Source organism: Anopheles coustani, chromosome 2 (assembly GCF_943734705.1).
Source record: "Anopheles coustani chromosome 2, idAnoCousDA_361_x.2, whole genome shotgun sequence".
NCBI lineage: Eukaryota > Metazoa > Arthropoda > Insecta > Diptera > Culicidae > Anopheles > Anopheles coustani.
Window position 1 is genome coordinate 90,247,994 of NC_071289.1, and position 144,179 is coordinate 90,392,172.

The 144,179-nt window shown below is 45.0% G+C and overlaps 1 protein-coding gene and 1 long non-coding RNA gene across 2 annotated transcripts; both read left to right on the forward strand.

Moving 5' to 3' along the window:
• Nucleotides 1-1,709: 1,709 nt before the first annotated feature.
• LOC131266201 (uncharacterized) lies at nucleotides 1,710-63,656 on the forward strand. The gene is made up of 3 exons (XR_009178364.1): nucleotides 1,710-1,955; nucleotides 43,190-43,217; nucleotides 63,560-63,656. It is a non-coding gene; the product is annotated as an uncharacterized LOC131266201 (long non-coding RNA).
• Nucleotides 63,657-83,457: 19,801 nt separating this feature from the next.
• Nucleotides 83,458-103,871, forward strand: LOC131263779 (uncharacterized). Its single transcript, XM_058266033.1, has 6 exons — nucleotides 83,458-83,568; nucleotides 91,323-93,495; nucleotides 99,164-102,186; nucleotides 102,256-102,651; nucleotides 103,412-103,639; nucleotides 103,740-103,871. The coding sequence occupies exons 1-6, from the start codon at nucleotides 83,458-83,460 to the stop codon at nucleotides 103,869-103,871; spliced, it is 6,063 nt and encodes a 2,020-aa protein (XP_058122016.1).
• Nucleotides 103,872-144,179: the final 40,308 nt, after the last annotated feature.

Genomic DNA, 144,179 nt, shown 5'->3' on the forward strand with positions numbered 1-144,179 from the left:
TCGTTCGCTGCTTCGGACCGTAGCATTGCTAATAATTGGTTCGCTCTCGTGGAACATCTCATTGCGCCGGCTAACGGATTTTTTCTCCCGGGGACGTGAAAAACGTGAACCAACCAACGTCGATGGGGTGTGGATGGTAGCAGGGGCACGAGACCGGTCGGATGCCTCACAATCCCGAGGGGCGCCCTATTTAACGATGGTTAGCGCGAGGTCGGTGAAAATGTTGACGTCGTTCGGTCCCGAGCCGTCGATGACGATTGTGGTTTTGAGAAAAGTGGCCCCCTTTTTTGTTATTAATGCTCGCTTTGGGGTTGCAAGGGCAACCGGAACCTTACCTCAGGTCGGTGAACGTGGGGTGGGTTTCCCCTTTTGATACTCCTGGATTATGCGGTGGTTGGGAAAATCGTGCTAGTGGTTGGATTACAGTTTGATTTTGTCAGAACGAAGGTGTGATGGAGCCGCCATTGAACTGCGTTGACTGAAAAAAAGCAGATTTGATGGAAATGGCAAACAAGCAGATTGAATACCTGAAGGATTACTCCCCACTGTGTACACATTTCAGCATATAAGCTCATTCGGATGAACTCCCGTATCGAATCAGGGAATGGGTAGAAACCGACCGTTGCAGCAAAGTGCAATTCGAGATAAACACCGAAAAAGAGCAAACGAAAAAAGAAAACAACATTCGCAAGTGCGTAAAGCTCTGTGTGGATGGATGGAAAATTACTACTTTACACCCTGAGGTGAAAAAAAGTGCACGAGTAGGATTTGGTGAACGTGAAGTGAAAGCGTTTTTGTGCCACACCGTCCACCCCGATGGCGGCCCGTTGTAAGCACGAGCGAGTGAAAAAGCATGGCGAAGAAAGAGAGCTCCGGCAGCTAGAGAACAACCCACGGCCAAGCCAAGTCCGTGCCGATTTGGAACCGCATCTCCGGCGGTGTACGCAAAAGGCGAAAGTTGCGTAAAATTGTTGCCTTTCTCCCAAAAGCAGCACCACCCCTAGCACCGGTTTCGGTTCTTGCCGTTTTGCGTTTTACCGTTCGCTTGTTTTCTTTTTTTTCGGGTTAGTTTGCTTTTCAAACGGGATTCGTTCGCTACGCTAGAACCGGACTTGTGTAACTGAAAGTAAGTGAATGAACGTGATTGTGATTCAATTTCTTTTGCAGGGGAGGGAGAAAAAATTGGCAGAATTTTCCATCACAAATGGATGAAACAAGTGAAGGATAGCATAAACCCGATGTCCCGTTAGTGCTCTGTTGTTGCGCATACTTGCGATTGAAAGATGAAATAAAAGTGCAAAGCAAAGTGTTTAACGCAGGATAAGAAAACAAGTTCAAGCCAACGGGTTTTGGTGTAACCGAGTGAGTTTGGTTGCGTGTGTGTGTGTGTGTTTCATGCAATTTACAACGGTGTCTGGTGGTATGTGAGAAAGTTGAAAATTAAAGTTGTTATAAAAATCATATGAATTTCTCACAACTGGTTAAGAGAGTGAAGGAAAGTGAAGTTGTTTTTCTCAGTGTTAAAAACATAAAACTTTACCCAACATTTCCCTGTCAGGGTGAGCGAGTAAAGTTTGGTTTTTTAATTCAGCAAAGGTGAAAAATACTGTCAGTAAGTGAAGAAGCATCTGCCATCAACGTATGCTTCAAATCGTCTCAAAACGTCGTTGGATTGTGACGTAGCAGAAGTAAAAAAGTGTATAAACCAAACAACCGTAAAGAACATCGAGTGTGTTTGTGTGTGTGCGTGTGTCTCGATTAAGGTGCCCTCGGAAGGTGTCGTCCAAGCAAAAGAAACCGGTCCGTTGCAGCCGGAAACTGCCTGGAAATAATAAAAAGTAAACGAAAAGAAACATCAAGAATTACTACTTGGAGCGTTTAGAAGAGAAAGGGAAAAGGGGAGTCCAAAGCGGAACGCAGTAAGTCACCGGAGGCACATCGGAGTAGCATTAAAGGTGAGTGCAGTGGCATGGGACGGTATTTCATTATGCTAACCGCGAGCTGTCGCGGAGAAATTAAGAAGAGTACGTGCTGGAGACGTTAACGGCGGCGACCGGAACGTACAGGTGGAACGGGTTTTGGGTATTCTTTTTTTTTTCTACAACCCCATTTTCACACATATTACAACCTGCGGGAAAGTGTTTGTCATGTCTCCATCGTCTTCTCTTCATTCCGATAGCATTTGTTGTATTTAACTCTTGAAGTGACAATTTCGTTGATTAAACTCCGGTTGAACATTCGTAATGTTACGAACATTTTCTGTTTGAATGTTGTTTCAATGTTTACCAACCACTGTTTAACAACCAATTATAAAGTTCTGTATAAATGTTCTGTAGATACGTAAAACTTAAATGTGTTAGCAATAATTTCACTTGTTTTTATATATTTGAATTGCTTACATTATAAAAGTATTCTGATTTTCATAAACACGTGGTGGAAAAGTTGAAAATTCAATTAAATCCACGTCTCAGCTAAACGGTAGAACTAAGTAAGAGAAAAAATGTTCGAAACAAATGAGCGAAAGATTTAATAACATCATAGCATTATATAGCGTGTTCTTGTAAGTTGATCAGAGGCATCCATTATTCCAAGGAAGGCCTTGTAACAACTAGAACTCTTGCGGGAACTCCACCTCTCGGTTCTTATCACCTTAATGAGCCGTGCTTTTCTTTTGGATGTGTATTCGCCATTCAGTGGCCGCTGGTCAGCGGCGTTGTTGGGCGGCCACGGGAATTGTCGGACCCTAGACACAACCCGGGGTTCATTCAACCGCGAGCTCGCGGCCAAAGCCAATGCCTCCAGCAAGGGACACCCCCCTTCCCGGATTGTTCACCATCGCATAAGCCCGCACCCGAGCTTTCGGAGGCCGTGATTGAGGTTTTGGCCACCGTAAAGTCCATCGTTAGGTGCTCAACGAGTGGTTGAAGAGAAGCGAAACAATTTCTGCAGAAGGGAAGAAAAACCCTCCACCAGCGCAGTGAAGTGTAAGAGATGCTTTCCATCTATAATTTTCCACTTCGGCGAAGCGCAGCTCACCCTCAGAGGGTTCCACCTTACCCACTGGAGCATTTCCAGTGGAACGGAGAAAGAAAACGCCGGCAAGAGAAGCTAATCGAAACACAGGCGTGCCAACCTTCATCACCGACGTAGAACGGCCCCCGATCCGAACCGGCCTGGGTGTCCGATTTAATGGCAATTATTCTTTTGCACCTGAAAAGGTTCACGCACTTCACGGCAAATAAAGTGGGCGGCCATTAAGCGTCGCGTTTGGGGCGGTGCAGCTTGGACCGGGGCGCAAGCTACGTGTTTGCGTTTAGTTTGTTATATTCCCGCTTCAAATTAGCCAAAAATTGGCTACCGCACGGGGGGAAATGCGCCGTCCCGATAGTACGTGACCTGCACAATTTGGCGCTTCGTTAGAACATTATTTCCCCGGTTTACCGTTCGCTCGTGCGTAGTTACTTTACTTCCATTCGCAGACTTTTGTTTTTCTTTCGACATTTCGCATAAATTTGTCGCCATTTTTCGTGAGTCGAGCGTGTTCTTCTCGTCCAGTTCGGTCGACTTGTTAATGGTTTAGTTGAACGGTGCTCTATGGTCGCTTGTTTTGTTTAGCCATTTTCATGGCGACTTTGGATTGTTTATCCTCTTGTCTCTATATTTTTCTACAAGAAAGACATGTTTCATGTGTTCAAAATAAATCGGTTATCGTGCTTGAACTATCTATAAACAAAAGGTTCTGATCGTTAATGATTTACTTTTCCAATTACATTGAACAAGAAATCACCTATGATAGGATGTGTTATTATTTTCCTAACAATGCATTTTCTATTGTTCGTTTACAATGTGATCACCTGAGATTGGAAAAATATTTCCCTGAAACGAGACGATTCTTTGTTTGTACAAGAAAACGTTTCCATGCTTTCATGCGACTCCGTATAGCATGTTGCAGCAATCTATCTAGTGGAAAACCCCCAGGATTTCCCGTGCGCCTCAGTTGTGCCGGGAGAATAACGAGACAATCAACAGTGGTGCTGACCTTATCGATTCGAATATCGTTTGGAGAGTTAGAACATAGTAAAGTAACAAACAACCATTGGATACTTCTGAACGATTTGGGAAATTGGGAAATGCTTAGCTGATTGTTGGAATAAGATACTATAGAAAGCGAATTCTCACAAACATTTTCCCGTTTTGTGACGTTTTCTTCTTGTACTACAATGCTTTTTTTTGTGTGTTTTATTTAAGGACGTAGTTAATATTTTAAGTTTGTAAAAAAATAATAAAAACAATTAGTTTTAAATTGCAAAACGGCATGTCGAATTTGTCGACGACGAAGAAATGAAATTAATGTAATTGATTGTAATATGTATTTTCTGTAGCGTCCACTACCAATTACGCCATGGTCCTATCGTGCAAGTTGTTTTTATGTTAAGCCATTCGTTAGTTGATTCCATCTCAGCCTTCATTTTACAACCCGTTTAAAAATGTGGAACCCATGAGTCTCATTCCACGGTAGCAACTAAAGCACTCTTTGGCTAGAAAGTGTGGCGAAACGTCAGAGCAAGAAGCTGCTTCGCGGGCAAAACACCTAGAAAAGGCGAGCAAAGGGTTGGCAAGAAAGTAGCCGATAAGCTGGCCCCAGCCTTGCTTGCCAACCTCGACGAATTGGTGCTGGCCCACTCCACGAAAAGTAGGGGAAGTATGTGTGCCAAGTTCTACGTGGACGATTCGTCTCGTTAGTTGGCTCAAGTTGATTTCACAAGCTTCAGATAACATACGTTCGATTAAAGTTTAGGAATAGTATTCGACGATGAACTTGCGAAAGAGTCAATATTTCACGAGTTTGCGCTAGTGTTGATTGGATTTTTCTTTTCTCTTTGGCTGATACAACATATTCCTTAAATATGTCGAAGAAGGGTTTATATGAATTTTCTCTTTCTGAAATGAAATTCTCTTTCTTTAACATATTTAAGAAAGTTTCTGCTGTAATCTTTTAACATCAAGTGCATTTCACAGTGTTTGGAAAAATTGTTCTTACTCTGGAAAAAAATGTCCAGATCTGGAACCAACGTTTGGTTCACCAGAGAACGTACCAAATCATAGGTTCAAAAGTGAACGATTTCAAGAAATTTTTTATCAAACTTCCTTCGTGCGAAGGTCGTTGCCGTATGTTAAAAAATAATGCCAATAAATAATAGAAAAAATGTAACAAGTAGCTTTTGCCCGGGGCACCGAAAAAGTTTTTCAATTTCACCCAATACCGAATTGCTTATAGAAGTCATCCTTCAAATTGCGTCCAAGTTGGGTTGTGGATTGGATTATGGTTTTTGTTTTTCACCAGAATGGAAAGAAAGACCCACCGTGGGCCCATTCGGAGTGGAAATCGCCCCTGGGAAATCGATTTCGATGCTGGCTGTGTTGGCTGTTGGGACGCAAGTTCTACCGTTCCCTGCCCACCAATCGGATGTCGTGTGTGAGTGTTCGAATCAGGTGACCGTGTGGAGGTGGATAAATTTTCTTCGCAAGCAAAGCAAGTAAAAAGGCCCACAGAGCAACCGTTTCTTACGAGTTTCCTCGCACGCGATCTATGTCCCGGAAGTTCGAGATCAGCGAGTTTCAGCCTCTGTTAGCGGATGCTGATTTTATGAAGGTGCCCATGAGCGTGCTGCATGCTGGCATGCCGTTGGCAGGAAGTACGGTTAGTGGCAGGTGTAAAATACGCCAACATCCAGAGAGCGCCAAATAGTACAATGAACAACATAAAAAAGGAGAAAGAAAACAAATGCAATTAGAAAGTGAATTTAACTAAATGGTGCATAGGGGTAGGGTAGGGCTATAGAAAAAGCTTGGGGCCGCAGGAGACGCGAGAGGGACACTGGCGGCGGAATTGAAACTGTTACCTATTACTACGCGGAACAACCGATTTTGATCTTATTTTTCGGAGCGGAGGAAGTAGGCGATGAAAGTAAAAACAAAGTCCCGACGTGGGTTCACCCCCACGAAGGGTTGCGGGAAAAATACGAAAGGGCATTCCGGTGCCAAGTAAAACGCGCGGGAGAACGTGAGAATCGTGATCGAAGCGAAACGGTTGGCAGCTTAATAAATGAGGTTTGCATTAACCGAGGGTGGGTTGAGGGACTGTTGATGATGAAGAAGAAACGAACAAGAAGAAAAACGCATCATAAAGGTAAGAGAAAATCAGATTACTGCATCACGTCTTTTAATTTAGTTTTTTTCTTTTCTTGTTAGGCCACAATCGGCAATCTCCTTCGTCGGCCATTATTCCTCGATGGCCGATGCAAAGGAAATAGATCCAGCGGGCCGGAGCCTCCAGCTTCCACGTGCCACGGTTGTTTCAATGGAGCATAAAAGTATAAATAAAAATGCTCCCGAGCCGTAATGCTGTTTGTCGTTGTTCGACTGCAACAATGGGGGGTTGGCGGCCGGAACGTGGCTGATGCGTCGGGAATCGCTTGTAGCATCCGTTCGGGGTTGTGTTTTCTGTTTGCGTTGTTTCTCGTTTTTTTTACCCACTCTTCGCTCGCTAATGAACCATTGAAAGTAAACAAACGCCTCCGTGGTCTCCGTACATAAACCTTGGCTGGTTGGCAAAAGGTCGTACACTGGAAGTGTCATTCAGGTGCAGTTTAAATATAGTTTTTTCGTCCCGCAGAAATGAGCTGTACGTGCATCTTTCCGGTCAAAGCAGATGCCGGAACAATCTAAAAACCGCACGTGCTAGGGATCCATTGCCGAAGCATAAACATAAAAATGTGTTTTCATAAGAAGCAAAACATCTAAACCTGGTTCGCTCCAGCTTTTTATTTGTTATGACGCACAGTGTTTCTAACTTTCTACCTTCTGCATATTTTGTGAGTGCATTGTTACAATTTCCCAATACCGAGACTCTATTTGTGGATGTATCATTTTCACCATATTTTCAAGCAGCGATCCACTCCAGCTTCAGGAAAAACCACACCAGCTTCAGTCTCTCACGTTTGAACGGGTTTTTTTTCCGGTTCGCTGCTGAATTGCATTAATTTCCACGGAAGCACCATTGAATGTTGTCGCGTGTAGGCGATCATGATTGTCTCGCCCGCATATTTGGAATAATTGATAATGGGAGCTGCACAGGGCAGGGGTTGGTGGTTATGGCAATGGGCATGGGAACGAAAGACGCCGGTTACAAAATGGAACGCCCATTATGCAATGGGAGAATGAAATCATCAACGATTGGGGGAAATTTATTGATGAGCGTTTATAAAAACTTTTAAACTGCATACAAAGGTTCGTCGATAATGAGGAGTTTTTCGTTTGAAATTTATTTAATAGATTTTTAATTCAAGAAATATGTATGCTTTTTGGATGAATTTTCAAATGGTTTGTTGAATCACAGATTGTCGAAATACTCAAACAATTGTCTGTGATTTTTCGCGTCCTCGTTCGGGGAGTCAAACAAAACTGTTCCAAGAGTGGAACCTTCTCCGTAGCCGAAAGCCTTCGGTCCTAATCGACATATTGGTGTTGCGAGCAACACACAGACGATAGCAAGGCCATGGAACATCCATCGCTTCGGGTCGAACGCGTCGCCCCGTTCACTTCCCGTTATTGTGGCGGATGCTCACGGTCACGGAACGTCGTTTTCGTGCTGCTTGCGATGGTTATGCTCACGGTGATCGGAAAGATAATTTATTTGAGGTCGGTTTGGTGCTTGTTTAGTGTTTGTTTTTAAGTAAGTTGAACAAACTTCAAGCAATCGAAATAGAAAAGGTGCAAACGTTCCCGACTGGGGAAAACTTGACGCGACTCTCTCTCCCGCATTGGAGATGCAACACCTCCGAGCCGATTCATCTCTTAAAGAAGTCACTGGCTGGTAAAGGAAAGAAAAGGGAAGATGGAAACCGTGAAGGGAAAAACAACACGCATCGCAACCAGTTTTTCAAGTCTCACGCCAAGAGATGGATTGGATCCGGATGGCCGGATGCAACCGGCCGCCACTGGCCTCGTTGGCCTGTCGTGCTGTAGCCACTCATGTGACCATCGTCTTGAGCGTTTTCGTTACGTGGCCATCGGGTGCGTGTTCACACTTCCACTCACACACACATATCGATGGTGCGCATGATGTCCGGCAACATGCAGCATCGCAGAGAAGGAGGTTTCTTTTCTCTCCGTGCGTGCGCCGGGTTCCGTTCGATCTGGGGCCGGTTTTGGTGCTGCTCTCCTTTCACCGAGCGAGGCCCAAAACCGATCGGCCATTCATCTTGAGGCGCGCCATCCCATGCGCGAGGCATGATTTGTGTGTTTTCGCCTCAGCCCCTACAAATCGCTCGCAATCATCTTTTCCGATCGGACTTTTCCACCCGATCGGCCCCATCCGGCCCGCCGGTTGGTTGCCTTCACCCTCCCGACATATTCAGGTCAAATAATTCTGGTGAAAAGCGTCGCGTCGCATTTTTCGCGTCCGATAGCGTCCGTCGATCTCTATTCAGCTCAGTTCCGCATGGTGCGAAAAAACCGAGCCTCTTGTCTTGGGAAGCGAAAGAAAACTTTTTCGACTCCACGGTTTCTTTCGCCAAACGCTCAGGAATTCTACTCAAAACTCACCGCCTCAACGGGTGGTTGAGAGCACATCGGGGGGTGTGTGTGTGGAACGCATGTGCACGGCCGCATTTAAATCATGCCCACGTTTGAAGCAGCGCACCGACCGACATCACCTCGTCCATCATCGCCTTCACCGGACCTGCTCTGGTGGAAAGCTCCCATTTTTTTCTCGATAGTTTAGCATGTACGCAAAGCGACTCGCACCACTGACGAATACTTTCTTTGGGGTCCGTATCGTTTTTCGTCTGCGTTTTGGGGCATTCCACCCTTTTGCGCGCTCCCGAAGGGCTTTGGCTTTTGCGACCGATCACGTTCGCACCGGCGCGATCGAAAAACATTAAACATTCCCCGATCGTTGTAGTGCTCCGCTCGCTTCTTCGGCGGGGTTGAAGTGTTTGCTTTGGTTCGGTACACTGTTTGACGGCGTTTGCCCTCAATCTGTCTGGCCATGGTTTCGAGTTTGAGTGCTAATTTTTGTTCGGAAACTTCCTCCGTCGCTTCGGAAGGCGAGCTCATCGGTTTGGCGTTCGGTTTGGCTTTTCACCGCGCACGTGAGCTTCCGTGTGCGTCGTTATGCTTTTCAATCATTTATCGTTGCTTTAGTTTTGCTGTTAATTAAATTTATTTATGTCGGCGCTGGACATCCGGTTTCGGGACGAGACCGGGCGAACCCATCTCACGTGCGTTTCTTTTTCGAAAATCAAGCGTAGAAATTAGTGCAATGGAAATGAGTTAGTTGAGTCCATTTAGAGTTGTTTGTTTTTGTTTGGTAGCTGACGTATGCATTTGAGAAAAAGGTCAATAGAAAACCGTGAAGTCGTTAGTGGACTGTTTAGGTACTTTTGGATTGGATCAAATTCGTAAAATATTTGCAATGAACATTACTTACTCATTTACTTTACTAAATTGTATGATTTCTAAGCAATGAATGTTTCTTATATTCAATTCTTTTATATGATCATCTTTTATACCGATTCAGCCAACGGGAACCGTTCAAGGACAGAAACTTTAGCTTGACATAGTCAAACAATGTCTCTTTGTGTGTCAACATCTGAAGATTTTAAGATTACCATACAATGTCTGTCAAATTACCCAACGTGGACCTTTTGACTCATCATGTTTGGAAAGCCACCAGCTACAGCTACAGGGCCGGAGGTTGGCATTTGTATGCTCACTACTTGTTCGTATACGAAATTCTTCTTTTTCTCCTACGGTGGCGATGCGGTCCGCTGCATTCGATTGGATGAGTTAATTATTCTCTCCATATAATGCAAACGGTAGGCTTTGTTCTGATGGCCTAGATGGCCTAGAATGGCGTCGATTTGACCATATACCGGGCGGTGACTTTACTACTTTCGGTAAGCGACGAACCCCCCCCCTTTTATCACCGTATTCCATCGTGGTGTTGAACGTGAAGTAGCAGATGATTGACACAGTAAAAAAACCAATAAATTAAGCCGTTTACTTATGACCTATGAAGCTAATACATTTCTTACATCTTCTTCTTTTCGCGAGCCCCATTTAAAACTAACTCTTGAGCCAGCTAAAACTCGTTGAAGCTTGAGCAAAATGGTGAACGAAATTCCTCGCAATAATCATCGCAAACTGCATTCTGCAGAACAAGTTGCCTGGCGAAGGAACAAGTTTGTTTATCCATTGTGTAGAACAATAAACTGCCGTTGAAAGCAAATGTCGTTGAAAGCCAAGCCTGGACAAAGTTTGCAGCTAATTGCCGATCAGGTGTGAAGGTAATTATGTTTCGGAATATGCTGACTACGGGGTATTGCAGCTGCATTTTATTGCTGAAATAAACGCGGTAGAGCCAGTTGTTAAGTTTTATGTTGTAAAGTTGTGCTCGTGATTAATTGTTGTTGTTAAAACTGGATTTTCTTATATTGTTTCAGTTGTCTTGTAACTTGAAGAATGAAATTTTCTTCAACGTTTAAATACTACTTGCTCTACTTAACGCATGCTCTTTATCATTAACCAACTAAGTAAAGGGTACCTCGTTGGTTACCACCTCCGTTGCCTACACTGACACCTTACGGTTACATTTCATTAAGTACGCTGAATAAAATTTGGGCCACGCATGGCTTGCTAATTACAATCACATTTGGTTTCATTTGCCGCCGCCCCGATCGCGATCGTTCCGCCCGGTCGGAGATCGTACGCAGTCGCTTCCCCACCTTGCGTGTGCTCGATGTACCGCACAAAAATTTGGCGCATGATTGACTGCATAATCTCCCGCTGCCTCGGCCCCAGTGGTCTCGTGGAGATCAATCGCCAGCCGGGGTCGGCGTAATGCGAGCCATCTTCACATCGAATGCGCCAACGAATCGACTCCCAATTCCCAAAACAAACCGGAACATCATCGTCGGCATACCCGCACCGATGGCGGTTTCCCATAATTGAATTAGATAATGTTTTTGTTTTGTGTTAATGATGCTACAGCTCTTTCGCAACCCGCCGCGATCGCCGATGGTAAACCGGCTCCGGGTAGGTCGGTCGGTTTTTGGCCGCGGATCGCGGATCAGATTTACGCAACACCGCGTTCTGATTACTATGCAGGCGCCGAGAGCTGCTTCCGAAATTGGCGAAGCTGCAGAAGAGATGTTCGAAAACGCGGGGCTGACTATAATGTCACACGATTCACGAGAAAGTGTGTGGCGCCTTTGTGTTCCACTGAAATGCGCTCAACAAAGAAAAGCTTTGTTTCGCTCTGAACTAAAAAAGGCAAGCCTAATTTTATTTTGCCCAAATTTTGGAGAAAACAACAACAACATCAGTAAGAAATCATCGGAAAATATTGATTGCGTAACAGATGGTTAGCAGAAGAGGAACCTCCCCTCAATGGTATTGACAAAATTGAGACAAGGAAAAATAAAACAACAGAATCGCAAAGAAAATCAACTCTTTAGCTTAATATCTTAATGTTTTAATGTGCTTATTTTATTCCTGCTGCAGCAACAGTCCACACCATGAATATTGGAGGTCGTTTCGGTTTATAAAATAGTTACACTACCTTTTTTTTTTCTTCCGTGGCATGGTGTGAGAAACATTATTTTCAACACCTAGTGATTCCCAAACGAGGGAAAAGAGGTAACGCAATCGACCAGCTCGGTGCAATTGATCAGCTAGGCGCCCCGTTTGCTGATTTCGTTTCGCTGTCGTGTTGGTGCAAGACAAAACAAGAGAGGCATGAAAATAGAGAAGAAAAAAAACGTAGAGTTTCATCGAAGTGGTTCGAATTGCAAAAATATGCTAATCGTCGTTTTCATCAACCTCCACCTACAAAGCGTCCAAGGCAATGCAGCATGGGGGCCAACATAGCGTGACGTCGCCACCACACGGGGTTTCTGTTTTGTTTTCTTGCACACCCTCTGTTCTCTTGGCGCTTGGGTCCGGCAAGGAATCAGCTCTTCCTGCTGCCACTGGCGGGCCACCCTACCGGGAGATAAATCGCGTTCTTCACCGGGGGCAAACAATCGCGGATTGCTGGAAATTGTTACGTTATCGATGTTTGAGGACCACAACCGATTTCCATCGACTGAGAGGATGCTGTTGTTTCCACACTTCCATGCCGCAAAAGAGGTGTGGTACTCCGGCACAAGTATCCTCCCGTGAGCTTGTTTTCCCATTGTTGTGGCGGCGTTCGACGTTGCCAATGGGATGGAACGTTGCATAAAACAACGATCCGATTTCAAAGCGATGCTGCACGCGCCGCTCTCTGCCAGATGCTGGCGTTGTTGGTCTTTTGTAATGAAATTAATACGATTGCAATCGAGTGCCCGGGCAGCATAGAAGTAATGATATGCTGCCGGCTTACGGGCGTGCGTGCGTGCTTGCATGCTTGCTTGCCAGGGTGTTTGCTGCACGTACAGAAATCAACATCTTGTGGGTATGTGCTGGGCGTTCCATTGTTTCTTAGTCTTTTGGTTTGTGCGGGGAGAAGGAAAAGGGGAGATTGGGGAGAGGAGGTTCACCTGAGAAGGAAACCATTATGTTTGTAGTTGATCTTGATATTTGAACATGTTTCATCTCGTAGAAATGCACACCCTTTTAGCAACTTCTTGAGGGAAGATGTTTTGCAATTTGGTTTTGTCTTTCATCGATTTTAATTAATCAAGCAAGCTCTTTAACTTGTTTCGAAGGTACTTTACACCAAAATGTAACCTACACAAAATGTTTTAAATCACGTTTAAACTTTGCTTCATTATGGATCTCCAAAATCATGTGGGTTATGTTTATTGAAGCTACGCCTTAGCACCGTGTACAACCTTCCTTTTTAATGCTTCCCGAGAGTGCCTTCTAGTGTTAATAAAATGTTTGCCTTCCGGTTTGTGCGAAAAGCAAAGTCGCCGCTTTTACCAGGATCCTTCACCATCAGTGTCATGTTTCATTTCGTGGGCGTTATTAGTTGGTTTACGAGTTTGCGAGCCACGACGGTGAATTAAGTTGTTACACTTTTTTTGTTTTTTGTTAATCTTTCTCGCTCCCTTTCTCTCTCTCCTGGTGCTACACACTTATTAGCGGGCGAACTTTCTCCCGCAAGAACGTGAGCGCCGCGCTGACAACGGTTGACGTCTCTCGTCCCGACGGCTTTCCTCTTGGCTAATGATGTGACGGGTTTTGGGCCAAAGAAGCTAAGGACGTTGCCGGTCGGGGAAAAAAAAGGTCGGAAGACTTTCCACCGAGCGGAGGTGTGAGTGATTGCTTCAGATTCACTTTTTTTTTTGGCCTGTGTGTACGTTTCTTCGTTTGGATCCTTTTTTTCTTTCTAGGGCCTAGCTGCCGTTTGTAAGGCTTAAGGTAATATCTTTCGCGGTCCTCCCCTTTCCATGCCCGCAAACAGTTGGCGTGCGTCAATGGGACGGGATAATTGCAAATTATCATTACGATTATTAGCGCGAAAAAGCTTTTCGGCCTATTTATGCAGTCCATTTGCCAAATCTGCCTTTTGTCGTGGCGCAGCAGGAAGAATGTGCCTGTCGTAACGTCTTACTTTATTCAGCGGGAATTACAATGTGGGTGACGTAAAACATTCAGGGAAAGCTTTATTCTTTTCCTTTTTAAAATTATAAAAATTGCATTGAAGGAAATCGTTCTTTTGTATCGTACAAATATTGCCTTGACACAAAGTTATTTTCATCGAGCATTGCTTAGTTCTGAAACACATCTAGATCCTGTTTTCACACGATTGATCGTGAACCACTCTACTTCTACACTCTACGAAATTCAATTTCTAATTCGCCACTTAACACCTCGTGACAGTTTGATTTTGCAATTCTTCAGTGCGAGGCCAATGATTCAAATCTTATACCCTACGGTGTTATCGATCGACGCGTGTGGTAGAGCATTTTCCCGTGTTCGAGAGGTGTTAATGAAAGGTTCCTCCTACTTCCTGGTCTCTTCGGCTCGTGCGGGATTTGTAGGAAAAAATTCGAATGCCTGCACGCGGAAACCGCTTGGCCGATTGAAGGTTTCGATTTTATTTCGTTTCTTTGAACCCCCGCCAGGTGAATGTGCCCGTTTGCTCATCAAATTTACTTCAATTGGCACCTTCACTTGGGTTTTTTTTTCTTCTATCATTTATTTGGGAAGTTCCAAACATGGGTCCAACGGCTTCCACTTGAACGGGACAAAATTGGCGAAAGATCTGTGCACTGCAGAAATATCCGATCGGTGGACAGCAACATTTTCGATAGTCTGCCGGGGTGCTCCGGGTCCGGGTCTGCCGTTCTCTCGAGCCACCTTCGCCACTTCGCCCTCGACGCGCGTGTCCGTCTGCACGCGTCCCTTCACTTTTATCCATCCCAGGCGGGGTTGAACCGTTTTCGAAAGCTAAATCGTGACTCACATATCGCGCTGAATCGGGGCTGGTTTTGATCATGGAGTAAGGTATGTTTTATTATTTTTCGTTTTGCTGCTCTTCACATCTTTTCCGTGCGCCAGACTGTGTGTGTTAAAATGTCCTCCCGTCCCCGCATCCAGTCGGATCTCGCAGTCGCGGTGATCTTTCCCTCGCTCCGGAACCCCTCGGAACCCGCGCACGATCTGGTTCTATATGGCGCGCCGGATCTCCTTGACCTCGTTGAACGTTTCGATCGGTAAGTGGTTTTTCGTACCGTACGAATCCTCACCGAGGGCCAACCGTTCGAATGTGTCCAACCACCCCCACGATCGGCGTCAAAACTGGTTCCGCAACTGGCGACGGTAGTGTACAATCGAAAAAAAGCCTGCGAGCATCGGGAAAGTGAAGCGTTTCGTACGGCTTTTGGTGGGTTTTATTGTGTGTCGTTGGATTGAAGCCAATCGCATTATAAAAGCACATCTTTAGGGAACAATATGAAATAAAGGGAAGATTTTTCCAATTCGATGTTTTATGTTATATTCCATTGATCATGCGAACATAAACACTTTCTTTAAAATGTACGACAAGGGAGATGAGGCGGAAAAGAATAACAAAACGAGAACTGTTGAGGATTTGAGAGAAGAACATAACGGTACGAGACATGCACGCATCATGAATCGAAACTGAAATCGACAGAACCGATTCGGTATTGTTAGGCGGAGTTGCTAATTTATGCATTGCTTCACATTTTCCTAAATTAACATTCGGTAGGTTTTTCTTCGGATAAAAAACAAAAATTTCTTCGAATCATCCGAGTGCCTAATTTTGCTACACTTAACCACCAGTTTGATTCAGAGCCAAAGGAGAACGAAAGCTGAACAAACGCATCATCATCATTTCAGGTAAAATGCGCTTTTGTGGCAAGCGTGTTCGTGTTAAAATGAATTTGCACGCAGCAAAAAGTATTCTTGGTTTTTTTTAAAGAAAGAATTTCTCACTGCATTCTCGTCGGTTTGCGAAAAGGTTTGAGAACGAGTGGTTGGATGGTATAATTTGCGTGCAAACCGTGTTTCCCTAACCGCTTCCGTTTGATTGATTTTAATCGAAAGTTTTCATCAATTTGCATAACAATCATTGCGAATTGCCGAGGCAGAATGTTTTCCTGTAATCGGTTTAGCGTCGTGTTTTGTGTTTCGTTTTTTCGTTCACTTCCTGGAGTTCATTAATTTTATCTTTCCGATACACAGATGTTCACAGAAGGGAAATATTTTCGAAACGGTAAATAAATACTATTTTAGCATTTAAAGGTAGGCAAATTTAAAGGAAATGAACCTATAACGTTCAATAATTCGAAGCAGAAGTGTGAACTAAAAACCTTCTTTTGCTTTTGTTTGAAATCAATGAGCATATTCATCACAAGTGAACGATTTTAATGTTTTCGTGGTTTTTTAATTCAATGTTGTCGTACGCCTTTAGTGTAGCAGCATAAAAGAGCATAATTATCGTAAACTTGTTCCGTTTCATCGTGCCGGTATGAAGTTATGCTTGTGTTGTTTTATTTCTGTGCAATACAAAATGGTGTCCATGACTAAAAAGAGAAAGATGACGACGATGACTTCGATAAAGACGCGATGCTTACAGTATGCTTACAGAAACGTGCATCCTAAATCGGTGCATTTCTGAAAGAGCTCGTTTCACTTATTCATTAGTACAAGTTCTCTCTTGGCCAACTGCTCGCGGTTTCTACATTTCGTCGACAATTTTCACCTTCCCATCTCCTCGAACGAAACCCTTCCGTGGTGGTTTTATTCTTTTGACGCACCACAACATCGGATAGGACGATTTTGTTGCCTGACTTTGGCTCCGCATCGCATCCCGAGCCGGACGAGTGCTCTTTTCCTCTCTCCATCTCTATTATCTCTATTATGCTTGTTCTCTTTTCCTTCATTTTTTTTTTAAACTGTAAGCTACTAGTCTCGACGGTATGTTTTGCATGTTTGCGAGCCATTATGAAAGGTCGGTAGAATTATGCAAAACTGCGCTCCATGGTGGGCCCATCCGGAGTGGAGTCAACGGTGGGCAGACGATAGGGTGGCAAAACAAAAAAAAAAAACCATGGTCGGGATGGTAATGGCGCACACATACACCCTCGTTTTAGTGTGCAGAATGAATAGCTTACCCACACTGGCGCGAGAAACTGACGCCAACTTTGAGCACACTTCAACCGGTCGCTGTTGAAATAGTCCTTTTTGCGGAGTCGGCGGATGGTGAGGTTGCCGATGTCGATGGCGATGATGATGCGCTGATGTTTTTGCATCGAGTGAGCGATAGTTGCAGCTGCTCCTCTTCTTGACATTTACACACTCACACACATACAGACCGAAGACTCCTGTCAGGCTTATTATTCTCGACTTCGAGGAAGCTGGCAGTTATGTGCGGGGCCGCGGGGGAATTACTTTCCGTTCTTGGCACTTGAACGTCGCGCCCCGATCTCCACCGGGAGCACCATCTTCGACATCATAATTCCTTCCCATCGCGCAAGGGGTTCCGCCATTGGCGATGTGACTCGCGAAAGGGCAAACAAATGTTGACTCTTGGGAAAGACGGGCCCCAGCGTCTGGCAATAATGTGGTGCAACGAGGAAAACGTTCAGCCGGAAAGCCGGAGCCAAATCGGCCCTCGTGCTACCCTCGACAGCCACGTTCGTGGTCTAATGGGATAATAAACTTGTTGAGGCAACGCTCGTGCAACCATTTATATGCACTTACACACTGCGGAAAATGGTGTTGAATGGTTCTTCTGAGTATGTTTTGTTAAAGTTCTGTTTTGCTCGTAAATGCATGTGCTGCATTCATTAGACGAAGAAGATGCAGGTCATTTTAGATTATCTGTTTTCAATTTTCAATTCGCTTTGATTAATTGAATTTAGGTGGAATATTTATTACAAATTTAAACATGTTTCATTTATTGTTTCCCAGTTTGTTGAATTCGGAGATTTGATAAACAACTTTTTAATAAATTTGAGAGTTTTAATTAATATTTAGATTAGGTATCCGTGTCTCAAAACATGATTTATTTTAAAAAGTTAGGGTTAAACGCTTTAAAACAAATTTGACTAAAAACCCACCGCTTCTGTTTTTATCGTTCAACGGAATCAAGAAAAGTCCAAAAGAAAGTATAATTACAGAAAAGATAACTCACAATGGAACAAAATCAATCACCAATGAGCTCCCGGATAGCATTAAACACTCGCCTGCCACAAACAAGCGGACCCAAATTGCCATGTTTCAATTTCGTTGCCAGCATCGCAATCGCTTAAAGAGATTGTTTCAAAACTACTGCAGTAAGTAAGTAAGAATTGGAGAAAAAATAGAAACTCGCCTCTCGCGGTGGTTTCACTCGCGGATGAAGAAACAAAACGTGCCGAGGAAACACTGCAAGCAACAATCCTCTCCGTTCGGCAATTGGCTGCAAGAAAATACTTATTATCAGTGTTGCGGTGTTGCGGGTGTATGTTGCTGTCAGCGACGCCGAAGTTGGTGAACGAAAATTGATTATTTCCAGCATCCACCCGGCATCGTCCGGTCTTGGGCAATCGAACCGGGGAGAAACAAAACTAGCTATCAGCGAACCGAAATGATATTGAAAAGAAAAATCGTTCACCCAACGCTGCGTCGAGGGAGAGAGAAAAGAAGAGAGCAACAGAACAGAGGTGGTATGGTGGCGTTTTTCCTTTTTCGCCGAATGGAAGGAAAGCAAAAACATCGATAAGTAATAGGAAAAGTCGTTTTCCACAACGAAGGCAAAACAAATAATGATCCTGTCGGCGGACTCGGTGGAGATGGGATTGGTAGCGTGAGCGGGAAGGGAAATTCAAGCACCACTCCGAGCGATCGAACGGTAATCTGTGCTACATTGGTTGAATTAAAACAAACATTTGCTTCCCCAACCCCCGTCCTCCAGCTCGACGTTTGCCGTCCCTTCCGATTCGACCCGTAGCAGCGATGCATTAACTGCAACCCGGGCGATGCAACGGCATACAGCGAACGCAAGAAGAAGAGTTCGTCTTTCCACGAACCCTTCGCTACGCGGAGTCTGTGCTCGATCCGTTTCGCGAAGCGTGGAGAAAATTTGCTTCCAAGAAATCCAAGGAGGCAAAAACGCAACACCGCTCGCCCATTTCGTGCAGATGCAGAAAACAAGGCGCGAGAGTTGCCTGTGGGCCCGGTGTCGATAGAAAGGTACGGTTCCGGCCGGGCCAGGGAACGACTTTCTTTTCATTTATTTATGGCCAACATTGGCCCGTTAATCTGGGCACGGTCATGCCGTCGTCAGGACAGAACGGTCCGGGAGAGAAATGGCACTATCGAGCCCCGAACGGAAGCCAGGTTGAAACGAGATCTGGGGATGGACAATATTTGCAGTTGCAGTGGGAAGCGATTAATTTAGGTTCGCTGTTGCAGCCTGTGTGTGTGTGCGCGCTGGGGGAGCATTGGACTTTTTCCGTTGGCAAGACACAAGAGGTCGGTGTAAAGGTGCTGACGATCCATGTAACCAAAGTGCAGACTACACAGTTCCAGTAGCAGACTGCACAGTTGACACTAAACGAACAAGAGAAGTTGAATGTGTCCTCTTAACAATTTTTATTTAACAACTTCTCAGTTTTCATGTAATAACATATCAAAAAGAGTGTGTACGATTTATTTTTAAATTGAAAAATATTCTTTGAATTATGTTTGGGGGACAACAAAACCCTACCAGTGCGTTTAGTGTAAACTAGTGTTGTGCTTAATGGATCTTTTGGCGAGATTCATTCATATGAATCTTTCACCTAAGATTCATTCCGATGGATTCATGAATCTTTGCGGATTCGAAAATCTTGAAAGCTTAATGAATCTTTCGAAACATTAATGAATCTTCATGAATCTTTCATGGATCTGTAATGAATCTCCCCGATTCTTTTATAGACGTGGACAATGCGACCAAAAAAAAAAAGAAGGGGGCCCTCAACCCATTTTTGGCTGGTGACTTTTCATCTGTTGGTGTGTCTTGTCTCGACGAAAGATTCGTGAATCTCTTATAAGGCTGAGATTAATTCAGACTCATGAATCTGAATCTGATTTACACAACTCTAGTGTAAACCTTTCTATCGATCTCAGCGATACAGAGCTTGTTCCCTGTTTTGATCGTTTTTTTCGCAAACGCACCTTCGAATGTAGGCGGATGGGGTGCGCTGGCCATCGGTTTCTCCGGGAAAATGGGACTCGATTCAAGCGCACTTCACTCGAGGGACGGGTTCAAACCAGTGGAAGAAAAAAAAGCAGTTGAGAGAAAACTCGACACGGCCAAAGGATACCGCGGGCGCATTCGGTTGTAAAAGTTGCACCAGAATCCGGTTTTTCTCGACTCGACTGGAAAACGAGTTCCTAGTAGAGCGGCTATCACCGAGCCCCTTGTGGCCCCATGGACTGTGATTTTCCATCGAGTGTGTCGGTGTAGGCGGGGGCGAAGGGAAAGAGCAAGAGGGAAAAAACATTGGCCGGGTTTTGTATCGTAGGCCGCTTGTTGTGGCGTTGCATAGGGGACGGATTCTACCGTGAGGTCCCTTCGTCCGTCTGCCTAGTTCGCTTTCGCTCGTGATGGGAAATTAAGGACCCCGGATCGATATGAAGCTAATGATTATTTCATGAGCCCAAGATTTCTGCTGCTAACCAGCTCACGGCCAAAAGGGCCATTGTGGGGTCTTCCACAGGGTTGATTTGGGGTGAGGGAGCCTGTTGTTGGGAGACTCCAATCCTCGAGATGATCGTTCTCAGCACTTGGGTAACGATTTATTAATGGGCGCCCGGACATGCGGCTGGTGCTTGGTGTATGGTTGGAGAACGGCGTGGGTTGATATTTAGCAGCGAGGCGCACAAGCAAAAAAGAGAGTAAATAAATAAATGCAATCTCCTTCGTTGCCAGTGTTTCCGACGGTGCTCGGTGTTGGCAGGGGCTGCTCTCGTGGAAAGCAGCATTTTCTATCGCACTTCCTGTGATCCTTCTCTCCGTGTCCGTATTCCTTAGTTGCACTTTAATCTTCTAATCTAATTGGAAACGTTGCTCACGTCAAGTCCATTCATTTTGTGAAAGTGAACACGAACAACTGCAGCACAGCGAGCCTTTCCTGGTTGAATGCAATGTCCCAAAAGCGTTATGCCAACACCCGAATCAACATCTCGGCATGCTGTGAGATTGGTGGAGGCAACGGAATGTAGGAAAACAAATAAAACCCAAGGTGAAATGTTTGTTTTATGGTCTCCGACAAGTCGAATAATGCAGCGATTGCAATCGCACTGATTGGCAGTGTGATTTCAGTCCTTAAAACATAAAGGTGAAAAAGCACCATAAATCATTTAATTGAAACACTTTTGAGGTGATTGAGTAAGGCAAAAATATTATCTTTCTTTGGTTTTTCGATTTTGTTCGAATATAAAATTGATTTTTATAGCTTAATATTAATTCTTTAGTGGCGTTGTGTCGAACCCTTCAACGCAAATCATTTTGAAAATACTAATTTTTACTTTTGCTTTCTTTATTTCCCAGGTAGGACAACATGTAGAAACACGCTTTGGGGCACATTTTCTTGAATCCTGGTTTTGTTGAGTAAGTACACCTTCTTCTGGAATCGACAACCGGGTAATTCGTTTTTCTCTGCATCACTGAACAGTTTTTGGAGTGCTTCAGGTTACTATCGACTAGTGTATCTCCCCACAGTTTCCCTTATTTGCCCCGCGTTTCCCAGTACTATGCCAAACAAACCTTCGAATTTTCGCTTCAATCTTGCAAGAGTCCTTGAGAACCCGTAAACTCCGTAATCGTGAGCTACATCCGAGGTGCATTACAGCACATTCGTACCCTCCGAAGGCCGCTCGTCTGCTTTGAGGTGCATTATTAATTAGCATGCACGGAACTCTGCTATGATATCCTTGGTAAATGCTTCCACTTCACATAAGTTTGGGGGAAAACACTCACCATTGTTCGGGTGAGCGTATGCGTGTGTTTGTACGTGCCATTGTGCGCAAGAACAATGCGATTCCACCAGGGAAGATGTGGGCATACGAGGCGTGCATGCAGGATGTAGTAAATAAACGAAAAGCTAAGAGAATAATCCTTCAATTATCCGATGAACGGGGGCAGGATATGAGCTGCTGGCGTATGTTTGTGTGCAAGGGAAGTTGGTGTGCTAATCGTCGTCGGCTGGTGGCAGGTTATGTCGTCGTGGTGGAACCGTGGAGCACTCGTTGGATGTACGAAGCGTTTGTGCGAGCGCGCTTCATCCTCGCAGCAAATGACTTCCTCTGTGGAGACATAACACTACAACAATTAGCACTGTGCCGGCTGGGAAACAAATAGGAAGCATTTCTCCCCTCGCACGCTTCCATATCCGCCCCATCCGCTTCGATGCACCACGATCCAGTGACGTTCGAAGACAATCGTTCGGCTTCGCGTTTGCTTTTCGCTTGTGGCAACACAAGAACGGGGACGATGGAGCTTCTCGGACGATGGAGCGGTTGATGGGGCGAGGAACTTGACGATACACACAGAGACAGACTTACACATCTTGTTGTTCTGTGGCATGTTTCTTGAATGTCAGTTGACAAATGACAATTTCAAAATGAAGCCACCAGGCGGGTGGGAGGAGGATGGGTAGAGTTTATCCTCGTGTTGTACATGGTGTACTCCGAAAGGATATGACAACGATGAGGTTGCCATTTACTCCACTCCACTCCACTACCCGCGCCAGTCCCAACGCTCCACCAGGTTTTACCACCCCAAAAGTAAGTGAAGCCTTTCGAGGCAAAGTGATTAATTGGTCTTACGTTGGAAAATGTTTGCACATTGCGGGGGTGTGAAACGGGTAGGAAAAACGCCCGAGAACGCTTCATCCAGACGGGATGTCTATTGTGTTACAATGTGGTGTGAGTAAACAAACGGGCGCGGTTTCCATCCATTTCTTTCACGTTCCATTGCACTTCGGTGCCCGATTTTTCTATTTGCGTGCGGGAAGCAAGCGCGTCGTTGTTGTTGTTGATTTTTCTAATGCTCGCTTTTCTTTCGCTGTTGGGTGAGAAAGGGCGTGAAAGATGCTCGATGGCGGCGGTTCAAACGCCTCAGCATCTGATCATGGCCGATCGACCACAGGGCACTCTTCGTTACTGAGGCGGAAGTTGTTGCTCCCTCGCCGGTTGATGCGTGCTGGTGCAAGAAAGGGTGCGGAAAATTGTCTTCGGGTCGTTGACTTTGCGGCACTGGCGCGACAATTGCCGGACGCCGATTCTAACGGTCTCAGAATGTGTAGTGTTAGATGCATCAGCTGCATTCCTGCTGCACGCGATGCTGTCGACGATGACGAACGAGCTGGAATGACGTCGCGCATGAGGGGGGCAAATGTTTACACTGGGAATTATGATTTTCCCTCTGTTTGTGGCGCGCACACAAAGGTGGAATAATTTAACAGCATCGCGGCGCGGTAATTGGTTTTCCACCCGGCCGGGAGAGTCCGGGTCGCAGAGTGAAGAAATTCCTACAGGAAAGCCCCGTTTAAGTAGGAGAGGCGGGCTGGGTGACAATGGGGGGAAATTCGGTGCGTAATGCATCACCTGTGTAATGTTGGAGCTTGTACATCTCCTGTGACAGAATTCATTAGTGTTCTGTTAATTAATAACGTTTTGAAAATAATTAAAACTGTTTGCATTTTTAACACACTGGAAAACAATTCAACCGCTATATGACAAAATGTCATCAGCACACACTTAGATACATAACATAACATGTTAAACACCGTTGGATAGTTTAGTTTTAAAACGGAATCAATAAGAACAATCATCGTTAGTTTTAACGATAGTATTGACCCAAATAGTAGATACAAATTTTCCATCAAAGTCAAACTGAAAACATAAACAAATATGTAAACAAGCGTACAAATGACTTTTAGAAACGCTTCGATTTTCAATTCAAGGGTACCTTATAGCTTTTGGAATATCAGCAATGGAGCCCAAACACCCCTGTACTAGCACCGATCTCGACATCGACTCACCAGGACCACCAACTACATCCGGATCTTTGCGATCTAGAACCGGTTCGAGAGAGGTTTCGCCTTCTTCTTTAGGTTCTTCCACAGAGAGAGAGAGAGGGTTTCTGTGAGGCGAAACGAAGTGATCGTAGGAACTGCATTGACCCTGCGAGTGCGAAAATCAATTTGAGGTTGTCGTCAACCTCGGCTGTCGTCGGCCCTGACTTGCCTGGGGGGAGTTGGATTGTACGCCTTTTTCTTTTAGAACAACCCAGACGGCAGAATTTATTCATGATCAGTCAAGGTTCTTACGTTCACCCGCGATCGTTCTGAAATCACTCCAGCACGCCAAGACCGAAAGCAGGGAGTTTGTTGTTGTGCAGTAAGGACACGGTGTGCGTTTGTTTTTTTCACTTGCATCGCTCCTAGAGCGTCGTAAAATTAAGGTGGAATGGAGCTGCATATGCCATTTAAAGTTTCGTTTTTGTTTCAAGTATTCGTGCGATGGAGGGAGAAAGAAGGTGTTTTAAACAGGTCTGCGAAACAATCTCTCGGGGGCGCAAAGTGAAGATTGTATCTTGGCATTTGATTTCGTGGCATTTTTTGAGACGTTGCGATCTCGACGACGGATCGATGGTGCATCCGTGACGGTGTGTGCGTTGGGTGTTCTCGATTTGCATACAGCGTGCCGCTTGGTGTTGGGCTGATTTATAAGGAGTTGGCGATCGGGTACGGGTGGTTTCGTTTTCCGTAGTTGTTTTTATCGCGGCACTTAGCGTGCGGTGTGTCTTGATCTGGCTCCAATCTTGAACCCGCACCGCCGCGCGTCCCGGTTCTCCTTCCTTGCGTCCCATCTGGCTGAAGGCGGCGTGGAAGATAATATATGTAACACGTTCACTTTTCCTTTCGCCGAGAAGTCGCACATCGTTTCGCTTCGTGGGCGCTTCGAAGGCCCTCCACGGATCGCGTTTTGCATACAATTGGCGTGCGCCGACGAATGACGGAGCCAGGCCTCATCGGGATCCCGCACCTGCCTTCCTGCCAAGTTGTTGCGTTTTAAAAGCACCTGGCACCCGAATGGATCGGTTGGATACCATAAGGGTATCCGGACGATGCTTCCTGACGGGAGGGTTCGAAAGGGGGAATTGAATAAAATAATTATGCTCACCTTGCTTTTCGTCCCGCTTTATGCTCCAGTAACGTACGCCTTGGACGACTTCCTTCATTCAAAAGGCCTCCGCTTGGAGGAGGCTGCGCGTTATTTTTTGCGCGGCTGAATGTGAAAAACCTCCCCCTCTTCATCCCTATTTTCGAAGTGATCGTGACGTTGATGATGGGGGTTGATGCGGGTGAGATAGTTTTGAATCGTTAGTATAAGAGTTACTTATTGCGTGACAGCAAGTTAAAGGAAACTGAGCTCTATTGAGAGTTATGTGAATTTTGTTTTGGGTTTAACTTATTTGGTCTATGCTTGTTCCGCCTTTCGCTAGTTAGAGGATGGGTTTCCAATCTTTACTGGACAGCCTGTTGAAGATCTTCAAATGCTGGTCGAACAGTTTATTGTTTTCTTTTCCTCATTTATTTAAGGCACGTGACGTGAAAGACGAGTCACGATTGCATAAGCTACTTGCTGATCATATTTTGGTAAATTCATATTTAAAAAGGAATAATTTAATTGGTACAGCTAGTTCCAAATAGTCGGTGTTGGAATGTGTTTTTAAATGAAAACAATTATAGCAAAAGATTTGTGAATCTGATGATTTAAACAATCTCTGGGAACTCCTCCGTAGGAATTCCAATCAGGAGGTTCCCCTTGGACATAAAACGTCTTCAGTTCACGATACCTCGTTACAGAGGTTATCGCGCCATCGTGGATGAAATGTTTTGCGAAATGTTTGGATGTACTTCTAAACAAAAGCTCTCCATAATAAAAATGTACCGTTGATTGGACGCCCCACAACGGAATGGGGAAAATGAGCGGCCATCGTACACATCCACCGTTGCGCTGAGGGTTCTTGAGTTATTTTCGGTTCCTTCGGTCTTTCAGGCTCTTGCGTCTTCCGGCCGTACGCCGCGGGCTACAAAATCATACAGTTTTAATCGGGCTAGAGTGTGGTTGGGTTGGAAAAGTTCTACCGGAATCGCTCGATCGCAGCATGGCGCGAACCGCAAACAAACAGCCCGAGCCTAACGGGTCTGCCACCGCTGGGAGCTGATACAAAAGAATACAAAACAGGTGTCTTCCCCGATGGGGATGGAGCCGCTTCTTTGTTGTTACTAGTTTTTTTTGTGTGTTTTCCATCGCGCTGTTCTCAAACTCGGCTCGGGCGGGAGGAGATAAGGGAGCTAGAGCAAGGAAAAAAACGCACACAAACACACTCCATTCACTAGAAGAGGGCAACTGCGGTGCTAAAGCATACTTAATCACCGAGTCGCACAGCCGTTGGGCTATTTTCTTGCAACCGCGCGACTTATCCGGAAAGCCATCATCCCTTCCCGAGGGTGATCTCTCGGCCCTGGTCGCAGAACACCGGTAGCGTCATTACGAATCGCAAGCAGACGCGAGCAGACGGGCGTGGACCGGCGAGCACAGGGAGTGATCAACGCGATGCTTCACCAGGTCCAACACCCGACCGACTCGCAAGACCCGACTTCAGCAGGCGAACGATTGGCGACGGGAAGTGTACCGATGATTAACATAACTGTTTTACACCACAGCAGATTATGGTAATCATTAGAACTAGTTTTTCTTTTTACGATCGTGTGCGCACACACAACCTAATGCGGTACCATAATTCTCTCCGGCGAGATCGAGAAGGGAGTATCGGCTCGGTGAAGGGACCGGGATTGGGTCACAAAAACCCTTCGAAAAAAAAGGGGGCCACACAATTTAAATTACAAAAGAGAAATTGAGCCGTTAAAGAATCCATTTTGCCCCATCTCGGGTGAGCTCAAATGGAGCGGTTTTTGGTCGTCGGTGCAGAGGGCTCTGTCTTGAATCGAAAGGTTTGTCGAAGACAAACCGATGGTCAGGTAGCAGGTCTCGGTGGGCCTTTCTTTCCCCTAACGGTGATTGGGTGGCCCGTGACGACGACAGCAACAAAGAAAACCTCCGGGACGTCGGTGCCAGAGTTCAATTATTTCCATCTTTACCGTTTCACCCCGAACCAAGGGCTAACGATGGCAATAGAAAGCGCCCGTTTGGGTGGCGTTTAAGGGCTCCCGGGCGTTAATGCCTCCCTCCTCCCGGTGAGATGACTTTTAATTGTCATCAGCGCAAGCGGGCGCACTTAGCACCTGGAATTTTATTTTAGTGCAGCTTTTCGTCATGAAAAAGTGGCCGTAAGAAAAAGAGAAACGATAGGAAAAATAATAGCCCAAGCCCCCAGGGGTGGTGGGTGGGAGGGGGTGGTGGAGTATGTAGGCCACCGAGTGAATGGTACGTTTTAATTCGCTGTATAATCGAAACGAAATTACACCTCCCGAAAATCGTATTGAAATTTCGTACGTACATCGCGGGCAACAATTAGGACCCAACCGGGTGCTTTTGCGACAGTGGAAATGGGTTTTCTTCGCAAGGAAACCTCCCCTCGAATGGCGAATCTCCGGCCATTGTTAATTAAACGATTTTTTAGTGCCATTTTGTGAGGAGAAAATAGCGAGACACAGTAAGATTTATGCATCGTTAGTCAACGGAGCCGTGCAGGTGTGTTTTTGTGCACAATTGGGAGGTGATTTTCTTAAAGCGATCGTACGAAAATGGTAACGATGTACAAATGTAGTATACCTAAGGTATAAGGATTATTCAAAAACATCTTTCCGTAAGAGACGCTCTTTTGGGATCCATGTAACACATTCTAAACGTTCGAGTCAAATTTATTAAATCTAATTTATAAAATCTCAGCTTGAACTAGCATTTCCTTGAACTAACTTATTAGATTGACTTCTATTTTCAGTGAAAAATTAGTTACTTTACTTTTAAGAATCGTTAATAATACACCACTTTTTCGTTTTAAAATTCACTCAAAATCTTTTATAAAAAATGGTGGTCAGTTGTCACCTACTTTGAAGCGACGATGGCCTACATTAATTAAACTACATAACCCGGTGGGCAAAACAAAAACATGCCACCGCTGGAAACGTGTCCGTTTACGTTGAAGTATGCCAGCTCATCCGTGGCGCATTTTTCGATCGCTATCTTTCCCATTGACTTCAGCTGCCTCAGGTGTGACAAAAGTAGAGCCCGGAGAAAAGTGGCAAGAAAAGAGCCTCAGAGACGCCCAAGACGCCATCCATTTCTCCCCACGAACCGGGGAGGTATGTTTCTGGCCCTCATTACACAGGTTATTATGCGGTCTCGGCACAGTATGCTGAATCTTCTCCCGCCCCGTGGTCACGGGGGTCTCTCTCCGTTGGCTGGTTATGAAATATGCTAATTATGATCGAGATATCGCACAAAACTGAAGCTGGCGAAGACGACACTACGGGGAGACCGGACTTTCGCAGCGTGTAAGTATTCGGTTTCATCAACGGCCATCTCCAAGCAAGTTTTGGAGCGCTGTTGACTGGCTTCTTGGAGCGGGTGCTTGCGGAGCCCAATTGTTTTGCCATTTCCATAGTATGAAATTGCCGCGCTGGGTGCACTATGGCGGTTGGGCGGTTTTGTGGGCGATTCGTCTCGATTGTTTCGCCACGATAACTCTCCGCCATCCGGGCGGAGAAGCGTTGACCAACGAGTGCCTTGCGTCGAACAATTGGAGCACGCCTTCAGGGTCTTCTGCATAGGGTTTCTCTCCATTCCGTCGGGGGTTTTTTTTTTTCATTGCAAACAATGGAAAGTGCACCGGAAGTTGCGTCAAACAATGGCCCTTCGGGAACGCGTTGTAACAGGGATAGTGGCAAGGAGAAATTCGGTTATGATTATTTGCGCCACACGAAAAAATGTACGGGTGAAAGTGAATCTCTCCGAGGGCCAGTGTGGGAGGTGTTAAGGGTGGCTTTGGGAAAATGGTAATTTTTAAAAGAAAATAATATTGTTGGCAAATAATAAACGAATGTACTACAAGTAGCAAAATCCCCTTCACAGTAGAGTGTCAAATGGGCAACTCAAAAAATAAAACGAAAGTTTTAAAAAGATAGCAAGACACATTATCTTCTGCTTACGGGTGTAAAATTATTTATTTGTACCTTCGAGCAGTAAATTCTCCACCAAGATCCAAACCTCGTTTGGTTCACTCTTGACAGGCTGACAAATGACTAGGCACAGAACCTCCGAAGGTTCTTTAATCGTTAAGCAAACGAACGAAAAAAAAAAATGTTATCATTGAGCTTTTCGTTTGTTTTGCGAATGTTTCACTCCGGGTTTCGTTTGCGTGGGAAAGAACCATTGGGGAAGGTTGGAAGAAATCCAACCGAAACGATTTATTGTAGTCAACATAAGGAATAGCTCAGATTAATTGATTATCTTATGTAAATACTGCTCCCCTCAGTTCTCTTTTGGGAGCGTTATGTAACGGGATTGTTGAGAGGAAAGAACTGTTATCGGATACTACGAATGAAGAATATGTTCCGATCATTTCTTAGCGTGTCATTTTTCTTTTGCTGGGGGCTGTTTTTTATTCTATCCTTATAAAAAAAAACCATATATGCTAATGTAAAGGTATTGGTTACTCTAGACTCACGAAAGAATTATTTACATCAAGGTAATTTCGATGCTTCTATGAGATGAAATTACTGGTGAATGTTTTTGCTCTCCAGAAAAGATTGACGCATACACTTCGCTTGAAAAATTAATGACCATAGACGGTAAGCTGAACAAGGCAAAAAAAAAAGAAACAACAACAACCTTCATTGTGTACATCCTCCCCAGGTCATCAAACCGACCGTGACTCCCCTGCAGAAGACAAACCTTGGCGAATTAAAATTCTCATCCCGGATCACTAATCCGGAAATTCGATCATCGAGTATGCAAATGTAAAGCTCCTCGGAGAATGGAAATACTACGCCACCGTCTCACCCCTCCATGACGAGCAGGCCGAGGCTTAAGCGACTTATCTAAGCGTGAGTTTTGTAAGAATTACAGAGGCGGAACAAGGGTGGATAACGCCACATGTTGCCACACATATGACCGGTTAGTTTTCGTTTGTTTTACCAACCTACCCATCAAAGCAATCCGTGTGACATCGATAAAATGGCTTCCTTCCGTTCGGAAAGGTTTCATTTGTTTCGTCAGGCAGTTCGTTTGTTTAGTGGCGATTCGAAAATCACCACCATAACCGCCTCGGTGGAGGAATCAAATCAAATAAACTAAGGAAAGACCGAGCACACGCAAGGCACGTCCCTTCCCATCTGCTGGTCAGTTGAAATCACGGAATGATCGTGAAGCCGCTTCCACCGGGGGTTGGGAAAGTGATCCCTTATGAAAGAGACGAAGAAAAAAATACAGGAGTGAGAGTTCAACGAAAAAGTGTCAAAAAAAAGATGAGACAAAAAAGATACGCCTATCGTTCCCTGCATCTTCCCGAATCGTTGTTTACGGCAGCCAAAGCAAACCGAAGATAAAACACCGATAGCAAAAACAACCCCCCCCGAAACAAAACACACAGCTCCCCAGCCGAGGGGTTGGACACGGGAGAAAGGAAAAAGACAATTAACTATCCGTTTCAATCGTTCCGCCGGAGGAGTTGCGGCCAACCGGGGGTGATGTGTAAGGGTTGATCGAGTGCTTTCCGGAGGTCACCTGGAACAGTTGACAGAACGAATGGTGGGGGTAGTAATTTAGCTTTTCCTATATCGCCACCCAGTTTTTCTGCCTAATTTCATCCCATTTTCACGACCCGTTGGCCGAAGCGAAACCATCCATTCCGGGCGGCCGTTTTTCACCGCCACAATGCCAACCACATGCCCAGTTTGTTCGGAAAAGGTGGATAAAAGATCGAGAAAAAGCCGTAGCCATTGAAAAAGGGCTACGACGTCAATCGCACGTCCAAGAAGTGGAGGTCTATCACTGTCAACCCGAGGCCCGGCCGTCTTTTGCATTTTGAGGCATTATTTTTGAGCGCCACAACCGACCCCTGGGCTCGGTCAACCATTTTGCAGCCGTTCGATGGCGGTAATTTCCGGTTGAGAAAAAAAAGAAACAGAAGAAAAAGCCACCACGGTGGCGTTGTGCTTTGAGGATTGCGTTACTTCTTTCGTTCGTTTCCTTGCCTCTCCAGCGTTCGAATGTTTGCCATTCACGATGGTTACTCCACGAAGACTTAAGCTTCGACTTAACCTCAACGCAGACACCCGGTGTCTACCTCTAACCTCACTTTTCAGAGAGCCTCCACGGGTCGTGTTTTATGGCCATACCCGACCGGTGGCTTCAGTCGCCGCCGCGGCTTTACCCAATCTCAACGGAACTGTACCATTCGGGGAGCGCATTTTCGCGCGTTTGATTGATTTGTGGAGCCATTCGGTGCCACCCTGGGGCGACATTGTGCGGTACGATCAGCGAGCAGTCAGCACTCGGTGCGCTCTTTGACGACCGACGATGGATGATGCGTCTGTGTGCAGCGGTGACGATAAAAATAAAACCGAATTGGCTTTACTTAATCCAGCTTTCGATTTCTTTCCACCCCTTCCGTTGACTTTTACCGACGGGCTCTCGTAGGCATATAAAAGAGGAAAATGGTTTACTTTATCCATTCCGGAGATAGATGGGGTTAGTTCGTTAGGTTAGGTTTATTTACGTGCGTCAATAGAGTGGAACCACCAATGGTCAGGATAAAAGTTTGGAATTTCTTTAAATGAACTGTGATTCCGGACTGTTAGAAGTAGTGATGGGTAAATTCGACAAAAAACTGGAACCGATTCCGAATGACTCCACCGATATCGGAAGTGGCTACCTTACGGAGCCACTTCGACTCGAGGTGAAATACTTCGAGCTCAGAACCGTCCGGAGCAGCTAGTCGGCAGCCGGAACTGTCGGAGCCGTCCGAAACTGTCCGGAACCGCCCGGAACCGACCGGAGCAGGAGCCGTCCGGTGCCGACTCCGGCTGCCTACTAGCGGTTCCGGACGGCTCCGGATGGCTTCGGATGATTCTGGATGACTCCGGATGACTGAACGGCCCCGACGGCTACGGCTGACGACTAGCGGCTCTGGACGTTTCCGGACGGCTCCGGGCGGAATCGTGGGTTTTACTAAGCCGGAACCGGAGCCAGTTTAAAGATGCTCGGAAGCGGTTCCGAGCGGTTGGTGCGGTTCCGAAAACCCATCACTAGTTAGAAGTCCTCTGGGATGTGATTAAGATCGGGGAAAGGCAGGTTGTTCAGCAATTTTCATTTCTTGATTCGATTGATTGGATACACGGGATAAAGTGTAGATCTTCGAAGGTTCGTGTTTGATAAATGAGTAACAGATTGCTTGCAATATTTAAAATATGATTAGAATGTGGCAATCAAATATCATTGTGGGTTGAATAGTACCAACCAAATGAGAGTTTTCTTATCCTTTGAAAGTTCAATATGGAATCGTTTGGGTGAAACATGTAAAAGTGCATTAGGAAAAAAATAACTTGGTATGAGAAAGCTGGCCGGCGCATAAAAGCCGTTAAACGCCATGAAATCAATGAGCCAGAGACATGGGAGAAAAAGTAAAACGCCAATTAACATCTACGGTTAAACTACCGACCCGGTGCGGTATTTTAAGTCGATTTCCATTTCCTTCTCCATAAATTAAGCAATGAAACGTAGAATGCATGTATGGAGAAAATGCGAGCGCATGAAGGCATTGAGCGGGAAAAACAAAAACAGCCCCGATTGCCCCAACCTTCAGATCCCGTTGGATGTGAGTCGGTACTCGAAAAAGGGAAATCAGCTTCAGCCCGAGCGACTGTGGCTGGCGCGCGAGTCAATTACTACATCGGACCGGACCGGGGGTCTACTTTTGATCGGTGTGCCCTCCGACTTCCTGCAGCTGACCCATTTTATTCGGCCACGTTTGCAGCGGTGGGGGGAGAAGAACGCTCGTTGGGGATGAGCAAAAAAAGAAAAACGACACCTAGAAGACGACGTTGGAAGAAGCAGCGAAAAAACTGGCTCCAGACAGCGAAGCGGCTTCACCGTGCGCTGAACGTTCCATTCCGTCAAAAGTGGCACAATCAAGAGGCGAAGGGGAATGTTTCGTTCGGCCAAGATTGTGTCGAAGCGAGTCGAAATAGGAGAGTTTTACGATTACAGATGCTTATCCCCGATACAGCGGCGTGTGGAGCGTTCCGAGGAACCACTTTTTTTATGATGCATCACCGGATGGGGACGTCCGTGTGACCTCTCCGTTCGCTCGGGGGACAAGAATATTATTTTATGACCGTGTTCATATATCTGTGTGTGTGTATTTTTTTGTGTCGATCTCGATGCATGACGACACCCGATCTCTGCAAGGCTTGCTGCCGGTGATGCGCACAAAAGTGTCGTATGACTTCATTCGTCGGTTCCGGTCGATACAGTTTGCTTATTGCTTTGCTCCGTGGCGTACGAAAGACGAAAGCAAACCGGTTCCGGCGGCAAGATATCGCGTGAGTCACCGCAATTTGTGCACCCGAAACCAATACCCGGTCCGGTGCGCCCCGCCTCTGGCTTCCTGCGTCGATAAAGCCGGTGTTATTACTGTATTTCTCTGGGGTCTCGGCGGCGCCCCCTTTGAGACATGCCAAAGACTGTCAGCAGGGTATTTACATTGGATTGTTTATTTACTCTGCACTCGATTGGTTGTTCTTTCTCCCGGAGGAAACTCCCGTCCAAAGGGGCAAGCTTTCGAACGTTGTTCAACGGATAGCACCCATCGATGATTATTCACTAAGATGAATCCAATCCTACTAGAGAGAAAAAAACCATCGGAGGCGATCTTTCTCCGCCGGCAAAAGTCCGGTAAAATATGCTTGGCCTTTTTCATTAAAGTCCAGCGTATTTGCATTTGCTTACGTTTGCACACGGAAGGAATGCAGAGTGGCCAGTGTTGGGTGCAAGGAATTTCGCCAACCCGTTCGTTTTGCCCGGAACATGTTGAACCTAGTTCGCTTGGTGAACCTCGGAGGGTGAGGACTCACCGGGCGGCACGGAGAACCGTGGATCGGATTTTTGATTAACGAGCCCATAGCTTGCCCGGGCCTAACGGGGCTTTCCGGAGAGCTTTCGAGTAGTTTTCTAGCAGCTCTGCAGCCTTCGGGTTTCGGTTCTAACCGGCTCCGGTGGGTTACGCGATGGATCTATCAAAAACCACACTCTCGAATTCGCCGTCTCGTCGCTTCCACGGTTTGTGTGCAATGGGCCGTTCGTTTGAACTTTTCATGCATGCACATACCGGTTCTGCTCGGGTTGCAGCATCTCGGGGGTTGTTTTGCGAAACGGAATTAGCAGAGTCGAAATGTCGGTTGAGGAAAAATGAGGCGAAGGCGAAAGTAGGCCGAGTGCGGCATAGGAGAATAGGAGAAACACTAATTCCAGGACAACTGTGCGCATCGTTGCGACATCATTCCGATCCTGATGGTGAGTGCGATGAATATTTATGTTTTTGTGCATTTAAGACCCAAAATTTGCTCCCTGCGGCACATGCAAAACCGAAATGTATTTGGGGAATGAGGTCTGATGTATTATTTAATGGTGTTAAGCCAAAGATGTGGTAAGAAAACGACAATCTACGTGAAGGAAACAGATAAACAATTCATTGGAGACTCTTTGGGTGCTGAAGGAAAGTTCATAAACTATTCAAGATTTAAAAATTTAGAGCACATGAAAGGAACTCCCGGTAGATCTAGGAATGAAAATGATTTGTAGCAAAATTGTATGCTGATTGACCTGAATTGCATCTATGGAAATAAATAAATAAGTCCTATCGACATACTTGAGCTAAATATTTTATGAACAACTCACAATTACAGTTGTGTAAATCTGATTCAGATTCATGAATCTGAATGAATCTCTGCCTTATAAGGGATTCATGAATCTTTCGTTGAGAGATTCATGAATCCTGAAGACACACCAACAGATGAAAAGTAACCACCATAGAATGAGTTGAGGGATCTCCTTTTTTTTTTGGTCGCGCCTATGAAAGAATCGGGGAGATTCGTGACAGATCTATGAAAGATTCATGAAGATTCATTAAGGTTTCGAAAGATTCATTAAGCTTTGAAGATACGAATCCGCAAAGATTCATGAATCCATCGGAATGAATCTTAGGTAAAAGATTCATAGTAGTGATGAGAATAACAACTCTTTTTAGAGATTTGAATCAGAGTGAATAATCATAACGATGATTCGAATCTTTAAGTCACTCTTTTGTGATTTAAAACGTGTAAAATGATTTAGTAACCTTCGAGGTGATTTGAAACCTTAACTGGGATTCGAATCCCAAAAGAATGAACGAGTCGGTAAAAGAGCCACTAGTCGCCATAGAGATTCGAATCCCAAGTTGTGATTCGAATCCCAGTCTGGGAATCACTATATGGGATTCGAAACCCAAAAGAATGAACGAGTTGGTAAAAGAGTCGCTAGTCGCCCATGTAGTGATCCCAAACTGGGATTCGAATCACAACTTGGGATTCGAATCACAACTTGGGATTCGAATCTCTATGGCGACTAGCGACTCTTTTACCAACTCGTTCATTCTTTTGGGATTCGAATCCCAGTTAAGGATTCAAATCAAAGGGAGTCACAAAAACTATGTGTTAGGATTTAAATCGTTCATTCAATATTATGATTCGAATCACTCACTCATTCTCACTCAGAGCGCACATCACTAATTCATAGGAATGAATCTCGCCAAAAGATTCATTAAGCACAACACTACTCACAATAGTTCGAACAGTTCGAATCTAAAATGTGAAAAGTACGTTAAAACACAATGTTAGACCATGTGTTTTCCGAACTTCTGTGTGTATTTGAGCTGTGAGTACTGAGGCCTTGTTTTATTTCGAAACATTTCGTACCCATGCTTTACGCAACACAACAACAGATAAAAAGGCATGTGCCTTTGATACAGGTTCTTAGGTTCCATTACGCGACGGTGGCTCCAACAGCTTGTTGTTTGTAACCGGGTCTCCCCCACATTGCGCCCCGCAATGGTCCATTAGTCACAAGCACACGAGCCTCGCACGAACTGCAGCGTCATATTTGTGGCACGTTTGCCAATTTGCTTCATAACTTTGCAGCGCCCACTGTCCGTGCCAACGATCGTAAACAATCCTTACCGGGGCTTGGGCAAGCTACAACCTATTCGGGTTCGGCCATTCCTGTTCTACCACCCCGGTGGTAGCTTCGTCGGGGATCATGAAAAGGTGTGATGTACGCGCCATCGCCCGTCGTTGTGAAGCTCTTTTTGTACGCTACTGGTACACCATAACCATCAATCGCTCGCCCCGCTGATGTCATTCGCGGAAATGCATTTTTCAGAGAACAAACAGAGGAGGAGATGCTCGCCGGTGGACCGAGGTGCAGCTTGGCAAGTGACTGCAGTTTATGTTCTTTGCTTTCGGAGGTGATTTTAGAGTATCACCATCCTTTCGGTGTCTTCCCAACCCGCTCCAAGGCATCCAAGGTAAAGTTCGTTCGTTTACAGCGATCGTTTTCTCACCATCAATCAAACTTTTAACTTCACTCAGTGGGAAACATCTGTAGACGCATCCCATTTCGGTTGCTGTATCATTCCGCGAGTCGAATTTTAGTCACGCCGGCTTCCTGGTACTTCACGGTATGCTTTCGAAAAGCTGGATCCCTCACCTGCATACTGATTGTGCAGTGGAAATCTTGCACTCTGTTTGCGGCCCATTTGGAAAGACAAAAAGGATAGCACGCGCTGGCCCTGCAAACAGGAAGTTATCGCACCAACGGCGCGCGCAATCCGATGCGTCCGTCGAAAAGGTAACTAAATTGGATGTTTGCTGAACATTGATTTACGCGCTTCCACTTCTAGTCCAGCGTTCCCGATCAGATTCCACCTTCAGGAGCAGCCCAGGTTTTCACAGTCTGGCACTTGTTATGTGCCGTATCGGTGGCTGAAAGCTGCAGAGTGCAAACGAAATGGGATTCAGAACCACGGTTAGATAAGCGTTCCAGTTGTATGGGCGGTACTATGGTTCTCGGGCGGTTGATAAACACGACTTGTTGGATTTTGTTCGGCCACGTGAGTGGTGCCCTTTAGCGTTCGCTTCCGTGCGCCAAGTGAATCTCCCTTTTTTTGTGGGGCGTCTTTCGAGAAAATACCGCCGTTCCAAAGTTTGCGAACAAAATGTGGCCAACTTTACGTTGTCGCTCGTTAACGAAGCGTTCTGCTGCGAAACCGGTCAGAATGGCAACGTGGGCGTCTGGTGGACATTTCTTAAAGTTTAGCTCAAGTTGTAAAGTGGGAGAAGAAGTAAAAAATGTTACTTTCCCAATCAGGGAGTTTTTTTTTTTAATTGTGCTTGTAACAATCTTTTAGATTGGTTATATACATCAACATTTTATAACTAGAATTTATAACTAGATTAGATTTTTTAGATTAGAACTAGATAGATTTTATAACTTGAACTCATTAATCAAGAGTTTTATTACAGTTCACATGTTTTCATATGATTTCCAGAGACGATGTTTCGGATTATACTGGTGTTAAAAGTAGTTCGAAAATATTTTCAATCAAACTAAACAGGATCAAATTGTGCATCCACTGAAAAACAAGACACCGGTTAACGCTAAAACCGTTTTTTGTCGTAGTGCCGTGTGTCGCTAGCCTGTTGGTAAATATCGATGGTCTGATACATGCACCTTAATCATCCACCATGCAGTCGGTTCGTGACGGCTCTGCAACTACCAGCTGGCTGCATATGACCACCGTTCGCTCGCTTGTTAGCCGTTTGAAGGAAAACGACTACTTCAACCGCTGAAATCACCACCAACACCACCGCCCGAGCTGACAAAACTTTTTTATTTATATTGCAAAATGTGCACGCGCTTTATTAGCATAAATCATTCGCCGCTAGCAAGGTGCAATCCGACATCGCAGCAGGAGGAGGAAAAGAAACAGAATCAAACTCCCACCACACCGCACCCCAAAGTGGCCAGCTTTCTTCTTGCTTGTTTGCGAGCTCCAAGCGCCCAAGCGGACAAGGAGAACTGCGAGCTGACCTCCCGGGCTCGAAGGATCTCCCGGACCGGGAGTTTGAGGTCCGGTGCAGCTTGGGTGTGACATTTTGGACCCACGTCGGGGTGTGGGTTCGGTTGAGCTACAACGGGCGAACAAATTCTGAAGTGCAACCGCTTCGTGAGGCGAGTCCGAGAGTTGCCAGGCTCCGATAGCCGTTGGGGGTTTCTGTGCCATTTACCCCCTTCAATTGCAACAAGATCCAGTTCGCGAGGATGTCTGGTTGATGGGTGGTTTTGCGTGTTGGTTGTTCTTCTTGTTGTTGCATGAGTCGGTTGAGTTAGAAACCTGGTCTGTATGAAAGCGAAATCGGCGATCGGTGACAGTTGTCATCGTCAAGAGGCAGCTAAAAGGCAAAGCAAAAAATAACCAACGATGAAATAAATGAGAGATTCAACACTAGCTGGTTCTGAAAATTGGTATGCAAGCGCAGGGTTAAAGTTTCACTTATATTGAAATTTGGAATTTTTATTCCCAACCCCGCATTGTTCGATACTTTTTCATATTCATCAAACACTTTTCATAGAACTCTTCGCTTAGTTTTTAGAAGAGTACGGAGAACAACTTAACTTGAAACATTTTTAGCGGCACTTCTCATGTTGAAATATTTTTCACATATCTTTGAAATTTTTCACATATCATTTGGGGAAAAACGGTTTCTCACATAACTGCCAATTTCAAAATTATCGCACTAAACGCGCGCGACATAAATGTTTTATTCCAACGCTCAATTATTCAACTACTCATCAAAGCAGCGGCCAGCTACCGTTTCCATCACTTCCGGACCGACGTGGGTGACCATTGGCCGCCACGAGCGACACCCCGGCCACGCAGACGGTCGGTGTGAACAGTGTTGAAAAATTTATTGCACGAGATGGCAATGAGATTCGCTCGTGCAGAATCGAACAAAAACGCGAGGGAAAGAAGATACGGTCGCAAAAAACCAACGACCAACTGGAAAAGCAAATGGGGGAAAAAAAAATTGCACATCATGCAATAAGCATAGCTACAGAGGGCAGTAGCATCATGACACCGGGCCACGACGCGCTCGGTACGCTATGGTTCCGAAATTCCATGTTTAGTAATTAAGTCATTTCCGGAATCATTCCATTATCCACCCATTCAGCTGCGATGGCGGGTTGGCGTCGGCGTGCTCGGCACTCGTACACCGTGCGAAAGGAAAAACATCGCCATGGTTGGCGGAGTGGATGAAGAAATCGAAAGGCTGCACACGTGTTTCGGAGGTGGGTTGATGGTTTTTTTCTGTTTTCAGACTACCTAAAACCCGCAATACCCAGTCACCCAATTCATGAGTGATTTATTGGAAGATATTTTTCCTTTTGTGGATCATTTCAATTACCATATCACTCCGGAGAGAAACTGAAAAAAAAGTTCATCATGGACTTTTTCTTTTAATTTCAACATGGAGTGTGGCTTTCGATGTGCGGACTGCAATAACTCTATCAAATACGATACACGTATAACAGTGGACGGTAAAAGTAATTTATAATAATCGTCCGATACACCTTGGTAACTCAATCGTTAGGTTTTTGTTTTCTTTAACCTTCTTTTGTTTATTTCTTTGCAATCATGATCGCTCTATCGATTAACTGATTCATTTATCATCCATTCGTGCATCTTTGTTATGATCGATCGTGACGAAACCTTACTCAAACGTACACACTTTCCCAACGGTTTTGCGCCCGCAGCCCCATGGTGCGAAGGTGGTTGAGGAAAATAATTTTCCTACATCTCATTCAGTCCTGACCAAAGATGTTCCATGTTGAGACTTATTTACTGCTAAATGGAAACGTCAGATGGAAAATTTGACATCCCCCCGGGGGGTGGTTTAAAAGCTGCGAGTAATGAAATCGTTCCATGTACCGAGGGTGTCGTTAGATGAAGTTGCAGATGGGATGAGTACGTGAGAAAAACATATCATAGCGCGGGCTCCAAATACCGCGCAGACAAACCTGAAGGAAAGGTGAAACGTAGCCAGGGTGCAACAAATAGGCTTAGGGGTGAAGAAGAGAAAGAAAACACACCGCTAAAAAGCGATGGAATAAAAGTAAAAGTGAAACTCTATTAACCTTCTCACCCGAGTCACGATAGACGATTGTACGACACGATCTGACGTTTAGTGCGATTGCGGCCCGTGCCTCGTGTGTGTGTGTGTGTTTTGTTTCGACTTATATTTATATAAATGTTTTTGCACGTATATTGCGTGCCATTTCCTCCGTTAAGGCAGCACTCCCCCAATCCGCACGTCCCACGAATCTCGACAACCTGGTGGGCTCTAGTAGCTTTCATTTGCGGATTCCGGAGCGCGCGCGAACCGCGTCTTTGTGTTTTCACTTCGCGCACGAGTTGGATTGCGGAATCTTTGGAATTAACCATCGGAAATCTATCAGCGAGGTTGATTGTGGCACTTTGGTGTACCGGAGATGCGGGTTGTGCAGACGTGGCGGGTTTTTCTCGCTCTAACCTCTAACCAACCCGAAAGGTAATGGGGGAAAAGGGAACCGAGCAGGGTGGTATTGGGCTGGGATGTTGCAACAATCGACGTAACGAAGCAAACCCAATGACTGAATGGGAAGAAGTAGCAAACAAAAGGGGAAAATACACACAATCGGGCGGCCAGCCGGCGATGCAACCGGATGCGCTTTCGCGAGAGCCGATTTTCGCGCACGCCCGCAAAACAATGCGCCGCAGATGCATCAATCAATGGGTGGCAGCGCGATGTTTGTTGTAAGGTGCAACCGATTGATGCAGCTATTGAACGGTGAAACCGTAGACCACGGTTAATGATAAGGATTCAGTGAAAAGTAGAAGAGATATTTATTTGCTAGGACTTTAAAAAGGATAAAACTAAAAAGGATAAAAGTGTATTTTTAAACCTACTTTGTGTTTTTCTGCGTTTTAGGTTTTCGCCCTTTTTTAATGGTGATAATGTACATTATGTATCGTACAGCCCGACTATCTCTTATGTCACTCTCTGCATAACGTTTTGCAAGTCTGAGTTCTTTGGTTCTGCTGGTTTACTGAATAAACAAACAGCTGGAACGTGCCAGTACGGGTAGCACGAAGTCTATGTGTTACATGTCAGACAACTCCTTGATGTAATATACTCTTGTAAACAAACATTAGCTACATGCGTGAGGTGTTTTTATTTTTTCATATTACTTCAACAAATTTCAACAACACTGAATGGTGTTTCGTGACCTTTTCTACATTTTAAAATACGATTACGTAGCTCTGTTTCTATAAACAACCGAAGTTTACCCCTTAATAATTAATTTTCTTCTACTCAGGCCGGCCACAACACTCTTCATTTTTTATGTTCTACTTGATTTGAGAAAGTTCCTATTTGAAGTTTAGTAAAATATTTATAATTTATACCTAGAGTGACTAAACTTGTTAATGTGGTTGAACTTTTTCACCGAAAGCCACACAAGCCAGTGTCACGTGAGCATCCAGCTAGCGTATAACTAAATTTGCGTGTTCTTTTTTGTTTTGCAGAAAGTTGCAGCTAATTTTAGTGAATTCAGCATCGGCAGGAAGGAAAGTTTTTCAGCGAATGGTGTGCACACGAGCGCATTAAGGGCGTTGAGTGGCGTTTGTGTTTGTGTGCTTGTGTGCTTTTTTTCGGTAGCTCTCAACTTTCCAACTAACTGGTCACATGGATGACCTTTTGATCGCACCTGATTTGTCTGGACTAACAAACTGGGGGACTGAGGGCATGATTGAGGATGCGGCGATGCTTTTTGAAAAGATTCCCAACTTCTCCGGAAGCCGTTGATTTTAGTTGGAAAATGTTTTATATGGAAATGTTGTATGCAATGATCCATCAAATTGATCCATGACTACAAAGATGTGAAAAATGGATCCTGGAATGTGGTTCAACTTGTTCAATGGCATAGGATAAATAAACATGTAGTAAGATGAGTTCATTCCGGCATGTCATACGGATTATCCCATGCTTGAATGTTAAATTGCCTGCCACAACAATGTTTTCAGAAACTTGTCGGATTAATAGCTATCGAGAATCACAGATCATGCTTCTTTTGAGTGTGAAAAGATGCCCATGTCGCAAGTAACGATGTGGTTGGAAGCATATATCCAACAGTATGCAATTTTAAACAAGTTACCAATCTTCTTTGCTCTTTAATCATTGCTGAGAATGTCACTAGACCCTTTTCAGTTTTAAAATCAACAAAGACTTTTCAATCATGTTTTTCCATGGTAGGATTTTCAAACAAACAAATTGTTGGTCTGTCCTAAAATATTTAATTAATTAATCTATTGAATTATAAATACTCCTACTCCAATAATTTTTTTTTTAAATTCTCGTATAGACCACTGAGGAAAGAGTTTATAGCTTTTTATTTCATAGAAGAGCACCAAGTAAAATCGAAAGGCTTCCTTTGCTTTGTAGGTCACGAAACACGTTGATTGCATTCGAGAAACATTTCACCTGCAGAATGCAGTCGTTAGAAAAACACCACGGTGGAATAGAAGGTGAAATACCTTCGTTTTTATTTTCTCCCCACTTGGTCTTCCCTCGTCTCGCGATGGTTCAACGTGACTTTTGTCTCGGCGGCGAAACTTCTCCCGTGGTCGCAGTTCAAAGCGAGTTTTCTATCCCGAGAAGAAGCGAAAAAAGGCACCGCGCGAAGAAACACGTGCAGCGTACGCACTTGGACGTGTTGGCATTCTGTTATGATTTTAGTTTTCACTTATGATCCATGTTGACCGCACCCAGCCATCGGCGACAGCCTCTTGGGCAGGCGGTTTGGTTTGTGCGAACCGATTCGCGAGGGTGTGGGGTGTTTTCTATTTTTATGTCGACACGTCTACGTTCCGACGAACCATTTTGCCCGATTCGGTTCGTTCTCGCATGTTTGTCCACAATCCCTGCGGACAACCTTTTCGCGTGCAGACGGGGAAGAAAGTTGACCAGTGGGCCACCATTCGCCAACCCTCCTTCCCAGTATGGGAGATCGATACGATTCCGGGCGGGTGAATAATTTTCACTTCGACACGGCGTCTAACCTAAACTAACAGTGCGTTTTCTCCGGACGTTATGCTGCACACGTCCGCAGCAAAACGTGTGCTTCAACCAGACCAGGAGGTGGTGGTGTTCCCGTCGGTACGAATCTTGCACGAATAAAGTTCCGCCCCAAAGTGCAATGGAACCAAGTGCTTTGGCGTGGTGTCGATTCTGGTAGAAAGTTAAAACTGTGTTTTTCTGTGTCCTAGTTTGTATTCCTCGAACGCACCCAACACACGGCACTCCGCAGGAAATATGAGATACTCGTTTTAACATGCGAGGTTGAAATATTATCAGCCTACACATTGGCTTGTTTGATATTCGATTGTCCAGAGGAACCAAAACCGGACAAAACATTTCCATTCATGCGTGTGTTGTGATGGGAGCAAAATTATAGGTTTTTGTGTGCGAAAACTGTTACTGCAATTTAAATTAAATTAATTAAACTTTTTCATTTTTTTTCGTATTTTCAGATAATACCGCAACGTGGCGTAGTGTAAGGTAAGAGGATTTTTAAACAAAACAATAATTACATTTTACCGCGTGGGTAAACATAACCATCAACTTTTAATAACGGCGCCATTGTGACACACACATACAGAAGCATGATTTTCCAACTAACATTTTGGTTGTCGCATTTTCCTTGTGTTTTCCTCGTCACGTTCCACCGCTACGGCCACTATTAATTGATATAAAATAAAGAAAATTAATTTCGTTAATGGTGTGCAGCGAGGGTGTGAAAATAAAACATTGGTGAAAAATGCCCAGCATCGCCGTGCACTACAAAAGGGTGTACGCAAAGAAGGCTCGTTTGTGCCGGAATCTTCTTCGGTAGCGTCGGCTTGCATAAAAAGGGGGTAGAAAAAAAAAAACAGCTGAACGCTGGTAGTGAATTTGATTAAAAATTTACGTCCTGCAATTTGTCCGCGTGAGGTGTGAAATTTTCCACCATTTCGCCATTTTTCCGTACGGCTTGGCGAGGGCAAAATGCAAATAAAAAAATGTGCGTTACTTCGAACTGATTGAATTTATTAATTATTCCCCGGCGGCACCAACAGCAGCACGAGCACCTCTTTGCGGTGCACTTTGTGAGTCGGTGTCATCATGCTGTAGGGTGGGAAATGTATGAACCATGTCGACAGGACAGCGGTTGATGATGAAGAAGAAGGGAATGAAAAACATCCCCACAAACAGCCGTACGACACCGATCACCGATGACATGATGACATTTACGACACAATGTCCAACAAGCGGTAGCAATGCGGACGGACCGGAGAACTATTGGCCATCGCGGTCAAACACGCTCGATTGGTGTTGTTAGCTGGAGGCTTAGGTCGCTGGTCAATGGTTGGCCAGTCGAACACGACTGAGAAAGCGCCACCGAAACCGACGAACTGCATCGAAGCTGACATTGCGACAAAACGGGCACATCGTGGCGCGCGGTGGTTGTATTGCACGTGTGTCTACGATTTAATTACAAGTTGTTTGGATTCATCTGAAGCAGCGGGAAATAGAGTCGTAAAAGACACTCTGCAATCGATGTACCTAACGCGAAAAGAATAGTCTTGAAACATTGGACATTCATGAAACAGTAGTGAGCAATACGTTGTGCTCCTCAAGCAATTAACAATCAATAAAAATGTATGGGATCTATGGTAAAACAATACGCAAGCATGCATAAATGTTTAAAACTTTTTAAGAAAGGAAGTAATAACATTTTCTGCAAACAAATACTAATGACTCACAGGTTAATTACCTGGGTTGGATATAATAAGCTAGCCATTAACAAGTCCATGAATATAGCCAAAATGTTATGAGAATAAAAAACAAAGTACACCTTGGTGCTACCAACCTTGAACCGTAGACTTCAATTTTACGGTTGGTTCAAGCAGTATAGGTAGAAAAAAAAAACACTACTGTAATAGCAGGCTAGAAAAATGACGGGTTGAAAATTAATTTGGTCCGAAATTGCTATCCCGATTCCTATTCCGGGGGTTTCAGTGCGTCTAATTAAATGCTACGCGCCATCATCACGTCCGAGTGAAGTGTACAACACACCGGGGGGAATGCGAAGACGCGAAAATATAGCAAAACAAAGCGTTGTTTCGGAGGCAGAATTTCGGTAACGCACACCGAGATGGGTAGTTGAACCTTTCGGTAGCATATGGATCGGTGGGGCGAAGAGAGAAGCAAACCTAACCTCTTCGCAACCGTCTTAGCCAACGCAGCTTGGTGATTAGGGTTATTACTCTAATTTGGGTCGCACGCATTTAGCCACAAGGTGTACCGGGGCATGTGAAGAAATATAGACGGATCTAGATTGGGGCTGCCCGAGCCACACACACACACACACACACTATCCGAACATTTGGCAGACCTTTAAAGCGGCTCCAGGGTCACACATCATCCTACGCTCGTGAGCATGAGATGAAACATGTGTGTAACAATCGGTCAGCTATGCGTTGGCAAACAATTTTTCCTCCCGCCTTACGGCCACAGTCTTTCGTTTTCTCAGAATCATAGCTGATCTTAAGGGAAGGAAAAAGTGCCCCTACACCTATCGTTCGTGGTCGTTTGGTTAATTTCACTCGAGAGGAGTTGGGGGTTCTGGTGTGACGCAAAGGAATTGTTCCACCGTTTGCCTTGTGCACACACATGCAAAACGGTGGTATGCGCCAAGATGGTGGTAATTGAAGCGAGTCACCAAACAGAAACCGAAATCCGAACCAGGTCAGGCGGTGCTTTACTGTTCGTTTCGGACTCCAAATGCCAATGCCAACCAATTTGGTGTGCCCGAAAAGCTTCCGTTGGCGTTCGGCCAGTGGAAAGATTGCACGCTTTTCTTTGCAAATGGCACAAGACTGGAGGGGGGGAACGGGGGGAGTAACTACCGGAGGGGAACCAAAAGCGGAAGAGGATCATGAGATAATGGAGCTAAGTGACTTCAGTTGTAAATGTTCGCTCGCTTATCCCATTAGATGGAAGGAATTTGATCAAGGTTGGCAAATACGCGCCATGCTACGATGATTTGCAGTTTTTTAAAGTCTTCTGAAACATCAAGGTGTATAGAGCTGAACATTGCAGTTTGAGAAATGAAATAGGTTTTTATTGAAATGAATCTTGTTATTTTTTTGGTTTATTTGACGTTGAGATTTGCTTATTACATTTGACCAAAACAGATTGATGTCGTTCCTTTTTCGGAAAAGTTTTCTAGAATGACTGGCATCGTTTTTCCTCGTCAAATCCACCTGGTGGGGTTGGTAACAAATTGTTCTCGGCAGCTATTGAAATCAATTTTTTATGCAACAATTCTCCGGTATTTGCACCACCCCGAGCGGCCCCCGGGCTTCCTCTTTGTCCCACTCCCGGGTGCGCACGGAGCGTTGAAATGCCAACCTTGCGTAATAACGTGACGGCTTTTCACCCGTCTCAGCATTCCAATGGAACTGCAGAGGTACGATTTCGATGCAGTCACTACAGGGTACCCCAAAGAGAGTGCATCTCATAGAAGAGGGAAGAGGAAGAGACGTGAGGAGTGGGTTTAAGGTGAGGCGACGAAGCCAAAACCGATTGGCAACGATATGGGTGGCTGAAGAGACTGTGTTCCATCTGTTTTGTGCCGCTGAACCGTGTCACATCTTAAAGTGGTGGCTTCTTATCTTTTCCTCCTTACCATTCTCTGGCTCGTTCCTTTTTTTCTTGGTCGTCGTTTGGACTCTTTTACTCTTTCAGCAAAATCTTTCAAGGTTCAGCTGAGATCAGATTTTAGTCTCGTTTTATTTTTATTCGTTCGACAGGTAACCTTTTCTAGTTTCTAGCGTCTAGGTGGAGATTTTGTCCTCACCGTCTCGTTAGTTTTTATTCCAACTCCAACCCGAACAGACGTTCCCTGACCTTACCGAACTTCTCGAACACTGCGAGTTCTCTACGAAATGCAATAGGTATTTTACTTATACTTCGCCACCGACACAACCTCGATGAATTGCAGACATAAACCAACGAAGAAGCATAAAGTCAAACAACCATAAGATAATAGTCGACAAATCGTGAACCTAGAGTTAATTTGAAATGGAAGTGTTCGTCGAAAATATCAGCAGCGGATTTAGCAACCGGATTTCTTCCTTGTTGCTTTTTATCGAATGTAAAACTGGCTTGAGAAGCATGAAAATGTCACAGCTGAAGAAACTGTTTCAAATAACAAAATCATATAAGCTTTTCAATCATCACGTCGTAATTTTGTTTAAACACTGTTTTTGTAAATGGACAGACTTGTTTTTAGAATTTTGTAGACAAATGTCATTGTAAACTGATGGGTGGAATTTGTCATCTCAGTTTATCTTCTATTCAAACAACATTGTCGATTGTGGTCGATGCAGAAACCCCGTCTTTATACACACAACAAATTCGTGAGTCCAACCAGACGACATTCGTCGTATCGTGGCAACATTGTTGATGATATTTAGCCTGTCCCTTGCGCGAAAGATTGGAAGAGCTATGGGCCGCTGTTCTGGGCGACAGATTGCACGGTTGGAATGCGCTTCGGTACGATGCTGCCGCGACCTAAAATTCGAAGCGCCATCGCATTGGCGTAAATGCCATTCACCCGCCCGTCGAGATCGTGTCTGGGTGGGTTTTTACTTCTTCGTTCCGTTGCTCGAAACCGATTCCCATCAGCCTTCGAGCCGTTCGCCAACCTTGCGGCGGGGATTGGTATTACATTTACATATATCATGCATCGTTTGTGAGGCGGTGAGTTTTACCTCATTTTCGCTCCTTCAAGCACGCCGCAAAGTCCACTCACCGCGAAATGGAGGTGAGCTGAAACAAAACAAAAAAAAAGTCGAGCATCTCCCGTGTCGGGATTGTTCTGACCGGCTGACCACCGAGGTGGCCAACGGCCAGACAGACCTTCGGTTTGGGCATCGAATTATCCAATAAAGAGAGCGCAAACCGATGAAGCCGTACCGCTACTAATCTTGGTGAAGTGCCAACCTTCAGCCGGTTCATCCGGACGTATCGTTGCTTACTTTTTTTCTTTTTACTTTTGGAGCTCGATGGTGGAGTGATCCGCCATGCTTGTGCACTTTGCCTGAGTGGCAAGCGCATCGCGGAGCCGCATTTCAGCCGAGGATGTTATTTTTCCCTTCCACCCTTTTTCGGGCGCATTTTTTCCACCCAAATGTCAATGTAAGATATTGACATTTGGGAAACGCTCCCATGCATGGCACTCGTTTGCGTTCTATCCGCGAAAGAGTTGTTTCAAGCTGTTGCCGCGAGGTTTAAGAAAAAGGCGAGGAGCGTTAGCTTCTTCGTTGGGGAGCTTTGCTTGCACAATAGACATTATTGAGAGTATAGTTTATTTCAAAGGTTTCTAGTGTTTAATGGTCGAACAATGCCGAAGAGTCTTATTAGCCGGCACAATGGTAGCTTGATGGCAAAGTGTGATGCGTCGTCTGAGCGAAGGATCATAAATGTGGCCACTTGTAAGGAATATCTTCGTAACCTTCTAAATGCTATACATATGTTAGTTTATACCACTTTTTTTCTCCTTTCATCGAGACATTATCTTACAAAATTTTATCTCGATCATGCAATATTTAATTGCACTTTATCTGCGAAATCGATGCCCAACTGCATCTACCGGTTTGTTCCGTTTTTCTCACCACCTACTTGGACCATCTATTCGTAGAAACAAGGCGTCGAAGAATTACATCATTAGCAGTGGTCCTTGGCTCCTGGAATGTCGAAATTATCGTCTCCTTTTGCACCGTAGAAGACCAACCGGGCGTGAGGAAGTGAGCAATGGAAATAAATCTGCTGTCAGCTGCCATTAGCGGAGCTGCAAGTATCGAGAATCTATTAGGAGGTTTCCCATCGCCATGGGTGTTGGTGAAAAATGGCTCTAAAGTCTCCCGGCCCCTGGAAGCCTTCCTTCTTTTTTTAACAAATATCTCCGTAATGATGGTAAGCCTTGTGGAGCGACAAAACCTGACTCACGGGTTTCCTAAGCCCTTCGGTTCGGGTTGAGTTAATTCTTTTTTTGTTCCTATTCATCGAGCTTTTATATTAAAACCGGTGAGAAATTGGATCGCCAACCCTTTCTTCTAGACGATTGTGGACGATTCTTTACGTTGCTTCACTTCAGCCAAAGCACTGCAGCTGAAGGGTTGAGGATATATAATTGATTGACTTCTTAATCAAATTGGACAGGTCGATTTCCCGCGGCGGGCAAGGGCGTTAACGAGTGGAAGAAAGGCTTTGGTGGTGATTTTCACATTTTTAGGAGTAATTTTCGATCCGATCCTGATTTCTCCCCTCCCACCGGCGCCCATTGGTTTTGGATTAATTTCCTGTCAGCACTTTCGCGGGATCTTACACGGCTGCAAGAAAAAGCACCCCGAACTTTTCTGCGTACCACCAGTGACAGCTCATTATGTGGGTCGATTTGGCGCCGGGATTGGCGTGGGTTTGGTTCTTCGGGTTTGGCGTTCGTCAACTGCTTCGGCTAGCGGCTAGCTGACCCGTTTTTCTTTCCTCTGCTTACATAAGCAATTCACAACGTGAAGGCACGATTTTACGATTCATTGTCAAAGACAAGTTCTGGGCTGGCGAGAGAGAAAGGATTGGTCCGGTGGCCTAGTTTAGTTACAAGGATTCCTTGAAGAAGAAAGGCTTGAAATTTAAAATATGCCTAAAATAAAGAAGCTTAAAGGGGTATTAACCAATTCAATGGAATTTTATCTTTGAATTAAACACTATTTAAACTGTTTGTCAAAAACAATTCTGTAGTAAAACTAAATCGAATATGAGCCTAGACGTATTTATGGGATTTAAAAATTCAATTTCCAAATTAAAATGGGAATGACGTTTGTTTTGTGCTTTTCCCAACATACAAGTGTTTTATTTATCCATTCATTATTCTATGTAGTATTTGTTTGGTACCCTTTTCTCAGACGCATCTCACGTACCTTACACAACCTTTCGCTCCAAAAATACATCTCACCAACTCAGCACTTCCTTCCAGCGTGGGAACAGAAACCTCTTTCAATTACTCAATTAAACTGTGCCAATTTTACATAATTTTACACCTGACTTGGCACGGTCTCGAACGCGACGCCGAAACGAGAAATCATGCAATAAGAACAAAGCACCCCCAGCACTCGGCACCCGGCACCCGGCACCGGGTGGCTCTAGGTGGCCCTTTACCCTTACCGCAAACGTAAATTGCTAGATTCGGCGAATCGGGAGGGAGAGACTCTCCGCGCGGAGAATCGAAAACCGGTAACGGATGAGATTCGGAAAATTGGAACATTCTTGCCGTTGGCCGCCCTGGCAGCTGGGGGCTAGGGGGGGTGTTGTTGGTGGCTGCACGGTAGCATGGGATGTAATTTGATTTAAAATTAAACAACACCCGACTGCGCAACAACACCAGCGTCAGCGGCAACCATTTTGCACCCCGAAAGCGAAGGGTAAAACCAGGGGTTGCCCCCGAAGCTGGTGACGCGAAATGTCTGTACATTGCCCTCCGGCGTACCGATGAATGGTTGACCTGGCGCACGGTTTGTGGAAATTACAGTTTCTGCGATATTCGAATCGATAGGTTGGCTGTCGTTGGAGACGTGAATTCCGAGAATCGGAACGCTATAGCAACAACTTAATTGATATTGCATGAAGATTGTGTACGCTGTCGGATTCTTCTGGAGGTGGCCATTGCGATGCTTATCTCAATGCTGTTTTCCGAAAGAACCTCGCGTTTTTACATTGTGCTTCTCTTGACATTTATATTGCAAGGTAAACAATATCGGAAATTGTGAATTATCTTATTTTCATGTATAAAATATGTTACGATGGTAAGTTAAGGTCAGCTGAACAGCATAAAAAGTCTAATGGAGATAGATGTACAGTTTAGCTTTACTCGTTTTCTTTCAAATTACTAACTAAGCAAACGTACAGCGCAAGAGCTGGCGCACCTAAATCGATCACGTAAGCCAGTTCCGATGACAAATGATGCTGGTATCGATCGCATTGCTCCGGAAGATACGAAAGTACATCATCAACTGCATCAACGATCAGGCTGGGCTAATTAAATGATTTGTTATTATGTCAGCCCAGTGGGAACTAATGCTTAAAGTGATGGATTTGAAGATCGCATTTCCGAAGCGTTTTTTTTTGAGTCATTTCCCATCCTTTGTATTGATGTTAAAGGTGTGCATTGCATAATATTACATTCTTTTGAACATTTGTTACGTAAGCACTTATAACTTCACAATTACAAACCACAGCGGAACGATTGATGGGCTTGAGCAGAGAAATCGGTACAATTGAAACCCCCGGTTTATGGGGAATTTCAAGAATATTTTCCATTCCAGTGTGCACCATGCCTTTCTCCCTTCGATCCCCACAAACGCAGTTCGATCGGTGGTTAACGACTGTATTAATTAAACAATTAATTATTGGCCAAATTGAACCCTTTTTCCGGTAGTAAAGCGTGCCTCGGGGGCATCATTACTTCCACCGGTTGGTGCATAATTAATTGCGGTCAATCGTCGTGAAAATGGGTTCAGCCGGGACAAATGGCGGAAAAGCGTATTGTATTCATTACGTGAAGCGGAAGTCTTAGAGTGACTCCACGGAGTAACTTATGGGGGAATTTAAATTTAGAAGAAGGTTCTTTAGGATTGATTTATCGTTAAATCGATCCCAATCTTGTAACTTTCGGTTTGGTGAGACCATGAAAAAAAGCAAAACAAAACTCAATAAAACCAATACGATGCAACAATCGACGACGGATTAATGATTGCAACGAAAAAAACAAAACAAATGGCGCATTAATCAAATAATAATCCTTGATTCCGATAGAAAAACCGTCAACACAGGCATCATCGTGCATACGTGCTTTATTATTGTGTACCGATTAAATTCCGATTAAAAATAGGTTATTACGGGATTTGGGCGCAATGAAGAGCATCACACAGAAACCCACAACCACACACACACACACGACCGACGGTTTCCAGTGGGTTCAACTGTTGAGCAATGGCGTAAGTGGGCGGCTTCCGTTTGCAATCGAGTTGTAGGGATCAGAATAACAAGCGCCCGATGTTAATAGCTGACAGTTTAATTATTACGATTGGTCTGCCGAAAATCGGGCTGCGGGTCGAAGCATAAAGGCAACGAAGGATGGGGGGGTTTAAGGGTAGCAAAGGGAGATTTTATTTCAGATCGCCAAAACCGTTATTTTGGGGGAAAACAAACACGGTTTAGAGTGTTTATATCAAAGGCTTAGGCTGTGTGGAGAGTTGACCATACCGCACCGAAACGTATGTAAACACGTCATCATGATCATCATCATCATCATCGTTGATGTCTGAATTTCGGAGCGCATGTGAATTTCCTGTTCGTAGAACCTCAAACAAGCAGGTCTTATGGTCGATTAAATGATTACAATTGTCGAGTGAAAATTACACCCGAACATCCATCCATTGCCCCATTCGACATGCACCGGTATGGATGCAGTTGCAATTGCGTTGCACTCTGCTCCGTCAGCCAGTCTGTGTGTGTGTGAATTTGTATGAGTACGTTTTTTATTCATCACCAACGCCACACGGGCTTTTCTGGTAAATCGGAAACAAATTGGGCCCGACACGGACAGTCGGGTTCGTAATTAAACTGAGGCAAGCTTTTACCAACCACCCGATCGTTCCGCCCAACATGCTGGGCCCGTTTAAGTTTGCCTTTGTGTGGTCGGCCCCCCCATGCTTTGGGTGCATATGCATGTACATCTCAATTAATTTGAAACATTTTATTTAAACGTTTCTGGTTTTCAGCGGGAGGGCTCGATTTTTCCATCACATTACAGCCGCCTTTGGGCTCCTAATGGGTGAAATTACAAATTTGATTATCAGTTTAAAACAATTTCACCGAATTTTATGCTCTCTGAGCAATGTGTTTTACCATCCGTCGGTCGGTTCCCGTCCGTTTTGGGACCGGGTGTGTAAGCGATTATGGCGGGTAATTTATTCATAATTTAATCCGTTCAGCTAAACGCTGTCGAGGTTCTAGCGGATCGCATCCGGTTTTGATGTTTGCGGCGACAAAAGATTAAAAGCGATGCCGGGGGATTAGCCGATTGTAAAGTCGTGGTGGAAAATTTGAAAAATCATAAAATACAATCCAGCACAAACCAGTGGGAAAGATTAATAGTGGTTTGATCGTAAAAATAGTGACCCGATTAGAGTTTAGTTCTCCGTGGATGTTGTATTTTTTTCCATCACGCATTACCTTGTTTCATGCCAGTTTAGAGGGTGATGTTTACAAGTTTTCCGGAGGGGGTTGATGGCGCTATAAATCTAAATCGACGGTGTTTCGTACAATCGTGTCCGGAGAGTAACCTCGTTAGACAAATTTGCACAGTTTTACGTGAGCCGTGTTCGCATATATTTGCTCGCGAGAAAGAAAATTTAAATTTCTCGAACGTGGGTGGGTCGATTGCACGTTCCCGTTAGCGCTTGGGCGGTGCGTGGGTGTGAAATATTGTCGCGAAGCGCAAAAGATATGGCACAAAAGGCAGCCGGTCCCACTCATCTTCGGCGTTGCGGTTGTCGAATGCTGTAAATAGTTTAGCTAAACTCCGTCGTACCGGTCGTACGGAAAACCGTCTGCTTTCGCGTTATCGCCGTGCCGTGCGACAAATGCCGGGAAACGTGGTTTTCTGTTTTCTGGCCGAGCCGTTAGGGGGAGGGGGCCATTGTTTCGGATCGTTTGCGATTCGCGGCGCGCGGGTTAGCAAAGGCGCCTCGGTGCGGGTAAAACTCTTTGACCCCCGGTTGGACCACCGGAAAGCCGCGGGGTTAGTCGACCGTGACTGAGTGGCAAGCTGGTACGCCGGTTTTTGGTGCGTCGTCGGTTGGCCAGAACTCCGCAGCAGTTGAAGTCGTTGTTTGTTGTGCTAGTTCGGTCCCTAGTTTCCTGCTGGTGGGACGCACGGCTCAACCGGTTTTGCTATGTTTTAGCTTTATTGCTATATTTGTTTTGCCTTTTGGTTTTTCACACCGGAAAGAAATGGTGCCGTACCGAATGGATAAAACGGAACCGTGACCATTGACACCGAATGCAGCGACGATTTACCTTGCGCGCGCGCGCCAAACGGCACCAATCGGCCCGGAGGAGTTTTGTGGGTTTGCAGTCCGCACTTGGTGGTGTGCTTTTGTTTGTTTGTGCTTTTTAAATTGCTTGTCGTTCATGTTGAGTACTGTTATTTACGAAATGTTGCAAACTTGTTACGAGTAAAATATTCAATATGTTTTTACTCGACTTTTAACTCGGCTTGCTATCAACCAGTTGAGACACATTTTTCTTTTGGAAATCTCATTCGAATGAAATTAGTTCTATAGTAAATTATTCTTGTTTGCAACCGGATTTGTGAAACGTATGTTGATTTAATTTAACAAAGGATTAGTTAGGATTCGGTATTTGTTAGGATTAGGTACAAACTGTATCTCTATGAAATACTTTATTTTTTAAATACGATCACTGCTCGCTTTTAATAAATTCATGACCAAGGGAGTAAATATCATATCGGGTTCGTCGCTTTTACAACACGATCAAGTCTTTTTGTTCTATTTTTCTAGGACATTGTTTTTAGCTATGTTTTAGAATGTTTTGCTCAAGGAGCAGCCCGATCATCGTACCAAATCGAATTGTTTCGTTGAGTTCTTCGTATTCTTCATAGCCATTAGCTTCCTCTCAGACCAAATGGCATAAGAGCATCAGCATTAACAGGTCGGGGAATGCTGAGAAACGATGAAGAAGCTCATCTTCAGCGGGGTGCCGCAGTAAGTAACCTTCATTACGCAAAACACAACAACGGTCATAAATTGACCACTGCCAATGTGGCCGCCCTGAAGAATGAACAAAGGAACCATAAAGCAAGAGGGAAAAACTAATGTTCCATATAGCTGTACCTTTCGAAACCTCTACCACCTCCCAGAAGGGTTCTTCAAGAGAGGGTACTATTTTATTTCATTTTTATGATGATGTTCGGTGCTGCATTCTGGCAACGGTTTATTCTTCCACGTTTTTGTCTCAACTTTGCACGGTTCGTTGTGAGTTCTCACCGAGAGACCTCTTGTTTCCAAAAAAAAAAAACGTGGAAGGCAATAGAATCCAAAAGCAGTGCAAACCACGCTTTTGGAATGTAAAATGCTCTGCTGTCCCGATGGAGATAGGGTGGTTGGAGATGGGAATGCGCGGGGAAATGTATAATTAATTTACATCGTACTTTTACACCCCGCGTAGAGAAGTGCGTTTTTATATAAGGTTACGTACATTTTTCACTGCACATTACTATTATCACACTCAAGCTAGAACTTCGCCCAACTGCACGAGTGGAAAGTGCTGGTGAAAAGTTTCATTCACTCTTCTTCCCTTTCTATCACGTTTCTGGCAGAGTTCGCGAGGAACGGAGTGTGGTATGTTAATTTTCCGACCACCGCAAGCTTTACAGCGGACCAGCTCACGCTCGGAATGCGTGCGGAGATTCCCCGTTGCGGAACACTGTTTGAACTTTGCTTTTTCTTTTCCCTCCGCTTACTTGCCTGCTCTGGCAGTGGCTTCGCGGGTCCGAGTGCTCGAAACGTGCTTCCGGTTACAATCTGCTTTACGGCAGCCGAGATTGTGCCGTCCATGAGATGGTGCATGGCCGCAAGCCGAGAGCTCAGCGTGAATGTAGGTTCACCGAACGTCCATTCGGTTGCATATTTTCGTGTTAATGTTTTAACGGGCATTCTTCGCACGAAATGGGAAACATGACTGGCGTTGAAGGTTTGACTGGTCGGTTAAAATGGAAAGATGTTACCAGAATGGTTGCCCTTGACCAAAGCCAAGCTAGGCTTTGGAAAGGATTTGCAAATGTATTTTACATCAGTGCACTTTTGCTGAACGAGAATTGACGCAGGATGCAGTTTTCAATGTAGAGACGGTAACGAATCTTTGTATGATGAGTTTTCCTTGCAAAGTCGAAATGCAAGGAATAAATAGTAGGACAAAATTACGTTTTCTCGTCAATTGAAAGTAGATTAGTGGAAACTACACACTCTTGCCATTAAAAACTCATCACAAGTGACAAATGATGCGTCATCTTACGCCTTCATCAAAATTCACAATCTTACCTATTTGAACTATGGAACAGCTTAAGAAAAGCTTTTGAAGAATAAAATGCCCACTTAAGCGCACATCGATGTGTCTCAATCCCAATCCGGATACCACTCAAAAAAGCTCATTGCAGTTTAATACCGACGACTTCATTTTGAGACCACCTTTGAGGCTGGTGGCGCTGTAAGAGGACCATATAAGTTATTTCGAGCCCGGCGAATCTTTTCCCACGAAACCGGCACGCCGGATCGGTTCCATTGTGTGTCGCTTTTCGGACAAAAGGTGGCCATGCTCATAAAATGGCAATTTTCGGTACGGAAAATCGACGCACTTTCAGCTCATCGGTGACTCAAAACACGAACAGCCTGGTCGGGGCTTCCGTTCGGGTTTGATGCTTTGTTGATTGACACTCGCGGTGCGCGCGGGAGCCCTTAAGTAAGCGTTCCTAACTGCGTTCACGTAATCTCCGGTGTATGCTGGTGGCAATCGCGGGACGGGGGAAAAAACGATAATGGAATGCTGGACCATTTTCCTTCGCGAGTCCGATCATTGTAAAGATGGGTTTTTTTCTAATGTCCACTGAATTTTCTATTACTTGGAGGACCATTTCGATTACGTGCACATACCTTACTTACGGTATATCCGAGTCTCTGTTGGTGAACAATTGTCCAAAAATGCTCGCATTTGATTTTCCACGGAGAAGTCTTCTCATGGTAAATGGCTCCAAGGCTGAGGGCCCTTTTTCACTTCCCCCGATTTTATTTCCCTCACACAAGATGGCTTTCTTCAAGTGATGAGAAGTTGCGCCACTTAGATCACTACTCCGATCGGTTCGGGGTCGGTTGTGTAATACTTTTTAGTGGTGGTTATTTCGTTTTTTGCTTCCTCAGTAGCCACTACAAAAGGATGGATTCTGGTAAAAAATGAAAACAGCCCAACAATACGCGGGAGGGTTGTGACCCATTTCGTACCGTTTGGTCCAGTTGGTGTACGAGGGTGATAATTATCTGAGCGCCCGATTCGATCCGCGCCGATACCTCATGCCCGTATGCGAATGGGCCCTGTTGGTTATTGAGTTGCTGTAAAAAAAGTAAATTTAAAATATGGTTTCAAGCGGGTTCCGATGAAATCCAAACATCAACTCAAGGGTGAAAGTACAAGAGAAGAAAAAAAATACATGTAACCACTGCACGAACCTCGGCTGGTTGTGACTTACTGCGTGGAAAACTAGAGCGTCTCTACGGGTATTGACGGTTGAGGAGCAACGTTTTTCAAACCCGAGCCTACTTCGATCGAGATAAGCTGCGGGCTTATGCAAGTCGGCTTAAAGGTGACGTCTCGTTCAAGAAACAAAATCTGGCTGATGGTTTTATGCTGGTTTTGTTTGTGCAGCATATTTTTTTTGTTTCGTCATCCTCGGTAATTAAAGTGTAGTTCTGATTGTTTTGCAAGAATTTGGAGCAATATCAGCCTCATACCTACAACATCGCACACCGAAGTGCGTTCACCAAAAACGGCACCGTTCGAGCGTGGTCCAGATCGAGAAGTGGGACGGTGCGAAAGGTTAAACCACGCTTATGTAACTTCACTTGTACGCTCCCGGCACGAAAGCATCGTCCGTAGGCCTTTGGCAGGATCTACCGAGTGGGGTTGAGCGGCGGCGGAAGCTAGTTTTCGGAACGCGTAATGTTTACACGAAGAAAATGGTCCAATTATCCGGCGAGCAAGCTGCATGGGTATAGGCTGGGAGGCCATCGAAAAACTGTTGTTACTGTTTTTCCAACGATGGTTTCCCCCTTTTTTCGGGGGCGGAGGGACAGGGAGCTCGGTGAGGCGTACACACACGGCAAGGTGTCCGCGACAACAGCCCACGAGGGAAACTGTCGGTAAGCTGTCTCGTTCGGCCGAACGCCGCCGAAATCAAGCGTAAAGCGATCGCGGGGGCCAATTTCGGCGTGGCGGCACTCTATGGGCCGTTTCGTGATTAATTACTGTCTATAAATTTGTTTACTCTCCCGGGACGTCTCGGTGGTGGTGGTGATGCCGAAACGGGGCACACTTCGGAAGAGTGTTGTTTTGGGTGGAACGGTGCCAATAAAACGATTAAGTGGGTTCTTACATAAAATGGGAAAGTTCGATCCCACCGCCAGGTGCTGATGCGAAAGGAAGTGCTCAATCTATCCAGCATAATTGTGGTACTTTGTGAGGTGAACAAGAGATTATAGAAGCACATGTTAGAGACCCTTTTTGTGCTTCTATTGACAAGGTTTTTTAAACAAATTTTTTTCATATCTTACAACCTTTTCTTTCCGTTGGAACTACTTCTACAAAATACTTTAATAGTTTATTATTCATACACTGTTTAATTCAATTAAACTTCCATTGAGTACTAAAGAAAATGTTTTCTTTTTCTACACTGTTACTTTTAGAAACGGCCCATGTTCTTGTTGAACTTTATCGTCAAGTCCTTTAGAGCGACCGGTAACCTTTTACAGTAGGCCTACTTTGTCAAACGCGACTCGCTTCGATGTCCTTCGTTTGAGGCAACAATCTCCTCAGCTGGTTGAACTCTCCCTAGTTTGTTGTTTTTTTTTTGTGTTTGCCTCCGACCCCGACCCATGATCGTTCCATCCTTAAAAGCACGTCCATTGTGTGAAGCTGCACCGCGCGGCGACATTCGAAGGACACGCTGTTCCAGTCATTGGGTGGAGGGAAAGCAAACACTGGGGAGAAAAAGTGTACAGCACCTCACGGTTATTAATTAGTCAGTAATAATCGGTCATGTGCCTATGCAGCACCGAACATGCTTCTTGTGTTACGGTGACCATTCGGGGAGCGCAATTTTACCTCGGAGCCGTTGGAGAGGGCGCGGTGAGGTGTGCCGGTTACTGAGGTGCAACGGTATGCGTTACAAACGGGTATCGGCAGCAGCTTCCTTCGCTTCAGGTACACACCCTGTGACCCCATGCGGTCGCTAAGTCGCCCGGTTTCGTTCGTTTGCAATGTTCCAGCACACTTTTCAGCCATCCTGGTCGAAACTAATCATTAATTTTAATTATCTAACCGGCCCGGCACCTCGAAGCTGGTTGGAAAATGGTCGTACTTCTTTGTTGTGCGCTACCCGAACTAGCACCTAGTATTGGACGCCACGTGCGGCCGCAGCACCGATTTTCGTTATTTATTTTTACTGCAGCACTTTTATGCTTTTTTTTGCTCGCTCCGATCGAAGCAGCCCAACCGCTGGAGGCTCGCTGTTGGTCGAAGGGAAACCTACACACACACACACATAGCTGTTGGACTCACGGGTCGTATACGCCGCACCCGCACAATCGATGAAGGGTAATTTTTCATAAATCATGTTTACGGGCAAATTTGAACGGGTTTTTCCTTCGAGACCCGACCGAAAGAATGGCCACGAGGGTAGCGGACGAGCACGAGGCAAAATGTCACGCTCATGTTTCACTGGCTGGAGTTTTGTGTCCACCACGGGGCACGGGAAGAGGGGGTGGCACGCGGGGTGGTTGTTGTTATGACCGACGGCGAAACCATTCCGCGACCAGGCGACTTTGCGTAACCGACCCTAAGAGAACCTTGAAAATTTAGAGTAATTATAGATTTACTGTCGCCTGACGACGACCGCGAGCAAAGTTGGCAGGAGTTGGAACGCCGATCGGAGGATAAGGCGCCAACCGTTGGCCTCTTGGGGTCGATCTAGAGTAAGACGTCCTAGATGTCCTTTGTGATTTACTCGAATTGCTTCAATAAGAATGGCTAATTAAACCCAGAATAGAATATTCAGAATGAATGAAATGGTTGTACGAGAAAAAAGGAAGTTCAAGTTCATTGCCTAGAGTGTTCATGGATCTGGGAATGTGAGGTTCAACTTCCGGGAAACAGCTTGTAGCTCCGTACGTTTATTGCGTCCCTGTCAAATAAATCAAACATTTTAATAGCCTCTGCCTCTCCACGAAATTGTAATGGTAATTATCTTCCGTCGAGTAACCAAGATGGACGTTCGTTTTCGAAAGAATTTCGAAGGGAATTAAAATGGTCAATTAATTCTCCATCGACATTAAGGAAACAAATTGCAAATGAAAAGATTTATTCTCATATCAAAAGTAACTTTCGTTATCTATCTATCTATACGTCAACTTATTGCAGATTGCAATTTGTTCAATGGATTTCCGTTCAGAGATAAAATGGTATTGTACAGAAAACACTCTAAAGTTTAGAAATCATTTTTTTTTAGCTTTAACCAACATTAATTTGATTGTTGATATTATTATGATGCATATTCGATGGCGCTCATCGATCACTTATATATTTACGTACTACATTATAACAAAATTATCCCGATCCACCCGAGAACGTTTTCTTTCTATCAATAAACCAGCTGTTCCGGAATCAGAACCAACGTCGACGTGTCACCTCATAACTTGATTCATATTCTCCAAATCGTTAAAGTTGCACTCGGAACAGTGTTGTAGACTGTGGGGCGTAGTTTGACTCCACCAGACCGTGTATTACGGATGTGGTCTGCTGGCAGAAGGTTAACACGATGCCAACCAAGCCCAGGATTCTGATTGCCTCATTGTGGCTGACGACGACGACTGAAACTGAGAACACGTTGTAGCACTATGGCTTCGGGGGAATCTAAACCGATGGATCGAGTTGTAGTTTGATACCCGCCTCGGGATGAGCTTGAGTTTGTTGATATTAAGTATAACACACTTCGTGGAATCTAGTTTGATAACAATACGCCGGAAGAAATACTAGCTGAAATGGATAACGGTTTACGTCCCGATCTGTTTTCCACAACCGAGGAACGTCTTCTCCCGTAGAGTTATTTTGGTGAAACAACCTTGATCTCAACACGTGCTGCTTGTATCAGGCTCAATTGATTCGTTCGCGTTGTGGTTTGGTTAACGGAAGCTAACCGGTTAATTAATTAAACTCCATACCTTACCACATTCTAGAATGGTTCAAAGGTTTCCTTTGGGCTTAAAAACGGATACTCAACCTACGGGAAGAAAGCGTTGCCAAAGCGCGCGGGCGAACCCCATTGAAAGGATTAATTGAATCTTCTATCCCTTATCGTTTGAAGTAAGAATTTTCCCTCGAAAGGCTTTATTTACATACGTATGGTCGTATGAGTTCAAAAGCGACAGGTTTTTGTTTTGTTTCGTATAAAATTTCAATGTGTAATCATTTATTGCACACAGAAACCGCGTTTCAGGTCATGATCATTGATGTCAAGCACCTGAAACAGGTACGATCATTATGTTTCGCTTTGGCGGACCACGGAAGAAAGCACATCTTGTGGAAAGATTATCGCTTCCCGAGCGACAGCGGTTACATAAAGGCAGCAAATGTAATGCCCTCGAGCTGGGCCCGCCAACTTTTGCCATCGCTAACGGTGACTCGCGGTTTTGATAGCAAAGTAAGCAGTTTAATTTGATCCCGAAGGGATATGAGTGTGCAAGTGCATTTGCGGTGTGTGCTACGAACGTGGAAAACTCCGTTGGCGCCGCAGCCAACCGCCGAGAGAAGCGTAATGGTGGCCGCCCGTCAATCAATTGTGCTGGCAAGGTGGGTGGCGATGGTTTTCGGCCGGGGGTGCGAACCCGTGAAACGACGACAGACACAGATCAAGGCATTTCGCAAACACACCAACGTCGGTGATTTATGGTTATTCAATACGCTCCATCATTATGTGGGATTCTGTGACAGACCATCATCATTATTTTCATCATCCAGTCTGTGAAAGGTGTGTGGCGGTATTTTATAGTGAATGAGAGGTTTTTAACCTTTGATGTTGTCTTTACCGGTTTGTTCTTAACATTACATTTTTTGTGATTGAAAAGGTGTTTTGATTGGTGTACTTTACCTTTTTTAACATTTTATTTTGCAAATCGTAAGAGACCGTATTCTTTTATTGTTTCTTTTCTTTTCTTTTGTTTTCTGCTGACACTATTTAATTTGAAAACTACTTACTTTGTTTTCTTTAGTAACTTTTACTTTCAATTTGCTTTCGTGAAAGAAATCACATCGCGTTAATGTGATTCGTATTTTATTCGTCTCTACTACAAGGTTGCTGATCAGTAACTCCCAGAAAAAACGACTATTTCAACATTTTTTTTCATTAGCTGCCGTGTGCCTTCCACTGGTTGGTAGGTAGAAAGTGTAAAACGTAGTTTAACCGAGCGCTGATAAGAAAAACCTCACCGGGCGACAATTTAATCAGCTTAATGACATTCGTTCCGCGCGCAACTGAAAATGGGTCTCGATCAATTGCTCGGTACCACATTACTGTCGTTTTTCTCTTCTTCTGTTTTTGCTTAATTTTATGCAACACTGTGGCCCATTCGATCACCTCCATCGATGCATAACCCGCCCCATGACCGGGCTATTCGCTCGTGACGCCCACAGGGGTTTTGCTGGTGGAGAGGGGGAGGGGGCGATGGGGCAGGCTTTTCGCTTGGTGCTCTATATTTGGTGCCCTGCACCGAATGCACGGCGCCCTATTTCAGCAGCCCGGCGTCGGTGGCGTCGCCAGTGACACACCTCGGAGTTTCTTGCAGTGATCGGTGATTTGGTTTTTTTTTCTCACAACCGTCGTCCACTTTCCAGCTTCAAACCAGTTCCGAGGCTGGCACGAGGCGGGCCCAAGGTAGCCCTATGAGGTACCGTGTAGGTGCTGGGCACTTAATTTTCTTCCTAACTCGATGACTTGATGCTGCACGATGTACATTCCGTGGAGTTTTTTCTTTCTTTCTTTCTTCAATGTTCGTGTGTGCTTTTAACGGTGTACATTCCGTGGAGTTTTTTCTTTCTTTCTTTCTTCAATGTTCGTGTGTGCTTTTAACATTGTTCACAGCCGCGTAGTGCGGGCACTCCTTGAAATGGGTCGTGAGTAATTTGAGGGTCCACGCAAGCCACCAGAAGGCACAAGGATCGGTTCTCGGTGGATGGATCGCTGCGTTGGGCCAAGGAGGAAGCACACGTGAAGCACGCTTAGAGGAGTGGGGAAGAGAGCAACACGAAAACAGCTTCAAATAATTCGTCAGATTGCCGCCGGAATCGAATCGTTGACATCATCATCGGCGCCATAAGCGTTAGATCATTTCGCAATGTACTTCAATGATATCGACACCTGAGTGACGCCTACATTTTGATTGATGAGAATTTATAAAACTGCAGTGAATCGGTTTCAATGTAGTGAAGTGTAACCTAAACATTTATATCTATTTTATCTCTTTATATATTATTTTATCTCTACACTACAGAACATCTGTTGACATCATATTTCACTAATATTTTATCGATGGAATAAAAGGAATATTTGCATAAAACTAGCAGTTTGAGTAACATTCCTATTTCGCCGGTTTAATTTCGTTTTGTGTGTCGTATTGAAGGTCGCTTCTAAAAGAATGCATTTTAGGGTAAACCTTTGTTTTTTTTTTAACTTCTAGGACATAAAACTACTAGCTTATGCCGTAAGAGCACACTATTTGGAATATGTGTCCATGCGTGTATGTGCGGATTCAATGTGGCGCCCGCGAGCCAGCGATCGTTCGGGTCGAATTCCTGGGCAAATTGAATCCACGCCCGTAAACGCATGCCATAGAGAAGATTGCGTGACCGCACTAATGGGAGCCCATTTTTCCATCTGCTTCACTTTCCACTTGCAGCAATTTTGTGTCCCTGCAACAGCGAAGCCCTCGGCCGGAGCAGCCAAGCCCAACGCACCAGCGGACGCATCTTACCGCCACCGTTGCTGGAGCCGACATCAGGAGTCGCAGAGAAAGGTAGGCAACATGTGCGAGGATGTTGAAGCGTGTCGTTTACGGCACGAGGTTGAGCGGTCGAACAAATCACCCCAAGTGCGTTCGGTGGGTCGGTGTGTGCGTGGGGTTGTTGCGTTGAGTGTTTTTGTTTTGCCTCCGTGAGGACAAATCTCATTTCACAGCCCGCCGAGCATCGGGTTGGGGTTACATAGTGTACTTTTCGAGTTTGTTGGAGTTTTAGCCTTTGTTTTAGCCAATCGTGCACATTTGATCTCGTCGCCGAAACCGAAAACGTGCCTCGAGGGGGTTCGGTCAAGAGTGGAACACATTCACACAATGTGTCAATTTTTTCTTACATCAACGCATCTTCACCGGACCGGAAATGAGTGAAGTTAAACGATATCTTACGATTGCGGACGGAAAGAAAGTTTATTTTTCGTAAGGGCAATATGTCCCGCTTGATTAGTTGGAGCTATCGATTGGTTGTTGATAATGAATTTTTTTAAAGAAAACTTTCAATCCAAGCTTCTTGCATTGTTTGAGTGTTGTTACTGGAGTATCATTATCTTTACTTATTCACGCATCGATTTTTTCATTCTTAAGATGCATATACACAACTTTGAAAATTGGATTGAACTGTTTTATGTAAATAAATGTATTTTGAGTTGTTGTTCTTCCTTGGCATATTGCATAAACCCATCCCACATGAACAGCCAACAAACCCCTCTCACCAAACCACTACTATGCCTATATTTTTTTGCCCAAAAGTGAGGTTATACAAGTGAATTTCAGGGAAATTTATCAAAAGTATTTCTGCTAGTACAAAGCTGCGTGGAAATGGGCACAACTGCGTGGAAATGGACCCTGCAGACTGCAATGTTTCGTTTGCAATTTATTTCCTCTCTTTGCATCCCGAAACACAATGGGACACGAATTTGCGAACAATTAAATTATATCCCTCCGCAGGACCGCTCGTGCGTGATGGGCAGCGGTAATAATTCCGCTACGCCGGTCTAATTAAATGCTTCACGTGCGATGATATTATGCTCGGTTCCAGCGGGTGCTGGGACGATTGCGGCCATTCTGCGCGACGCTCCACAGGGCAGCGGTAATATGGTAATGTGGCGAACGTATCCGTGAAAGTGCGTTAAAGTTGGAACGAATTTTGTGTGCGTGAAACTTTTTCAAATATAACATTTCTGGTCTATTTCGATCGCTTGCGCTGAAATAATCATGCTCTTGTTTTTTTTAATTTTTTTAAATATCTTACTTTAAGTTGACTCGACCCATCCTGTTGTAAATTATGTACCATTTCGTGTCCTTTTGTACAGAGGCCTTCACCAAAATCCATCCTTATACTATTGACATCAGGCGCCTCCATTAAAACTTTGGTGACGTCAAACAAATCGAGAATATTACGAATTGTAAGAAGTAGCTGCTCTTCATTGACACTGAAATAAGGTGAAATACAGTCCTCATACATGTGTGATTCAAAATATTGTGGATTTTGTGTTCATTTGTCAACTGATCCTCGGTTCACGTTCTGGAAAGTTCAAATAGTGATGCTCCGAACTGACTCGGGCTGTAAGAGTGAGTAACAGGGATGGTAGTAAATTAATTCAGGAAACGTACGCTTTCATCTTCCGTTGTCGATGTGGAAGAAGTGGTGTTGTGGTGGAGGATTGTTTATTTACTTGAAGCTCACCTTTATTGGCCAATAAAAGAATTTTTGGCATTTATCTTTCTGGCAGAAGCCGTAACATGTTTTTGTATGCTAGGATTTGTTTATTAGGATCAATGTTTGCAAAAACGTTACAATTTTCTTCTGTTTTATAACACTTCAAGCAGTCATTTAGGAAAAAATTGATGAAGCGTTGAAACATATTTAGTTTCTTTTTGCTTCAAGCTGATTTTACAATTTATTTAAGTAATCAAGAGTTTGTTTGTATTTAAGTAATCAAGAGTTGTATCAAGAGTATTATAAGTTATAGTCTTTAATTCAACACAACTTCCACTATGCCAGCTCTCTTGCAGAAACATATTTTTATCAAGCTCCCAGCAAAATGCTATCGCAAACAAACGTTAACTGCCATAAACGTAGGGTTCTCTCTCTCCCTTATCGATTCTCGTTCCTAGGAAATAATTATAAACCGCTGTCGTTTCGCCGGGGAAAAAGCTGTCGGAAAGGCAGAGCAAACATTCGATCCACCAGATTTTCCGTTCGTGTTTGAAAACCAGCCGCATGTAGATTGTTCCATTTGTCAAGGTGCCCCAGGGCCTGACAGTTGTTTGTTGCTCTTGTTTGCATTCATTTCCGTGTCACGTATCGAGGAAATTTATGCCCCGAAGTCAAACGCTGAAAAGTGTGGGGAAAGTTGAAAGAAAACAAACCGGGGCGAGATGCGAAGAGGCGCCGGGTCTGGGGTTTGTTGGTTATCTATCCTGGCTGTTTCATTTGTTTCAAGTGTCTAATTAATGCCGGAGGAAAGAAATCCCGGCCAGGCCACACGCTGAAGTTTTCTCAACTTGGCCATAAGTACTCAGAGGACGGCTCTGGTTAGTATTTTAACCGTAGCCTGGGAGAATCGTTTGGACCTTTCCAGATAGAGGCAGGATTCAACGCACGCAGGGAAAGCTGGGTGTGCTGATGTCCTTCGGCTGTCGGCTACAGTATCTGACAGCCCAAACCCTACGCAAAAGCAAATCGAAACAAGAACCAGTACAAATAAAGAAAAGAACCTTTGGCGGCAACCAGAAGAGAAATAAAAAAAAGCAAGACTGCTGAGGGATTGAAAATCTTCCGGAATAAAACTTTCCCGGAAGTGATTTGTCAGCGCTTGGTGAAAGTTTCAACTACGCCTTCGTTTGACGTGCGGAGTGTTTTTCTGATGTTTCGTTCTCTCTTTGCACGACTTGCACTGCGCCGGAAGTATTTCGTTCTCAACCAAACATTCAACACGAATGACAATAGGCCATTCGTATCCCAAACGTCATTCGGATCCTTCCGTCACTCAAGTGGACTCGAAAGATGGATAGAAAAACAAACTCCCTCGAGTTTTCCAGGGAAACGTTTCCGGGGGCATTTTTTGCAGTATGTCTTGCGTGATTTTTTTTTCACCCCAACGCATGACCCTTGTTGGGTTCTCGCTTAACCCGAGGCTCGTTGCGAGACAAGGGCTTCTTAATCGCCTTCCCGTCGTCATGATTTATGACACTAGTTTGTTTTTTCATGACTGCAAGATGAACAAAGCATTCGATTGCAAGTTGAGGTAGTCTTTCAATGCACACGTCTATCGGATGGGAGGAAAAAAAAATCAACCAACCAATTCAAATCGAAGCCATGGGGGAGGTGGCAGATTTGGCACTCAAGATTCTGTCCCCAGAATCGGTGCGCAAATATTGAAATTGGAAAAGCGCCAACATGATTCGGTTTGAGCAAATTTTCACCAAGAATCCGTAGAGTGGCGGCAGCTGTCAGGAGAAGGGTGCAGATATGATAGCTTTGCACTCTGCTGTCAAAGTCTTACGTTGATAAGTAAGAGACAGGAGTGAATTATAGTTTAAAAGCAAAGGGTAGTTTCCAATATTTCCCCGGATCTGGGATTCTTCTCTTAAAATATGATTTTGTTTCAACGATAGAAAAATGAACCAAAAATGAATCTAGTATCATCATGAAATAACTTTGGCAATGAAAAACCTTTTAATAAACTATTCTATTACTTATTTAACAATAAAAGGAATTGAACTTGGTACTGTAATAGTGAAAAACTAAAATGTATCAGTCAATTTTCCATTAGCTGAAAATTCCACAATTTTTCGATGGGATGTAACGAGAGATGCATAAAAAAACTCGTGGATCTCTTGTAACGTAAAAAGAAAATGAAAAGCGGTATTTGTTGGTACTTTTCACACAGAAGCGATGCATGATACCGTTGCCAAGGGAAAATGTGCACCGTATAGCATCGCTTTGGCAGATTGTTTTTCTTTCGTTTGCAATTTTATACGTTTCGGATCTGTCGTTGACTTAGTATGAATTTTCATCGCGATATGCGATGAAATATCGTTGACAGATTTTGCGCCATTCAAATATGCTTCCGAAGGATCGTGGCCGTGGGAAAGTGGAAAGTCAGTGTGGGTAGGGGAAAACTCAGTGGGCCACAGATAAAGCGGAATAAAAATTTAAATAAACCAAAGCATGCTCCAGCGAGGCGCACGAAATGGTTCAGCATGCGGCGGAGCATCCAATCTTCGGTGGAATTGACGTTTCATCGATTCCGTCGGTGTCTGCGGTTGTTTTTCATTTATTTTCCCGCGCAAACCCAGCAGCAGCAGCTCGCTCGCGGTTGCTTTTGGGATCGATCGGTAGGGGGTTTGATGCGGGAATTGACATTATCAAACCATCAACGACCAAAGTCAACGTTGGACTGCGTTGGCACTGCAGTACCCCTTCAAAGTAGTCACTTTTTTTTCCTCAAAATCACCATAATGCCGACAAGAAGTTGGGCTCCCCGATTGCACAACTTCAAGTGACATTTTGATATTATTTTTCAATCAGCGCTTTGTCGGCCACTCGGTCGCGGGACGCAATGTCAGACTATGCGGCCCATCATGCAAAATAAACGCAGCACCAGCGATGCAGGTTGCCATCGCGGCCAAAATGCAGCAGGCTCTGCCGATCGGCCCAATCGACGATGATGCATGCCTTCGATCGCTTCGTGTTTGCATAATAATTATTGCGAGTCGCGTCGCGGGCCATGTGCCGGGTCGTTGGGTCGGCTTTTTATTTTCCACCAGGACAATGTAGGCCAAAACGATTATGCCACCATCGCAAGTACACTCCAGGCTGGGCTCATTCTTTCACTCGCAGGGAAGGGGACGCATTTTATATAAACTAACAAGTCTTCTTTTTCGACTCGGTTAACTCTCTTATCTGTGCAGAAACGAACACCGACGCAAATGGCACGAGTAACAAGAAGTGACAAATTGTTTTCGAAACGCACATTGACATTACCATGGCAGTGCAAATTGTGGACAGGCTTATTCTGACGCTTGCAGGAGTAAAATAACATTTACATTGTCACTTAATAAACGAAAATGTTGCGTTTGGTTCAGTGCAGCATAACCGCTGAAAGGTAAATGTATTCTAGAAACTGAATACAAGCCAGTTAATTTTTCATTAAATTGAAATCATGTTAATTAAAACAAACCGCCTGCAGCATATCAGAAACATGGATAAATAATTACTAAAACATGGAACAACAAGTATTGCTGGATGCACAAAATACATTTGCGTTCGGTTTCACGCACTGCAATGTTGACATATAAATTGTAAAATTGCGTATGCAACATTTTTCCTTCGAACATACTTGGCAGCATGTGAAAGGCATTTTTCCGAAAATTACGACCAAGCACTATGTAGTCAGGCTGCACATTGTTGACAAATGCATTTTATTTCTCATGCCACCCACAAAACCCCACCCAGTCAGCCATAGTCCGTGGCCCGCCTAGACGAGGGCTACAGTTTTCCAGCTCCTGTCGATGTTGTTAGCTTTTCGTTTACGCTCATCGTCCCAGTAGGGAAATTTCGTTCGACGCACGGCTCCGATCGGCTGAACGTTGCATAAATCACACGACATCACTCGCCGGCCGGTTGGTTTTGGGAAAATGAATGGTTCGCATCTTGCAAACGCTGACCTCCACCCGGAAGGGAGTTCCAAATCAAAAATGTTCAAACATTTGTTTCCACCGTTTTTTCTTCCTTTCACTCGGGCATCCACTTTGTGCGCGCCTCGGTTGACGATTCGCGTGCATGGTTGGTGGAAATAATTTATTGGTTATGATTTTTTATCCGTTAATAATCACGACCGTCTGTTGTTTTGCGTGAGTTTGCCCGCGAGTTCTTATTTTTTCCTTTGATTGCGATAAATTGGGCAGGCACCGTAGGGTCACAGGTGAATGAAATTTAAATTTCGACGAAAATTTGATTGGTAACTGATTGATGGTATGTTTGAAATGAATTCGTAATGTAAATTGCTTTATAGTTTCTGGAACCTGAAAGCTAATAACAAGTTGAGATAGTTTTTAAAGTTACTTATTTTAACAAATAATCACTCTTTTGTGCAACGATACATTATTTTCTCTCACTCCATATATCCGTATGTTGTACTGTCAAACTTGGATACTCCTATCCATTTCAAATGTATCCTCCGCGCGGACATGAACTGTGTGTTATCGAAACTGTGCATTCGCATAAATAAACATTTGCGGTGAAAAACCCACCGTGGTGTTGTCGAAAATTATTACCATTTGCGGTCGTGTTTCCCGTACGTTTCGCCTACGTCTCGGCACGTGGGGATATGGACCACTGCTACTCGCGTTGGAAAACGGAGAAAATATGGAATTACAATGTGTGGCAGTTGGGTTCGGGCGGAATAACAGCGGGTTCGCGAGAATGCATGCATGTGGTCATTTGTTTGTCTGCAATAATAATGAATTTCCAGAGAGAGAACATCATGGGAACATGATAACAAACCCATTCTGGCAGAGTGAGGATATTCTTGGACCTTCAAGTATCTTCACACTGCATTTACAGCTATTCCTGGTTGGTTTGGTACTAATGTATGCTACTCGATCATTGCAACCTGACCACTGCCGTATTGGGGCTGTGTTAGTTTCCGTTTCTCAACGTTGAATAGCAAACAGAATCCTTGGTGGAAATTTGATAGTTCCGATAGTCTCTAAACGTCGGAACAACATCGTCCATCGTATAAATCATTCAAATGGATGCCAAGAAACTATTTCATTACGGCGATGGTGTGTATCACGTACGTGTACGCATCACTTTCAGTAGCGAAATTGAATACAATTTTATTGAATTATGTATTCCGATTAGCTCTCAATTTTCTCGAAGAATGTGTACTGATGATTGTAGCAAAATTCATCACATTCGCTTAAACAGTTTGGTAATATATTTTTAGACTTTGGAATGAGCAAACATTTCTTTTATTCATATTTCGATGTATCTTTCTCTCATATTACAGGTAATTTTTCTGATTCTACCAACATTTGTACTCGAGTACCAGCATATGAAGATAATGTACCATGTCATCTATTCGTCTGTACGAGTTGAAAAATCACCTTTCTTATGAAATGAATTCTCCCCCAAATCAGGTTCAGGTTCAGGCGCTGTAAGGAAAAAAAGAAGTCCACCCGGACTGTCCTCCATAATTATGCCAGACGCATGATTATGTGACATTGTGCAAACTGAATCCACAAAACCTCGAACGTTGTGTTGTGGACCGATTTTGCATTTTGCATTTCGTTGACATTCAAACGAGAAAACATTAAAAAAGGCAATGAAAACGAAAAGCCCATTATTCGGATTTCATAATGTCGAACGGCGAGTAAGGAAAAAAACAAAACGAATCAACCCAAAAAAAAAAACTCGTTCTGGGAAACATTGCCAATGGAATGGAGTGGGTTGCACATTTCTTTCATAATTTCCAATCTTTCTCCTTGGACAGACATTCCCCCGTGTTGGTGCCGAGCGTGTCGATGTGCTTTTGTTAAACATCGATCACTGTTGTTGATAGTTTAATCCCATTTTTCCGTCGATCGGTATCGGTAGGGAGCGATCGCCGATAATTTTATGCAGTTTCACCCTATGATCACCATGAATGTTGGGTCCGATCGTTCAAGCCTCAAGCGAATGCTCGGTCTCACAGGTACCTACATGCTTTGAATTTTCGAAACGACGCTGGAAGCTGGAAAGGCATATGCTTTGAAATTTATTTTATACCGACCCTGTTTCCTGTACGTTTCGATTTTCTCTACGTTCCGTAGTTTTCAATGTTTCCCACGGTCCTGTTTTATTTATTTGAATTGTTTTTCGCTTTGAGATCGATTCTTCAGTACTTTATGGTTTAGTTGGAGATTACACAAAATAGTTCAATTTATCGTTCTGTTCCAATATTTTGAAAACACCACACAATTATTTAAAAGTGGTGTTGGAGATTATACTTAAATGATCTCATTTTTCTTTGTATAAGATAAAGGCTTCAACAATAAATTTAAAAAAAACTTAATGAAAGCGTTACAAAACATGTCATTAGCCGAGCGCTAATCGTCGATCATTTAAAACAGTCCGAGTCCGAGCGATTAGGGCACGTCACCTAAAGCTCTCCTGAACACGGGAGCACGCAATGGGAGCTTTCTAAACCCAAACAAACAATCAACTGCCGGCGGAAGCTGCTCCCAAGAGCATAAGTGTTCGGGTTTTGTTGATTTGCTCGTTGCCTCAAGGGTCCCAGCTCGACATGGGTGTGCCGTTGGTCAACACTGTCCACCGGCATATTTCGCGCCCAATGTTGCATGAAAACGGAGGAAACCATCAAAACCATGGCCTCGAATTTCTCTTCCCATTTTCGACCACCTGGCCAGCGGCTGCCGGGTTGAGCATCTGCATTGCGTTTGTTTCGGTTTTTATTTGTGGAGTGTGAACCTCAAGTGACGCGACGCTGCACCGTCTGGGACGACGAGTGGCTTGGACCGTCCAAACGGGAGAAATCTCTTCGACTCTAAACCAGAAATGATCGGACACGAACTGTGTTACCTGGACCGAGCCCGGTTGCAGTTTCGGTCTTACGTCGCGCCAGTGGAGTGAAAACTGTACTGCCCAAAAATAAATCTCTACACGGGAGCGCCCGAGGGCATCGTCGGCAGTGCGTCGACCTTTTGGATTTAACGTCGCACGACGTCGTCCTTTCTTCCACAATTTCTTCGCCAATCTGTCACGCCGCTTTGCACGCGCGTGAGTTTCGTGAGTCGAATGCGGATCCCATGCGGGATGGAAGGGCAAGGTTAGGGAGGCTGGGGTGGGGTGGCCGAACCGAACCGGGATCGCTGCAACGCCGTGGCCCACCGTTGGCGGCCAAGTCCAAGGCACCTGCTCTTACTTTCTTCTTTCGTGCGCGGAGGTTCAAGGGTGTGTGTACGCGGGTTTGCCAAGGCTCACCGCCTTGGAGGTCCACGGCGTCGAAAGTGAGAGTGACGAAACACCCGAAATGCCGTCCGCAAGCCGCCTGGCGACATCTCGCCATCGTTCATTCATCTTTCGGTCCGCGCCGGGTTTGTTTGAAACGATTCCCCGAGTGCGGCGCGAAAGTTTTCGCCTTCCGTCCGTCGTTTTCTCTATCGGTGCGGCCATTTTTGGAATGGTATGGGAGCGAGCAACCCTCCCAAGCGGCATACAGCTTGTCACCAGCCGCCATTATCGGCTTCCCCTCCCCCCGCGGTTCCGGCGGCCATTCGTTATTGAAGTTTCCTTTCGGACAGCCGGGATGGAGCCAATTAGCGGCGGGGTTTTGAGCGACGGTTTCGTTGACCTTGCGGCTCCTTGGAATGATTGAAAGCCTCCCCGGAGAAAGAAAAAAAAGGAAGGAGGGTTGCTGATCGATGGCTTAAAACAAATAATGGTCTGTGATGTTGATTTATTTCAGGGAAGTATGTTTTCTCTCCCATGGTAAAATCGTTTTATGTCTTAATAATACTAGCATCATGAAAAATCTAATAGCATCATGATTTTTTATGTCCGATGTTGAATGAGTTTATTTGTATCACGTGTTTCGAGCCTGCATGGGTTTAACCCTTCTTTGCATGATTTTTTCTATTTTTTTTAAATAAATCAGGGTGATGTAATTAATGCTCTGGATTAAAGCAAAAATATTTTTAAAAAATCCTAATGTAAATTTGAATTTTGAATGTTTGTTGCACGCAATAGTCGCTTAAAATGTTTCCAGCAACAACAAATTTACAGTACAAGAGTTTTGAGTACCTTTTTTTGTTGACTAGATATTATGATTGAAATTTCCCTCACCATGCAAAGAAGGGTTAACAGTTGTGTTTCTTCTGCTTGGAAACAGAAAACAGCTAATTAACCAAGTGACATATAAAAAAACTATAATAACACTCTTATGCTTGTAAAACGTTTACAAAATAAAAAAAAAAAACATCTCGTTGCTAATTTTATTTTCTGTCATCTTCATAAGCTATTATTGCTTTATACTTTAATTTCCATAAAAGCTGTTCTGTGAAATCTCGAAAAGTTAAACGTGCTACCATTTCTATGAATATAGGAATGAAAACTAATTTCTTTGATACATTAACGTAAACAGTTCACGAACAAAACGCGAAATAAATTGAGAACATTCCTGGAACAATGAATTTGCAAGTATTTAACCGCATGTTTCAACAAATTCCAAACCGAATGAATGCAAAACAAACCAGTTGGAGTTGCCCTTTTGAATCCCTGCTGGGCCAAATAGACAAGAAAAAAGAAGGAAAACGATTCGTCCCAATCAACACCGCATCAACATTAATCGCGGAATGCGTCGGTGCCCAACCCGCGGTAGGGGCAAATTCTAGCAAGCTGCATCCGCAATGGCGACCCGCAATCCGTCGCAACATTCCACTCCACCGAGCAGACGAGCTTTCGCGGCGCAGCCAAACTAATTTCCCGCTCGCCCGCGTACGCTTTGTTTTTCCAAGCGCCAAAACTAACACCACACTCCAAAATCGAGCTGACACCGCCGGAATGCCGAATGATGAAGATAGCGTCGAAATCACATCGATCGCGGGCGGTGGCTCTTTTTCCCCCTGGGGGCATCTCATTTCCCACGGTGGCTTAGAGGGTGGGCGGTGGCGCTAGGTGGGTAGTTGTGATTGAATTTGCATAACAACGAAAAACATGGATCATGTTTTTCGAGCGTTTCGTCGCCAGCGGGTCGGCTCGCTTCTGCGTCAACCGTCGTCGATGTCGATGTCATTCCGCAGTTCGCAACGAGCCAAGCGAAAGTGCAACGGAGTTCGATGTTTTCGTTTTGCTCTCAATTAACCACCCATGGTGAACCACCGATGACCTCGCTTATGTTTTTTCCCCCCTGGCAGCTCTTATCAACCGCGTCAGGAAGGATTTTCCCCCCATTTTTTTTTCGCCATCAGCTTCTCGCTTTTCTCTAGGGGGCTTAAACACTAAGGGGGAGAACTGGAACAACCACCGAAGAGGGCACCGGTGACAGTCGGTGGCATCGTCAGCGCATTTAACTACGTTGTCGAACGTGGAACGAACGCCGACGACCGCCTGTGCAAACTGACCGGCTGTGGGGCCACTTTCTAGGCCAGTGGGTCGAGTCGAGCATAGGCCACAGTTACCAGCAAGCACCTCCTGGCCTAACCCCCTTCTCCACTCATTCGCACACACTGACACATGACCTCCGTTTTGGTCGGTCTCTTTTGCATGGTTCGACGTTTAGTAAATGCGCCGTTTCACCCAAAAGTAGTTCATGACACATCGCTCGGCATTTAGCGTTCGTGTAAATTATAATAAGGTCCAGCTTGTTGGAACAGTGCCATGGAGAGTTGTAGTTTGAGTTTCCGAATATGGGGAAATAATATATTATCTGCCACCAAAAAGTGTCTCCATTAATGATCTATCTTGTGGAGTGTTATAACGAAAGAGCAATGGCAGTATGCTCCGTACCGGTACGAATGTCATCATCAACATCCTCATAATCGGCGAAAACGGGACCTAGACCTGGACAAGACGTGCAGACTGGTTGCGTAATTTTGTGCTGATCCATTTTCCGGTCGCGTTGTGTTTCGTGCTTTGCATATATGCAGCTTTTGTGGTAACAGTTCGCGTTATTCACGGGCGGACACGATGATGGTGTTCCAGTATTAATGCAAATTTTTCGCTCATGACGTGACATATAGAACCTCCTGCATGTAGACAATGTGGTGCAATCATGTACCCGTTTATAAATGGTAAAAGCGAAATTCTTTTTATTATAAAATAGATGTTTTTACGATCTTATGCATATTTAATCTTCTTTGATGTTCCCACAACATCTATTTGAACCGAATTCGATATCTACGAATCCTTTCGCAATTCCTTTTGAAACATTGTGCCTAATGGATGTTGAAAAAATCTTTCATTAGCTCTGTTTGCCGGAACGGTCTTATCCCACACTAATGGCGCCCGCTAATCATCGATTAATCAGCCTAATTCAATCGGATGGATGAGTTCGCACTTGGCAATGAGTTTTTGTCCGAGTTCGCCGGTTGAAATGTTTACGCTCCATTACCAAGGGTCAAGGTACCCCGCGGGCCATGCCGGCGAAGGTCCAGAACATTGTATTTACCTCTTTTATGTTGATCTCCGAAGCGACGACTTGCCTTCTAAAGTCGCTTCGAGTGAAAGTTACTTGTTTTTTTTGCTGATGTTCTACTTCCATTTTTATTGCTTCCGATTAGAAGCAGAACCAGCCTAAGTGTGGGTGCGGAATGCAAAAAGGGTAGCTTTTTCATCTTTGCATCAACGAGGATTGCAAAAAGGGCTTCGTTTGAAAGGAATCTCCATTCGTAAAGTTAGCGGTGGATACAAAAAAGATGAGCGAAAGGAAAATCCACTGCAATCGACTGTGAAGGAATTCACTGGAACGGAACAAACCCCTAGGCGGGTCCTGGAAAACCCAAAAGCCCCGAAAAGTGTGGCACAGTTACGCCGATTATGGTATGCCAAACTGTGTAGCAATTTGTTTCTCGAAAGTGAAACAAACAAGACGGATGTAATTGTTCCAGACGGAAATCGGAAGGATGCACAAGAGAAAGATAAAAATAATTAGTACCAGTTCATTATTACGCACTCTACTTATTATAGCGATTCTTTTCGAATGTTCTGTAAATGGATCGTCTTAAGAAAACGACGAAGTAGTCTTTGATTTGAACTGTTATATTCCCAAGTGCAAGTGTTTTGATATTTTTCTCGAACGGAATTTACAACAATCGCTCTATCGCGTTCAAGGTAAACATAAGAATAACAAGTGACCGGCTGGAAAATTGATAAATGAAACAATGAAGGAAAACTTTGCTACCTGCCCAGATTAGAAGCATATTTTCTTTACAGTTTGTTAGTTGTTTTTGTGGCCGAAAATCCGGTGATTGATTGTCTTTCCGTTTGATCGACCCCTTGAAACCTCCCGTGAGACCTGCCTAAGCTGAATATTTAATCTACATCAATCTTGTATCCGTTCCAACTGCCGTCCCTTTTTTCCGGCTCCTGAGGACACAAAACAAATGGAATAGAATATTCCAACCATTTCAATTTTTTTCCCTGTGTTCAAAAACCAACTTTCCCTCGAACGGGGTTGGATTGGGGTGTTTTCCACCACCACAAAACCACAAACCGAGAAAAGGGAACAAAAAGTGTATCAACAGCAGCACATCGCTGATAAATTACTTTGCCCGCATTTGAGGAATGCTTTAGTTGATTTTTCCCTCGAACCGTATCAATCAAGGTGCGTTTCGAAACGCAGAGATGGGTGGAATTTAATATTTCTTTACCAAATACCGACCGTTTAAGAAGGCAATCATCGGTCCTGTTGTACTGCCCGACCGCTTCGGAACGAGCAAAAGTTTTCCAATTCCAGTGCCGCGGGAAATTCGACGATTCCACAAACGACCCCGGGCCAAAGGGCATTTTCATCCTTTCGGGAACGTAAAGCAAGAACTCGCGCAAAGTATTTCTCGACCCCGTTCCGAGACGCGCTTCGAGGCGGGGAGGTCAACGTTTTCCATCGGAAGCCGTCGGTTGGCGATAAGGTTTGTTTCGGTGACGTGCTGAGAAGTGTAGCAAAAGAAAAGGCATTTCCCTTTCCATCTCACCGAATGTAGTTATTTCACGGGCAGGGTCCCATGGAGCTCGTTAGAAAAAGGTGCATTGCCTGTCGAACACGACGGCGGGTTTGGGGTGGATGGTGAAACGTAAAACATTGCACCCGGGCAACAATCCGTTCGAACGTGGCGTGGCCTCCCTTAAGGGCAGACGGCAGCGTGGGGGCGATTTGGAATCCACCTTGTTCGCCATGCTCATTGCGTTTCGTTATCGGTGAAGCAAACTAACTGATGAAAACATAAAACACGGTCTTCCACGAACGCTGTGATTAGAGGCACTGCTTTGTGGAGGACGGATAAGCGCACTAAAAAGGGATTGAGTGTTGAACCGGCGTTGGCCCCGTGCATTGGAAAAGGTGTAACACACCTTGGCGGCCACTTTCGTGCAGCGTGGTGGAGACGGAAAAAATTAAAACGGCGTGCCAGAAAGGGAGAAAAACTTAGAGGACACGCACGCACACACACCTTGGCAGAGGGCAAGACCATCGGGTTCACGATAAAAGGGTTGACTTCGCGGTGGCGCACGGGGCAGGTGAAAACTCTCACTTTCGTCGCGGGTGTTATCAAAATCGAGAAAGTTTCCCACCAGCACAAATCCCGGCATCGTCGGGAAGGCAGCGTCTTACCAACCGCAACGGCGATCTTAAAGAGGCGACGGAACCGGTTCAGGTGGCGGCGATTCGGACCTGATGTGCCATCACCGGAGGTTGGCTCACCCGTAAACCTGTGTGTGTGTGTGTGTGTGTGTGTGTGTGTGTGTGTGTGTGTGTGTAGGGGGATGTTTTTTTTCATTCATTTCCATTCGACACCAGCGTCGTCCTCCATGTTTTCATCTCCCGCGCGGTTGGTCCGTTTTTGGCGATTTCTGCAACCAACCCTCCGGTTTTCTTCGGACGGAGGAGTCCACGGTGGGTGAAGGGGTCTCTTGGTGGCGGGAGCAAGTAGGGGTATTGGAGGCTGCGGTGACAGTGAAAGTGAGCCCGAAACTTTATGAAACGATGAGCGAATTTCCATTCCATTTGAATGTCTTACGAGGCATGTTATATAAGAACTTAGAAGCGCAGGCATCACGCTATAGACGTAATATCGTTGTAATTAATTCGACTCCTGATTTGAAGCTGATTAAAGAGAAAAATGGTTGATAAATTAAAAGAAATCATTTTTATTGTTATGACATTTTTCAATCAACAAATGGAGGGTTTTTGCAAGTAGAAAAATAAACACATCATTTGTTAATGATGTATTAATGAAAAAAAGCTTTATTTCACTGGAAACCTCAAATTGTTATTGCTCTTAATCCGTCTTAACACACAGAACGAAAAGGAACACAAATTTAATCTCCTCATGCATGAGAAACTCTCTTCCCGGAATAAATAAGAACACCTGGTGCTAGTAAATTAGTTCCACTGCATAATGCATCATCCTGTGCACGAGTATCAAAAGGGCCTGCGGTCATAAACTATTCCATGTTGTTTACCCATCCTTTCCCGCTTTTGGCACCAACACCGTTCTGTTCCGGTACGACGGCAACAGTGTAGCTACATCATTTCTTTGCTCCTGCTCCGGTTCTTTAGGAACCACGATCAAAGTTCAATGATGTTTCACCAAAACATTTTCTCATGCAGTTGAGGTGCTCATCGATACCGAACACTCGAGGGCACACGACCGGGAAAGCTTCTCTATTTTTGTTTTATATTCTAGTGCATCGACATGCAACAGTTGCACACAGTCTGCTTTGTGGTTTCACACTCCTCGCCTTCGTCCTCACATGGCTCTAAGACAGAATGTATTGATTGTGGTTCGCAGCCTTCTTAAGGTTGGTTCAAATTGGTTCACCAATTTCGCTTTTCCAAGCGCTTGAAAGACCGGAAGCCTCGCGTGCAAATTGAAACACCGCTCACGTTCGCGCGACGATCGCAAAGGCGCTTTGGAGGATTCGTAGGAACTTCGGGGAATATAGGAAGGGAACTGTAAGAGCATTTGAAATGTGCTTCCGATGCAAGGTAGCGTTTGATGCTGACGATTTCAGACGAAACTAAATTATTTCTGGTAGGGTGAAAAAAACCTTTATCTATTTGATGTACAGCGTGAAAGAAGTGGAGTGCATTTTTTCTTAGTTTGTGTTTAAAGCGTTTTTTTTTAAATCCTGATAACTGGTGGGTTTTAGATATAAAAAAATTTTCCCACTCCAATCTCAAGACTCCTAAGAAGGAATTCAATTTAAAGTTAGCAAAGCTATGAAACTTCATTAACAATGAGGAAAGATGTTCATTCGAACCCAGTAACTATGTAATTATTATTCACAATTATTGTATTTTTATGTCCTACCCAATAAACTATGCTACTACTACTAAAATCCTGATAACATTGATGAATCCTTCAAAAGTAACAGTAATGGTGAAGATCTAGGGGGAAAATAAAACATTTAATTGAATATATTTCATCACGTGAACATGTTTCACGAACAATCATCCAAAGCGAACTTCTGACTCCAGAATTGAAGGATGTGCTGTTTGCAATCCACAGATTAGTGGACGTAAGCTTCTGCCTATGCTGTGATGCATTCGGTCTGTTTTTTTTACATGCTAGCATGGGTTTACCACATATGGAACTGCAACTGAACTGAAGCTTTTGAGTGGATTTACGTTTTTGCGAATGACAATTCGAAAACTACAATTTTTACAAAAGCTTTTACACTTTTGTTGGATTCATTCGGTAAAGTTTCATCTGCATCGATCCTCTCAATTTTCATAATCTTTCTATTTATTCTGTCAATATGGTTTTTATTGATTTGATCAATTGGCTGCTCTTTCTTTTCAAACTTTCCTTTATTAAAAATGGTCCACGGTTCTGCGTTTTCCGAAGGTTCATCCAGCAATTTCCATGAAAACCCCTTCTTCACTGTCAATTAACTAACAAAACAATACCGCATGATTGACGCGTCATAAATTCGATCGAATAAACCCATTTTCCAAAAGCTTACAGCCGGATATAATCATACCAAGAAACCCGCTTTGAAACAAAGAATAGATCATGCTTATGTTGTTTAAGTTAATACTGGAAAGAGAAGATGGAAATAGTTTTGAAATTCGGTGAACAATTTACCCGATAGACTACTCTATCTTCTGTTAATATCGATAGCAATCATCGTGATTATCACCATACATTATTGGAGCAGTCCAATTCAATACGAGACCAAGAACTGACTCAGGAAGCACAGTCGGCCCCCGGGAAAAGTACTAACAGAGCAATTAGTCCCAATGACTTCGATGTCAGCTTTGTTGGTTTCATAACCATAAAAGCTTCCACAAGTTTGCTTGCCTCCGAGAAGAGGCATCGTTTGCCTGGTGCTTCGGTTTAATTTCTTATGTTTAGTTATTGATGTGAACATTTTCCGACCTTCTTCCAAGCGTCGAACAAATTCAGAACTCCAATCGTACCGATTGCTGCAGTGAACTCAAGGGAATTTTCTTACGGTAGGCAATGTTTGAATTTGTAGAGAGCTGATCACAAACATATGTGGAATGTACTGTTCATTTATCGAAATCACACTTATGCCTGATATGTAACTTATGTTTGATTGCAATTTTAGCTCCTAGTGAATATTTACTTGATAGATGAGTTTGAGAATGAACTGCACACATTTATTTATCGAAAAACAAACGAATGAAAAGCAAATCTCATCCACTTTATGATTGGTTGAAAGTACTCTGCACCCTGTGCATTGTTAAACTGTTTGTCTCGTGCACACACCCCAGTGCAAATCATTAGCAAATTTGAGTCGCTTTTGCGCTCTACTTCGGCGGCAACCCGGAACCGAAGCGTGGCACGTACGATTTTCAGCCTCATTTAGACTCAAATAAAGTCATAAAACGACAATGTCAATAGCACATGAAAGGGCAATGAAAATTCGACTAACTCCGTGCAGCGTAGGTAGGAAAGAGTTTTTATACTCACGCTACGTTTCCAGAAGTACCAGACAGATGTTCCCGGAGAACCAACGTCAAATATAAATGCAGGATAGCTCAGACCAGCTGCATTGTAAGTCGAAATGGAATCATTCTTTCCACTTGTTTAACATTCAAATTTAAAGTCAATATTTAAATCTTCGCTCGTAACTAGGCTCCTTTCTTATTTGCAAGAGAGCTGTTCTTTTTCCCTTGAGTTTGCAGAGTTTTACGAGAAACTCCTCAACGAGTTTACCAAGAGTAGTTAAAGTAATTGCAACACTAAATATGCTTCATATCTAAATTTCGAATGATTTTTAAGTGTCGCTAAATATGCATATAATTGAAATGGACAAGGTTCTCGCATAAAGCACGTTTATCGCGCCGTACGCAGCATCATCCGTGCATGAAGTAGTGAATTATGGATGGAAATTGAATTAATTAAGTCCAAATCTAATGAGTCATTCTAATCGGATACTCTTCTACCGCATCCTCTGGCTCAAATGGACATTCCGCAGCCAACCGAAACCGATCTGGACATCACATTCGATTTTCAGATGGCTGTCGTTATCGAAATGGCCAGTTACATCGTCCAATGCTTCCTAGTCCGGCTCTCTTCCTCTTTTGTATCGTGTGGCATCGTTGAAAGGCCTGAGCTCCCGGGGTCTTCGCCAGCAGTCATGTCAAGCTATGAAGCTGTTGAACCGAAATCAAACATCATCATCATCATCATTGCCGCCGTTTTCCCCGTTCGAACGCCATTCTGCTAATTCCCTTCAGTATGAAGCAGTCGGCTCGAAAGCGTCGACGAGTTTCCACCTGACGGGACTCCCAGGACAACCTTGGACGATGAATTGGGTCGTCCACTATCGGTTGTCGTTATTATCTCAGACCCTGAAATTAACACCCGTAAGTCGAACGGACAGGTTGTCATTTGTCAACGGTGGTGCGGGTGCTGGCGTCGGAAGACGTTTCCCGGGTTGCTAAGGAATTTCCCTGGGTGGATGGGAGTGGGAAGGAAGAGAAGGAAGACGATGGCATAAAGGCACTCGCTGCAGAACACACCGCTTGGCAGCGTCCGTAAAAGCCCGGGTGGAGTGTCTGCGTTGATGGCGCATAATCAATTTAATGGTTCGTTGCGATAAATAAATCATCATCGATAATTAGAAAGCAGTAACGTGTTTATCATGATTTGTTGACGTTGCCATGGACAAACAATGGCAATTCGGTTGGTCATGAGTGGCTTACTGGATGTCGGCGATGTAGACAATGTGACAGAACTGGACGGGATGCCTTTAAAATGGGATATAGAGAAGTGTGGAAATGCATGAACTTTAAGAAAGTAATCGCGAAGAAAGGAAGGATACGTTCCAGTCCAATAAATCCAACGTTTTTTTTAAAAGACGCCTGCACTGTGCTTTTTTCATCTAATGTTCATCTCAGATCTCTAAGTTTCTGGGGATAACAAGCCAAGCTTGCCTGAGTTGCTTTAAACCAAATCATCCATGTTCCTAATAACAAATTCATTAAATCCAAACGAGCACTTTCTTAAGCACTCCTTTTCACCCAATTCATTTCTTGAATCTTCTCCCCTAGCTCCTTTCTCCAACGGCTTCGCCTTTCTTCCGATTCGACGTTCTGTTACACATCCTTTTTGATTAACACTAGCAACATCCGGCGTGCCGTTGAAACACCCATCCATCTGGCCGGTCGGTCGTTTTGAGCTCGTCTTAAGGTAGATTTACGATCTGCACGATGGCTCTCACCTGAGCCGAGGGCATCGTGTTCCATGAACGTTTTCTTTTATAACTCTCTTTGCCTAGCTTCAAAACCGCTGGCTTTTGACGGAGAGTTGTTTGGGAGTAAATTACAGCCTTTTAATAAAGGATGTTTTTTGTTTTATTGTAACATACACACAAGGTGAACTTTACTTGAGTGGGATCTTATGGTAAATCAGTTAATAAAGCTTGGAAAACTTATCTAGAGCAGACGGTGCTTCACAATAATATCAGGAGTCTGCATATTTTAACTCATATTTCATATTTAAACTCATGATTTTTCTTGTCTACTTTTACTAATTATTCCCTCTTTATTTCTCTTTTATTTTCTACAGAATGATTCCGTCAGATGGCGAAAGTTAGCCATCTTCCAATGAGGCGCTATCCTACCGATCAGCCAGCAGCCGTCAATGTAGATCCAATTAATTTCTATCCTCCAGCTAATGGTAGCCACAATCGGGTGAGTTTAATGATGTTTGTGTTTTCTGTGTTTTTACAATTTTTTGTACCATACATTGAATTTCTTTATGATTGCCTTCCCCTGCACGTGGTGACCTTTTTAGTGTCGCGCTTTATGCATAAGCCTTTCTTTGGTCAGCTCTAAGCGATTGGAAACATTTTTGATTAGCTCCAACGCTTTATCTATTAAGTAACAAACTTAACGGCACACACAACGTCAAAGCGAAGCTCAACACAGTCGTTCTGCAGGTTGCGTATGGAAGAAATGTTACACGCAATCTGCTTCGGTGGAAAAACATTATATCAGAGTACTGAGCAAAAACAACAAGTCTGTAACAAAAAAAAAGCATACCTACCACGCCGTGCAAATGGGCACATAATAAAATTGCAATGACGAAAGGAAAAGTAAAGATACAAAAACGTCCCACATTCATTAAACAAATGTACTTTGGTTGTAACACGCATAAAAAAAGTAAAACCCGACACGTTTATGCTCACACCTACCGCGGTTGACATGCACTGACAAAAGGCACGAAAAGCAACATGTGCAGTAGTGAAGGGGATGGTTGGGAAAAACAGACAATCCATAATATAATGCTTAGCTGGGAGAAAGGTGAATTGGTTTTTTTTGCCCTTCGGCCGAGGTTAATGCAAAATGTAAACGCAAAGTGTCTGCGGCATGAGATCATAAAAATTATGCTCCACGGAAATGATTGATTCACCCGTATGTTTATTTAGTTTATCTCGAGCTTATTGTGTATGAAGTGTGTTTTTGCTGAAAGATTATCCAAAAACGAGAATGAAGGAATATTTGAAAATATTTAACTCGTGACTCGTGATGTAATTATTTATATTAATTATTTTATATTCATAACTCAGGATTTATTTTCTATTACATTTAAGCATTATTTTTTGCATGTAAATTAACGATTTTCATAACGGTCAATGTGGAAAATATTGATCCTTTTCTGCATGTATCGTTATTGGATGATTTTGAATCGTAGTAAAATCATTTCGTTTGTTCTCTGATGTTGCGATCCGCTTCCGGCGAATGACAGTTAAAAACTTCGTTTCCCGCTTAATCCTGTGGGAATTTTATGGAGTGTCTTCCGGAAAATCTCTCGTCTGCCTCCCCCCCATTCACTACACTTCACTGGTCCGCTGGAGCGAAGGTTTAACTTTTTCATTCACCGAATGCTGCCGGAAGCAGCCGGAAGCGGTACCAAACAGAACCATTCTGACAAGGTGCTCACGGTTTCGGTATTGTTTCGCATTTTTCCTAGCACACTTTTCCAGAGGCAGTGGGATTTCCGACACCCGTTCAACAATCGGAGGCAGCTTTTTCTTTTCCCGGCTCGATAAGCGAATACACCGGAATTAGCTTGAAGGTCGTACGTTAGGGTTTTTACCAATCGCGAGGGAAAATGTGACATTCATCGAACGGCGGAAGTTAATAACTTTCCCCTGCGGGATTGGATTCCAAAAGGAAGTTTTCGAGGGCCTACGTTAGGGTAAAATCCCATACGGTTGTCGGTGGATTCCCTCAGGTGATACTGGCGTTAGCAGTATCAGGGACATATTGAACAACTTCGATGCTCCAGATGTCAACGAAAGTGATAGGCAATTATTTTCGGAAAAGTTTCTGTCAGATATTGAGTTCTACCGCACGGGACGAGAACTTTCCACGACTGATAAGATACGAGCCTGCATGATTATTACAATCAGCTCTACGCACAGCTGACATAGTTCAGGGACAATTTTAACATCGACGTTTGAGATCTTCTTTTTATGTCAATGAATTAAATGAGAGAAGTAAAATGAATAATGTTCTTGTAATGGTTATATATCGAAATTTACTGCAGATTGTTTTATGTGTAGGCTACATTTTTACAATCAATCCAACCGTCATTCAATCTTTTGGGTGGTAATAAAATACTTGAACTTTGATTTCCTGTTGCTGTCAATTTTATTATTAACCATTTTACGGCAACCATAAACTGTTCTTCCCCACCATATTATCCCTTCCGCTGTTTTACGTTGTTTTCCTTCTTATCAAAGAGGATGCACAATAAAATCAGCTTCTGTTGAAGGTACCATTACAACGAAAGGAAACGATAAGCCTTGAAGCATCTCCCCAAGGCATCAGCTTTACGTCGGACGATCGAGTGACGTTTTCCGGTCGCATCACTCCGGCAAAGTCGTAGGTCAGTCTCCGCTTTCGGTAGGTTTCGATCGAAGTAAAAGTGATTTCTCCATCATATTCTCCGCGCATAAAACGCCATATACCGCTTCCGTTCGCGCTACGTTTTCCCCACGAAACGGAAGGGACAGACAAATTGATGCCACCGGAATGCTTTTGCACGGCGCAAATTATCAGCATCCGATCGGGGGTAGCATCTCGAATTCGATCTTCACGACCTCGACCGGGGACGTCAATTAAAGACGACTTGGCAGCTGTCCCGGAAAGCGCATCGCACTTGCAAAGGGGTTATCACCGTCCGAAGCGCACCGAGAGAACGTTCGGCTAATGGAACTGCAGGAGGGGAGTGGCGATGGGGTAGATAATTAGCGGAAAAAAGTGAAATGGATTCCCTAATTGACGAAGCTAATTGATAAAGTGTGCTCAGTGTGTGACGTGGTCGGTGTTCGGTCGGCCAGTTTTCTTCTTTCCGGGAGGGAAAACGCAAATGCAAGGGAACGTGACCGTCGAATTCGTCACGTAACAGTCGTTCGATCGAAAGTTTGGTTCATGCATCGATTGTGATATGAACTAGCGAAAAATGGGTATTTATGATTAACATCTGCGAGACAGGTTGAAGGTTCAATACATTTCATCCCATTATAAATTTCCCACTGAATCGTTTTAGTTTGAGTTTCCTCCTTAACGCCTCTTCTTAATATTCATACAAAAACGTTCAACCGTCCCGGTTTCATAATACCTGGCCCAATACTGCACGAAATGGATACGTTAATATGTCGTTCGCTAATCGGACGAGCATTTGCAAAAGTTATGTGACGCGATTTGCATAGCGCGAGGCCACGGCAGACGAACACTATCATCATGCCGACGTAACCGGAAGAAATCGGCCACGAGAAACGAGAAATTGGTAATGTGGTTGATTTTTGCCATGCCTTTCTCCATGGATTTGACATCGATTTCGTTTGACCCGAATACCGCCCGGCCATCATCGGCCAGGAAGCCAGCTATGTTAATGATGGGCGAGCACGCACCTTTCGGTGATGTCGGTGACGCTTCCGGGAGTCGGAAGTTGTGAGGGAAATGTCGCGAAATTCAAATGAGGCTTTCGTGATTTTGGGATGGAAAAATTTTACGCCACTCGAGGTTCGAATGATAACTCGATTTTATTGCGCTCGTGTTTGTTTATTGTCGTCGGGATGTTTCTTTTTATGCTCATTTGCATCATACATTTTTATCGCGGGCTTCCACAGGCTTGATCTTCCAGTTCCGGCGCCTGCCCGGTAAACGGATGGGTTGCGTTGGATTTCCGCCTCCATTTCCAATGCCCTTCCGGAGTCGGCTTCTCTTTTCAGTTTTTCGTCATTTTATCATCCGAACTTTTTTATTCCGTAACGAGATGGTAAAAGTGTCGTCGATGCTTACGCAATCGCCAGCCGATCTGGTAAACCTTTACCTTTAATTTTGGTTGATTTGATCAGAGAATAATAAAGTTTAATATGCATCTCGTAAACACGATTAGGATCATATTGGATGCCTTCAAAGCATAAACCATTAGTTCCTTCTATGAAATAATATGAAAAATCATGTCTCAAATGTTTTCTTTTTGCAATGGTAATTCATAAATGATGACGAAGAAGAAAGAACATCCTATTAGAACGAAATTAGAGAAAACATCCTATTAGAACGAAATAGTACCTCTTTGAAATGCATTTATTTTGAACTCATGTGAATATATCATGCAAAAGTTTTTTCATTTGTTCGGCTCGTTTGAATGCATATGTTCCCAGCGAGCCCAATGTGTTTATATAAATGCATGAACTACATTCCATTCTGTTTCTTGCCAATAAGTTTTGTGGGGCTTTTGTGATGCATTCAAAACTTGTTTTTAACTTTTTTTAGCTGAAGCTTCTTTTTGCCTAATATTATCTGAACCACGTATAGAAGATCTGAATAGAGTGAGTAAAAACATGGAGGCAAAGCTAAAATTTACATTTAATGAATTTCAACTTGTATCCATATTCAGCGTATGTCTCCTGGTGCGCCATTTCCCAGCAAACACCGACAACCCCACCCTGGGAGTGGAAAACATGCTCTGCATCCTCGTTGTTGCAATTTTAATTTGATTAACTTTTCTTCGGAGAAAAGTTTTTCAACCCCGCAACCGTCATCGTTATGATCCTTACGCTCTCTACTTTTCGTTCCTCTGCTTAACGGTGAGTTTTATAAGAATCTGCTCGCGCCCCCCTCCCAGTGCATGCATTATCCTTGTGAAAGTTTACTAAAGATCGGAGGGTGTATTTTTTGCGTCGAACGAGGAGAGCTTAGGCTCCCTGTTCCGTACGTCGCCATGTTAGGGCGTAATTTGTGCGGTCTTGTTCGCATGATGCTTTCATTGCAAGTTGCATTAAAGGAGGAGGGAAAAATTGTGTTTCAATTTGCATAGATGATCCAGGCTGAACGGTTAGGCTCCGTGCCCGTGGTTGGGAGTTTTCCATCACTAGAGTAGGGTGTGCAATTTTATTGTGATATAAGAGAAAAGGAAAACTTGACATCAATGGTATTCAAATTTGGAAATGCACATTCACTGTAATGTTTTAATGGCATTAACATGGACATTTACGTGCGTTGGTTTTACTCTTACTCAAGTGAAAACTCTTAAACACCTATTGCTGAATTATGTTCATGATACAGGATCAAGTTGGCCATGTTTATATGTTCACTGTCTTCTTTTTTTCAACGTTAAAAATCCCGTGGATACAAATCTGGCAAAGTCTATCGAAATAAATTCTCGTTGCGCCGACTAACAGGCATTCAATCGTAATCTATTGGCCTCAGTTCACTCACGACCATCCCACCACCTTCACCACCCTCACCGTCATCATCATCGTTGACATCGGTGGTGACTTTTCTTCCCCGACCCGGAGACCGTTGGGCAGCCGTGAACCCAGCAGCTTCATTCCTTCCCTGCCATGCTTCGCTACGGTAGATTGAGTTCATATGCCGTAACATAACTCCGAAGGAAGGTGAAATCCGACCCAGTCCGGTATGGAAATGGGATCGGACTGTTGCTGCTGGGCCCGCGCGGGGGAAAGCGCGACCGTTTTTCCCAATCCTAGGCACGAGCCAAAGCGTACGGTCCCGGGGAAAAAGGTTAACTGGAAGCAAACGGCCGGAACTTATGAGTTCTTCCGGTGCAAATAAGCGGAACCGAATGGGTTCGGTTTTGCGTGTGCAGTGGGTCGAATTTCATCGCTGTTCGTTTATTGGCAGTTTTTCGTGAATCCTTAACGTATGGTGGTTATTTTTTTTCTCGGTTTTGTTCATGTCCATTTGGTCAAAGGCGAAGGGTTATGCGTACTATAGAGGTCAGCCGCACAATATATTATTCAATTGTAACGCTACATTGTCAAAAACGTAACTTTCGTGCACTGATTTGAAACCGGTTTTTTTGAGATCTAAAACAAACGAAGCAAGCTTGCCATATAAACGACATAAAACATTAAAATAAACAATCAAATGCTCGTACGCATCAGGCCAAGCTTTCAAGCAAGCACTAACAAGACTCCAAGAAAAAATCACCGCATTCCAACCTTTCCATTCGCCAGGATGCGGAAAATGGATCTCCCACCGTACGGGAAGCTAAGCCATATTTCATGTTGCGGTCGACCGCGGGAAATTTAATAACTGTAGCGAACGCGCCCTTGCGGCAAGCGCCCATACTGCACGCCGAGTCCTTCAACAACACGACCCAATCACTGCCACGGATTTGACTTTTGACGTTCCACCGCGCACGAGTCGCATCAAAAACTGTGGATCGTTGTCATCCGCCGTCTAATAAACGCCCGAGGGGGTGGTGGTGGCAGTAGGGTGAGGGTGTCGTAAAATCATGTGTAAATACTGCTATAAAACTGCGCCAAGATTATCGCCATAATCCGCTAAAACCTCGTCGCGAACGATGTGGCACGGTGCCGTAAAATTGCGAGCGTTCGCAATGCTGCAAGCTGAGGGTGTAATGTTGCGTTTATGTGTGTGTGTGTGTATGTGTGTTTTTCTCTCAAGCCCAAATTTCCTTGTGGTTTTAGTAAAAATTGAAACCATCCTCAATCGCACCGGGGAAGTATGACAAAGTCAAACATGACATGACGTTTGACTTTGATGGAAATAGAAAACAATCCTAGCACGCGGTGGAAAATTTCCCAGCCAGCCACCCTAGTTGAATTTGTTTTACAAATTAAGGGACATTGTTGGTTTTTCTCAATTGTTTAGTCAGGAGTTTATTTTTTGCGTTTTTTTTTTATCCCTCACTTTCATTCCCAGTAATCGCGCTTTCTTCTCACGAACAAACCGCCCGATGCTGTTCATTTACTCGACAAATTCTCAAACAAACGCGCCTTCCCCTCGGGGGATCCCTGTAAATGGGAAAAAGCTTCGGCGGAGGGACGGAAAACAATGTCCCCGAAACCAATCGTGCCCAGGAAGCTGAAAACCACATTTTACGACCCGATTCAGTTCGTAAAGTTTGATGCGAGCGGCAAGAACCCGGTGGTATTGCAAGGCAAAGGGAACCTCGAAAGCTCATTGCCCGCGAGCTCACTCCCCCATTATGGACCTACCGGATGTGAGTGGGGAGTGGGAGGCAACGGAAATGAAACTTAAGACGCATCAAACCACGAAAATCTTCCCTCGCCGTTGGTCATAACCGTGGCCATGGCTACGTGCTCTTTAGGGACCGTTTGGAACCGGGCGCTTTCCGTGGATGATTTTCCGCGCTAAAACTAGAACGAGGAAGTGAGTCCTGGCACCGATCGGTGGAGCGCAGTCTAGCATTAAGTGGAAGCGGTCGGCTTCCAATCAAAGCATTTGCGTTCGTCGCTGAAGTTGTGCTTCTCGGTGGTATTCCTTTCCCCTCCCGAACCACCCGGATTTTCTCAATCTTTCGGACGAAAATCGAACCACACCGTCGGCGGCGTTATTGAAGCTTGGGCGCATCAGCATGCGAGAAAACATCCATACGTGCATATCGAACACCGGCCAAGCATTGTGCGGGCTTTTCCCAACTTCCTTCGTTAGGATTTTTGCGTTTTCTTTCGACAGCACATCCTACGTGACCGGAACCGGAGCTCGGAAGCAGAAGGAGTACAGCAAATTGAATGCGAACAGATTTGTGTGAGCGGAGGGGAAATACTGAGCGGTTTGCTTTTCCCGGTAAGCCGTGCTTACCCTTTTGCGTACCTTTGGTGAAAAATAAGATTTTTCCCGCTGAGTTCGTGAGCGAGTGCATGGTCGATTGAAACCGGATAAAGAAGGGGTTTGGTGCAACCCTAGGTGAGGATTGAGATATTTGCGAACTCATCGATCCATGGCGTGGGCAATGGCTTGCACAGAGAATAAAGAAATTTCATATGTTCCCATCCGGAAAATACCTCTTTTATAAATATTCTGGCTCTTCAGTTGAAAGAACTTTTTAATTTCGTTAGGATCAACCCATCATTTTATGCTTCCAACTTCAAATATACCATTCTGAGTGTTCTTCTTTTTCTTTTTAATTCTTGCAGGCTCCAAAAACTTCCGAGAAGAACAAGAAAACATGGGGCCAACGTCTTAAGCTTAGCAAATCTTCTTCCCCAGCCGAAGACAAGCAGCAACATCAGGGTCAGCCGAGTAACGGCTCCAGTTCGGCTCTGGTTCCCTTTGGCTCCCGCGGGTACGACACTTCACTAGACTTCAACGGCAACGGTCAGTTATCGCCTTCCACCCACGGACCCGCAATTTCCTCCTCCTCCTCCTTGAGCTCAACCTCACCGTCCCCCGGGACAGGCTCGCCGGGGACCTTCTCCAATGTGCACCAGCTCGCCACGATGAAGTACGCGGAGACGTGGGTGTACGGCACGGTGCGCGGAATGCCCCCGCCGCTGCCCCTGTCCCACCCGCACCATCCACATCACCTACCGGCGATGTACTGCGCCCCACCGCCGCCCGAAGTGGCCGTCCTGATCTGCTGCTGCCCGGAGTATCTCTCCGGAACGAAGCGCGAGATCAAGAAGGCGACGGTGTGCAAGAAATGCAAGGGCTCGCGGCTCCCGCTGGCCCCGTTCGGGGGGACGGTGCGGCTCACGTCCGGTGCGACGTACCTGGCACCGCCACCGTCCCGCTCGAGCGCCGGTACGGTTAAGCTGGCCGCGACGTACGGCAAGAAAGCACGTCCCACGATCTTGGGCAATGGGAATCCCGATCCGTACGACTTTATGCGCCGCTCACGACTCACGCAACCGTCCGAGGCTGGAGGGGGGTCGAAGTCGGTGAAGAGTAGCTTGAAGGAGAAGCTGCGCGGGAGAGCTAAGAGTACCAGCCCTTCGAGGGGACGCAGTGGGAGTACATCAACGAGCAAACGGTCGTCTGCAGCGAGATCACCTTCCCCAACGCTGACTAAGAATGGTTCCCGGGCGAATCGGTGTAAGGTGGAACCGTACCAGGACTGCTGGGTCGGTGAACCCGACCGGGAGGAGCTGCTAGACGAACTGAGTCCTCCTACGAATGGGTCCATCATCACCAACGGTTCGCAGAACCGAAAGTCCATCTTGCGCTGCGACGTTAATCCGTACGACTTGATCTCGCTGAGTGGAGTTGGAACTAGCGGCGCTGGTAGTGGTGGGGCGATGCTGAACGAATTCTCTCCGGCCGACACTGACGGCGAGTTCGACCTGCACTCGCAGAAGTACGAGAACATCCTGGACTCGCTGTACGCCAACCGGTACAACCCGTCGGCGACCAGCAGCATCGCGGCAATCAATGGCCAAAGAATCAAGCTGTTCGATGACTCCGGAACGGGTGGGTCCGGCGCGCCGGTGTACGACGATGTGGACGAGTTCGTGTACGATCCCGTCGAGGTGCTGGACATGGTTGAGCCTCCGACGGCGAACGGCGTTGAAGATCCCGCCGCCGGCACCAACGGAACGCCGGAGCGTCCGCCGAGGGTGAAAAAGCAGGAGGCAACCAAAGAAGCCGACGACAGCCGGTCCCTGCCGTCGTCACCGATCTCAGCCTCGGATCCGGCGGTGGCGCAAAGTGCAATAAAGTCGATTCTCAAGCGTCCGTCCTCGATCGCATCCGGACCACCGTCCAGTGCGGTCGCCCCCGAGCGGGACACGAGTGCGCCCGGTTACGACACCATCCGCCTCAATCATACGCTCGTCCAGCGTCTCGCCAAACTCACGACCAACGGAGGCGGACCGGACGGAGGGGACGGACCATTCAGTAAGGCGGGTACCATCAGTGCCCGAAATCTGACCACCCGGGCGAACATCTCGCCGGACAAACGATACTCCGGCTCGCAGTTCTACCTTCCGACGCCGGTTCCGGTGCCGGAACTTGCCGGCTCGGAAGCGCCACCTGACACGAACCAAACGCTTGGCGGCCGCAAGAAGGTGCACTTTCTGGTGGAAAACGAAATCATCCACGACGATGACCGGCTGTTCGCCCGGATGCTCTTCACCGAGGTGAATCCTCCTAATGGCGCAGCTGCAACCGGTCCGGAACCACCGGCTCCTATGTCCACCTTCACCGGAGGACAGACGAATGGGATGAACGAACAACAGCAGCCAGCAGACAAGCCGGAATCGCCAGCCTCTGAGGGCGTGAAGCTAGGCCGGGACCAACCGGGAAACGTAACACTCTCCCTGCCCGCGAAGACACCGAACGCCGCGAGGCCAACGAACGGCACTAATGAGGGTAAGTCGACAGCTTTTAGACTTCCTAATTATTTCCTAATTGCTTGTTTGCCACCGGGATTAACGTCGCTTTCACTTGCTCCTGGCAGAAGGCGAATATCATTGGTGATTGTTTTATTCCTTCCACAAATCGGACGCCCATCAAACCTTGTAACTGTAGGTTCAGGGTCGTTTCCATCTCAAGTTTCCAACTCATTTCCTATTCAACCAGCCCGTTGTCCTTCCCGGCCCTGGAGCACATTTTCTTCGGTAAACATTTGCATTGCAATCGAAGTTGTCTACGGGATTCGGGGCGTCCCCGGAAGCTTCCAATTAAAATCGATCCTATCGATCCGGTACCATTTCGAACGAGGTTGAGTTCCATCTTCCATTTCTCTTCTTGGAACCACTTTTTTTCTAAACTGCTCCTATTCCAGCACACACGTTTGAGAGTTGCCAAGACGTCCAGCATGCCAATACTTCCGCATCGTGACGAACGAGGAGGAGAAGGATGGTGTTTGTCGGAATCGGCTTTGACTAATTGAATAATTTACACCTAAGATCGGATCGGATGGTGTCGGTGTGGGAGTTTTTTTTCCCCTCACCCACACCCCTGTTCACCAATCAGACACATCAAAACCGTTCAGAATGATTGGCAATTAGTGTCAGTTCTAGTGGTACTGAATGTCTGCCGACCCGGTTCAGGTAACGAAAGGGACCTTGATGCGGTGGTTAAACTGGACCATGATGGGCAGCTGGGGTTTTCTAAATAGGCCCCAGAATTCCAGTCTCGAGGAACCAGTGATGGCTAATTCACATTCGTTGGGAATTTTTGTTAGGGAAGTTCTTCTGCTTCCTATGTTATATCCGAGCGTATGTCCCTAGTACCTTTCCGTAGTACCTTACCAAAAGTTCTTCAGCTTAATCAGAAGCTTACCAAATGTTCGTCAGCCCTGGCTTGAGCCTCATCAAATGTCTAAATTGAAAGCTGGAATGACAAGTGGTCAGTGGGAAATGGACAAACCGAATGGAGCACTGCCGAAATTGGACAATCCATCCGAACAAAGCGGTAGAGTGATTAGTAAGGAATGATCCCAACAGCCAGAGCACCTAGCTTTCATGCTCTCGTTAGTCTTTTGGAAATGGATGGAAACATGGCACCGTTTTGTGGCAACTTATCTTTCTAGTATCACATGCTTCAATACGTGTGTGCATCTGGTTGAGGGATTCTAGCTAATGAATATGCTAGTGGGTCCCACAAATCGGAACTCCAATGGCTGGCCACCACGCATTCGGTGCATTTATTCAAGTGCATGCACCGGTGCTAATTAAAATGATCCATTACTTCAAATTTCTCACGATGATATACAAATTTCAGCAACGTTTTCCCGTAACGCCCGTAGTTTTAGCAAAGGTGCATGTTGGGAATTTCCCACGAACGGTCGTCTGTGTCCAATGTACTTCCAAATGAGGAAACCTCTGCGGAGGTCCTGTCCGTGTACGTACTCGTACCCATCGGATATTCACTCGTTTTTCGCGAGCTCAACCTGGCAGACCTTCTGCCTTTGGTCCGTTCTATCGAAGCGGGTGCTTCGAGTCGCAGCCCGCAGGTTGGTGCGATGTTTGTGATGGCAAATTTTTCCCGACCTGTCCTTCCGGTGCCACGTCGGTTCGCGGTTTCTCCGGGTGGCAGTTTTGCAATTGATTCGACAGAAACTAATGCCCATTATGTTGTCATTTTTCGGCACATGTTTCGCCCCAAAAATATTTGCATTATTGCGGCCACCGATGGCGCTCGTACTCGTACAGGTGCGGTCCTTGGGCTACGGAAGCACGAGGTTCATCTGCAACCCGTTGCAACCTGCGGTGCTTTTCCGCAGTTTGCTGCACACACACACACACACACACACACACACACACCGGTGCATATGCCGGTCCACATAACCACCGCCGCGAGGATTGATGTTATAGTCCGCCGAACTTGATGGCCGCTAATTATATAGAATTAGAGTTTATGCTAATCCAGCGCCGACATGGACGCCCGGGCACGGCGTTATCGAGCCGTTGTTGCCCATTTCGGGGGGTGCGATGGTGGTGTTGGACGGGGGGTGAGGAAAAAGGTTCGGCACAGGGTAGCTGCGGGTTATCGTTCGCTGAACAAGCCCCAAGCGCTACGGCTACAAGATGGCCTGCGGCGATTAATCGCTGCGGTGGTTTTGGCCATTCCGTGCCAAATCGATACACTCGATCGATTCGTGGGTTTTGGAAAATGGCACAGCTGCAAGTTTTCGAGCGGAAGCTTGGAATGCTCGTGTTTGGGACTCATCTAGTGGCAGGGTTGCAGGTGCTGGCCTGACGGACTTTGTTTCAGCATTTGGTTGAAACGAATAAAGGAGAACTTTACAACATTGTATTTCTTTCGTCGTTTACTACAGATTGGTGTGTAGAAAAACGTTAGTTTGTGTTCAAAGAAAACTATTTTTATTTTGGTACTACTTTATTTTGTTGCTTTATCATCCATTTTTGTTTCATTTCGAATGATTAAATAATTTTAGATTTCTTCAAACGTTAACATTTCCCTTTATCATTTTTTGAGATTCTTTTCATATTAATAAAGTTTTTCCTATCGAGAATTCTGATAAAGAACTGTTGAGTTTGTTTTCTAATAGAACTGATTTTCCCCATTCATCATTTCACTCAAATAATAAAAAAGAGAGTATTTAAATTTCCACATGTGAATAAAGTTAAGCTTCTGTTTCCTCGAAAAAAGAAATGCATCAGATGAAAGCGGAAACGAATCCCCGAAAAGTTCATCTGACAGCACAGAGCATGCCGATAAGCCATTGATTCTTGTTACGATAAATCCTTGACCTTTTCTTGACTCCCCAAAGACCTCAGATTTCACGTAGGACAAACCCCAACGCAGAGGCGGGTGGAAAAAAGGGATGAAAAACTGGGTGGTAAAGCCATCCGGAACCAAATGGAGGTAACCGGTATGAAAATGGATCGAGTCGCCTTCCGATTCTTCAACTTCCGATGTGTTTTTTCCCTTCCCCCTCTCTATCTCTCTTCCTCGCCCTTCTTCTATTGCCGGGGGGGAAAACCCATCCCCCGTAAAGGATACCTTTGCAGGTCGGGAAAGAAGGAAAAGATTGGAAAATTTGCCTATCACGTTTCCCGAATGCCACCGGCGTGTGCGGCGTGGGCGTTCGAGGCGGGGAGGGCTAAGGATGAAAAATTTGTCGAAAATTATTTGCGATACAACGTGAATTCCCTTCCCTTGCTCAATGTAAATTTTTCCCCCATGTCCCGATATGGGATGCCGATCGGTTCGCTTCTTTTCCCAACAAATCTCAGAGGAAATTTCGGGTGGAAGTGGGTAATGCTTGAAAAGGCTGGAAAGTGAAATTATGGCAAATATTTTAAGTCAAATCGGTAACCGTCCGCCCTGGGGTGAGCCCGGGTGGGGCCAAAGGCTCATAGTATTCCGGATCCGGACCCTCGGGGGAAGGGAGCTTCTGGGAAAACCCTCGCCTGTCGATTGCCAGGGTTTTGAAGCTTTCGCATAAATCACTGAGGCAAGAAATAAAATAACATGATTGGGACCAGCCAGCATTTATTGTTTGCCCATATTTCTCCCGAGTGTCCCAGCGCGACGGCGACGTAGGTGTACTACAACATGTGTCATTGCTGCTGGGACATTCGGAAACACCCGGGTGTACCCGGGTTCACTTCCGTTCTTGGTTTCCCTTTTTCCGAATGTTCGATAGATCGAATCGTTGTGATTCTGCGCCCGTAAAGCAGCTTCCGGATAAAATCCCCTGTAACTACAAAACAACTTACGGCAATTTCTCAACGAACCCCTCCCCTGGAGGGACCCATCTCCCAACATTCTGGCAAAACTATCAAAAGGTACCCGGGAATCTGTACTTGGAAGGACCGGAGCTTGGAGCGATCGGATACACAGCACCATGTGGGGTATTTACATGTGAACTTTGATTTCGATTCGCTACCCCTCCGGCACTGTTGGGGTGGTGGATGGGGGTGAAATACAAATTGTCGTGCCACACCTACCCAGGATCCAGGGGCGGGACGTTCACAAATCCGCAACCGGGGACACGCTCGAGGGACAATTCCTTGTGGAAGTAATCTTACGCTCAGACGTGTGATCATTCCCTCCACCTTTTGCGGGAGCTTCCGGGTGAGGCAGGCGATGGCATGGGGACTTCGTCCCGGATCCTTCGCTAGCGCTGGGTGAGGATAGCGATAAGAAATTCTACAAACAAACGTTTGTCTTCGAAACGACCTTAGCGAACGGCACGGCGAAGACGCTGCAGACACGATTATTGCTCGTTCCCGTTCGTCGTTGTCGCTGGAGCAGAAGTTTTTCGCACACCACGACAGACAGAGCTTCCTGTCCCGGTGCATTGTTCCAAAGCCGGGTTCGGTACCGGGGTCCAATCGACACCCTCCTGCTTTGGATGCGGAAGTTCGCCCGTACTTTTCATCATCACTGTGCCGTTGCGATTCGAGAATCGGAACCGCCTTTTCCCTCGGTGCACGAAAAGATAGTTGTTTTCTCAGTCCGTGCGCTTTGTAACGCAACAAGGCGATGGTGGACGCCCAGCGTAGGGTGGCGTTGAAAACTTTTCCCGTCCCATAACACGACCGGAGGAAACTGCACGGGTTGGGAAATCTTAAACAAAAATAGTACGAACCTACTGGAACAACATCACACGATTTTCGGTCGATGCAATTTCTGGGCCGTTGAAGATGGCGTCGCTTCCGGTTGGTTGGAATTTCGGTCTTTCATCAACGGACGATTGCACCGTGGAGGACGTTTTCAAACCGCGGTTTTATTTCATTTGAATCAGAGCAAGTCTTATGAAAAGTATATTGCTATTAGTTTAAATGAGTACAGATGAAAACCCTAACCTTTTCTTTTTACAATGTGCAAACTCATTGCTCGTTTTATTAACGTTGCAATTCACCTAAAACACAACCAAAACCATCAAATATGTAATCACACCGTTCGCAATTGGAAACCAATTCCCAGCTTGTACTCATTATTCATTCATCACATTTTGCACCCTTTGTACAATCATCAAACAAACACCCAGCGTGGCACCGTATGTCCCTTACGCTCGATACCGTTCTGAACTGCGAATCGAACGGATTGACCTACGTGTTACCGGGAACTGGAACTCAATCAATTCCGCCTGCAGCGATGGTGGCATTTGCTGCAGTGTAAATTTGATTCGCTCCAATAAGTTCAAAACCTAACTAACGCCAGTATCGCCCGTGAGGTGAAACCACCAGGAAGCCACTGACCTGGAACTCATCATGAACATCAAGCGTGCTCGGAGTTTGGCTACGCTACGGTTTCACTCCATGAGGACTGATTCTACTCCCGATTTTAGTCCTGAATCGGTTGCGAACAATGTTTACGGTACAAACTTTGTTTTGCAGGGAATTTCTAATTACGTTGAGTGGAAATTTGTCGTATACACAATGTAACCTCAAAGGCGAAAGTAATCGACAAGATAGTGAGGTTTTTTTTTCTCAGTAGGTTTCGTTCGCTTTTAAATCAGTACCGTGAAAAATAATTACTAAGTGCGCTTTAACTAAGGAGGTGCAGAGTTCTGTTGCACAGGGGTTTTAATTCGCGTCTTTTTCCTTTTTCTTCCCAGAACGTACGAGACCGAGTGCCGTGGCGACGGTGTTTCAACGGAGGACCGGACCCGTTCGCAGAAGCTTCAGTGACAGGTCATCGCCTACGAAAGCAAACGGTGATGCCGTGGTCCTGAATGGCGACGGTGTGAGTGCGGGAAAGGGTGACCATTTCAACGACACGATGGCACTTCGCGGAAGAAACACCCGTGTCGATTCCCGTACGGCTTTCGAGGATGAAACAGCATCGTCGACTTCGTCATCGTCGTCGTCGTCGGACTCGTCGTTTGGATCGGTGGCTTCGCTGTTGATTGTGGGCAGTGCAGGGTTGGCGAATGGGGGAAAAGCTCGTCCAAAGCTTCCTCCGCCACCTCCACCACCGATGTCACCGGGGAAGGCAACCGCTGTTCAGAGCGTCGAATCACCGTCGAACGGCGTTGACCATTGTCAGGATGAGCGACAACGTAACAGGGATAGCAACGTGTATGAGGATTTTTGCTTCAGCCTGATGGCCGGTGTCAGGCGTTCGAGTAGTGACCGCAGCAGCTCGACATCGACCTCCTCCCGCACGGTGGTGCAGGTCGCGAGCTCCCCGCTAGCGGCTGGGTCGCCGGGAGGACTCTCCACCACCGGGGCCGTCCATCGGCTTGAGATTCGGCACGATCCGGAGCCGGAGGAGGAGCAGTATCAGAAGAAGACGTCCATCATGATCACCGGGGATGACTGCTACTCGACCGTAAACGTGGACGGTGCCAGTGACACCCCGATCTATCAGTCGTCCGTGGTGGTAAACGATGGTGGCAGCGCGGTAGCCACAACGCCAACCGAGATACGCCAAACAGCGTCGAACACCATCACTATCAGCGTGAGTTCGCCGACGTCCACGCTGCAAAACCGAGGTAACAAGCAATCGGACAGAGTGGGTCGCAGCGAATCAACCGAACCGGAGACACGAGACGAAGAGGACCGAATTACTAAGAACAATGAGCGAAACAGCGGGTTCCTTGGATGTGGCACGGTCGTCTCGATGGGTGCCGATGACTCCTCAACCATATCGCACTCCACCGGCACTTCGATAATTCCTATCGGAGGCAGCAACAACAGCATTGTGATGAACGGATCAGCGGACTGCACCAAAAGCACCACGGTGACCAGTGGTCGAACGTTGATTAATCTTGACTTTGATCGTCAAAGGGACTCCATTAGCGACGTTAAGCAACTATCATCCCCAGATGTTGCTAAAAAACGCCCCACTGAACAAGAGGCAGTCGCGGGCGGGCCAAATGACGCGGACGCACAAGTTCCTAGCGATTGCAGCGATGATTCCAAAGAGACCCCGGACGTACTAAAACCTGATGACAAGGGTCCACAGTTGAACAAGCAGAACCCTGTCGATCAATCACCCACTCCGGTGGTGCTTCGACGGACGCTCAAACTGTCCGCCGAGCCGGTCGCAAGTTTGCAGGCAAAAGTTTGTCGCAACAGCTTCATTGCCAAGCTGCTGGAGGATCCCACGCTGAGCCAACTGGCCGAAGGTTTGGAGTACGAGCTGGTGGCAAAGCTGATCGAAAACTCGCTGCTCCGGCTGAAGGAATCCCGCAATGGGCTGGACATGAGCGGTACCAAAGACGAGGACGACGTGTCGAAGATGATCGAGCAGTCGTTGCTGAAGATACAGGAGGAGCGTACCAAGCTGGGCTGCACGGCAGCCCTCGTGTCGGCGAAGGTGCAGGAGCGTGAGGCGTCTCAAAACGCCAGCAAACGGAGTAGCGTCAGTTCAGGCAATAGCTACGGTTCGGCAGCGGCCTACGAGTTGATGGAGTTTGGAGATCAATTGGGGGATCTTAGTGATTGTTATCAGAGCTGCAGCAGCGATCTGACCGTGGACGATGACACGAACTCGTCTCGGAGTAAGTTCTACCAGATGCTGGTGGATGCCACACTTTCCGAGATCGAGATCAACACGACCAACGATGACGACCATCACTATGAGTCGATCCGGCTGAACGGGGATCCGATCTATGAGGAGATAAATGACATTCCACCACCACTGCCCCTGACCGCACCTCCCGTCGATGACGTTGACCTCGAGAAGCAGCGTAACGCACGGTCCATATTTGAGGGCGCTTCGAAGTACGACATCTTGTCGTACCTGGTGGACGCGAAGGAGCGTGGTATTGCGCAGGAAGAGTCGTACGCTGGGTTCCAGTTTGGCGGTGCGGCCGATATTATTCTCGAAGAGGAAGAATCGGAACCGATCACGGACTTGCGCCACCATCAGCGCCAGATATCGGATATAAGTAGCAGGTTGAGCCACATCTCGAACGTAAGCGACTCGAGCGAAGACACCTCGCTGCTATCGTCCGTTGGAGGTGTGCAGCGTCCGAAGGCGTCGGCAGAGATTGAACGCAACGACTCCGGTGTGGGTTCGGAGACGAGCAAGACGTCACGCAGTCGGTGGCAAAATACCGCCTCCGTGTCGTTGCTGAACAAGATCGCGCCGATCCACCTGTGCGAGGACTGTGACGGCCCAGTAGAGACGCAGGTCACGGAATCGGGCGTCATGTACGCACCGCTGGTGTGCCGCAAGTGTGGCAAGAAACGCGCCGAACGCAAGGAGATTATCACCGAGATCGTCGAGACGGAGGAGAAGTACGGACGCGACCTGCAGATCATCCTCGAGGAGTTCTACCAACCGATGCTGGTGGCCGGGCTGCTGAACCAAGACCAGCTCTCGGCAATCTTTTTGAACGTGGAAGAGCTGCTGGAGAACAACCAGTTCTTGGCGGAGCGAATGCGCGACGCGCTCGACATCGCCACCGAGCAGGGCGACGATGACCTGCTGACGGTTAACATTGGCAAGATCTTCCTCGAGGCGGCCCCGATGCTGCACGCGTTCGAGAGCTACTGTGTGCGGCAAGGGGCGGCCAGTCTGCTGCTCGCCAATCTTGAGAAGGAGAAGGAGCTGTTACGCATCTTCCTACGTGTCTCGCAGATGGAGAACGCCGTGCTTCGGCGCATGAATCTCAACTCGTTCCTTATGGTTCGCTACTGAAATTAGCCAACTTTTAAAATTAGTGTCATGTTAACAGCCAGTTCTCTTCTGTTTTAGGTCCCCGTACAACGTGTCACCAAGTATCCGCTACTGCTGGCCCGCCTGTACAAGGTGACACCGGCGCACCTCGAAGGCAAAGAGCTGCTCAAGCAATCACAGGAAAAAATCGAACTGCATCTCAACCACATGAACCGCGAGGCGAAGGACGTCCCGACGAAACTGTGGCGTCGAATCTCTTCTTCCAGCCCGGGACGGAGGCTGTCCTGTGAGCTGGACATGATCAACATCAAGCTCCGCAAGATGGCCGTCGATGTGCTCGAGTGGAACCACGAGGAGGTTCGGTTTGCCATCGAGGGACGGCTGCTGTTCACGCAACCGAACGATGGTAACTGGAAGAAGAGTCGCACGATTAAGCTGACTTCCATCAACGCACTTCTGGTGACGAATGGAAAGGTAACGAAAAAAGGCAAACAACTCCGGGGGCGTAGCCGGCCTTCATGTGTTATTTCACGGAGCAATTTATGTTGTGTTCCTTCCGTGGCATCCCTGGTTTAAGTTATTTCTAATTAGAGACCATTAACCCAGCAGTGGTCTCCGGACCGCGAGTAAATTAATACATAAACATTGGTCTGCCTTTTTTCTTCACTAATGAAGATAGGTAGTCGCAAAGCTGTTCAGCCTGGAAATAGAAAGAAGAGCTCCACCTGGAGATCCTTTTTGATTTGAAAAGGGGTTTTGGATGGAGGATCCCGCCCCGAGTATGATGAAGACAGCTGCTGGAAACCGTACATAAAGCAAATTCCATTCAACGACCACGCGTATCGTTTGGTGACCCCGTTTTCCACCGGAGGGAACCTGAGGCTCACTTTAAATTTTCATTGGTGTGTCACCGGTCACCCATTTGTCTTTCCCAACGACGGCCAGTCGAGGGCCTGAAGGGATATCGTCTTCTTGGGTTGGGGTTTTCTGAATCCTTTTGGCTTGCTTTTCTTTTGTCCTTTTCAACCCGGTTTCCTACCCACCCACAGTTTACGGTGCGGTGTCAAAAAGCGCCCACTACAAATCATGATGAAATGCAAAGGTGAAACACTTTGGCCTGGCTTCCCGAGCCAGCCCTCGAGATTGTGCGGATTGCACGGATTCCTGCACGGAAAGATTTCCCAACTGCTGAAATGCATGTTTTTGCACATACCTCTTTTTCTTTTCCATACAGCCAACGGCCAGCTACAAGGCGGACCGTGCCCTGTCGGAAGCGCTCAGCTTTCCGCGGCACACCGGCATCCGCGAGGCGTCCCTGCTGCTGGTGCGGGAGAAGGGCGGCCGCTACACGCTGCTGCGGGAGCCGCTGTTTCTCGACCGGTGCATCGTCTGCTCCGAGCACGACTGGGAGGACTATTTCGAGGTGCAGGAGATCCTCTCGAAGGAGTCCTTCATATTCAAGGTACCGCGCTGGTTCGGGGACGTGCCACGGCCGTGCATCAATATCTGGCCGTTTGCAGACGGACGTTCTTACACTCTGACTTTGCTCTTCCATTCCACAGGCTGAGGACGGCACGAAAACCAAACAGTGGTACGCCCAGCTGCAGTACCACTCGCAGGGCATGGGCACCTGGCGAAAGCGTCGAAATGCGCTTGCCAACATCATGATTAATGGCATGATGACACGAACGTAACCGAAGGCGGCCCCACCGTCACCGTCACTCTCACACTCCCATCCTGCCGATGATGATTCCCCCCCCGCCCAGAAGAAGTCGCTGGTGGAGCAGACGAGGAGGAATCGAAATCCCGTGCCAACCCCGCGTGTATTTGTATCCGAGTGGGCGTGTGTAATTGTACGTTTTAAGTTCCCTTTTGGTGTAGTTTTGATGTGTTAACGTACATAACGAGAGTAATGCTAAACGCCGTGCGATGGTACGCTGTGTACAGAGCAAGATGGCCAACGGTTTGCTAGTTTTCGTTTATGCGTTATCCCGATAAGGAGGGTTTACAATATCAGATGACCGACAGCAGGGAAGCTCCTTTTATCGGAACGGGAAACGTCTCAAGAAAGATTATTTATTCGATTAGCCACGTATCGAATGTTCTCAACTCGTACTTAACGGAAAAGAAGTTCAATTTTAAATGCTTTGCTAGTGTCCTGCGTCTTCACCTTTTTGGCACGTGAACAATCCTTTTTAATGTTACTTTCCTCTTGCCTTAGATCGTTTACAGAAAGCTAGTTCCAACCGATAGGGTGATCATTTTTAACAACCTTATTTCACTGTATGTTGCTGTTTAAAACACAATTCGCTTTATATGTAAAAGATATGTAGTAAACAAAATGGACTTTCGATACGAACGGAGACCGATAGAAACCGTTTTCTCGTGTTATTGTAAGTAGTGAGCGAACAGATGAAAAAAAAAAACAGAAGTAGAATAGTAGAGCTTTGCAGTCGGAAAACGGAATGCGAAAGTAACTAATTTATCTAACTTAGCGGGAAAAAAGCAAACGTTTGATGATTTGCGAAAGAAGCGTCCTGTCTCTGTTTGCCTCAAACACTGACAAAGGTCGTGAAGATTGGCTTAATGCCGATGGATAAATAGGACCGGAAATGATAATCGCAGCCTTAAGCTTTCAAGCAGATGAATAAACAAATGAGGACCCTATGCTGATTGAAAAACAGTGAAGGATAAATATTTACCTTATGCACTCAACGGGAAAGAACAAAAAAATAATCTCGTATCACAACATCACTGAAGAATGAAAGGGAATGTAGGACGATAAATAACAGCGAGAGAGAGGGAAGCAGATTCCTTCGGATCCATTCGAACGTGCTAGAGTTAGTGTCGGTTGTAAAAAACCATAATAAAAGAATAAAACTGAAGAACAAATAAATAAACAAATAAAAACGAACATAAACCGGGGTGAATTTAAAACAAACCGGGGGTCCAGAGAGGGATGTTTGCCTCTGATCTGACCGAAGCTGGCCCGGTTGATATCAGCCAAAGAACCTGGCAAAGGCATCATTCATATTCATGCCCGTTTTTCGCGTCGGGTTCGGGGGAGATTTAGGGAACCGGGTTTCCCAGTGAAATGATGGCTTATGATTTTTTCATTTACCATTTCCCCTTCCCACACGCCCGGCGAAAACCCCTGAACCAACGACGGTAGGTAGGGACAATGGGGTCAGCCCGATTGGACAATGGTCTGACGAAATGATCCAGCGGATGAACCAGTTGGTCCTACTTCTCCCAGGATGCGCGCTGCATCGTCCGACCCACGGCGAAGCGTCACTCTCGGCGACGGTTTGTATTCAAATTCGTTGCCGAACACATTCGGTGGCCACAGCCCGCACGTGGAATAACAATTAGGCGAACGTGCATTACCCCGGGTGCCGGGGTGTGGGGACACTATCGGACGAACTAGCTGGAATCCATCAGTCAACCGAGGGACCTAAGCCCAGCTCGTAAGTGGTCCGCCGAGATCCTATTTGTAGCGAACTTTCAGCGTACCTGCCCAGGGCAGCAAAACGGACTGGATGAGTCTCCGAGCGATGGATTCATGTGTTGCTGGAGTTATATGAATTGTGAGAAGATTACAAAATCATCCTTCATATTTGAGTAAGGGGTTTCACTCTGTTTCCCGAAGTAAATGGTTTTCGGAAGGATTGGATCGATTCTTTGAACTTGAGATCAAATGTGTCTTGTCTAGAATCAAGATGATAAATTTAGTAGAAACCATTTAGTCCATTTATTAGAATGTGCTTCAAGAAGTATGTTGTTCAAAGTTTGTCTTTAAAGGTCGTACAAAAAGTATGTTCCCCGACGTAAAAGATTGTACTGTTCAATTTTTAAATAAAACTTTAATCAAACCGGTTGCGGATAATTCACTAAATCCCCGTAGCTCCTCGAAGCTGACCGAACTTCGGATATTATCACGTCGGAATATAATGGCTTTCATCGATTCCGAGAATCCCACTCGAGGTTGTGCCAAAAATATCCTTCAATCTCATTTTAAGCTCGAGGCACACTGAAGAAGGCAAAAGTTGGCGAAGAAAAACATTTGCATCATAAACAACGGTCGTTGGACCAGTTTGGTGGGGAGAGGGGGTGGGTCTGTATGATCGGGCGTTGCTGAAAGGTTCGATATCCCCAAGTGCCGCTCGGACTGCACATTTCAGCTGGACGTTGGCGAACGATGAGATTTTCCAGGGTTGAACAAGATTTTCGAATATTCGATTGCGCCTGTATGTGTGAGCGCTTTTTCCTCCGGGATTCATTTGATCTTTGATGGTGCGGTGAAAAAGGGAGGAAAACTAAAAGCCGGCCAGAGCAGACAGATTAAGACCTGAGAGGCAGGGCAGTTGCCGCTAGGGACGTTCCGGAGAGCTCGGAAAACAGTTCAATATTTCCGCTGGCGATCGACTGTCATGGCTGGAAGCCGATTGAATACACAACGGATGGAGGAAATTGAATTTAACGAAAAAAGCTTCCACAAAATACACCATGTCGTGTTTTATTAGGTGGAACTAATACAAATGTTTGCATTTCGGGATCACGAATCCGAACAACGCCGGCCGGAGCACCCCGAGGCTTGCAGGCTTCTCACCACCGAGGCGGGTTGCTTTTCTTTTCAACGCAGCCGAACGGAATGACCCTTATTTTATTTCATGTTGCCATTTTCCTCACTGTAGAGGGGGGAAAAAACATATTCCAGCTCCGGAGGCTGCCCTAGTCCGTCCCTATTTTATGCCGTTTTCTTTGGTTGCCCTGGTGGGAAAATACGATGCCAGAAGCGAGGGTAGAAAGGGAAAACCTATTCCGTTTTCGAAAGCTACAGGTTGCCTGCTGTTTGAAATTGATCGACCAGGATATCGTCCCCCAAGGCAAGTGGAATCATTTGACACGCGCCTCCTGTGCTAAGGGTTTGTTTTGTTTTATTTTCACCCTAAGAAAATGCAGAGTTGGTTTCCAAGTTCTCAAAAAGGGAACAATGAATGCAAATGTATGTCGCAAAACAAGCGAAACTTATACGATGAGAATGATAAATAATTGATGTTCAGTTGTAAAACAGTGTATCGAAATTATATAATCGAACTGGAACGATAGCAGATTAAAAATGGTGATTGTGTTTTCTTTCGTCAATGGCATTTCCCAAATTCAACCTCATTAATCATATTTTGTCATTTACGGGTTTTGGTTAAAATGTCTGCTTTTGATTCCATCATAATTGATGAAGTTGCTAAACATTTGCTATTTTTTCGACAGTTAATGAATTGGTTTGAACCCGGCTTTCGACTTTCTAACACAGCACCAACCTTTCGAACGCCATCATTCTCAGTACTCGAACATATCCGTAACAGTGTTACCAGGGTAACAGCAAGGAGAGCGTGAAAACTAGATCGCATTTCGTGTGAGACATCACGAGAAAATTTTTTGGGGTCGTCACTTCACGTGCGCCTTTGCTAACCGATGGCATGCGACTGTTTGTTCCTATCGGACGATTTATCTTTACTAAACGCTCGCAAAACCTCGTGCGGAACATCCGTTCGGGAAATCGTCGGTTCCGTTAAGCGGAAAAGCAGTTCGGGGATTCATTTTTGGTGAACTGATGAACAGCATCTTTGCGCTTGCGTGCGTTAACGGATCATGACGATGCAGTTGGAGGTGACATCTGGCAGCAAATGCTAGGAACTACGACTTCATTCATCATTTCATAAGGATTCCCTCATGCTCCTTTCATAAGGATGCCCTCATGGACTAGCAGAGAGGGGAATACGACTGTTTCTACCGACAAATATAAATAATACCAACCGCTCCTTCACATACAAATAATACCAACACATAACTTCACATGATGCTGCTGACTTCCTGCCGTGGACGTTGGATGACGGATGCAATCCAGCGACGGGGAAGGGAAAGAACTTCAAAAGAAGTCCCAAGGTAGTTGGTGTCAGAGGTGAAAAATAGCTCGTTTATATTGATTTATTGCCGAGCAGCTTCACCCTCAACTCCTTCGTTCCGTCCATATTGCTTTCGGAAGTGATTTTTAGTGACCCATTTTTCCCGCGGGCTACACATTGAGAAAAGCGATTGAGTTTTTCTCTTTCCTTTGCGCCGGATCATTGTACTGCAGATGATGAACGTTTAAACAAACATTGCCGAATTATAAACAGTAGGCTTTTGAGTAAAAGAAGAAAACCAGATCCAGTCTAAAGTTTCCTAGCAACTTACAGCAACCAACCTAAGAAGGCGGGGTAAATGTTCAGTTGTCACTTCATTCTGAACAACGCAACAGAAGCAATCGAATCAATTGGCATCATAACATCTTAGAAATTTTTGTTTCTAGCTCGATTGGGCTTTATTCCGAGAATATCTGCGGCGATAGTGAGTATACAATTATCATCTTCTTTTGCATTTTTGGAACACAATTAAATCTACTACAGTATGTTTTTCTTTCCAGACCGAGGATGGGCCGAACGTCAAAAACCAAGTCCGGTGCAAAAAAACGAGTCCCTTATAAAAACAAAGGCCAATCGCCTTCCAATGAGGAAGAAACAACGTTGGATTCAACAATTACTATTGATAACACTCAAAACTCAAATGCAGACGTTATTGGGAATGGGGCTAACGACGAGGACTTGCAAAACGAATCTACTCCAAAGCCTCCCGTATTGCATCCGTACCCATTGTTCCAACGTTTTGCTAAGAGAAAATGGTCTCAAGAAGTGGTAAGAAACTTGAAAATGAAATAGTGTACATTAATACGCATCTAATGCCATTAATTTTTGTAGTTAAACGATAAGGAAGAGTTGTTGTTGTGTCACGTAAAACATTGGAAGGAAGTACGCCGCAAGTGGGTTTGTTTTAGGAACGTGTACTTGCAACGGTACGAATCAAAATTCTTTTTATTAGATTGTTTGATGACGAAAGATGAAGAAACGGATGCTGTACAGTATTTAGATGAGTACAAAGAAATAATTAAATAGAATTAAATGTGAAAACCGTTGATAATCATTTGAAATTTTAATCGAGGATGCAAATAACATCCTACAAATTAAATAAACATAAATGTTACTAGGCTTAAAACAAAAATTTTCTGGGTGACACATTACAAGACAATTTCTTGTGTTAATATGCAGTATACCGGTACTAACAGTATACCGGTGTTAGTTTGTGGTACATAAATTATGTCATTATTGATTGGTAAACGGTTGACCCTCATCTAGAGGTAACACTGTACAGCCGCTGATTAATGCACACTGCAATAAGTCACCATAGTTAGATGGAGTAATTTTGTTATAGTGCCCTAAGTTCACCAATTCGATTCCTGATGCCGCATCCGCGGAAACGCTTGCTACCGGTTGCTACGCTTCATCTGGCATGCATCAACCCGAGGAAGCATCTCCGTTACATATTTATGATGCCAAATGCACCAATTTTGACCCCAATACATTGTGCACGATGGTAACATTAGACTGGAGTAGCATGTTATCATTTCCTGATGGCAAAGAGATAGCGCAGCATGCACATACCATCCGATAACATAATGGTACATTAGCAGAAACCGTCATTAAAATGTCTGCCATCCCTCACATTGATTTTGGTACGAAGCACGAGGGTTAAGAGATGGCGCGGTTGTTGGTTGGATGGGAGGAGCGATTTCAAAGCCTGCTCAGCCAGGAAGGTTCAACGGATTCTGTTACGATATCGATTATGACTCGCGTGATCGCTGCCAAGGGAGTGGTATACGTAGTAGGATAAATGTGCGTTAAAATTTGAACCCCATTCAGGGATGCTATTACTATCACCTTTCTAATGATGTCGTACGGTGTCATCAACACGTTTCCGATAAATCCGTTCCCTTCAACCATCCTCACTAGTTTTATATCATAAACATTTCAGTCAGTTTTGGTTAGAGTTTCCGCCAATGGGTCAGCAAAGTAAAACACTAGAAACACTGGTAAGAAATAAATTCTCTTTGTTATAGCTTTTTCAAAAAAAAAAAAGGAACGATATTGGTGTACAAAGAGAAACTTTTCTTTTCTTCCCAGTATTGTCCTTATAAGTTACTTGAGCCTTTCGGTTGCGCTAAGAAGTTTTCTGCCCTTTACTTATTACTGGGCCCTTTGCACGAATGAATGGAGTGGGAAGAGAACAGTTTGAATAAGGCTTCAGATGCCAGGAGGGGATTCTCGCAGCATGAAACAATCCCTTTTCCCGTCAATGAGGTTCCCGGTGACCGAAGCTGTAATTAACAGTTACGGTGTGCTTGCTTTTAATGGATCGTTTTTTGTGGCTTTTCGTGTCATTGAACCAGAACTTGTAAACCCTAACTTAAGCGGGATTAATGTCCAATCAAGGCTTGATTGCTGGAAGACAGTGAGCGTGTGCGGAATGTTCTGAGATGTTGGAACCCTATTCAAGCTACACTAGTTTGATTTTATATTAATTAAATGAAAAACCATAATATAACAATGATAATTATACATTAATATTAACAAATATATAGAAAAACTTTATGAAAAATTTTGTAACCTGACCAGTTCTACAACTAAACGCAATGGGAGAATAGACTCATAAACTTTTCTTGCCATTTTATTTTGTTTTGATTCAATTTTACTAGTTTCTTCGATTAATGAATGTCATTTCCAATGTAAATTATGATATTTCTCGCAAATTTATGCCATCATTACGACGCTATTTGAACAAATTTGATACCATGAACGATTGCATTTGTTTGTTCGCATCAGAGCGAATGTGCCCGTATGTGTTTTTGTATGCCACAAAAAGTCAACGAAGGTCCTGCACGTTTTGTTGTTCCTCCATGATGTTTCGTATTTTTCTGTAGCCTGATGTAGTGTAAAAACAACTTTCTCTACGGCAAGCATACGGATGAAAACCCATACGAGATCGAGCAACAGCTGCGATTCGTAGTAACATCTAGAATGGCGGAACACGAAAGGTACAAAAAGTAATCCTAGTAAACGATGTTGTGAAAAATTGTGTCCATTTTCGTTCCACCGGGAAAGGGCCGGTACGCCGGTGGAGCATTTTTCCGTCGGCCTTGTCCACCCGAGTGGACACCAATCCCCGTGAGTGTGTCGTAAATATAAACTAATCCAGGCCCTCTTTTCAACAGGAAGTAACCACGGTTGAGTTAGAGGGCGAAGAGATTTTGCAGCAGTTTGGGGTTAACGAATGCCGGTTGGGGATGGAAGAGTGATGCTGCCTGCAGCTGTTGTGGCCAACTAACGCCGCTGCAGCGATGTGCTCGGTCTGTCGGTCAAAACTATTCCCGCGACTTCCTGCGTCACACTCGCTGACCCCACCGGGTCCGTGCCAGCAGAAAGCATTTAGCAGGAATGCAGTGGAATCCGGGCCGAGGTTTGCAAAACTAACTGCATAATTGCAAAAGTATGTCCTAATGCCGGTACACTCGTCGTCGACGGTTTGGCTGAGTGGGAGCGGCGGTGGGTTGCGATCTTTCTTTCCGACACCATACCGGACCCTTCGCCCGGCGAGAATTGTTGCTGCCGCCTCCGGGAGGGCAAGAGTTTACCGGACCGGAAGTTGGCTTTGATACGGGTTTGAAGTTTATCAGCACGTATCCGGTGGCCGGTTCCGCCGGTAACCCACCGCACTGACTGCTTCTGGTCGAACTGGATCTAGGATTGCCTCGTGGTGCGCTTTAGCAGTTTCCCCGTCCCGTTGCCTGATAACGCCTTCGCTTCCCTACCCCATCAGAAGTGTTTGAGCCCTTGTGACAACTTCAATTTAATCAACATCCATTTTCCGAAATGAATTTAAGCTCGTTTCCTGTGTTCGTCGCTTCGTTGCTTGGGGATAAACACTGCTGTGTAGTGCGGGGAGAGAGAGTTGGAGCAAGTGGATGCCACCGAAAGCTTCGTCCTTTTAGTGAAACCAACCGACACTCCCATCTTAACCGCCCAAGAGGAAGAGCTCCGAGGCGGGGAGTTGCGAAAGTCAGTCTCTCGACAAATTAATACAATTTCGATGCAATCCTGTCAATTGCTAGAGGTAGGGTTTCCCGGGTGGAGCACCTGTGGTGGGGGGAGGAATAAGGGTCGAAAAGTTGTTGCTGACTCGGTATCGTACTTATCTCTGCCTTTCTTTCCCGAGCGTTTGGAGAACTATTTTTCACCAGCATGCTGGGTGGGAAGAATTCACTCGTGGAAAGTGTTGCAATGTGGACTGCACCCCTCGAACGAGACGGAGTTCTCCAAAAGTTTTCCCACCCTCAAGGTCTTCAGCCTTCTCTTTTTTATTATCGTAGCTTCTCGACAGCGAGAAAAGACATCTTCATCAGCGGCCCTCGTTAAAAGGTTAGGATTATGTAAAACTATTTATTTCTCGCTCCTGAATCACGCCGCTTGCGGATCGGTGGAAAAGTTAAAATTATCTCACGAACTTACGTCGAAAGAATGAGATTATCTGGGGGTGGAGAAGAAAAACCTGTGGCCAGCTGCAAGAAGAAAACGTGCCGTCCCTCATGGACAGCTGAACGCGGCGATGTTTCCCGGATGTTTTCTTCTCGGGCTATACTTTACTTCAATCTCACGATTTATGCGCCTCACTATCGAGAGTGGGAAAGGGCGGAATCTTTCTGGTCCACCCCGACGGTTTTCCTTACCCCCGTGCTCTCCGATGCCCTGAGACGGCAAGCGACGTGGTCAGAAAGTTTCACGAACGATGCTGACAAATTCTTCCGGCCGAGTGCTCCAGGATATTAATAGCGTCTGCAACCACAGGCGAGTGTCGCGAAAGCGGACAAAAGTCATTGTGATTAAACTTTGGCACCGAGAAGCGGTTCGTCCAAGCAGCAGTGGAAGGTCAGCTGCGAGGGTAGCACGTTGCTGTACATTAAACTTCCGGATTATAATGACTTCAAACCACAGTGCGTCGCTTCTGGCGGCAAGAGTTTACCGAGCGTCTTCGTCGCTTGGCGGAAGATGCGCAAAAAAAAAACGAATCCAAAAAAAGATATAATACAAGACAACCAATATCTTCCGACGAGCGAACGAAGTCGCGTGGGAAAAAAAGTGAACACTTTAGAATGGGCTGCAAGTTTGCTCGCTCTAAAATCTGACCTGGTCGGTGCAGTTTTACAATTGTTCCCGGCCTCCGGGAAGGGGACATCGTTCACGGGTCGCAGGACCGTGTCCGGGCTAGGTTGGGTCGGGGTAAGCTGAAATAAAAATCCCATCACCCGGATGGATCTAGGCTGATACTTCGTTCAAGTGTAGAAAGTTTATCTTACCATTGCAGGTCAGTTGGGCGCAACACAATTATGCAAAGCTTAAGTGAAATACTATTTTCTCTCAAGCTTTGTGAAAAGTTATTTTGCGTGATTTTTCTCCAGCGAGTTGTTGAAGTGAATATTTTTCTTTCATTTTTTTATTAAGTATAGAATACTTTGAATTGTACCAATTCAATTTAAGAGTGCTGAGAAGAACTGCATCACGCAATAATAGAATTATTATAAATTTAAATTTATTCTAAGCATCTAGAAAAATAATGCCCATTTAAATTTCCTGGCTTAGCGACTTTTCAATTGAGAAAAGGCCTTTGGGTGACTCATGGTGAGCCTCGCAAAGTGTGTAAAACTTTGCAAACATATTCCGTATCGAGACTCCACAGCTTTGCATACATTTCCTCCCACGCGGGAAAAGCCAGCTCCTACGTCATCCCCACCCAGCAGGATTCGCGCTCGAGCGTGCGACCAAAAGTTCGACGGCCGAAAAATCCATAACCTGTTCTTTAATTGGAAATTTTCGTACCGAAACACACACACAAACAGCGCGCGTGGCCCCGGCACTTTCACCAGCATCCGGCGTCGGAATCAGCGGGATTAGTAATTTATACGCAGCTGAGACCGATAAATAAAATTTCCAATTAACAGCAGCCCAATCCCGGGGTGGGGGGAGGGAGTGCGGGTGTTGCCGGATCGTCCTGATGTTCGACGTTCGACGGTTGTTTGCTGGCGTGGGAAGGGTATCATACGCCGGTGTCGGTCTCGGTTAACAAAACAGCAGGATCAAGGTGGGAGTCCCGCCCCAAACGACATCATAAACAACGTCCGGCGGTGCGTCGTCCCCAATTCAGGGGCGTTTCTGTTTTATTTTTTCTCCCGAGCCGGAAAATTGTCGCAAAACGTTTTTCCAACTAATTTATGCTGCACAAATTTATAGTCATTTCGTTACCGCCGCTCGAGTGGAGCCAAGAATGTCTACAATTTATACTTGTCGCCGCGATTCCCATTTTCCCAGTGGCCTCTAGTCTTAAGCGCACTGGGAAGTTGGCGGAGGTCAGATCTCTCAATTTATTTGCGGTGGTAGGACCCGGCGGGTAGATAAACGATGGTCATGGATTGGAGGATGCTGTTATTTTTCCGGCGCTTCGGTGGAATTAGGGAGCATAAGAAAATACGCACATTGACTCAGTTGCTGCGTGCTGCGGATATAGAAGTTTCCCCGGTCCGACGTGCTGCTGTTGTTGAATTTATTGTTCTTATGATACTGTACACAATTTTTTTTGCCCCATCTCCCAATCACTTACTCCACGTGGCCACGCCGAGCGTTCCGAGAAATTGGAAGGGAACAACTTTTTTTTACGACCACTTTATGAAGCAATCGCAAGGCACAATTGAATGACGGCGCTGCGGATCGCTTGGCGTGTCCGGGGCGATTTAATCGCGTCTGCAAAAAAGAAAACTTTGCCTATCAATTTCGAAAGCAAGATAGCCGGCGGGCGGGGGTGGGTGGCGGAGCGTCGAGTGCGTGGGAATCGTTTTGATGGAATGTGAAATTGATTTCGAACGAGAGAGCTGTCCGCAGTTGTCATTCTGCCTTTGTGCAGTTGGCGGCGTTTGGATGGCTCATGGCCACTAATGAGCTGGTGGGTGAGTCAATTATGTCCTAACAGTGTTGCAATATGTTGTTTCGTTTTTGTTTTTGTGCTGTTTTCTTCTCTCTTTTTGGTTCCCGAATCATCTGTTGGGCGTTTACAGAAACAACTTGGCCCTTTTGCACCCGAGCGGGGAGCTTTCTCGTAGGAAGTGTGAAACAAATGAAGAAATTATTTTTAAAACAACCAACACGCAGTGAGGGGAAAAATAATTCAACTGAATTCAGGTTCAGACAAAATTTTGAGCACGCTTTCCGGTTTGCGGCTATATCGTGCAGCTTATAATTCCGTTTATTGTGGAGTAAACATTTACAGGAAAACAATGAAGCTCTTTTGAATGTGCCACGTTTTCCAGTGGAACTGTTTTTCTTTACGTTTTCAAACATTTCATCACTGTTCCGCATAAGTGATTAAAAGAGATTTATTAACAAACGTTCAAAAACAAGTTCCGGCAAAATGGTTCCACTTGAATATCCTTACAAGTTTGTCCGACAAGCAAATGTGACTCATTGACATCCACACGAATCATAAGCTAGAACATTAATGGCTGTTTGTAAAACCTTCCCGAATACCTTTTAAAGCCCTGTCAAAAACAACGTCCTACGCTTTTTAAGCGTACAGTACCCATGTGGTAATTTTCCGGAAAGCTTTGGGTTTCGCGTCCCGAGGGATTTTTCCCAACGCAAAAAGTATGTAAACGGTATTATCACTTTCGCTCGTGACATTTCTAATAATGTCACCATTAAATTGGCCATTCAGTCGCCCAAAATGGAGGCTCCAATAGCGACGGGAGTCCGCTCACTTCTGGAACTCCCGGAGGACAGCCTGGAACAACGTTATGGTTCCATTCGATAATGGCGCTTAAAGTCACTCCACCTTCAAAATGGGATTTAATGTGCTCGTGTCTGGAGTGTTTAATTTTGTTTAATTAAATTTCACTCTATTTGTACTCATTTTAAACGAATTTACCAAACCCTCGCCCTTACGAGTTCCTAGGGTGTCCATGGGTTGATTGGTTGGGTGAAAATAAAAATGCCTGTAGAATAAACAACAGTAGGCTTCGAAACAAATTAACCCCAGTCATTTTAAACAATGCAGCAAAAGCGTGCCCGGTGACACGTTTACCGCTTGATGTGTTTTTTTTTATATATCTCGTTTCTTTTTGAATAAATTGATGTATGTAATGCATAATTATATTGCGACGGGATTTCATCCAATTAATTAGTAATAAATCATGGCATATTTTATATAATTTATCACATCTTGTAATTTATCTCTTTCATTGATGACAGGTTAAGTTTACCACTCCGATAATCTGGACGTCGATCTATGTTGGTTCTCTATTGACTTCTTTCTTTTTGCTGAATGTCTAACGCACCATAAACACATTACGACTTAAGTTGAAGTTACGAACACGCAACGGCAATATTTTGTTTACACAAATTAAACTGTGTTCCATGAACTTTAGCAGAGAATACTGTGAAGTGAAAAATAGAAGAGCCAGTAGAGGGATAAAACTTTCGGCAAGGGCGCTAAAAAACTTTCACTCGAAAGTGATAGAAAAATCGACGGCAGAAACTGATTTCTTCATTAAAATAGATTGAAATGAAACGCATGGAGTCAGAAGCCCTGGGATTGCGTGTGACACGACCAAAAAAATGCTTCTAATGGAGTTTATTAGGGTCCTTAGACAGTCTTATGCTCCCTCCAGCGTTCACTCGTTTTTAATGGCGGCAATGGAAAGAAAGTTTTTCACCGGTTTGATCGATACGATACGCTTTTGCTACGCTTTGCATCAACTGACACCTGGTAAAAAGATGAGTCAAACTGGTGGCGAAAGCCAATGGGGCGCGATGGGGTTTAAATAATAACCCAAAGAAGAACCAACGGTGAAGGTGTAAGGTGAATCGAGCCAACTTGCAGGAAGTCGGTACGTTTTTCCAACGGAACGGCGAACGGTTGATGGAAGCTAATTAACATTTCAAGCTGTCACCCGGCTTTGGCGTTTCGTACCGCCTGTCGAGGTCCATCGTTGGTTCGCGAATATTGTAAAGGTGAAAGATGTTACTAGCATGGGTTTTTACTCCAAAGGGGATAAGCGTTTGCAATTTAGGATGAAAATGTGTTACTTTTACCGAGCGAAAATGAAAAATCACGTATCTTAAATATTCAATATTCATAAACTTTTCATGGTTCACAATATTTTTTCTTATTTAAAATGAATAAAAACATAAGTACTGGCATAGCAAAAAACAAATGCATTGGACTGCATAACTTATGAGTTACTTCGTAACAAGCACTTAAGCATTGTTCCTTCTTCAACTGTTCCACTCCTTACGTTATCCGGTGTTGATTGTGTAACGATTTCCTCGATGGCTTCCCTCCGTTTTGCAGAAGTGAAGTTTACAAAATTGTCGCCGAAATTGCCACGCCGGTGCTAGTTACATTAACCACAATTACTGCGAAATGTCAAACTCCGGCGGCGAAACAAAAGGCAAGCAGCCAACCGGGCAAACACATGTTAAGCGCCTCGTCGATGTTGTCGCGAAGGATGCTGCCGGAAATTGACATGGCCATTCCTGTTCCTGTCTTCATACCAACTTTTTGTATCGCGCTTTCGCTCTTTCTCTCTCTCTCTCTCTTTATGTTCCTTTCCAACTTCCCGGTTTTAATGGTGCAGTGTAAAAATGTCAAATAAAATTCTTAATTCGTGTAATAATATTCATGAGCCACGCTTCACGCTCGCGTGTACGCCAGTTGGTGGTTGTATTTGTTTGAGGCTCGGCGTTGGATGGGGTTGGAGTTTAATGTCCTCTATGTTGCTTACGATATTTTCGCCGGAAAAATGGTGTCGCTTTACGGGTTTTCACTGATCCTTAAAGCCGCCCCAATGTCGGCAGAGCAGGCACGCTCTGGCGTGAAGTGAGTGCAGCGTACTCGAAAATATAGCGCAGACAAGTTTTACGACTTTTCGCTCACCGTTTCATGGTCGGTTCCGGTGAATGTGAAAGGAAAACACACATGTTTAAACCCGCGATAAATTCAATTCAACAGTCTCGGAATACTGTTGGGTAAAGTAACTTGCTTGAACCACATGGACCGAAGAGGCTCCATTCACGAAAGCTTCGTTTGATAAGAAGCACAAGGCTGAGTCTGTGTGTGAGGAATTTTTCATCGTTCATGGTATGAGAATGCCAAAATTTTGTTCTTAATAAGAATCGAAAGGGAGTGCTTAAAATTGTATGAAGTTAATTTAAATAACAATACATACTTATCAGCAGAGTTATATTAGTTTATTACTCCGCAGCATTTCGAACTGACTTTGTCAAAACACACAAAACAACACCGTCGGAAGAAACTCCACAATACGGATCGTATTTCAAACCCAACTTAAATCAATTCTCGCAGTGTCGCAAATGTTCGTGCTTGGCAAACCCAAATGCGATCCACGTTCATCCTGATATGTACCTGATCAGCACCCGGCCGTGACCTTTCGTAGGCTACTTCCGACCTTCCACGCTCATTTCAGCGATGATACGACAGTTCCCACCGAGGCGCTTTTCCGGGGGGCCTTCGCTGTCTGGGGCGTTTTCCATTTTTTTTTCGCAACACTGTTGTGTCTGGTCGTATCATTAGTCATTCGGATTGGCATTTAGTAGAGCTCGGTGAGTTGTGTTTGTGTTGTGTGCCCAAGAAGGACCAAAATATTCCGCACGCGTAGGGCTCGGGGAGGGAGTTTTCCACCTCCGGGCGGTATTTCTGGCAGGTCAAATTGCAAGCAAATGACTTGGAATAAAATGACGGTATCGTGCGCGCTGCAAAAGGTTAGTTATTAGCTATGACAGTTTTCTTTTCTTGCCCACATTTTCACAGTGAATGGCTAAGATTGTTGGAGCGTCGCGTCGCATTCAAATTAGGTTCATATTTCCCGAGCTTTTCTTTTTAACAGGAATTGTTTGACAATTCGAAACCTTACGGCAATTTTGAAATTCAGTGAATGGTTCATTAGAGAATAAAACCCGGAATCCTGCTGAGAAGCGTTTTAAGCGGATGGTCTGATTTTCCACCACTGCTTTAAAAGCATGTCGAACAACGGTTGTCACCATATCGCCGGCTTTTCCATCGTTATCGCTCTCCAGTGCTGCATTTCTGGGGTGGACAGTGAATGAAAATAATCGTGAAACTTTATATTGTCATAAAGGAAAATTGAATTTCTCCAATTGCACTCCAGGGAAGTGTCGCCGGTGGGAAATTTTCCATGGGGTGGTGGCTTTGGTTACATGCCCCGTACTGCCCTGGCCCGGTTCAGGTGTCCCGGGAATGTGCAGGAGTTGTTGCAAACCGAGCGGGTAATACCAACTTGAGGCGCCCAGCGCCAGCTCAATGGTAATTTGATGGGTGATTGTGGATTTTCTCTTCTCGTGTGCCGATCGCGTACTACTCCCATTTCGCATTTGATGTTGCCGTCCGTCAGGCTCTGGGCATCTTCAGGACATCACACGATTTTATCGTTCAGCTTGCTCGTCGCTATCGGTGCTACACATTCTCTTTTGATAATATTCCTTTTGAACCACATTCTTATGATGTTGCCTGCGATGAGCTGCCGTTGTGCCTGGGCGTCGCTGTCAATTGATTTCTCATAAAGACGCAATCAATTTTATTGCGCATACGTCGGAGTTGCCACTGGGAAAACGGTGTGTGCGCCACTGGGTTGCAATGCTTTTCATGCGGTTTTGATTGGATGCGAGATGCAAAATTTTATCATCGACGGGGGACGAGGAAATCATTTGCCTCCACAGCATCTGGCAAGGCAGTTCCAGCAATCGTCGTTGCCATCGACTTCATATGAGCCGATCGATTTATGTCGATGTGGGTTCGGTCTGGCCAAGGGGAGTAAGTGGTCGATAAATAGAAATTATTACTTCAATTTGCATATCAACTCCACACAAACCGCTGCTGAATCTAGACTGGCTGGAATATGGTGTAAACACGGATTGCAAATTGACTCTAAAAGCATTCATTTGGATCGCTTCAACTCGCAGAGTTCACTGGCACCGGGTTTGGTCTTGTTTTGGCTCACTTGTGCTGAGGTTTTTCCTAGTTTCAGGTCATTGATAGATTTTGATTCGAAATTAAGGTAAATTATTCCGTTTTAATATGATACCAACGCGTTTGAGGCTCAAGATTACACATTTCTTCTGCGATGAATCTGTTAAGTTTGCATAAAATGATGTATGAAATGAACTGATGTGTCAATCAGAGAGACACCTTCGTAAGCTAGTTATTCCAAAGTCTAGGTCACCTTTTTCGCAACCACATCCAAAACCACCGAAAAATTGGACACACAAAAGTCTGCGTACTATTTTTTCTGTCAGTAAAACACGCAGTTTCAACACGCCGCTTATCCCTTTTTGATTGATAAGGCTCGTTTGTTCATTCTTTTAAAAAATCTACTCACGCTGCCCTCGCATCGAACAAAGGCCACTAATTGAATGGAAGATAATTTAGATCCAATTAAATTGACCCTTTTACAACCCACGGTTGGAAGATGGATCCCATTTAATTTTTGATCCCAGAAAATCCCGCCACCATCCGATCCGGCTCGGGTACCGGGGGTGTGGTGTGGATCTACCGAGGGTGAAAATGTTGGCGGCAAAAGGTTGTTTGCAGCATATTTCTCTTATTGTTACACTCCACTCCGGAAAAAGGGATGATTTTTATTGGGATCGAATGAAGGCATAGGAAGTGTGTGTATGTGTGTGCGAAAGGGATTCCCAACCTCCAACCAGCATATCTCTGATTTTAATTGAGTTGTTGCGTGTAGCAAAGCGTTTATTTCCTCGAACCCGTAAATGCGTGAAACAACTTCGACAGATCGTTTGAAAGGCGATTTTTCCAAATGGTGGCTCGTGTTACATCATTAGAAACATCAGTTCGCATCAAAGTGTGCCGTTGGGAAAACCTAAGCTTGGTAGGCCATGTAAAAAGCAGCAAATGATGGGACGTTTAATCTGTTCAACCATATTTTACAAAATCGACAAAAATTTTCCCGTCATCAGAAAATGTTGTGGCTCGACAAAAATGCGTAGATAAAACGTAGGTGTTCGGAAAAAATATATATGCAATGCAATTCCCATTACAGAATTATTCGAGTGGAAAATCGTTTCAGTTCTCGGTTTCATTTCGGATACAGCTTTGTGCATGTGTAGTGGAAAACTGCAGATGACAAGACACAAGCAGAACCCCTCAACAGTTCCAGGCGCCAATTGCAAGATGAAATGCTGAGAAGTACTTTTTTTTACATTCCCATTGCGCCTTTCCCTTACGTTTGTGCGCCAACATTTCGCCAATGTGCAGAAAATGTACTAATCCTACCAAACGACGGAAACGTGCGCAAATTCCCAATTAAGTGAGTTCGAATTTTCCCTGCAAGCTTTTGTGTGGTTTCAGCGGCACCGAATGGTGGTGAAAGTTTTATCATTCGTAAACTTTTCGTTAGTTTAGTTAAAATTCGGTTCTTTGGTCATTGTGACTTTCGTTTAGTTGGTAGATTTTTAGAGTTTCCGTTTTTTCTCGCACACTTCACACCCATCTTCACAGCCAAGCCAAACAAGTGCAGCGCGGATTTTTCAACTTGCGGGCAGAGAGTTTTTCCTTTCCTTTTTCGACCGAACAAAAGGCCACCATTCCCGGAATTTGGCAATGGCGGATGTGCAATTCCATGTTAAATTGCTGAAAACTCATCGTACGGGAGGCGGGTGGTGGAAAATGGGCTTCTGAGAAGCGTAAAAGGCAGAGTTCAATTAAAGGAAGGGAAAGTTTTATTTGAATTGCGGTGATGAATACCGAGTAGCGTGTGGAATGGCGTTTTATGAAACTGTTTTGAAATTAAACCGATGGATGCAGAATGACATAAATGAGTGTTTTTACATTTATTGAGCGGAATTTCGAGAAATAATTCCAGTAGACGATACGGTCTCGTTTACATAATAAGTACTGTTGACATCCAGGATAGTATAATTGTTTAATGATTGTGAATAGTTGTGAAATGGATTTGTTTGTTTACTATTTATATATAATGGAATGCTGTTGATTTTTTATGTCTGATAGACTCTATGTGAATCGCTGTTTTTGGTTCCTCTTACAAAACATACAGAAACAATCAAACGTCAATTTTACAATCTCTTGTTTAGTTGCGTGAGCTAAAATCTTTGTATTCAGTTTTCGTGCGATCCATAAATTTCTTCCGAATGGCTTGGAATCACTGTACGAAGGTCGTAAATCTATTCCCTACGCGAGCTGTTACTAACGACAACAAGTTGCCTCAGCGTACAGATATCGATCGCTGGAACTTGTATGGCTAATTCATGGTTTAACAGTTCGTCGTTTGCTTAAAGTTCACAACAATTTTATAAGGGGTTTTACGGCCAAACAGTGCAATCTTTCCTCTCTGAAGGATGTGTTTGTATGAAGCGAATTGATGAGCCATATGTTTTTCAAACATATTCTCGCAATGATTCACAGCAGTTGAAAGATCAATATGTTTGAAATTATGTTTTACATGTTGTATTTGGATATTTTTCTTGTGTGTTCTAATCTTTGTTAGAACCTTTGTTTGCTTAGTGGCTCATTTTTTCGAATATTTATCATAGCGTTACAAACGAAGTCATAATTTTTTAGCAAACTAAAAATCCAATACATCTACATTACTGGGTTTGGAGTGCAAAGGCTGATAGTAGTTTTTGTATCTTTTGGTCCCTCCTTAAAGATAGTAAATGGCTAACAGATGGTCAGGATTTGCCGGAATATGAAAAGTTGCACAACGCAATTTTATTTATCTCTTTTCTTCCGTGGCACTGTCTTAGCTTATTTTCGGAGTGGCAAAATATAAATTTCTCCCATCTCCGAAAGCGAGCTTGTTGCACGGTGGGTAAAAAGGGTTCCCGACCGAAAATGAACCTACTCGGAATCAACCCTCAGCAGAAAGCAAAATGAAAGTAAAAATAAACAGAAAGACATCATAAATTATGCACAAGGTGTGCTTTATGTTCATTACATTTGTATTATTCTATTCCTCGGGCTTGCTGCCCTTTCCGTGGCGGCTCGTTTTTCCTCCCAAACCAACCGTTGACCTTCGATCGTTTACTAAAATAAACCAACGTTGACCAGCACCTGCCCCGGTCGCATCTTTCCCATCGCCTCCACCGGCATGCTCGAGCTCAATGAAGGCGGAGATGGATCGTGAAAATCCATTACGACGAATGGTCCGTTTGTCGTGACCTATTTCAAATGGCACTTTCCCGCTGGAAAAGGGAACCGAGCCGGGGGTGAAGGGTCGGCGTGAAAATATGGCTTTACTTTTGACTCCCCTCACCCTCCCTCAGCCTCCGGAAGAAGTCGTACCGTACAACTCCCCCAAAACCCCACCGTTATCCTACCGTGTTTTGTTTTTGAAAGGGCAGGTAATTTTTACGACCCACGGAAGATTAGATTCGATTTTTAAAGTTTTATTTTTTCAAAGATGTGATTTATGGCACAAAAGGGTGGACAATGGGTATCCGGTACGGCGTCCCCTCCCCTAAGTATGACAAATTGTGTCCCATCGGGCTGCTTTGGAGTTGAAACGAGCGGAAAAATATAAACATCTTTCCTTCAGCGCCCAGATTAGAGTCATTTGGCCGGGGTTGTTAAACGGTTTACGACATCTTTTGACGCCTTGCTCCAAATGCTACCGGAAATAGGATCCGGTACAGGGTCGTGCCAATAAACTTGGGTAATTTCTATGGCACCTGTGGCACCCAAGATTTTTTTAAGAGCCAAATGTTTGGAAATCGGTCTTTTTTGAACTCCATTTCAACTGTTTGTTGCTAAATGTTTAGGTTTTGCTTTTTGTACTATTTCTATTCAATTGAACATTTCCTTCTCACATTCCAAGTGCACTGCATTTCCTCGCCATCCATCGGGGGAATCAACCATCAGAGGCGCAAAATTCAATTTGCGGTAAATTACCGGCATAGAAAATAAATTTGCCATATTTATTGCCGGACGCAGGACATCAGCGACCAAATCATGGCATCCTATCACGGATCGGCAAATTCCGCCCGGTACGACGCTAATCTGCTAAATCTTGCCACACGCACTGTGTCGGCTGACAGATGTTCGCGTGCAACGTGCCAGCTCGACCCCAAATGCGAAAGCTCCAACCCGCGCCGGAACCTGATCCGGCGTACACGTCCCGGGACGTGCATTCTCGGGAACATTGGGAACGGGAAGAAGAACGACGGCTTCGAACGCTACATTAGCGCACGTGAGCGTGGTTGTTTTTCCGGCGGGGGGTGGATTTCATTGCCGGTAAATTCAAATCAAGAACGTGTCGCGTCGCAATGCTGGAACCACGGAAGGCCACGGAAGGCCACGTCGGGACGAACAGGACTCCATCGGAAACCGTTGCCATCGTGGCGTCCGTGCGCATGGTTTACGATTGTCATCAGCGGTTGCGATCGTCGTCTTGAATTTGATTTTCTGTGATCGTCGTCGCCAACCCGGGCCTTGTGCCCGTGGCAGGACATAAACGCATACGCACGCATCGAAAGCGCGAGTCTCGTAAAACATGCCCTCGAGATGCGACGCGAATATATGTGATGTTTTTGCGAGATGATCAAAGTAACCCCTGCCATCGGAGGAGCCTTGTGCTTTTCCTTTGCGCTTTCACTCGCTCTCACTTACGCTCAGCTTCGCTCGGATCCTTTCACACAACTACCCCCGAAACGTCTTGATTGAGAGCACGCACATGAGTGGAATATTTTATGAACTCATAATCATAAATGATGTGCCTTTGTTTGAATATAAATTTCGCATTATTCACTTGATTAAACGAAAAGACTTCTGAAAGGAGCCGGTTGAGGGATCGTTGGAGCTAGGGATGAGAGGGGAGGGCTTTTTCACCCTTGAGGAACGGTGGAAGATTTCGTTTTAAACAGCCCGGGTCGCACCGGGACCATTTGATCTTGGAACATTCAATTGAAGGACCTTGCCGCACGCTGGCGCGAATAAACAATGCAGGAGAAAAAGAAAGCTACCGGCATACGAAGGCCCCCAAGAGGGCGGGAGATAGCGGGTGATAAAACGAGATATAGCAAATTGAAAAAGAAGCTTACTCGTGGAAGAGTACACTCCTTTGAAGATGGATCTTAAGGTTGTTTTTCTCGTTTTCTCTCTCTCCAGGGCAGGAGCCCTCCGATACCCGTTTCCACGCAATTTGAAGTCGTTTCCGGGTACCGGCTAGATGAACGCTCGGGTCAAAGGGAATTAATGGGGACACGAGCAAACGCCCATTGTGGCAAACGGTGGAAAAGCGTGAAAAACATCGGCACGCGGTGGGTAAGGGTAGGGTAGCGAAAATAAACACTTTGCGCCAAATCATCATCCCTTTCGGCGTCATCTCGCGAGGGGTTAGTCGTTGTGTCCGCCAACTTTTCAGTAGCCGTGAAGCCGAACCCCGAGGACATTGGCCCACATTTCCGCCCTTCCGTCGCCTCACGCCGTGGAAAATTCATCCTCCACCCGGGAGACGATATAATTCAAAGATTTAAGATTTAATTTTAGATAGTGCTCACCTCGTGAAGCTCGCACTCGGGGTGCTTGCAGTCGAGTACATCCTGCTGCAGCAGCCTCCGCCCCCTTCCACACGCCCTTTTTCCCTTGCTTTTCCTTCCCCTTTGCCTAGCAGAAACTTGGTTCCACCATCAAGCGAGCGTGCGAAGGTGCAGAGAGATTGCTTAGAAAATTGCACATCAGCCAAGCAAGCGAGTCAAGTTTCCCCAGAGCTCCCACACCCGTGTTTGCCGTGTTTTCCTTTTGTCCTTCCACCCCCCCGGGGACACCGATAAAATGGCCATTTCCAATGACTCTTTCGTCCTTTTGAAGTGGCAATTCGAGACGACACAAAAAACGTGGGATGAGTTGCCCGTCGACTGAAGATGCATCGAGAATGGGTTGCAATGCATTTTAAAATGCACCCTACCCCGGCTAGTAAGGGCTGTGCATCGGCAGGTTGCCAATTGGGACAACCGGGTTTTTGTTTACTCTTTTGTTCTAGTTCTCAGTCATTTGACTTGAACGTTTGAATTTGGTGATTATCTAAGACTTTTAGACTTAAGCTATCGACATACACTTCTTCGAATCTTCGTTCAAAAAGGTGTGTGTTACGATGTGTGTGTGTGTGTGTGTAGTTTTGGTATGCTTGTGATATTTTAAACAAAGCAGTAAGCTTTATTCTGATTGTTATTGTTTGCTTGGTTTTGATGTAGTGTTAGTTCCGTTATTCAATCTATAAAATAAACAAATTGAAATTTTCTATCTTTTGGATTTAATGTTAGCGAATTTGTTGATTTTCTAACATGATACTTGTGATCATACCTGAAGGTATAAAGACATCGGAACGATTAGTGTAGAACGTTAATGAAAAGATAAAATATTCAATTACTTCTCATAACAATACGTTACCCTTGAATGAGCCCTTAGAATCCTTAATCCTGCATCGTCTTATTCTTGCTACCCGTTTTCCTCCGATAACTCTCCAAGGCCTGGATCATGTTTGTCCGATTGAATGTTAGCTCCTACTAAGAACCCTTAAATATAGATAATGCCAATTCCAGGTGCTCGAAGCCGTTCGGCCAACAGCAAGCCCCTTCACGATCATCTAGGACAACGTTCCTGTTCCTCGCCTCGATTCAAGACGGAGTCCATTCTTCAAACGAAACTCAATGGTGCGTTCCCACCCCCCTTCCGCCTGGTCAACCAACTCTTCCGGGGAAATGGCGTACGATTTAACGCCCTCCACCCAGTGCTTCTACCGATTATGTTTCAATACCGAAGCATCAGCTCCCCTCGGGTGAGCATTTGCTAAATGGTACTGAACGTGCAATAAAAATAACATTCGTTGCGAACTCCAGAGGTGTGTTTTTCTGGTGCTTCCCGATTTTTTTCTTCCTCGCATAATCCCCTAAAAGCCTTATACGAGATGTGTCTCCTCGGCACTGTGTGTGTGTGTGTCCGTTCGAGAAAGCTTGTCTAGACTGAAGACGGTGAGACAAAAAACTGTCAGAACCCGGTACGATAAATGTTCACCGGAAGTGGAACAGATTTCTTTCGCTTCCTTCGGCAAGCTTCGGATGAAATCTGGTCGATGTTCGATATGATGTTTCCATCCCGGACCGAAAGGGCTCTCGCTTCGCACCGGATTTTCCTTCCAACCCGATGACACAGTTTTCACCAAGCGATTCTTTCGTGCCGGCTCCGACGGTGGCTCGAGGCCAAAAGCTGGCCCGGTGGTGTGTTGGATAAACCGAGCAGGAAGGTACAGGAAACGAATAGAACCGGAATGGGTTTTTTCTTCTTGGTGAAAGGTGAGTATAGCACCAAACCTTCAGGGGAGGGGTTGCGCAAATGCTGCCCGGGAAATGGTGCACCACCAAATGACACGACGAAAAATAAAACCGAAACCGAAAGATGTTCTACATTTATTTAGATGAGCTTCCTTATGTTCGGTTTCATGTTCATCCCATTTGTATAATGTATGCTTGGTGGAAGTGTACATGCCGGCATCTTCGCACCGCCACTCGTGGGGTTCAATAAGGTGAAAGAACATACCGCCGGAAACAACTAAAATGCGCCATGAATACGCCGGAAAAGCACAATCGGATCAGCGTTCGCAGATGGGACCGGAGCATTTGTGGATTGTGACAAAAACTGAGGGGATGAAACTCAAATTCTGAAAGTGAAGGCAATGGCTAAACTTTCCTAGGCCTTTCCATTTCTCTTGTAAAGGAAGAGTAATGCATTTTCCGGAAAAAAGCTTCCGGAAGTGACATTGCTTCCCAATCCTTCCTAGCCGAAGGTTTGGTTTTACTTTGGTTTAAAATAAATAGTTACTTCTTTCCACCCGTAGAACTGTTTACGACCGAAATACAATTTTGCAAATTGAACAAACTATTGATTGCCCAAACCGTTTAACGTAATTGATGACTTCGAACACGGTGCTACGATGTGAGGACCCATCTGTCCATCATTGTAGCTCGTGTTTTCGTGCTTGCTGGAAAAGTGAAATTTTCTTCCGGGAATGAAACAAGGCCACCATCTTGACCAACTCACTTCTACGAGCGTGTTGTTTGCATTCAATTAAATCGTTTCCAAACGACCTGGTTGGCTGTTGAAATGAAATAATTTGATGCAAACAAACCTCGTGAATGGCCAACCGATGGTGATCGAAGATGAAAAGTTTGCTTGCGCAAAGGGCACGTTTTTGAATCAATTTTTATTAATAGTTAATTGGTTGAGCGTTTTCAATCGAAATTATTAATTTTACGATTGCCCCTCGGTTCATTACTTCTTATTAAAAACTCGTCATTCAATTTGCTCCATTCAATCCATGCCTTTAAGTTGTTTTTTTTTAAATAATTTTTGAATAAACAGTTTATCAAGTAACACGTGCTTTCGTTTGTTTTTAAAATGTTAATCAAATTGATTGGTTCGCCAATGAAATTCATCCATCAATGACGCGTCATGGTATCATTTGTTGAATTTGTTCATTTTATGTGTCGCTATCGAAGTTTCGGGCACTTTTAATAACCATCCACAACAGTTATAAATAAGGCGGCACCTACAAGAAAGCTAGTATTTTCATCCCAGCGGGAAACTCCACTCCGCAGGAGGCCAACTGCTTCCAATCAACAAGGACTCCCTCCAGCGTACGAACCATTGGGCGGGACGAGCTGTAGCTTTCCTAGGGCATTACACTCCTATTAGACAGCCTTGGAGGATAGGACCGCAACGCAACACCGAATGCACGGGGGAAATGCAGCGGAAAATGGGAGCCCCTTGGTAAACGGTTGTGGTATCGCTTCGAAACGTTATGCTAGTTCGTAAGTTCCCGAGGGAAAAGCCACCTCCCGGCTGGTGGAAAAAGCGTGACGCAAAAGGTCGATGCGTCGGGTACAAATTTACATTTTACGCTTCCGAGAGGCCCTACGAACGACGCGGAACACAAGGTACTTTTCACGCCACGGGAGACGCCCGCGCTATCCAGAGCAACCTGCGGTGGGTTTTCTTGTCTGTATGAAGTTTTATTTTCTCTCTCGTAACACGGAGAAGGTGTGTGGTTACTTCGTTTTGGCGTAAATTGTGTTCAATGGGAATTTCTTCCACATGGAATAGCCATACTGGTGGAAATGGTATCATCAGCTACTGGGCGCCTCCATCGAGAGACCCCACGCAGTGTCTTCTGCCACCAGGCTGTGCGATACGATCCGTATCCGACCATGTTTAGCGAGTTTATAGTAGTGTGGGACGGATAGAGAACCCTCAAGGTCCTTTTTCTTTTTTTTCCGGTTCAAATTCCTTCCTTCCTCGAAGTATCGTCGAATGTCGAACAAAGTAGGAAAAAGCGATTTTATATTAGCAATGCGAAGCAACAGCATAAGCGTAAAATAACTCCCCAGTTTGCCACCATCAGCTAGCGATGATATGGTGGAGAAACACCACATGACTGCAGCCGGCCACCCATGAACGATCGTGTGCTTTTTAACAGCTGGTGGCGAACCGTTGTTGCTGAAGACCTTTGCGGTAAACATCAGCTTCAGGTTGTTGCTGTCGACGTTCGGCCCATTGGCTGCGTTGCTAACTGGGCGTGTGGGCGAGTGTGTCTGCCAGCTCAGCTGGAAACTATTGGCATAAGCTAGTCTAAACTGTTTTACCAACGACGCGACGATTTTCCTTTCATTCGTTTTCCACATCCCTTAGTATGACGATTTAAAAAATCTTATTCATTCATGATTATTTTTTCAAAAAGAAAAAAAAACACCGCCGAATGGACCAGTTACATCCTCGAAAGAGGACGAGGATACGGCCAGTTGAGCCTCACCCGCAGAACCCGCCATACAACATTTCATGGATGCTTAATCTCAGATGACCATACACATCATAAATAATAAATATGAACTCGAGAGGTAAAGGACGATGTAGTGCAATATTTTGCGCGCCTGCTTGTGTTTGTGTGGCAACTGAAAAAAATCTATTCGCTTCTCGAGGTGAAAATGGAGGCTTTTCACTGGAGAACAACGTGGTTTTGCGTGGTAAAAAAAAACGGTTTGGAAACAAAAGGCAACAGCTTCATGTTGCTTCCATTAATGTACAGAAAAGGATAAACAATTCTTACTCCCCAACACAGCTTCAAGGACGAGCATACACTCGCACCTTCACCACGAAGTCGTGTGTGAGTTGCTTGTTTATTTTATGTTTCCTCTGTTCTTCACCCCGCAGCCTTCCCCTGGGGGTGTTTCTGTTCCCTGAATGGAGCAACATGAAAGAGAATTTTGATTGCATGTTCATGCAGTAGGCCACTACGTTATCTGAGGTTATGGTCGGTTTGCTTCTGTTCGGGCATTTCCCATCGAACGAACCTGCGGTTGCCTCGTCCTGAAAGTCAAAGAATTTAGTTAATAAAATCTCGTTAGATTTTTTTAAATAACACCACTTGTTAAAAAGCCCTGAATAAAGCTACAACGTCATTTTCGGTGGAAAACACATTCACATGAGGCTACAGATGTTATGCTCTAGGAAAACGAAAGATGACTGACTTGTGAGATAAAGTTTCGAGTCAAACTAAAACCAGTTTCCAGACACGAAAGTTTGCCTCCGACAGAAAATGAACAATTGCCTAAATGAATTTAATGAATTCTTCCTTTACGTCGGAGGGGATGTTAGTGAACACGCAGGTCCTTCGTTTTCTTTGGTTCTGGTAATTTCCGCTGCGCTACCGAATGGCGCTTAAATTTGGGAAGAGATCTGCCGCAATTCGGAGGGGAAGTTGTTCCAATGTGTTGGTATACTCCGTGCAGTTACTTTTCTCCTACTTGACACGTCATAGAGAAAAGTTCCACCATAGGTTGCAACAAAGAGGCCACGTGCGATGACGTCACTCTTTTCATCTAGTTTGTGTTTGTTGAAGATAGTTAACACACTGAGCAAGATCAATGGTAAAAAGTGTTGTTTTGTGGGTAAAAATGCTCCTGTTTTTAGATTACGGAAGATATGTTTATCTTTTAAATGTATCCAACAGACTGCCCAATAGTTTCTGTATTTTTAAATAAATTCATCGACGTCGTAGAAGATTGAAAAATATATTATTATTCTTCTGTTTACTTTACTACTACTCTTACCAACTTTTTGGATAAATGTATTGCCGCAAACGTGCTCCAATTAGTCAATCAATGCAATGGTTGAACTGCTCGACGTCCTTTCCTATGGTATGCTAAATGAGCCTAAGCAATTTAACGCAAATAGCTTAATTTGGATCCACCTGTGCAAAGTTCGATGGGCAAGATGATCTCGAGTATGAATTACACCCCTAACTTTGATTGCGTTACCTCAAAAATTCATCGTCTATCAAATCATTCTTCTTCTCTTGAATATTTAGGTCTGATTCCACAAAACCGAGCCAATATACCCTAACTTGCAAATCCTGCATCTTCTCTCAGTCAAAGGGCATAAGTATGCTTTTGCTGTCGAGAAGATCAGAACGCTTGCATGCGGTCGATGGAGCATGAAAGAAACACACATCAAACATGACATCTGGAAGTGTAATTGCCATTCATCGGATTCGAAGTTCACAGCCCGCACGCAGATGCAGCGGAGGACAGCTGGATTCATCAAGGAGCGACTGTCGAATTAGCTTCTTTGGCTACCGCTCTGCTCGGCTTTGATCGGCAGCAGAAGTTGGTTTTTGCCCACCACCTTGCAACTGTTACCCTCGTTGCACATTCCCGGCACGCCACTCGGGTGGTTTTTGTCGTACTGATGGTAGAATTTGTAGCACACAGCCAAAAGCCATCCCTTTCGGAAGGATGTTGCTCGAGGAGCGATGGATTGCATCACCGATTGGCATTCGGAGAAAAACACCAACCTCCTGGTGAACATAAATTATTCCTCCCCTAGTACAGGCCCCCACTCCTTCCATTCCTCCCAACTCCGGACTCGGGACACATCGGTTGTGTGACGTTTGACTTATGATCCGAAAACCTTCGACTGACTACGACCCGAGCCTGGAGCAGCGAGTCAGGAATCGGTGCGGTACGCCAATGGCCAGAACATCAAGGATCAGGGGGTGATTTGTGCTTTTATTTTTATATCATCCTCTTGTACTTCTTGACCCTCCCCCGCCAAACGAACGCCTTCCGAATCATTCCGATAGCTTCTCCGAACTGGCATTATCAATTGCCTGATTCCCGTGCATCGGGGCATTGGGAGGGGGCGTCGGGTGCCGGGATGGCCGGATGCATGTATATTGTCGTCCCATCAACCCGTCAGTACGTGTCCAGACTTGATTAGCTTCGGCTCCCCCACCGCCTGTACCTTCATCTTCGGTTTCCGTAATGCTCGAGAAGGTCGTCGTGAGTGCAATATTTTTGCATACCGTCTGCAAGGACGAACTTTCGTGTCCATTTGAGTGGATTAGAGCGGAACAGATCGCATAGTCGAAAGATTCGTGGTTGTCCAGAAAAGCTCGAGTATGATTCGAGCAACCTCCAAAATGTTGTTTGGCAAGCGAAATAAAGCCTGCAGATTGTAGAGTATTGTCGTAGTAATTGACTTTTAGTGCCAGCACTGTATTCATCCAGTAATAGACGAGTAGTATGGTCAACAAACGGGAATTTGATTGTGCTTCTTCGGCCGTATTAACGAAAGCCTTTGGGGAACATTCTACTGTGTTAAATGATTTCTTAAATCCCCGTATTTTGAACGCCCTTTATACATTTTGTCATAAATCATATTCTAAAATGCAACGTGTTTCATGTCGTACACGTTCATATCTGCACATAAGAACTTTGCAAACTGTTTCAACACAGATGGTACATGAGATTCGAAGACAGGAACAAAATGTTAGGAAAGAATATATCCATGTTTTTGGTGATAAATGCCTTTGTTGTACCGAACAGACTGAAAACTCACAGAGTTTTTTACTCGCAAAAATCTTTTGATGCCCCCTGTAGAGGATGTTTGCTTTCGTTCCATCGCCATCACCGAGCACGTACCAAAACATAACTGCTCGGTTTGTTATTGCATCAATGTTGATCTACACAACTTTGTGCATGAACTTTTGGCTTCTTCCCGTTACGGCTTTTTAGCGCACTTTTATGTCGCGTGTTCAACGGAAAATCAATTGAACGAAATGTTTCTACAGAATGAAACTTTGTTTTATACCAGTTAAGTTAAGTTTTTGAATAAATTGAAGTTAAATGGTGTTTGAAATTTTGACCATATTTTTTATTTACATGCGATGATTCGTTTCTAATATTTTTATCACCTTTGATGATCGTTTGCTGTTGAAACAGTAAAAATATTAATTTATTGCATTATAATATCATCTACTTTGGTAAAAAAAAAAAACAAAAACACCAAAACATACTGTTCGTCCGTGAAGAAATAATAGCTTATGATCGGTGATTGTTTTATAGTTTGTCGATTCTTCCTTTCGACCATGAAAAAAAAAACAATAAACCAACCTCCCGATCTCGTCAAAATGGTAAAAGTTTTGCTGTGAAAAATAAACAACCAATCGAAGTTACTTCGAATAATCCAAACACGGGATGCTTCGAAATGGCTCACAAATGCGGCGAAGTTTTCTTTCACTTTCTGACGCTCCGTAAGTTTTGCCCAAAGTTCCCGACGACTCGAGCTTTATGGAGTTCTCCCACCTGCCAACATGCTCGACAAAGGGACGATGCAACTCTACCTTCTGTTTTTTTGCCGCAAACTGATGCCACCCACTGCAACTTCGGTTATTTACTGAACAAAATCCCAAAGTCAATGGACCGTTCGGCAGCTCGTTTTGATCGATGATAAATATTGAATATTCAACCGCAAACTCCCTGATCAGCGCCGTCGTCGGGGGAAGGGCGAGGCTTGGGATAACGAGGTGTAACAGCTTGATTGTTCGTCGATGATGGCCATAACTCGATTTATCACATCCTACGGCGATAATCCACATGCTCACCGCCGCAAACATTGTACCACAATCGGGGTGAATTAATAATGGCGAGCGGAAAAGTGCAACACAGACAAAGCAGGATGATAAAGCAAACGCAGAAACAATTGCACAAAGCTTGTTAAAGCTGCGTGGGAGGTTCGATAACATACATACTTGCAAAGGGGATGCAAGCGCGCATATTCTTCTGTTTTGCTTTAGTATTGTTCCAATGGAACACCAAATGGAACGATAAATTCATCACGGATGCCCGATTAACAAATGAAAAACGTGAGAAAGAACCAACCACGGCAAGGGTGCAATAACGTCAGGCCACGCCCGGGGGGAGTTTGTTGAATCAAAACGTCAATAAATCATGGCCGTACGTGAACGAACCTCAAAGGAAAGAATGTTGTTTGATGAGACATTTACATGCACACTGTTTTGGCTTTGCTTGACAAATGGTCACTAATTTAATGCCGTGTATCCGCATGCGAAGTTCGGCGTTATCGCACGTGGACAGGATTTCAAAGCGACCGTTAGCGATGCTCCTGCTCTTTGGCGCCAACCGTACCGAGAATTCATTAATGAGAATGAGCGGTCGGTTTTGGGTGAGTGATGGAGAAGGCGCCTCCCGAGAGAGTGAGAGACCAACGCTACCCGAGTGCATCGTTGCGTCAACATCTTTAAAATAAAACTACCTGAACGTTTGAAAAAGCAAAAGTAGGCGTTTAGGTTTGCTTCTTAATTTGCATAATTTCGTTGAAACAATTCAACGCGGAGCGGGTACGGAAAAAAAGGCACAAAACTTCATCTTGCAGAAAACAATGGAAGGAGATTATTGCGCGCCTTCGCGGCCAAGGATGAACGTTTAAATTCCGTCACGAGTGTTTAATCAATTTAATTGAAGAGCGGCATCAACACGAGTCTACCAAGGAGTGGCTTGCTAAATGGAGTTGACTCTAAATTTTGACATTTTTTACCGCCAAATGTAACGCTCGATAGAGAACTGAGCGGATTCGCAAAAGTTCGACAAGAAATTTTTAAATTCTCGTTTCGTAAGTGAGTATTTCAGTATTTCAATTAAAAGGGAATATTAATTGCGCTTTAAATTTCCATCGGTTTTTCCTCGATCGATACGAAATCATTAGGTAATGTCAATATTACTACGTGCTCGTTGCTGGTTGCATCGACTCCACGGACGCACACCAACGGACCAACTCATTAACACCGGCAATGGTCGGTTGGTTCGTGTGATCGGGTTCGACCACGCACAACCACACCGGATAATTACCGCCCAGAAGTGTCAATATGTGTGCCACGGACCATTTGTTGTCGTTCCCTTTGATCTATCGAGCCCGGTGCATCCAGCGCGTCATGCTACGGGAAAATGCAGTTTCACCTTCCATGGTTTGCAATGTTGCGCACCCATCAATGGCTGATGAATTTCAGGCTCCCGACGGTACAATGTTTCCCGCGCTGATAGCAACCATCCGGGCGGGTGCTATCCTTCCTTTCGGATAAGGCTCCGAACCCGACATTGATTAACGCAACCTTTCGCAGCAACGCCACCTTTGATACGATACGGCGTCCGGTGTTGGCTTTTCTTTCCTTTCTGTTTTTTTTTTTTTTTGCGAATCGGGAATCATCCACCGGGATGGTTGGTGCAATGTTTCACGCTTAATGGACGGCCGCCAAACCAGTCGCGGGCTCGGTCCGCACGCCCACATCGTTGGCGGCTCGCTTGCGGTTTGCAATAACATTTCAAACAATGTGTACTCGCCCCATCCTCCTCCCATCAGATGCTCACGTTACCTTGGTTTCAATCCACCCAGCCTGCTGTGCGAATGAAACGTGCGTTTACCGTGTTTTTTTTTATGTTAATGTTTATGTATGCGAACGCAGGACCCCGGTGTGTACACATGCCCGTAGCATAACCGGTGCCTCATAACTTTCAACGGAAAAACCGAATCGGTGGTAGTCCAACCAGGAGAGTGCACATTGAAAAGCGTCATGAGGATGAGTGAGGTTTCTATAAAAAAGAACGACTCTTGGAGCGCGAATGAATCCCGGTACTCCGAGGCAGTTCATTTCCAGTAGCACGAAGGGAAAACACGCATGGTGAAGCTACTCATGGCTGATGAGCTAGTTGCTATAATTAGGACAATGTTTCAATACTGGTCCGTGTAAGAGCTGACTCGCTACTTGTGGGGCTTGTTATGGATTCAGCGAGACATATGTTTGTTAATTGGTTTTTAAGCCGGGAGGCGCCATTAATAGGGCGCGTTAATCTTCTCTAAGCATATATCATTCACATCTTTTTAAGATGAATTCAAGGAATTCAAATCCACATTAAATTGTTGTTTGATATGGCAATATGACATAACAAAAGTAACAAATAAATTAACTCACTCAACGTAGTGTTTCTACGAACTAGATTAGACCTAGTCTCATCCTAGAATGACATATTTTACTATGTCAAGCAACATTAGACCCAAGCAACTTAGTTCGCATTAGTTTCTGCGCTAATGATGCCGCATCCAGTCCGCTTCATGACATGTTGTATGTCAATCGTTTTTCCCTTGAAATGAAAAGGAAACAATTAATCCCGTCACCCCATGACATCAACTTGTCGCTGCTCCACGCACTCACCTCTCGGGCGTCATTTTGCCGGCCATGAAATCACCGTCGAAACGTTGTTGCAACCCAGACCGAGCGCTATGCAAATGAGGGCGCACTATTAGAAAACATTCTGTGTACGGCGTTACACAGCATAGTATCGATTATTCAGCGAGCAGCAGCGAGGAGGCCTGAATTTGCGATGACATCAAACTCCGACGGTGACGATGACGCCCCGGAGCGAGGTTATCTTATTCGGAACTCGCTCGCTCGCTCGGTTCTTGCCGGTTCGACGGCGTGAGTCACGGTCCCGTAGCCGATAATTACGGCGGCACATTCTTAAGCGATGTCATCAAAGTCGGTCGCGGCCTGGGGAGGTGACTTACGGAGTGTCGGAGAGAAGCCTGTCGCCCGAGAAGCCCATCCCGGCTCGGAGCCGATGGCTAATAATTTTCGGAATCCTCTCAACAGTGCGCACATGTGGCTCCAATAAAAGTAGATTTATTGCCCGTTTATAGTTTCCCAGTAGCTGGCTGTGGCCATCGTCACCAACGTTCGTTCTTGGAAGAGACCGCTCCCAACGAAGGAGCTCCATCTAGAGCTGTTCTTGAGACGTCCTTCCGGTTCTTAAGCCGACACCGGAGCGAAAGCGGGCGTCGACATAATTAGCACACATGTTTTCCGTTCCGGTAATTTCCCAACGGGAAGATTTATCATTTTCTACCGATCGCATAAATTGGATTAATGTTGCGCAAAATTTCATCCACCCGCGTGGGGGTGGGGACAGTCCGAAGGAAGTCGTAGGGAAAATGTCCACTCCGTCGTCGGATTATGTTGTAGCCGTCGCATGTTGCATCTCCTATCTCCATTCGGTCGGAATGGCCCCAACCCAAGTGCCAGATCGATGGAAACCACACTTGCCATTCCCTAAACACATGCCGACACACTCGGTTATGAGTCATGGTCAAGAGTTCCTCTTCAAGCCACCGCACCACGAGTCGGCCTCGACACTGACACTGCCAATGTGTCTTGCGGGAGAAATGGGAGAGTGTTCCCAGCTTCCTGCTCGAACCCGACCGTTCGCTGCCATTTGCCTTCGGCTATTTTTAGCCCAAACGTTCCCGGAGGGATTCTCGGAAATTAGAAAGACTCGCCCGAGCCATCCGACCTTTGCCCGATGACACTCGGGCCAGGCGCCCGGGTGTTTGTTTCTCACCTTTTTTTATGGGACGCCCCGGGAGGGGAGGATGGGATGGTGTGGCCACCGGGTGGGAAGATAAACCACTGCAAGATGATGTGGTGCTACCTGCATGATAGCTGCTATTTGTTATCCCATCATCCTGATACTTCATCATGTCTCAGGCTTGAGCTTCGTCGGCGTGTGAGGAAGGTTGGTTAAGTCCGAGGACTACATTGCCTATGATGTTTGGCTATTACCATCCGACCAGGGTTGTCCGTCCGTTCTCATTTACCGAGCGTCGGCCGGCGTACATGCACCTTCATTTACACTCTCGTCTGATATTTGTTCATTAGCTGATCAATCCCGTTGTATCGATTCGTTTTGGTACCACGTTACTCCCAAGAAGCTGTTGCTGGTGGAAGTTTGTAGAGTATGAAATTGTGTTCTAGGAATAGAGAATGTGTTGTCGCTCACGAATGATACATCATGTTGAATTCCAACTGTCCGATCAATCTATTCGAAGAAAACCATTTCAATAGAGGAATGTAAATACCTCTGATATGTAGATCCTGCTACTTCTTCACACAGGTACTCAGATGCCTCAGTATTCAATCAAACCAAATGGCTATAAGGTATAGCCACTCGAAGACAGAGTTCTATCGTGCCAATCCTTTTCGAGCACGTTACAATCTCTTTCCAAAAACCTCTATCAAATACTTCGATAGGAATATTTTGACCATTTAAGCCTTTCGCAAACTGAAAACGACGATTCTTTTCGGGTTGGACTCTCGAAAAATCCATCACAGCTTCGGAGAAAGGGTAATCTCTAATGTCTCCAGTTTTTTGTACAAATGTCGACTGACTTCAAAGAATCTCATGTCCCGGTTGGTTGGCGACAAGTGCCACGATGACCAATTCGGACGTCAATTTGTGGAAGAGGATGCATTTCGCTTTCGACTTTTCATTATACCGACGACCAGGAACGCCATCAAAAGGTTGCACACATACTCCAACATCATGGTTTGTTGTTGGAAGCATTTCCGTTTGCACTCTAGCACCTAATGTGTCCGTTTCCCTTTTCATACACTCTTTCACTCTCTCTCTCTCTCTCCCTTTTCAAGGGAAGGAAAATTTAAATTGTTTCCACAGGCAACTTTCGTTGGCGAGCAGTAGCAGCCAAAGGGAAAGCCCAAACGAGGTCCAGTTAGTGGTCAAAGTTACCGGGAATGTTCCGACGAGAGTGCGATGGTTGGCAGCCCGAATGAAAAGCGAACTGTCCTGTTGCTGCTGCGGTTGACCAAAGGGCCACCGTCGGCATTTGGGGTGGGGGTGGTGGTGAAAAATTAGGCGACTAGTGCAAATCGCTGCCCTTCACACCATTGTCCACTTACGCCACTTCAACTTCAACGGAGCAAATTCACCCACCCGGTTCGGACGAAGTGAACGAAATGAGAGGAAAAGAAAAAGGACGCGAATAACAGAAATCGCTGATGCTACCATTCCTAGCTGGGAGCTGCTTTATCGCAGGACGCGCACACGGTTTTTGGGCGAACGAACTTTTACTACGACCAGCTGACAGAGTTAGCCGCGTGTAACGATGGTATCTTTGGAATCAGCCACGACTCGCGTGACTTTACCGGGGGGAATAGGGAAACCAAACCATTAGAAAGAGGGCTGAATCGACAGAAGATAGGGGCGTGCTTTGTGTTAAAAGTATTGGAATGAATAAACTCACACTTTAAACAATCGGCCCCCCGGGCGGTGGATGAACGTTCCTTTCTTTTGTTGTAGGAAGAGTGAAATAGAACATTCTCGTTAAATTGTTTAAAACAGTGACATCAGGAAATGAAACACATTTTTTGTAATTAAACACATTCAACGCAGAACATAATCATGCCAAAACATTGAATAAAAGTGAGGTTTAATATTGTTTTCGTTCGTAATTGGTCGAAAAATGCGTGAATGATTGTGCAAAACTGTTTCTTTGTAATTTTTCAATCAATCATTGGTTTGAATTCGTTTGCATCGATAATTTAATTGGTATTACACATTGTATCAATTCGAAACAGTAATAATATCGATTTATTAACCCTTTCAGGACCATAAACTATTCAAGACTAAAATTGGCAATCCAACACAATATTTTGGCTATTTGGGGAGTAAAATAAGATAATATTACCAGAAAAACCTAGCAGTCTGTGTAGGTTTTCTGCAATTTCATGGGAAATATTTTTCCCAATACAAAAAAAAATAAAAAAATGACGTGTGTGACGTGAGTGATAATATCGAATTTTTAAAATATGCTTGTCAAAACAAATTACAAAAAAATAATTTAATTAAAAGATCTTAGCCATTTCTATAAAAACATAATAAATTCATCAAGTATAATAAACTTCCCAAATACTAAGTTGTTGCTGATGGTTGAACGCACGAACGGTTTGGTTTTGGAACAATTAAATTTAATAGTTCTTTTTTGTTTATTCATTTAGAAAGACATTTGCGGCCTTTGGCATAATGTTTTCTCTGATGTTTCGTTTCAAAAGTATCGTTTTGATAATAGCTGAACAAAGAGTAACGAGTTTTTTAGATGGGAAAAAAATTTCCCTTGGTCGTGAGAGGGTTAATGCCCACGAGGTACGGGATGCGTATAAAAATAAAATGATCACTATCGTGGGCGCATTGGTATTTCATTAATGTTACTAGCGCACTTTGGTTTAAATGCATTCTCAACAAAAAAGGTAATTACGTAAAATAAATTCAAAACATTTCCCCTGTTTCGAGTTCACTATAAGTTCATTGTTCGTTTGCAAATTAAAAAAGTAAACTTGACAATGAGGGATATACGATTCTTTTCGGTAGCCATTTTACGATTGTCGATCGGTGTTGCTGAAACTGCACGTTACCATTTTCATGTGCCACATTGCAGTGTTTATTTTTTGCGAAGCACAATCCACTGCCCAAGCTGCCAATCACACACCCCCGTCCGAGCTGTCCGACATTTAATAGACGGCCAATTTCGGACAGATTTCCAAAACGGCCCAAGGAACCGGCTCGGAATTCGAAAATCCACCCAAATCGCTTGCATCCGGAGGGCTATAAAATAATAAAATATCCGCAATCCGGTGGCGAATCGGCCACAGGCTGGTCTGTGTGCGCCCGGTGCCGATTGTGGCGCCAATCGTAAGGACCCTTCAATCGTCCGCTCGGGTTCGGTTCAAGTGCACTTAATAGAGGGGGGGGGGGGGGGGGGGGGGGGGGCAATGTTTGCCGGCCATCGTTTACGCCGCCCGGTGATTGCCGTTTTTACGCCACCGATTTTACGCCACACTGCAGCCAATCGTAAAGTGTTGGTGTGTCGTCCTTTGCTCAGTTCATCCTCCGGCCGTCATCGGCTTTGTGTGTGTGTGTGGTCAAGGAAAGTTGACGGTCGCCACGTGGTCAGCACCAGGGAACATTTAAACACATCCGACTCCGGCAACGGATCGTTTGCCGCACGACGATGGCTTTCCTCTTGAAATTTCATGAGTTTTTTTCCCTCATCCCCAACCTCTCGTCCTCCGGTTCTCACCGTAAAGGGCTTCCATTCGCCGTATGGTTATGGCATCTCGGTTGACTTCCCCCAGCTGAAGCAGTTCGCTTTCGGGGCCCACTTCATACCGTTGCTACGCGCTCGTCATAAAACCGTTTCTAAACTAGCCAGCCCGGAACTGGACCGAAAACAAACCGTAAACATGTAATTTTATATTTTATTGTCCACTCGCTTTGTTTCCCCACCTCGTCACCGGCCGGTGTGTGCTTTTGTCTGGCGGGCGATAGTTTTCCTTTCGGTGTGCCATTTTTCCGGCCGTTTATGGTCAACCGTTGTCCGGCCTTGTTTTGTTTGGCGGTTTCCCCCGGTCTGGAAAACGCTGCACGAGGGATGCAGTTTTCCGACTGGCAATGAAGAAATTACTTCACCATGGCTTTACACGACGCGCAGACGGTTGTTTTTGCGACGTAGGACAGGGGGAGTCGGGTCAGGGGTGGACTGCCTGTCTGTGTGTGTGCGTGGTTGGCCACAGACACGACTTGCGCAACTAGGGGCCTGCGGTCGACCGGCACATGCAACTACCGTGGATTGAGCGGCATCGGGAGTATGCACTTCGCCCCACAAAACACCACCACCATGGACCCCTTTTTCCCTCCCTCCCCATCATGTGTCTTCATCCGGGCGATGTTATGCAGCCATTTTCGGATTGTTTGTTTGCACTTCGTACGCAGCGAAATGCAACCGAACGGTACGTCCGGCAAAAGGACGAGAGAAGCCCGGGGGAAGGCCGGGGATGAGTGAAAGTGTAACGAACTTTACCCTGCCCCGGCCCCTTCCTCGCGCCTCCCACACTGTAATACGATACAGTCGTTGAAATGGAGCCGCAAGCAGTTAAAACCCCCTTCGCAGTGGATAGTTCCACCACCGGGGGGGATTGTAGGCGATTACTGGCGAGAATGGGCAACCAATCCGCCACCGGAGAACATCATCCGGCCAGGTAGTGCCAGTCACAGCTGGTCTGTTCCATGTCGGTTAGAAGGAACGGTTTCCAATGGCTGCGAGCGGCCTCTGTAATAGTTGTACTTAATATTAATTATGAATAGAAATGTAAATGCATGCGCCTGCGAGCATGCGGGGAAACAATCCGATCCGAATCGAAATGATTAAGCACTCGATCGGAAAAGTTATGGAAAATCGAGCCTCTTGGCCAAATGTAGCGTGAACGATCCAAACGATAGCGTCCTGTGTTGTCAATGCAATAAAAGGGCTTATGAAATTTGTTCGATCTCTTACTGATTTGCATGGTTAATGCTCGTATGATGTATAAATTTGCATACATTTTAGCTGCTCATGCAAATATATTTACGGTGGGTTAAAATTAAACTTATTGTGTTTTTGTGCATCATTTGAGGATTGATTCATAAAGAAATGATAGATTTGTATAAATTGATTTCATTTGTATTACGATAGTGCAACAAAATGCGTGTTAAATCAAGTGTTCAAAGCATTTAAACTAGATAATTTAATATTAAATTATAGTTAAACCAAAGAAGATTAATTGTTGGTTGCTTTATTGATTTAAAGGTGTGCTAAAAACACTTAAATGAAAATATTTTTACGAGGGGTTAAAATTAAACTTATAGTGTTTTTTTGGGCATCAAGCTAAAAAGGAAAACGCTATTAATTGATCTACAAATAAATTATAATTTTATATAAATTTTCATAAACTTTTTTGTCAAAACTTACCGTAAACCTAAATGTTGAACAATACATAAAAGAGGTTAGATCGGTTGTATCACTGTAGTTCCCCAAAATTCATGTGTTGTCAACTTTTCAACGTATGTAAGCTAGATATTTTGGTTTTAGATAACGTTTCAATTATAGTTAAACCAAAGAAGATTATTTGTTGGTTGCTTCAATGATTTAATGATGTATTAAAAACACTTTATAATTTTTTTTTGTTGATGATTTAAGCATTTAGGTTATTTTAGGTTTGTTTTTCTTGGAGTTTACATTAAACTTTTGCAACGCAACAAATATGTTCTGTAACAACACCATTTATTTATGCTCACGGGGTCTGTACTTCCCATACTTACAATGCTTGTAATCTCGTGTGATGGTTCATTTAAATTTTAAGCCTGACTCAAACTGTTTCGAAGAATCTCTTCGATAATGTTCCAACAATGTTTCCTATCAAATAAATTTATTCCCCGATTCAATCTAAGCATTGGAGGAGCATTCCTTCGCATCTCTGGGAATCTCCGAGTCGCCGTTTCTGTTGAGTTCCTTGGAGCACGCGTCAGAAAAGAGCGACGGAGAGTGAGCGATCGGACAGAAAACATAAACATTGCCCGACGCCGTTGCTATGCAGGTTGCTATCGCGTGCGCCAAAGAAGAAGCCGGCGTTTTGTAGCGTTTCGCCCACATGCCGGCCCATGCCTCGCCCCCTCCATCCACACCACGGGGAGGACGAGCATGATGCGGTTCGTTTACTTCCGCCAGAATGGCAATATCCGCCGGCATTTGTTTTGGACCATCGCTCGTTCCGATGCCATGTGCGCGCACGCAACAGAAACGTCGCTCACTCTCCGGCGATTCGAGGAACTCGCGAGATAATGCTCGTCGGAATTTTGCTCTCCCGCTTCGATGGGAGGCCTCCACCCCCCCCAAGCACGCGGGGTGAGCATCGTCGGCAGCATAAACGCATTTGCCGGTGGTTTGAACGC

What these genes read in the sequence shown, in the direction of transcription:
- LOC131263779 (XM_058266033.1), top strand. Translation starts at nt 83,458, where the DNA reads ATGGCGAAAGTTAGCCATCTTCCAATGAGGCGCTATCCTACCGATCAG. An exon ending in AACGAACGGCACTAATGAGG is followed by an intron (nt 93,496 to 99,163) that starts GTAAGTCGACAG and finishes TTTTCTTCCCAG; the next exon opens with AACGTACGAGACCGAGTGCC. An exon ending in ATCTCAACTCGTTCCTTATG is followed by an intron (nt 102,187 to 102,255) that starts GTTCGCTACTGA and finishes CTTCTGTTTTAG; the next exon opens with GTCCCCGTACAACGTGTCAC.